Source organism: Ambystoma mexicanum, chromosome 2q, assembly GCF_040938575.1.
Source record: "Ambystoma mexicanum isolate Mex_15411 chromosome 2q, UKY_AmexF1_1, whole genome shotgun sequence".
NCBI lineage: Eukaryota > Metazoa > Chordata > Amphibia > Caudata > Ambystomatidae > Ambystoma > Ambystoma mexicanum.
This window is the reverse complement of record NC_090924.1, coordinates 713,517,501-713,661,679: the sequence shown is the minus strand read 5'-3', so window position 1 is coordinate 713,661,679 and position 144,179 is coordinate 713,517,501.

The following is a 144,179-nucleotide window of genomic DNA, read 5'->3' as shown; positions in this document are numbered from 1 at the left end:
CGGATGGCTGTCCTTTCATTAAATAGGGATTGCACAAAAGGGACATTGCTTTGGATAGTTACAGATGTTGCCTGATCCCTCATAAAGGTGCTTTAATGTATATAACCAAATATAAATCTGGAACCTTTGAGTAATTTCTGAATTAATGTGCCTAGCAAATTGCAAACGTGAGCTAGGGCTATGCAGATTTACTGCATCCCTGAATTTCATTAGCATAGACGCAAAGGTACTATTCTTTATTAGATCATGGCTGGAGCTCACTGAATCTCTTGACTAAGGCCTATAGTGGAAATATATCAGGGCAATCTTATCTAAATATGATCATCTATATTCCAGATGGATACGGAAATGATTTTGCTTTACAATAACAAATAATAGGATAACATGATGCTTTAGGACATTGCAAATAGTTTCTTATACAGCCAGTATTTATGATTTTCTGTAATGCATCTTTTAGCAACGTGGGTATAAGGAGAGACCATCTTCAATAGTTAAAAGATCACGGTTACCAAACATTCTAAACCCCATATTAAAATGGGCTCTTTTATTAAACTGGCATTGCTATCTAGATGATTGCATATCATTAATTCTTTAACCTAGATTCTTTCATTTTTTTGTTTATAAAATTTATTTTATCCAAATTACAAAATCAGTATTCAACAATATGACAAACAATCCATACATAATTTGACATTTGAATGTGATTCATCATAAAGCAATTAAACAGGATTTAAAGAATCAAATCATACTGCATAAGGATCAGTATAAATACCTTACAAACAAGATAATAAAAGTTAATATAATGAAAGAAAAGGAGGAAAGAGGGAAGACAAAAAGAAAAAAAAAAGAATTGGTGCCTGAATATAATAACACATCCTTAAATATACAACTAACTTCATCCAAAAAAGAGTAATACTATCAATGTCATCGACATGAAACTTGACTAGATTAAATATGAACATCATTCAAATAGTTTACAAAGAGATGCCATTTGTTCTCATGTTTGATAGAAAGAGATGGTGTGTTGGTAATACATTTCTCCATTCTGTGAATATCACAAATGTTATTCCCATATCCTTTAACAGTCTATCCAATTGGATGTTATTAAGCGAATTGCAAGACGTATAAACAGATCAAAAATAAGAGGTGTTTTAATTTTATAGCATTAAAGACTAGACTTCCCAAAAGGATATTGGTTAGATTTAAAGGAATAGACATATAAAAAATGTGTTAAAGGAAATACCATACCTAGTTTCAAAAAGCATTCACTGCAGAGCATTAAAAAAACATATGTCTAAAAGAACCAATAGCTCAGTGACAAGACCAACATAAGTCATCTTCAGAAATCTTTGATTTAAATAGTTTTTCAGAAGTAACAAAGGCCCGACCTGTGAAGTAATACAGGGTTTGAGTTAAGTTCGCAGAAATAGATACCATCTTAATCTAAGTCCAAATCACAGACCGCATTTGGTCTTCAAAATGTATCCCACAATCTAAGAAAACTCAGACAGCTTGGTTTCAGCTCTCCCTCCTGTGAAAAGTCCAGCCCTTGCTCCCTTAAAACAGCTTTAGATCCACCGTTCAGGCACTGGTCCTATCCTACCTGGATGGGGGCAATGCACTCCTCAAAGGGGTTCTCCAGCCCAGGCCTCTTTGGGTGAGGTTCCCATTTGGGGTTTCTTTCAGTCTCTCCTCCTCTCTGGGGTCTTTCTCCTTTCTCCTACCCAAATGGGTGTTTTTACCACCTTTCCTCACTCTGGGACTGCTCTTCTGTTTACTTGTAATGGTGTGGAAGTGAGAAATCGACACAGTGGTGATATGTTGGTGGTTATGGACTTTTATTAATCAAATGAGGTTGTGGAAATGCCTTCCTGTCCTTAAAACGAAGTGGGGTTAAACTGCCATAAAGAAATAATTTAATGGGTCTGTCAAAATCCTATTTCACACAAAGCAAACGAACAAGCAAGGGAGTCTTCTTCACGTATGGAGTTCAAACGATCTTCTCCAGTTCATAAAGTAAAATTCCAAAATGGTGTAAAACAACTTCCAAAATGACTGACAACATTGTCCCAGCAGGTTGTCGGATTCCCATAACGCCAAGAGGGGTTTCCTTCTCTCTACAAGGTTGACAAAGTTCTAGGGGTTATGTTTCCCTTCCGCTAATGCCTTTCCAGTCTCATCCCCAATCAGCCTGGTTTACTCTTCTATCAGTTGCGTCAACTAGGATAATTATTGATAGAACAAGGTCCTCACAGGGTACTGGTTTCCTTGCACTTTCTTTTTCCTTATTCTCACAGCTAAACTGGTATAATAACCTGTCTGGTACTGGGACCATCTCTTTGGAGGCCTTGATTCTTTCTGTGGGTACGGGTCCTAGACACGCACTTGTTTCTCATATAATACGGTTCACCTGGTATACTAGCCTGCCAGATACTGTGACTATGAAGATCTTCTTGGAGGCCTGGATTATATTGTGGGTCCCAAACTCACACCTATTCCTTTGCAAAGTCTGTCCACCTGGTACTGCCAGGTACTGCGACTATGAAGATCTTCTTGGAAGACTTGATTAGTTTTGTGGGTGTGGGTCCTAGTCTACCTGATCCTCTAGGCTGCCACATACTGTGACTTTGAACATCTCTTCAGAGGCATACATCTTCGGGTGGGTCCTCGACCCGTCTTTTGTATTTCTCCCTTCTTTTAGCCATCCCGCCAACTGTCCCAGCCCCCCTTCTTTTAGCCATCCCGCCAACCGTCCCAGTCCCCCTGATCTCTCTGGAGAGCTTACCAGTGGTATTCGGTTGTCTGCGGGTGCTTTGAGCCTTCTCAGATTCCTTCTGCTGCTTCCAGGGACTGCAACGGCTGCACCGCGTTTCCCTGCTTCTGGCCAGCGCATCTCGGCTTCTACACACAATGCAGCCTTCGTGTCTGGCTGGATGCCCCAGCCACTGCTTCTCTCGGGTTGCCATCCACCACTCTGGTATTGGGAATGCCTCTGCTGACGGATAAGCGTCCCACTCCTGGTGCTCTCGGTGTCCCGGTTCTTCCACTGCTACTGAGATTCGAATCTCCCACTTCCTCATGTGAGGGTCTCTCTGGTCCACAGCCCTTCTCTCCTAGCACAGCTTCTCTGTATGTGTTGCTTCTTGAGGAAGGGCCTGACAACACTTCCTGGATTGCCTCTTCTATTTCAACCAATAATGGACCAATGGGAAGCTGGTAACCAATGTGGTCCCTAGAGGTGGTCCTTATGTTACCACTCTTCCTCCTTGTCCCAGTACTGATCTTGCTATTCCCTTGTGAGTCAATGGAGTTCTTCTTCGTCACAGTACTGGGAAGGGAGTCTCCACTTAAAGAACTCCTATTCTTACTCATCCCAGTGTTCTCCAAGATGGTAGGGTGACTATAAGATATGACCTCGTTAGGGTATTGGTTGAAGGGAGGGTTGCTAAAGGTGGGTGAAAGGCGGGAGTACTGTGTCTCTCCTGTGGTGTTGGTCCTCATCCCATAAGGGTCTTCCTTCCCCATGTGATCCTCCCACGGTGGACCAACCCCATGGGGACTCTTGGACTGTGGTCGCACCGCCCTGACCCCATGGAAAGGGTCCTCCCGTATTAGAAAAGGGATGACATCAATGGATTCATATTATACTCTCCACTTGGGAGTTCTTTTAGTCTCCCCCCCTACTCAGGGGTTTTCCATTTACACACTTTGCATTCCGGGGTCCTTTCTGCCCCTCCACCCTTTGGGGCTCTTCCACTCTACCTTGCTTTCTCACCTCCCCCTCTCCCTTGGAGCCACCGTGCACCTATATGATGAGAGTGGGGCTCCACGGGAGAGGTGTTGAGTCATGTTGGGTTTCCTGATGCCACGAAGCTACTTACATGACTTCAACTGGGTTCCAAGGTGGTCTATGGAGAGTCCTTCCTCCTGCTCACCAGGTGCAGTGTCTTGAGGGAGGCTTCATGTCAGCCTTTCGGTTCAGACATCAGAGATGCTTAGTCCTCATTCTCGCCAACTCTCTGGGCTCCTCCGGTCACTCATTCACCTTGCCTTGCTGCACTCTTCCAGTGTATGTTACGACACTGCAGGCCGAGACTGGTATTGTTCTCTCGCCTAACACACTTTCTGTGATCTCCTTGACGTAGTTAAACTCTGTGGGATGTGCAGAGATACTCTTCCGATTGGTTCTTCTCTGACTACTCCACCAAGTTGCTGGTCTGTTCGTCCCTTTGCCATTGTTCATGGCGATTGGGAATAGTTAGGGCTAGATGCCGAGTCAGCCATGATAACATGATGGCTGTGTTTTTCATACCACCTAGCGCCTATAGGAAGGTCAACATCGATCAAAAAAGAAAGTGGAATGACTGTTAGATTGTTTTGCGGGCAGGAAACGTGTTGCACTAGATTGAGTTTGATGGCAGGAAATGGTCGCACCAAGGTGTATTTTGGGGGCAGGTAAGGTGTCGCACTTAGATGGATTTTGGGGGAAGAAAATATTGGGTAGGTTAACATGTGCTGTACCCAGAATAAATTGTGAAAATTAGCAGATACATTGCACGTGGAGAACTGTGAATGCTAGCACATGTAATGCCCTAGAAGAAATTGGGAAGGTAGCACATATACTGTACTCAGATCTGTGAAGGTTAGACGGATTTGAGGGTGGGCAGTGTGCTACATTTATATGGACTTGGGAGTGGGCACTTGTGGGTGTAAACAATGCATTTCAGAAGGCTACATAAGGCACACCCCCTACACCAAACACTGTTCCCCACACCAAGCTGCCATTATTTGCTGCAAGCTGCAACAGGCAGATGCTCATGCTGCGCCTGGATCTTGAGATGCAGCACAACCAGGCCAGGGCACAGGGAGTATGGTGGGGGTTGGGGGGGGTAGGAGGAGGAGGAGGAGGAAGAAAAGGAGACCTGTCCAAGCAAGGTGAGCACCCATCCCCAGGGTTAGGCCATCAACCTGGGCCCTCACTGATACCCAGTTCATCACTCTGTACTGTCTGAACAGGGAGACCATTACCGAGCTGGTGGCCACAACCCAGGAAGACATAGGAAGCAGGAACATGTGCACAGTGGTACCCCTACTGATCAAGCTTGTGGCAGTCCTGCAGTTCCTGGGAACAGGCACCTTCCAGCACTCTGGCCATGATGCACAGCATGGCACATCCCACATTCTGCACAGATTTGAGCCAGGTGCTTCAAGCCCTCCTGCAGTAAGTGCAACGCCACATCGCACTGCCCACAACTCCAGCCCAGGTCAATGCCATGAAGGCACAGTACCATGCCATTGCCCAAATGCCAAATGTGATTGCCGCCCTGTTGCGCTGGTGGTCCCCCAGGCCCATGAAGCAGTGTACCAAAACTGCAAGCACTACCACTCACTGAATGTTCAGACGACCTGCGACCCCAACCTCACAATCGCCCACTCCTGTCCCTGCTACCATGGTTCTACCCATAATGCCATGGTCCTATGTAACAGCACACTACCAGTATCCATGAGAGGCACAGAGGACAATGGACAGGATAGTGGGTGAGTACAAAAGACAGTACACATGCATTACGAAGCACATGCCCAAATTGGTGTGGGGGGACTACACAATGAATGGCATAACAGGTGAATGTAAAATATGCACATCAACTCCCCCCACACCAACATCACATTACAGGCCATGGAGCATGTACATGCCGGACTTACCTGTATGGAGAAGCAGTGACACACATCCAGTACTAACCACCTACCCAAACATGACTACAGCTACCAATGCAGCATTGACATACTGACTCAAAGCTGTTAATGGCCTTATTGTCTCACACATCAGCCACCCTGCCAGTCCCACAGCCATTTAGCCCTGTGCGTCTAGCCCACAAGGCCCACCCGTCACCACCAGATGCACAGGGAGGGCCCATGGTGTGTCCAGAATGCCACAGGCATGAGTAAACACACCAACACATGCCAGCCACCATGACTGCAGCACAAGACAGCCACATACACCCAACGTAATATATGCCAAAGGAAGACAGTGTGCATGGGAAGCACCAACAATGCATTACTCAAGTCAAACTGCATGCACCGATATGGAACAGATCCATGCCCTGCAATGTAGGCTCATGTGCATGCACAAGTAGTGCTTAGAACAGATATTAAGTACATCCCCCACCACGCCTTACACCCATGTCTAATGCCTGTACCTCCCCCCATGAAGGAGACTCCGGATACCAACAGCTACCCTGGCTGATGACCCCTGTGCGTGATCCTCAAAGAGCGCAGGAGATTGCCTACAACACCCACATCAGGACCTGTGTGTGCATCAAGCATATCTTTGTACTCCTGAAGGCACAGTTCTGCTGCATTAACCATACTGATGGAGCGCCGATGTATGCACCAGAGAAAGTGGGCAAAATCGTGCTTGTGCGTGTGCCATGCTGCACAATATCTGCCTGAGGAGGAATGTCCCCCACCCCCTGATGTGGACATGCCACTCCCATAGGATGAGGAAGCATGGCCAGTGGCTGAGGCAAATGCATGCATTGCCGGTGATGACATGAGGGATGGGAGACTGATTGAAAACATATTTTGACATTTTAACATGGCACAAGCCATGCACGACTGCTATTCCACCCAAGCAATAAAACGACAATGACACAATCGGGAGTCTCCTCACAGTGGATGAGTTCAACAGTGTTTATGTAATGTTTTCCCCACAACAGACCCCCCCACCCCCAACACCAACTCCCCACCACACAATTCCCCTCTCCCCCTCCCACCACCAACTCCCCACCACGTGTATTGGTATGCATCACATGAATGCTATGGTACAGATTGTGACCTCAGACATGTGGGCAAATGGGCATGTTTGGCCGGCCATGGGAGATTACATGTGGGCCCACCGCCATGGGATGTTTGTAGTGATGGGTGTGTGGTCCATGGCCTGTTGGCCATTGCCCTGTGTATGGGTTGGGCAGGAGGTCCATGCAGGGGTGGATTTTGTCTGACATGCATTACTATGGCCCCAAATCCCATCCCTGGGTGGCAGTGACATGGTGGGGTTGAGGGGGGGGGGCTGTTCCATGGCACTGTCATGGCTCTATGGGCCACTGCTGCACAGCTGGCAGGGCTGTTCTGTGGTGCACAGTGATTGGCATACTGTGTAAATGTCTGTGTGTGGGACGTGCACTTCCCTGTGGCTTTTCTGCCAGGACCTCATGGGGAAGGCCTACTGGGTCCGCTACATTCTGGGGTGACTGATGTACAGTGTCATGGTTGTTCTCGCACCGCTATCCCACTGGCGCAGGGTGCACCAGTTGAGGTTAAGGTGCGCATGGCAATATTTTGGTTTCACCTGCCTGCCCTTCCCACTACTGTGACACTCAGGGATGCCACTGGTGCCCTGACCCATTGCTACTCTGGGGGTGGCTGGTGTGACAGCCACTCTCTGTCCTGTCAGCACGCTCAGCTTTGGGGTCTGCTGACTTGTGTCCCTGTCCACTGGGGCTTCCTATTCTGGCTTGTCATTTGTGCATGCATTGGGGGGGGTTGTGCACTCACCTCCTGCCTTCTGGCTGCTGGATCCTGCATCTGCACTGCCGACTCCCTCCATGCCCTCGAGGTCGAGCACTGTGCTGCATTTTTCCTCCCATGATATGAGGACCAGTGGCTGGACAGTGCCTGCTCCAATAACAAGGGACTCCCGGCGGTGTTGGGCAAGCAGTCCCCGCACCCGTACCCTCAGGTCGTTCAACCATTTTCGGCGGCCTTAACCATCACGGGATATGCTGGCCACTGACGAGACCTTCTGGGCAATGCTGGCTCATATGGCTGTGTGCCGCTGCCTACTGGTCTTCCTCTGCCTCGGTCCATAGAGCTCATTGCTGTGCCTCACTAACTCGTCAGCCAGTACCACGATTTCAACCTTGCTGAACTTGGGCTTTCTGAGCCGATGTTCAGCCCCCTTGCCTCTCAGCCTCGCATGTCATTTTGTGTCGTTTGCCGTACTGGATAGCTGCAGGAAGTGGAGATTTTAAATGGATTGTGTTTTCCATTATGGCCGTCGAGATGCTTACCGGTTCGGTGGTGACGGAATTTGCACCGGCGCTAATAGCGGCACACTCTGTGGTGGTATCACCATTAGCACAATTTTTCCAGCAGTAGCCCTTATTTGGGCACAATTACAGCTGGGCCCAAATAGCGTTTCCGTCGGAAGTCGGGGGCACATACAAAACAGGTTGTGATGTGGCACAAATACCCTTGCATAACCTGGGAGTAACACAATTTGCAACCAGTGACAATTGCACCGATTTACCATCCAAATTGTGATGAGGCCCAGTGCGATTGAATGATTCGCCCAGGATCACACACTTTGGTTAAATGGTGAAGTCAGAATTTGAGGCTGGTTTGAAAATTGTATACTTGACCATGCATCTTCCAAGCTCAAGTTGGTACAAATACATGTTGAATGTTGGTTTTGAATACCCCAAATAATACTCAACTGTATACAACTACTTTCAAAAGTCACATTATAAACCAACCTGACAATGTATACATCATACATCACTGTAAAAGCGTGTTGATGAAAGAGTAAAGGAATCAATTCATTTTGAATCAAAAATTCCACATTGGGGACCACTCGCGTTTGCAGTTTTTTTGCAAAAGGGGGCCAGCATGCATTTTGAATAGTTTTCACCAAGTACTGGTAAAGTAAAGCATAAAACACTTTTAATATTGCCTTTAATCTTCACTTTTTCACTAGGTGTCTGGAAAAGTGTAAATCCCTCCCACAATTAACAATTGTGGGAACCATCCATAATGGTTTCTTTTTGAATCTGCCTGCTTTTACCAGGGTGTAAAAGTCAGGAAGATTCCATAGGAACCCGTTGGTGTTTTACGAACATAAAAATACATGCTGGTGGAAAACCAATCGGATTCGGCAGTGAGGCATGTAAGAACAGGCAAACATGCAAAGTCAGATCTGCTCTCCAACTCGCCAAATCATAGAAAATCCAGCAGCACATTAAAAAAAATAAAACGATTAATGCTTTTAGCAACACATATTCCACTCAGCATAACTAGGATAATAATAGCTTTATTTTCCTCATTCTGAATGGAAGCCTAGAACCTCCAGCATAGAAAGGAAGGAGAACTTACAAAAAATCTCATAAGAAACAAAGTGAAATGAAATGCATGACCAGGTCATTATTTCACACAGCTTGTTCTGCATCCCCTTATTTTCCAATAACTGAACATTCCCACCTTAAATCATTTTAAGAAATAAATGTCACAACAATGGTCACTGCTGGTTAACCTTTTTGCATCTCTAATCACTTCCTGTTGTATTAAAAAGATAAGCCCTCACTAGGAGGGCCTGTGTAGCCCTGGCTGTTTGGGTTTGGGGGAATGAGGCAGAGCAGGGAGAAGGCCATGGGCATTTGTCCCTTGTCCAAATGTTAAATCCACCTCAGATTGCATTCTTTAGGAAATATTTAACTACTGTTTTTTTAGTTTTAATAGATGTATCTTTTATACTTTGCCCGCAACATTAAACAAAACGATCTTGTCTTGTGTTATTTTCCAGGTAATCATCTGAGAAGCAAATGTTTATGGTGGGGGGGGGTACAATCCTCCCAACCCACTCCCCTCTATCACTGGTGGGGTACCACAGCAAATAATTTCCATTTCCGGCACTGCCTAAACACCAGCGCCCAGGATTTACATCATGCTTTCCAAACAAGACCAACAGTACACATGATGTATTCTGTTTGCATGCAAACTCTTTAAGTTACTCAAACAGTATGAGGTTATCAATTCAGTACTTATCAGTTTGAATATTAAACGTTCTAACAGTTCAGGTTAGGTTTCCAAAGATACAGTCTATTTAGTTTGTAACCCCACTGACAAGTAATCATGAGAGGAAGATCTGACACTAGGTAACGCTTGGCATCCTAGCCTTGTCATTTTCAGGTAGGGCCTTGTTGAACCAACTAGGTGAGGTGCAGCTTAATTCCCTAGGCATATCAAACAAAGCACCCACTTCTGGGCATATACAATTTCATTTAGGGAGACAAACTGAAACCAACATGCATTGGCAAAGCCAACAGCTTCCTCTTTTGATTAGGCATGGATAGGAATTTGCCAGACACTGCCACAAGGGTATGGCCTGTCCATCAAATGAGAACAACAGGGGAACTGTGCAAGTCCTGGGCATAAGATGTTATTGCCTGGCAAATGTATGTCTAATACCTATACACAAGCCAAGTCCGCTGGCTTTGCGATTGCTTGTTTTAGACAGGACTCTCGTGCAAGGATCAGAGGCCTCGACATAGATATTGATTATAAAATCGACTGGCTGAAGACACACATTAAGAGATATTTATCACACCAAGTGCTCATTTGCAGAAGCAATTAAGCAATTAAACACTGAAGCAAATACTTATATACAACACTGCCAGGTCCTATGCAGCGCAAACATTTTTGTTACTTTGGGAACTATTTGAGCAAGCACTATCACAAAGGGTACGTTTTGGCGGTGAGGGGAACTTAGTTGGTAGTAATGACGTAGGCATTCACATAGGCATGGCTAGTCATTGGCTGGATAAACGACCAAACACGCCTGTAGGATGTGTGTTTCTCCTCATATCTTGTCCTATCTCCGTTCCACTGCAAAGGTTCTGGCTTACACCTAGTAGGCAAAACTAAACATGGATGGATGTAGGTCTCTGATTCAATCATAACCGCCGGCATTGCTCCGTTTAGCCTTCCATACCACCGTCTGAAAATCAGTCTTGGCCCTGCCACTAACGTGAGCAGCCCTGGCCAAACTGCTAGACCACAAGGCGTAAAAATGCTTATGGTTGCTTGTGTTCCAGTGCAAAGGGTACATGGACTAGCAAGATAGACTAAACTGCACCCAAGAGTCATTTGCTAATGGCTTGTCCCTTCTGTAATGGCACAGACATACTAATGAATTATGGCATGGAATGTTGTGCAGAGCAATGACAGTGGTCATGTTAAATTGAAATCTCCTCCAGAATTACTTTTTTGTTACTACCAACCTTATTTGTTCGCTTATCCTTAAGTTGTTATTGCAGCAGAATATATATTTTCAATCTAATTTGTAAGAGCCCTGTGATGAATCTTTCAATAAAGTAAATTCTCCATATGGGGGAGCCTTTCCCCGTAAGGCTAAGGTGGTGCCGCTGCTAACCAATATTCCCACTAGGGGTGGTAACATGCGGGAGGACCTTCCAGGGGAGTGCTCCCCTCTTGGGGATGAGGACGTATATTCTGGGCCACAACCACCTTATTCCCTACATAACCCAATCATCCAGCGTACCAGTACACCTTACTGTACTCAGATACTATATTGTAACTTGTTAAGGTCTAATAGTACTAGGAGGAGGAAGCCCTGAGGAGTCAGATCGCCTCAGTAAAACAGAAAAAAAGTCTCTTGTAATTCTCCAAAAATAAAAGCTCCTATAAAAATGAAAGAAGGACTTGCCTTGTTGTCAACCCCAGCCGGGAGAGGCAACGTGTGCAGAAACTAGCAGGAGTTTCAAACGCTGCGAGTAGACCGGAGTCGGAGGAGAGCGGAGGATGCAGGCGAAGCGTGGAAGGAGTTCTCTGTTGGTCCAGCTGACACAGACCCAAAAGCCAAGCAGGAGAAAAGAGCAGAGCAGCATAACGGAGCGTGGAGCTGCTGCGGCACTGTGGAAACTGGAGAGAGAAGCCCGGTGCATTGGAGAGAAGAAACCAAGTCCCAAGAATTCCTAGTGGCATGCCAAAATCCCTCAAAAGGCAACAGGAGATGCGAGCGATCCAGAGGGGTGTTGGGGTGGAAGATAGATGGATCGGGGACCCTAACACTTGCATACCCAGCATCCGAGGAAGCCTTGCTTGTCGCAGTGGCAACAATAAGCCCACTGACCACCAGTGACGAGTTGAAGACTGCAACCTGTACAAAACCAAGCATCCAAGGAGAGCTTCCTTGTTGCAGTGGTGACAATAAGCCCACTAACCATCAGAGACAGGTCGGAGACCCCAACTATTGGAAACCAAGCATCCAAGGATGGCTTCCTTGTTGCAGTGGCTGTAATAAGCCCACTGATCCCCAGAGAAGGGTTTGGTACCCCAGCAAAAGGGAACCTCAGCAAGCAAGGAGAAATTCCTCATCGCAGTGGTAACACTAAGCCCAGTGATCAACAAAGAAGTATTTGGGACTTTGCTTACACCAAAACAGAGTAGCAAAGTGTACATCAAGCTGAAGACTGTGAGAAAGAACGTTTTAGATACCAGGAGAAGGGGGTCATTCCCCCCGACCTTGTTGTGAACTGTGCCAAGAAAAACAGGTGAAGGGAGTAATTCTCCTGATCCCGGACTGGGAGTTGTGTTAGCAATGCCAGGGGAAGGGAGTCATTCCCCCTAGCTTTATTACAGTAGTGTGAGGGATAGAAGTAGGTTAAGACACAGGACAGTGCTGTTTGATTTGATGGACATTCTGATGGACCATTTAGTGATAGTTTTGAGGCAGGAAAACGCCTCTTAGAAGATGGGGCTAGTGAGGGCCTTTTATCCACAAATAAAAGTCTATAACCACCACCATGCCACCTTTGTGTTGGCTTCCTTCTTCGGCAACCTTACAGGCCCCACTCGATTGATGCACCTTCTGCAGATATCTGTGTGCAAGCAACATCATGTGTCATTTATTATTCGATATAGTTAAGCATTTTTATTAAGCATGATGTGAAGAAATGCTAGATTGCCACAAAAAATGAACATACTCTAAATTACAGAAACCAACTTTGTGATTTAAGGTTTGAGAAAATAGCTGTAGTCAGCCTGCTTGATGAAGTGGGCTATCTCATTTAGAAGTGTGAATGGCACTTCATCTCGCTGGCCATTTGTGTTTTCATGACTGTGGTGCATAGATCATTTTCCAGGGCAAGCAAACAAATCCTGGCCGTGCCTCCTGCAGTGCAGCCTCTCCGAATGCTAATCTCTCTGAGGTTCCTGCTGCACATTTAGAGCGAAATGCCCGCACCCACACAACAACGCACCCACTCCCTTTGGTCCCACACTTAAGGCCTCCTTTCTAGGTGTGGGCAAGGGGTGGCTGGCCCCCCTGCTGGAGCCAGGCCTATCTGGTTATCACTTAGGTTCTTGTGTAGTTGCTGCCGCTTCGACATATGGGCTCATACTTGTTTTCCATTCAATTTGTAATTGCAATTGAAACGTGCTTGCTTCTTGTGATGACACTGACGTATTCGCTGGCCTCGTGTAAGATCACCAAGCATTTTGGTCAATGTACTTGTAATACAACTACGAGTCATTTACTGCAATTACTGAATATGCATCTCCCTTGTATATTACATTGTTGCAGTCCATTTACAATTACAACATGCCTTTCTCTTCACTATGCTGGGCAATCTCATCTACATGATGGTGACAGGCAAGCTGTGATCATGCGGCCCAAATGCGGAGAAGACAACAGTTAACGCTCTGTTGCACATTCCTTGTTTCTCTCGTTCTGTCTCTTAAAACTAAATCTTTCTACTGTTCTCCATTTGTAATGCTTAATGTCTGCTTACTCAGCCGAATATTACTACTGTTTAAGCCATTTCTTAACAACTGCTCGGTCTTCCATCGTGCATGTATATGCGGATTCCCAAAGATGAAAAGCACTTTAGACCTTATTGCTGAACCATGGTATCAACCCTAATCCTCCCTTTCCCCCCATTTTCTTTAGAACTCCAACCTTATAAGGCTCACTATTAACTTATTTGCACAATTTGTCTAGCATCATTACTTCATTTCCAGATGGACTATCTTTTGTCAAGCAAAGCTTATTTATTTAGCGAAAAGCTAAAATATTGCTTCTAACTAATGCACCTCATCAATGAATGCTTTTTACAGTTTACTCAATCCTTCCTCCCTTGTATATCTTTTCAACTCGATTGAAACTAATACTTTATAGAACACAGGCCACACATCTCAAGGTTGCTCGATACCAGTTAAGAATGATGTTAAATCCTAACTCATAGCCATTCTAAATTCTCATTTAACCCTTGTGTATTACTTTTGGTGAGGAAAATTAGTTCTTCTTCTTTTCTGACTAATTTGTCCTCATCTCCTCTTTTTCCTCTCTTCTAGGTTTCAGTTCATACACATCTTTCCAGGCTATCTCTTCGGGTTTATGCTTCACTAATGGTGAATTTTGCACTCTGTTACAGATACAACTTTCGTGTCTGGTTATTCTAGTTCAATGTTTTCTTTGTTTTTCCGATACACAGCAATTTGCATGGGCACCAAATTGCGTAAATTACCCTCATACTATTGCAATTTTAAAGTTCTTGTAGTTCTTTTAGTTCTTGTGCAACACCTGCATTTCCCACATGGTGTATTGCCTCTTGTTTCTCTATTCCCCATGTTTCCGGGAGTCTTTACTCTTTTGTGGGATTAACTGTATGTCATTTCTGGTTAATTTATCTTTAAGATTTGTACTTCTTTTAAATGTGAAATTTAGTCGACTAAGGCTAGTGTTCCCTTTCGCAAACAGTCTCCAATGTTTCAACATTGATTTTTTAATTCTATCTGATAAATTGGTAAAGGTGCTGAAGAATACCCGGTTGTCTGGTTTATATTCCGGCAATGCCTCATGGTTATTACTTGTGGCTCTTCGATAGGCTTGTCTAACCAATTTCTTCGGATAACCATGAAGAATATTTTTTTCACTTTAGTTGCTGGATTCCTGTACAAACAATTTGGTACTTGAGCTGGTCCTTCTTAATCTAAGAAATTGACCAAATGGTAGATTATTTAAAGTAGGTTTGGGATGGAAGCTCTCGTATCTCAACAGGGCATTCTTATCTGTAGATTTATGAAAAGGTTTGATGCAGAGTTTGTGCGTGGTCTTGTAGAGATGTTAGTAGCATGCCTTTTTAAAATACATAAGTGAGGCGGGCATGAACAGATTATATCAATACTTTCTGAAAGATTACTACATGTTTTCCAACTTCTAGGAAAACTGCATTGAAAAGCCCTTGGGACTTCAGTGCGCCCTGTAAAACTAATCCAGAGAGCTGTGTGCTCACAATAAGACTATTTTGTTTATATTTAATTCAATTATGTTAAACATCAAACAATGGTTATAATATAAATGGTCAGAAGGTTCTTAAATCCATCTTTTTTGTATCAGAACAGACAACGCTCATCTGATTTTTGCAAATGCATTTCAGACACAAGTCCATCGTCGGGGCAAAATACCGAATATCATACATCTAGTCATACACTCATATGAATGTAGGTCATCATAACAGTAGCAAACCAGTATCATAGCATGTTTACCATAAATAGAAGGGGAATGATCATTGGTTCATAGATACTCTAGAGTTAGTTGCATGGCATTTTGGCTGTCCAGTAAGTCGGTCAGGTGCTTAGGGGTACTGGTTTCTATTGCATTAGGTGCAGAGATCCAACTCTTGGTTGGAGGTTAGGCTTTGGTTCACAAGGTATGATGGAAATAATGACACTACCACAGTCGTTTAAGAATTCTAAAATATACTTTGCCAAGAAGGCACATCTCATAATGGAATAAATATTGTATCCAGATGCCAAAGGGCCCATCAAGGCCATCAGTTCATCTCAAACTGAAACCTTCAACATGCTTTATAGAATTCAGTCCCATCAAGATTCCTCTACTGATATATTGGAGGTGCACACTATTCAGAAATAATAAAATGCGGTGTAATCCAAAACAGCGATATCAGGCTCATGGGACCAGTTCCTAGAAAATGAATTGATGATACTTAACATGAAAGTGGCTGTATTTTTCCTTCATCTTTACTTTGGAAACTGGTATGGGAAGCAGGAAAGGTAATTGCCATCCAGTTGAATTGAAATCTAGAGCTGCATATGATGAAATAGTTATATGACTTGACTTAAAAATAAGATTTTTTTTTTTTAACCTTAGATGAAACCCCTTTTTCTGCATTGAAGGAGGACATCCGTGTCAGCAGTTTCAACTACTGACAAGATAAAGCGAGAACTGCTTTATTGGAAATATTTGTATTAAGCATATCTTTACCATTAACCGTTTAGGGTAGTCTGGTTTACGATACCATCAGTTTTTTAGGCATAATGTCACTCTAGGAGCCAATGAGCTAACAGGATTTGCCCTTATGTATGCCAGTTGTGCCACAAACACACACCACCAACATTTGATGCAATAATAATTCACATTGCTAAACCGAGTGCTGATCTTTGCTCCTAGGTAAAGTCTGCTGATTCCTTGACTGTCACCAGGAATACTGTGCCCGCCTCTGAAATGATAGTTGGACATTTGCAACTAACCTGTCTCCTGGAACCCCATATTCAAGTTCATACTCAAATAACCATCTCTAGAGTAGAGGTTTGTAAGGATGTGCCATACCAACTCAATATATGTCTCTGTGGCAGGTGTGCGGCATTGCTCCCTAGAAGTATTGAACTGTTCGCCTCTTATCTTATGCCAGAAAGACAGGAGCAAGTCATATTGACAAACAAGATTTTCATTGCAGAACTGTCATATTGCAGCATTGCATGGACTTCTAAATGTCAGTGGAGACTGGCTACCCAACCATCCTGGGAAAGGCCTGCTGTACCGAACCATAAGAATCTATCAAATCAAGATTTTTAAATCTGCGTGAAGACTACCAGAGCACCAATTAACCACCACAGGGGGCTATTTCTCCAGCACATGCTGAAAAGACTTCTAGGCCCCATTTGAGAATGCATTGATGGAACTATGCTTTACGTGAAAAGCAGAGTATGAATAGAACACCCATATCCAATACACCCCCTCCAAGTCCAAATCAGGCCAGAGCTGTGACCTTATAGTGAAAAGGTCACTCCTGCTATTTACTTGAATGAACGGGAGATTAGACCAAAGATGTCAATCACTCATGGACAGGTGGAACTATGCTGATCCCTTGAGTGGTACTTTATATCTTCTTTTGTACTCCTTGCAAGGCTGTTCTTGTTGCAATAAACAGCTACCTGGGTGATCAAGATTGGGCACTGCCTAATTTTATCAAGTTCGTTAATTGTAGAATTGCGAGTATCGGAACACACCTTGAAGCCTAGGCACAAGGTTACAGGTACTGTAAGAAGAAAGAATCAGAAACTAAATCGGATTCGTTTCCGATTCTTCTTACAATAAACAGCTACCTACCACTGCTGTCTCAACTCTTCATTAATTAGAGCCAGAGCTTTCACCAGACGAGTTGGTGCAAGTTCGACCTCCACCCAACGTCTATGGCTGCTCCTTATGAATGAAGCAATTGAAACCCCTCCTTGAAGCAATTGAAACCCCTCCTTGATATATAGTTCTGCTAGGGGATCTGGTGGTTGACTATAGCAATGCTAAACACATTGGCAGCTCATTTGGTATGCCAGGCAAAGGGAATCTCAGAGGATTATTATTATTGGCAGGGGAGAGGCAGCACCTGCAAACTGTGATCACACAAGGCAACATTCTTGAAAAGATTGGTCCTTTGGCTCATATTTCATACTAGTACTTATTTTCTTTAAAAAAATGGATTCCAGTCTCTGTAATAGGCTGCAATCCAGTGCCACAAAGCAGCACACCCCTGGAGTATGTGAGCCCTGGATCACAGACTGAAAACTGCTCACCAGTAGGAAAAGAAACGTAGAGTCAACACTCCCATTTAGCACAAGGACAACAAGCACTCGTGAAAATATTCACTTGTGTGGTAGAGGACCACAGAGTCAGATCAGCATACAGCCTTGATGGCACTACCTGACCCAAACATGATGGACAACAATGTTCTAACTTCTGTCCATTGGGAGAGACGGGGTAAGGTTTGTTTTATATAATTAACAATGCACAACACTTGAGCATCAAGATATAGAGTGGCTACCTAAATGGTGAGGCGGTGGAACACTTTGGGCAGAGGCAATCGTGAGCGATGTAGTCAATTGGGAAACAAACCCATGAATGACATTACTTGCTGACGCAATCACTTATTAAGCACCAGAAAAAAAAAAGTTTCGAGAGTTGGTGGGTGTTAGGGCATAACTGCAGCAAGAGTGCAATGGTGTATTATTCAGTACAGTGAGAGAGGAAGATGTGACGGAGCAGAACCAGCATTGACCAAGTAAACAATGCTAATCAGTAATCCATAAATGTAGAACATAAAGAGGATACACCAAAAAAGGAAACCCACGTTTCAGTAGCCACGTTGGCCAAGCAGATGTAAGAGGGAAGAGAGAGAGATAGGTGGTGGCTGCACCAGTTAGGCCGTAGCTTGAGGAAAGCCAGGTTAAGTAGTCGGGCTCACTTTGTGGGCCTACTGAACACTTGTACCCAAAGTCTGGCAAGGGACCAACCCTTTCTAGAAGCACTTGGAGTACAGCCAGTTTAGGTAAATACCCCAGCCTCTTTTGGGAGTTGCAAAGCCTATCAACCCAAATAAACAGATCTTGCATGCATTTGATGGCAATAGCCAAGACAAATGAAATGCAAATATGCATGTCAAACCCAAGTCACCAACCAAGAAAGACATAACTTAAGAAGTAGGATGGGACATTTTAAACTACTGAGACTGAGCGACATGCAGAACTCGCCTGGTTCAGACTTGAGAGTTTTAAACTTAGAATCGGGATGGATGGACTTTGTACACAAGTTTGTTTAAGTTAGGCTGTGACTCTGCATATACTGTTTCCATTCTTCCTTGATTTCACTGTTCATATTTCATCGTCCGAGTTGCACTACATCCTGGAGCCATTCTTCCAAACCAAAACACAGGAGAAAATAACCAGAATATAAGAGGCTAAAGGGATTACTCACCAAATGTTTTGTTACTTCCGGCTAGGAATTTGTCAAAAGGTCTTTAGTTCTTTCTTCGTGTATTCATGTCTTCAATGGCATATGTACATCACAGCATCTGGGGACTAATGTTAGGTTGTTTTTTTAATCCAACATGAACAAGTGCCTTCCTCCAAAGGAAAAAAGCCAAATGAATTCACGTGCCTCCTGAAATGTGTGGTTAGATTTGTATCCGAATTCACACTACCAGAGCAAATAGTATACATGCTCAAATTGTGATTAGTGAGTCAGTGTATTTATTTTCCATTCCGCGATCATTTTTGATGGCATAGGTAGGACTGCTTTCAAATTTGAAAATCGGAGTTCCTGTTCGCAGGTGCAAAATGAAGTTGAAAGTTACCTAAATGCACACATTGAATCTATGAGGCAGCACATGTGAAAGGATCAGACAGAGGTCTTGTTTAGGGCACAGTTAACAAAATGGCTAAACGTTAAGTCTTACTTAATCTGCTCAAATGCCATAGACACTTAGTTCATTGAACCATTAGTAAAACATTAGAGAATCCTTGGATGGCTACGGTTATTTCAGCATTTTTTAGGTGGTGTTAGAGGACATTTAACTGGGATTTATACAGTATAAACATTTTCAAATACAATTAGTAATAGTATGTCATTCATCTCTGCAAATGGTTGAATTATAAAAGTGCAAGTCCTAACATCAATAACAGATTCAACAGATAGAACTTCCGATATTTTCTCTTGTTGCTGAGGTCTTTAATAAAGGAAGTTTTGCCAAATAATAGCAATTTATTTGTAATAATAAATGGGCTACACATCATTGATATAAACCTTGAAACTCAAAAGGCGACTACCAACACACTAGAGAACAATGGCTCAACTCAAACAAGCCCACAACAGGAACAGCAATTTACAAATGGCGTCAGGATTATCAGTTTGGTGAAATAATGCGACAACCAGACTGCCATTTTCACTGCAAGGAAAACCTATTAGCGCTAAATCAGTACTGTCCCAAACAAATCATCAAGGACCCCCCTACACATTCAAACACAAGCTGGCCCTTCCAGCCAATGAAGCTGCCTTCCCGGTTCTCGAGAACCGCACTACATACTTCACTCTTACTGGTCTTACCAGCGAATGATGCTTTCTCCAACAGGGCCACAAGGATCCACTACACATTTTACAACAGTTGGCCACATCAGCAAAGGATGCTGTATCCCTAGATCCATTGCAACTACTTGATCAAGTTCTTTTAGTTGAAGATTAAGAAACTCTGAGCACCCACAACATCCCTTTGCCCATCATCCAACCATCTCAGCTATTTAGCAAGAGGACTGTTCTAAGACTTTGCACAGGTATAGGCCTTACACAATCATGTAGCAGAAACCTTTAACATTCTTCTCACCCAGCTTGGTACTTGAAATACCAGGATCATTAAACGTTGGCTCCATGTGAAGGCTCCACGGATTACTGTCCTTATATGGTCCATTGGAAACCAGGTTTCCTTTTGACAATTCAATACAGCCCAGGAGCGCTCCTCGCATGAAACATGTAGCCGGAGGGAGTGGTCCTGTGCTGGCATGGCTCCTCCATAATGAGCCAGAGTTCTAGTTGATTGGCGCCCCCACGTCCATTATTTCCAACCCACACCAGGCCACAACCCATCTATGCCACTAATAGTCATTTTAAATCACATGCATGAAGGCCAAAGCACTTCATAGATCTGATTCAAAGTGGAAAGTACTGGCACAGATGGGACCATTACTGGCAGTGAAGGCACAACCTATCTATGGTACTAATGGTCATTTTAAAATCACACGCATCAAGGCCGAAGCGCTTCATGCATGTGACTTACGGAGGCCATTACTGGCACAGATAGGTTGTCGCAACCTACTTAAGCCATTAATGGTTGCAGAAAATCACCCACATGAATCTATTGCCACAGCCTATCTATGCCAACAGTCTCTACAAGGGATTTACAGTGAACAACCACAAACATTGTAGGGATGGTCACTGCACATCCCCTGCAGAGATCACTCAAACACATGGGCACACACACACACTATGATCCACATAGACATGCATACATATATATACATACATACACAGATAGACTCACTCGGTCATCCACGGCATGCACACACGCACACACTGCATTACATTCAACACACACACACACACACACACACACACACACACACACACACACACACACCACATTTTTATTTTGTGTTTTGAAAATGTTTCAAACACCCAAAGTTACCATCATTATATGCAAATTACAAAAAAACAGTTAATAAAACATACTATAAAAACACCTATATGAACACCCTCTTATACTTAAATTAAATGTCATGTCATTCTGTTAAAACTTCCTCTACAAATTGAATCTCCGCTATACATAAAGAAACTTGATTGCCACTTATTATTGATTTCCAAATAGCTAGAATCTCCATGTATTTAAAAGGTATCTATAAAACTCGTAAAGTGCTTAGTGCCTTGCTGATGAGGACAGAGGCAGGCCATAAATAGACGCTCCAATATTTAAACTACTGAGCCCTGCCAAAGATATCTACAGAAATGTGGCACCGCTGCTGTTTTTGATCTGACGGAGCCTATTCCACGTGCAGACAGAAGGTCCAATCCTCATGTTAGGAAATTATATCTGCAACATTTATTGGGGGATTTCTTGAGATGCGCAGTGGGCATGCTTATATTTTTGTCAATTACATGAGGCAAGCAAAACCACTTCCATTTCATAGAGGACTCCCTTGCTCTGATCCAATCCATTAGGCAGTGCTGCTTTTTTACAAGGCGCGACAAGTGCCTTAGTTCATCTTTTCCATCGCCCCATTGTATGTAGAGTTGCGTGCATCTCAACCCTCCACAGCTTTAATGGTCTGTGGGTACCCCTAATCATGATCTCATGGAAATGGGTCATATAGGCGACAGTATCCTGGAGTACACAAGGAGCGATTTCCATAGCCCGTAGGATTGTAGGGATTTAAGACCTAGTTCTAATCAAATGGCCTGGATCGGTACACTTTAAGGGAAATCTAGGACGCCATGCATACATATGTGTACACATACATACATACATACATACACACATACATACACTTACCATTTCTTCAGGACCGGGGCACAGCACACTGCCAGGCAGCACATACGACAAATGCAGGTGGTGTGGTGCACCTAGGCACTCAAGTGCCATGCGCAGCAACGACAAATTTGGTTGCCACAGGAACCCTGAGAGTGGCGTGCTGCAATCGTTGCCGTGCCACTCACAGGGTATTTCTTTCATCCCCAGTCTGAGCGATAGACCTGTGGGCAGCATGGGGATGCACCGGGCACCAGGGCAGCCACCACCCACTGCCTCCACAACTGCTCGTTGCCACTGGCATAGTCTTCCTCACAACATACTTTTACCCCAGCCTCACATGTAGAAGCAGCCTTCTGGCAACGAAAAACTCATTATAAAAAATTGAATAACATTACAGAGGAGCTGGAGGTGTTTCCAGCCTACAGATACAGAAATAAAAGTAACAAGCATCCACTAGAAATTCAGAATGCAATACATTAACAGCAGTCCATTGTGTATATCTTCCTAAGGTGAAAAACATTCAAACTAGGTGTTTTGTTTGCAAACATCATTTTATGTGTATAGCTGAAAAGCGGTCGTTGAAATCCGGTCCATACAACATCCTTAGAGGTGCACTTAAACTTGCGAACCAACAGGTCTTGAGCAGAAGAAAACAATGCCTTTTTTGATACTGCACTAAAGAATCTCTTAGAGACATACATATTTACAACAATAAGGAAAGGCAATGATGGAAAACTATGAATAGTCACAGAAATGTATTTATTGTATTTATGTTTATAATGAGCCGAAAGCCTGCAGGCATCAGGACGCAGAACAGAGGAGAAGAGCTTCAAGAAAGATGTTAATCAAAAATAACTGTCTTCCATCTTTTCCTTAAAGCAAGATGTCTTTTTTCAGCAGCTAGGTCTTTTGGGAGACTATTCCACAGATGTGCCGCCTGTACCTAAAAAGATTTCCCCAGACCTTTCACTCGTCTACTCTTCGGGAGGTCCAAGCAAACAAAGTCGCTGGATCTGGTTACTCTCTTAGGGCAGAGGACCATAATTGTGTCCTGAAGGTAGCTAGGCGCCTGACCATAGAGGCACTTATGCACAATAGTGGAAACTTTGAAACAGACCCTTGCTGCCACTGAGAGCCAGTGCAGACCTTTGCGATGCTCTGTGATGCGTTCTCTTCTAGACACCCATTTTATAACGCGCACACCACTATTAGAAATGGAACTTGGTCATTTAAAGGGCTATGTTTCTTGTTTGGCCAATTTCCAACCATTCATGTTTTCTACCGTACAGGAATCCCATCGAACTTGATTAACACGTGGGTTGTGCAAGGTACCACTAAGCCAGGCGTCAGAGAAAAATGCAGTCTTAAAAATTGTGCCAGCGTTGTAAATGCAATCTCCTAAATTGTTGTCTTCAAGAGGGCATTCTGAACTTCTGAACGGCCAGTCCCTGTGCTATTTTCAGATTGGAGTGGGTCCACCCCACTCGCAAGCGTTGGCCTTGGTACTGGGCTGAACCTCCACCACAATGTAATACAATTGCAGTGGGCTTACATAACAAGGTACAGAACCCACATTAATTTAGACAAAATGTCTCTATTGTGTCCTTGCTGAGATTTATTGTTTTGCATTTTGGTCAATGCTCGTCTCTCCACTGTATTGGACCATGCTGCAACTTCCTTCTCGCGTGGCCGAGGGGAGGGTTGCTGCAACTTCCTTCTCGCGTGGCCGAGGGGGGGTTGCTGCAACTTCCTTCTCGCATTGGCAGAGGGGGGGGGTTGGTGAACCTTCCTTCTCCCCTGCACGAGGGGGGTTGCTGCACCATCCTTCTCCCTTAGCTGAGGGGGGTTGCTGCAATTTCCTTCTCCCTTAGCTGAGGGGGGTTGCTGCAATTTCCTTCTCCCCTGCCCGAGGGGGTTTGCTGCAATTTCCTTCTCCCCTGCCCGAGGGGGGTGCTGAACCTTCCTTCCCGCATGGCCGAGGGGGTTTGCTGCACCTTCCTTCTTGCATGGCCGAGGGGGGGTTGCTGCACATTCCTTCTCCCCTACCCGAGGAGGGTTGCTGCACATTCCTTCTACCCTGCCCGAGAAGGGTTGCTGCATGTCCTCCTCCCATGGGTGTGGAGGGTTCCTGCACCATCCTTCTTGCCTGCCTGAGGGGGGTTGCTGCACCTTCCTTCTCCCCTGGCCGATGGGGGTTGCTGCACCTTCCTTCTCCCCTGTGCGAGGAGGGTTGCTGCACCTTCCTTCTCGCCTGGCCAAGGAGGGTTGCTGCACCTTCCTTCTCGCCTGCCAGAGGAGGGTTGCTGCACCTTCCTTCTCCCCTGCCAGAGGAGGGTTGCTGCACCTTCCTTCTCCCCTGCGCGGGGGGGGGGTTGCTGCACCTTCCTTCTCCCCTGGCCGAGGGGGGGTTGCTGCACCTTCCTTCTCCCCTGGCCGAGGGGGGTTGCTGCACCTTCCTTCTCCCCTGGCCAAGGAGGGTTGCTGCACCTTCCTTCTCCCCTGCACGAGGAGGGTTGCAGCACCTTCCTTCTCCCCTGCACGAGGAGGGTTGCAGCACCTTCCTTCTCCCCCGTGCAAGGAGGGTTGCTGCACCTTCCTTCTCCCCATGCGAGGAGGGTTGCTGCACCTTCCTTTTCCCCCATGCGAGGAGGGTTGCTGCACCTTCCTTCTCCCCCATGCGAGGAGGGTTGCTGCACCTTCCTTCTCCCCCATGCGAGGAGGGTTGCTGCACTTTCCTTCTCCCCTGTGCGAGGAGGGTTGCTGCACCTTTCTTCTCCCCACCCTGCGCGAGGAGGGTTGCTGCACCTTCCTTCTCCCCGCCCTGCGCGAGGAGGGTTGCTGCACCTTCCTTCTCCCCTGCGCGAGAAGGTTGCTGCACACCAGACAGACGTTTTATGGGAGGGCAAAAGGGGCACTAGCCCAGGGCCCCCACCGTGGAGGGGGGCCCCCACAAGGCTGCCTTATCTGAAATAGTAAGATTCCATTGTTCACCAGTGTTAAATGGCACACTTCAGGATAATTTATGGGGTGCTGCTGAGGCTCTAAAACCATTGCCTTTCTGTTTTGAGAAGTACATTCTGCCTTGATCAATTCATCACGTATTGCTTTCTGTGTTCACTGTGGTATACATAAAGAGCGTGTTCCTTACGGCACAACTCTGAATTATGTTGATCATGTGCAATAGGCAACGGTGAAATGCATATTGATCAATTGAGTACCACAATGGTTCAGAAGTTAGCTCAGTGTGTGAAGCACCCATTGCAGAATTGTTCACATGCAAAATTAGAATATCACATTCCAGCAAGGCTGGCTGAGCCTTTCCTATGTCTGAAGTTTATAAACCTGCCTGCAAATGGACTTGGTTTTGCAGAACAACATCTGCTATTATCAGCAATGTACCTGCACCAGATAGGGGTTGCTATAAAAAGTAACATATCATCCGTATGGTGAAGGTCTAGAAATTGGTTTGTTCAGATGGGGTGTCGTAAAACCAAGGCAATCGCCTCCAACGATGGCATAAACTGTTAGCCCAAGAGGTGAATAAGTATCCAAATTCAAGACTATGGAACAAAAGCGTTCATGCTTGTATGCTGGATTTGCCAGCAGTCGATACAGTGATCCTGGTCAAATTATCCAATATATCTTACATTACTGTGCTGTCTTCTGTGAGGTTTGCCTTATTGCATGATCCTGGTATTGTTAAGCCCATTATTTGATCTTTCTTCATATGTAGGCCATTTGGGTGTAAAGGTTGGTGGACAGAAGAGAGCGGACCAGATGTTGCAAGCCTCAGGCAAGCATATTTTAAGGTCTGCTCGTTTGACACAAAAAACGGTTTGCTTTTTAGTAAAAGACAAAGGTTTTTATGGACGTTTATAAATGAAAATGTCACAAGCCATTGTTTTGGAAGTATTTAAAGCTTTAAAATACAAAAGACAAACCCAGATTAAAATTTGTTAAATCACATCGATTGGTATGCTGGTACTTATATACTTCCCTTGATGATGGAGAGAATGACGCTAGAACCATTCCCATTTTGCATAACACCCTTCTATAATATTTTGTTTGAAAATGGTCATGTTTGGTTATGTGATTTGTGTGCTTTCCAAGTCTGTTTTATTAAAATGAGATTGTTTTATTTCATGGTAAGAACTGAAAAAGAAAGTGTTCAAATGCAGGAATTGTTTTATTTCATGGTAAGAACTGAAAAAGAAAGTGTTCAAATGCAGGAATTGCAGAGTTGGCACAAAACCCAGCTTCACCCCTTCACCAAGTGTGATCCTGGACATCTCATTTAATCTTGCATTGCCAAATGTCTCAATATTGCCAGTCCCTAAACCTTTCAAAATTGTCAGCCCTTCAGAGTGATTTCCTTCTCATAGTATGATCTTCATAAAATACTTATTTATGGTTTCACTGGCTATAGGGTCGCTTCCACTTTAATAGTGAGCATATTTATATCTCACACCACAGCCATTTGTTCCTTTGATATCTAATGGCAACACTATTTGAAAACCATATCCCACTTCTAATCTCTGTCTGGATAAAGAAACCTTCCCCGGTAGCTTCTAATCTGCTTCCACTATCCATGCTATGTTTATCTCTCTCCTTCCTTCCAATTGGTCTCCTCTGTCCACGCATGAGCACTTTGTATTGTGTGAGGCAGCTATTGTGAGTTCTCTGTCTATTATGGGTTTCATGTACATTTTGCGTAGGTCCTGCATTAATTCTACAGGCTGTATACCTTCCTGGATGTTGTTGATAAAAATGATCCTGTATGAACTAGAACAGTAACCTCTTCGTAGGCTGCTAATGTTGGTCTTCAAATGCTATTTGTTTATCATTCTGATTAGAACAAGAATGAAGAGGGTAAGGGACTTAAAGGGAGTAAACATGCTTATTATGCTGCGAGACAGCATTTCAACCTATAGGTTGTGAGTGCGCGATGGGTCGGGGGACGCGACCAGTATTCTTGATCCCTTAATTCCTTTGGTTTGGTGGGGGGGGCCCATAGATGTCCGTGCCTGGGGCCCCGAAAGTGCTTAAGATGGCCGTGACACCAGATACCCAGATTGAGGAAGCCAGCACTGCTGGAGAGGACACACGTCAAGAGTAGCCAAAAGGTCAGACTCCAGATATGTTGGCCTACACGCAGCTCCATGAAACACAGACCTGCATTCTGAGTGGCGAGAAGAATTGTAGGAAAATAAAAGCGGATTACCGGTGGGCGACCTCTCTTAAACGCTGTTCGGGGGTATCAAATCAACACCTCAAATTCACGCAGGCGTTGCATGGTAACTCAATATGCACTGTGAGCTATGCGAAGCAAACACTCAAAAAGATCGAATACAACCATGCCCAATTTCTGGAGCAAAACCACTTCCTACAAAATTCCACTCCATCTTAAACATCTGCCTTCTGCAGACCTGCCATTATACTCCACGCCCTCTGAGCATATTGCTGGGTTCTCTGATCGATACCACAATGGACTTTAAAAACTTGCCAGGTCAATCCAGGGACTAGGACAGGAGCGGCGTATGCAGTGCCTTTGCAAGCGTGCTGCCATTTTCACATAGTCACACATTACCCTGCAATAGCCCACCCATGAAAGCTCTTGCCTGAACCTGGTGACACAACTTGAGGAGATGTTTTTTCTCTTTGGGAATGCCTTGAACATTTGCTACTGACGTTCCCCTTCAGCAGAAAATAGGAAGGGGTAAAATCTGCATGCTCATCAGTTTTGACCTATTAAAACAAGGAGACAGCCACCGGCTTGGAATGTCAGAGTTACACATTGCAGACAAGCAGGGATAAACACTGGCAAAGTTTCCATTTTCTAAAACCTCACACCAGAGAGAGAGCACGCGCCCTGCGGAGCACAGACTTGCTGGGCACTTCACTAAAGTAGCTCACACATTGTGCATTTAACACAATGACACATTCTCTGCATTCAGGATAATTCCAGAAGTTCATGTTTGCATAAAGACAAGCAAACTATTTTTTTTTTCAAAATATGAACTAAGCAGAAGGACCTGCCCTTGCATGGTTCATTATTTGGGCTTCTTCTACTTCAACCATTGTAGTAGGATGTGGAGTAGTCAGAAAGTCTCTACGGTGTAGGCCTGAATCGCACGCACCTGGGCCTGGCTCCGGCTCCCGGGGCAGTGCATATTGGTAAGCTCCCATGACCACCCAAAGCTGGAGCTTTTACAGTCGCTCTTCCATACATTCTAAATAACAAAGGTTGCCATTCCCCAAATAAAATGGTACTCAATTTTTTAAAAAGCTGTACTTTGCAGTAATCAAATGTGGAAACGTTTTGAAATGATCCTTTGTTGAAATGTCCAACTCCCAAGGGACCCCACTACTAAGAACCTCAACATGTTCAAACTCAAACGGCCCATCACTGGCTCCACCCAGAAGAACAGTAACACCCCAAATCTATCTTCACTGCACTGTCACCAACAACGAAGAAAGACTGAACAGACCGTTTTGCCACCGCAATTTACATTCAACACACCCTGAAGCAAAACACATTCCTTTAAAGGACACCCCAATACACAGGAAAGATCTCCTTTCACTTGGATCCCTCTCACCCCTCATCAACACTTTCTGGGGCGCACATGCAACAACAACACTATGCTCCACAAAAACTAAACACTCCCTACTTATGGCTTTTCCGCTGCTTGTTTTTCGTGGGGAAAGGAGTTTCAAATGAGCAAAAGCATCCGCTCGCATGTAAACCCGACCACATATTCATGTCTCATGATGAAACAGGCAGGAAAGCATTTTTGCAAACTCCACAGGGAGCAATGCAAAAAACTGATCCAGGTATGTTAGATACCTGACCAATGATGGGGAGGAAGGAGAGCGCAGGGGCAACTTTGTCTTGGAAGCAAGACAATGCAGCAACACGGGTTCGAATCCCGACCCTGGGCTTAGAAAGCACTCCTGGTATTAACTATTAAGTGCGTTATAAATGAACATTATTATTATTGTTATCACCCATAAAAGAAATGCGGGTATGTTACAAACAAAAACGCAACGGGATCAGAAATGCATACATTGCCATCAAAATGTTCACAGTCCCTCCTTCAAACATGCGAACGCGTTGATGATTAGACGCAGTTATGCTGTAGCATAAAACTATGCCCGTAATTAAAAAAAAAAATAATATTAGTCAACAAAGCAGCCTGAGATGTGGATAATAATGCCCTTTCTAGGTGTTAATCATTTCTGAAACGTGTATTTTTCCAGCTTATAATAAAAGGGAATACGTTATTTATGTGGGCACTTGGTGGAGGAAACCTCAGTTTAGAGCTGTTGCCGCAAACCCTTTCATATGGAACCCAGATAGACAGAGAGCAGTGCCCTTTGAAATTGCCACACAGCAGCCCGGCAGACATTGCCTCGGAAGACGAGGCGGGGATCGCGTCCGGTTGAAACCCATTGGTATTCCTAAAATGTCTCTCCCGTGTGCTGACAGATCTGCAGCGGCGCCATCACAAGGTAATCATTTTGAGCTAGTGTTGGTAATTTAGTTGTAAGACAGACAAGTCCTCCTTGGAGACGCACCCGGGGATCTGCAAGTGTAAATCAAGACGCTCGCCGAGGCTTTTAGAGCCGTGTGAAACCAAAAGGCCAAGAAACACACAGAGCACTCCGTCATTTCAGCAAAACGGCGCCCTCCTTGCAAGCCAAACCTACGTGGCCAGCTTCTCTGGGGCAGCACCACACGAGACGCGCCAATGATCCTACCCCATCATTATCAAACGTATTACCTTATTTAACATATGTGACTTTACCATAGCATGCTATTTGAGGAGCCACCCATTATAAACCATGCATTGAAATAACATGTGTGTGTGATTTTAGTAGTGTGGAGAACTTGAAACCTGTTTCCTCCCACATTACTTTTTATGTTTGACTGAATACAGCGTTGCCTCTCAGCCAGACCGAGTGACTCTAGTAAATATAAAGCAATAACATAGCATCAGAGAAGGGCTCTGAAGTTCTAAAACCTTTTTAAAACTTTTTAGGACTGTCCGTTTTCCATGCGGTCATCTACGCTTGTGTGGAAGGGGTTTTGGCCCGATGTAGTCTTGCAATTGCATTGTGTTGCTTGACCTTCAATATTTACTCTATGAAGCAGCCTTAGTTTGGTTTTGGCATTTGTTTGGCCTACTCCGTCTCCAGTGGCGTAACACAAGACCTGGGTGCCCCCCTGCGAGCCATGCTGAGGGCCCACCAACTCAGCAACAAATCACGGGTCACGCCACACTGTGTGGCGGCCTAGATTACCACACTTACGCAATATGCACGAACGTGCTGCTGAAGGGGTATGCCGCACACTGCACTAAGAGAAAGATACAACTGTGTGTTTTAATGCAATATACAGCACACTTTCTGAGGAAAAATTGGCTAAAAAGCCACAGTGTGGGCTATTGTTTTGTAGGGTAACACTAATCCAATACATGCAAGTCACCAACAGTGCACATGAACATTAATGCTTTGCTACTAAAAATACCATGCCAAAATGAAAACGTGTCCAACTGGCTGCACAATGTAGACCAGTGTAGACACGTAATAACATTACAGTAAAGCCTGCCAGGCCACATTTAGACGCACCTAGACTGATTGTACCAAAATGCCAGTCGAAGCAATAAGACTTGTCAAGAAGAGAGCACACATTCAAGCCTGCGTCTCTGCGGCCTCTAACAACACGGCCAAGCTTTAATATCTGCAAGGAACCGGCCAATCCTGTTGCAGTCTCTACCTCTCCTGTTCCCTCCACAAGCCTTCTGTACAGCTTTAGCCTCTCGCTTCTCCGCTAAAACAAACGATATCCTGTCCACTATCTCCTCTTCCTCTCCCTCTCCCTCTCTCACCCCCCCCCTTTGGCCATATCCCATCTCCTCCTCCTTTCGCCTCTTTCTTTCTATCCATCAAGGAAAATATTGACACCCTAGCTCCAGCCTTGGCCGATTTCTGTAATCATTCTATTGCCACTGGAACTTTCCCCTCTCCCAAACTCTTGGAAAAGCTGTCCATCTCCCACCTTATTCTCCACACTGAATCTGTTGGTTGTCTCCATGACCATCAGTCTGGCTTATGAGCTGCCAGAGGCACGGAAACTGCTCTCCTGAACACCTTGGAAAATCTGATCTCTAACCTTGATTCCAGCATTCCTTCTGTACTCATCCTCCTTGAACTTTCCCCTGCTTTCGACACAGTCAACCACGCCATCCTGATCAATTGACTCCATGAGAACCTGGGCATCATGGATCAGGTCCTGGAGTGGCTGACCTCCTTCCTCTTGGACCGCCCCTCCCAGGTCCAACTTGGTCCCTTTCACTCCGCCACCTCTCTCTACCTGTGGCGTTCCGCAGGACTCTATCCTCCCACCCTGGTTTTTCAACCTCTACTTGACCCCTTTGGCCCATCTGATCTCTACCTTCTCTTCTAACTTTCAGTGTTATGCGGATGACACTCTGCTTTCCGTCAGGCTCCCCTCAGCCTACTCTCCTCTCTCGCTCATTCCTGGTGTCATCTTAAACTCCACTCTCTCTTTCTCTCCTCACATCTCGGACTTTGCCAAGAAGCCCCACTACCAGCTGCACCTCCTCAAAGGGACTGTTCCCTTTCTCACTTTCCCTCAGAATCTCACTGTCTGCAGAGCCCGGGTTCTCTCTAGGCTGCTACTGCAACAGCCATTTCCTCAATCTGCCATCCTCTAGTCTCCGCCCTCTGCATCTAATCCAGAACAGGACTGCGAGACTTATCCTTGGCCTCAAGCCCAGGGGCCGTATCTCTCCAGCCATGAAATCTCTCCACTGTCTCACGATGGCTGCAAGGATCAAGGTCAAGACCCTTTGCATTGTCCACAAGGCTTTCTGGGGCTGGGATCCGCTCTACATCCAACACTCATTTCAAAAATATCTTCCTTCTCAAGCCCTAAGGGTTAGATGCTTCCCAAGGCAGAGAGTGGGCAGATGCTGCCTCCCTCTGGAATGGCCTCCCTGACCCTCCCAAACTTGAGCCGGACCACCTGAAATTCCGGAAGCAGCTCAAAATGTTCCTCTTCTCTGCTTTCTCTCTCTACCTTCCCTGCTGACCTACCTGTCTGATGTACCAACTGGTTAGTTGGCTACCCTCAGTCTCACTGAGTCCAGGCTCTGTCTTGATCAGTCACCCTTGCACAACCTGCGGGCCTACCACGCAGTTAGGGGCTGTAACTGTAACCCTACAGTCCCTTGTTCTCCTTGCACTACCCAGACCCGCGCTGCCCTGGCTGCACTTACTCAGAGCATTGCTGCCCTGTTTTCCCTTCCCCTCTCCCTTGCACTTCACCCCTGCACTTCTCGTTCTCGCACAATCTGAATGACAAAAGGTTTAGTAAGATCATTTGTCTTGTCCTCCCTCTGTTTTCCTAACCTTGTCTTGCCGTGCCTAAAAACACTTGTGTACAGGTGCATTATACATGACTTATTATATCATATTTTATCACAGATGCCCAAAAAACTATACAGTGCCGCAGTAAGAAATGGCTAGACTGGCAGAACCCAAATGCCAGTCTAGCCAGGTAACTTCACTTAGCAGAACTGCTGTATCAGAAATGCCCAGTTAAAAAAGTCATACCAAACTGAGGAATGACTAGACTGGCTGCACCTAAATGCCTCTCTAGTCACTAATACCACATAGCGTGCCTGCTTAGCATGGACATGGACGACCATTATGATTTATTGCACAATCCCACCCACCACACATCCCCTCTCCCTCCCATTCTGTTAAGTATTTCAGTCAGGCGATACACCCTGGTCTCAGCCTAGTATGCAGCACACAACTGAAATGCTCATTTTGTTATATATAGGTTCAATATTTGAGAGATACACCACTCATATCACACCCCCTTTTCAAATACCCCGGGGCACAATAGACCAGGAACCAGGCTGGTAGGTAAAAGGTAATATTTATTTATTTAGAAATTCAAGAAAATCACACACTTTTTAATATATGGGGCAGCAATCACCAATGGGGTGATAAGAACAATATGAATGTAAGCAATGCACTTAGTTTAACCTTCTATTAACACAACTACAAAACACCAGGAAATATAGAGATACTTTTGAATTTTTGAAAAGATAGTACTGGACTTATAATTTCCCCCTGCGAAGTTCCTTCAACCCACAAATAATCACTTAAGTGGATTAACGGAATCAGCAGGTAATCAGGGATTGACAAATAAGAAACAGAATAGAAATCCGACATTCCCTCCCCAAACAAGAGAGAAAAACGGATTTAAACCCTGGAAATGCTAAAATGACACTCAGAAATGGATGGATAAACAATGAATGTGTTTAAAACTCTTGAAACAAAAACAATTCTTTACTGGAGCAACACTGGAAAGATACTAGCAATTAAGGCAATGGATTGAGCAAACGCATACAATTTGAAATTGAATGGAAGATTGAAAACCGTTTATAACCAAAATGACACGTTGTAAAATTACACACTTTTGCAAATCCCACCTGAATTTACCAAAACAGTTTTAAATAAATGGATGCGGTTTTTGGGTTGCGGGGTAGCTATCGATCCTACGTACAATATGAAAGTGAAATTAGATCTAGCTGTTAAATTGAGTGACTTATGCCAAATAGAATGAGGTGCATTTTTGGAAAATTAAAAGGCGTGAAAAAGGAACAGAAATCAATTTTGACAAGGACAGTTTTACTTTACACTAGGGCATTCAGGCTACGCAACCAGATTAAGACACAGTAAGCTCCGGAGTTGATCCGCGGAAAACCCTAGCACCTCGGCGCCCGCCTTGGCGAACCCAGTCCGATCACCCGAGGGAGGATTAAGGGTTTAGGATTTCACAAGACAATTATTAAATAAGTTAGCGCTAGCGCAAGGAATCAAAAGCAGAGTTTCAAGAATGATTGTGACAATATTACAGTTATCAGGATAAGGATTGGATGACAGAGAGTCCACTTTTAGTTTGAATTTTGGACAGTCAACGCTTTGGACCACCACACAGATCTGGTCTAACAGGACAGCTGGACAAAATCAGTGGGCGTAGACTGGATACCAAAGGATAGTTATGTCATGAACCACCGTTTGTGTCCCTTCTGGACTTCGTGGTCCCTGACCCATAGGGGACTGAATTCAGTAGTCCTGCCAACATGGCCGCTGAACGTGGAACGCTGTTTGCCATTCTCTGCATTACACGCTCTACGTTCTACAAAGCAGACACGCCCCCGCAGCTCTGCTCGTCTCAACGCTACCGCTTTCAGTAGTCGGACGTGTGTTGCCAGAGCTCGTTCAGCACTTGCCTTTGATTCCGGTTTCCCCGAATTCCTGTTCTTCCTTCCTTCCTCTTATCCTCACCTTTGCATATCCTGGATTTCTATCGCATTCAGATCTCTGAGTGCGAACCTCGTTGTTTCCTGGTCTCCGACATCTGAACGTATCCAGGAGTTGGGTTACGAACCACACACTGGAATCTGAGGATCCACGCACAGGGTTAAATAAATCCCGAACTGTGCGAAAGAAGACATCTCCGAAGATCACGAGTAAACAATACATACAGGTGAGAAGGGGAGAGACTTGTGACAGATTGAGACGCCAACAAATTGATACAGTTACTGAAATGGAGGCCGCAGTTCAAGACCTCATGCGAGGCATGCAGGAGTTAACAACAGAAGTCCAAAATCTTAAGGCTGAGAATTCTGCGTTGAAACAGCTGGTCTTGTCACGTGACACTGCAACCAAAGAAAGCGTGTTATTGGGAGGAGTAGTGGATAAATATGATGGTTCTTCGAAGACCCTTCGTCCCTTCCTCGATTCATGTTTAGTGCACTTCACCTTTAAGCCCTACTACTACACTCCTAGAGCAAAGGTGGGGTCTATGATCTCACACCTAACTGGCAATGCCTTGACCTGGGCAACTCCCTTAGTTAATTCGGGCAACGCCCTCCTGGATGATTAGGATGGCTTCGTGCAGGCGCTAAAGGCCATGTTTGATCGCCCAGAGCAGGTTTACAGTGCTCAAGAACGTTTACTAGAATTTCAACAAGGATCCCAGGATATGCTTACCTCTGTGACCCACTTTAAACAGCTCGCCAAGGAAGCAGACTAGTCTCCAGAGGCCAGCTTCACCCTCTTTCTAGCAAGTCCCTTCCAGGCTCTCATGGATATTTCCTTGCAAATCGACTTTTGTATTCAGGAAAGAAAAGGCGGAGAAGAAGAAATTTAAGTCACCCTTCCAAAAGGCCACTACTGACCATCCTTCTAGACCTGAACCTTCAGCTTCTCCAACCACGGACCCAGAACCCATGCAACTTGGGGCCTTCTGTGGACCCATAACCCCGCAAGAGAGGATGCGATGGATTCACACTGGTCTGTGCATGTATTGTGCCTCTGATAAACATCTTGTGAGAGAGTGTCCTATTGCTCCTCCACGGCGTTCAGGAAATGCCAGCTCCCAATCCTAGATGAAGCACAGTTTCGGGAGAGAGATGTTTGCTCCACATCTATTCCATCCTTGAACTCTCCTGGACAATACAACCTTGTGATTCTGCAGGCCTTAATCGCCATCCAAGAAAGAATCTTACCCCATTTTGGCATTAGTGGATTGCGGGGCCATGTGGCTATTCATAGATCATGATTGGGTCACTACTCATAATATTCCATATGAAACTCGAGAGATCATGCAACCTGTAGAGGCTATTGATGGGAGACCCCTCTCTTCAGGACCCATAACCCTTCAAACTAAAGAGATCCTGCTTTCTATAAACCACCATCAAGAGAACCAAATTCAACATCATAAGATCTGCCCATTACCCAATGGTTCTAGGCATGCCCTGGTTACAGAAGCATAACTCCTACATCAACTGGGTATCAGGATCCTTGTTTCTTGGTTCAGAACATTGTATGTCCCACTGTTTATCCCTAGACACCTTGTCAAGATCCTCTGAAGACTTGCAAGCAAACCAGCAAGGTCCACTCACTGTCTCTAATATCATCCAGATTCCCAGGGCCTATCAGGCTTATACAGATGTATTTTCGACCACCATAGTTCAAGCTCTTCCCCCTCACAGACCAGAGGACTGCACCATTGATACTGAACCCTCAGCGGTGATTACTTTTGGGAGGATGTTCATTCTATCAGAACCTGAGAAAAGAGCCCTCCGAGAATACCTGGATACTAACTTGGAAAACGGCACCATACGACCATCCAAGTCCCCGGCGGGAGCTTTGTTGTTTTTCGTTCCCAAGAAAGATACCAAGGAGTTTAGACCCGGTCTAGATTACCGTGGCCTTAATCAATGCACCCTCATGGACCGCTACCTGCTGCCCCTCATCTCGGATATCTTGGAAGGAGTAAAAATTGGATCTTAGAGGTGCCTACCATCTTATCCGAATAAAGGAAGGGGACGAATGGAAAACAGCCTTTAGAACACCCTTTGGTCATTTTGAATACTTGGTTATGCCCTTCGGACTTGCCAATGCCCCAGCGGTCTTCCAACGTTTTATGGACCGGGTGTTCTCCGATATGCTGTTCCTCTTCGTCATTGTACATCTGGACGACATACTGATATACTCTAAGGACCATCTGAAGCATGAAGAGCATGTAAAGGCAGTCTTACGTCTACGTGAACATAAGCTCCTGGCTAAACCCGAGAAATGCCTTTTCCATGTATCTACTGTTCACTATCTTGGATTCATCCTTAGCCCAAAAGGAATTGGAATGGACCCCTCGAAAGTAGATTCCATTCTATCCTGGCCTGTTCTAACTACTGTAAAACAAATTCAATCCTTCCTGGGGCTTGCTAACTTCTACCGGAAATGTATACCCTCCTTTTCGGAGATTGTACTTCCGATCATTACTTTGTTGAAAAAGGATACTCCCTTTCACTGTACAGCAGCCCAAGTTAAAGTCGGAGTTCACACAAGCCCCCATTTTAGCCCAACCTGACATTGATCGACCCTTTCTCATGGAAACTAATGCCTCCAACTACGCCATCGGGGCAGTCCTGAAACAGGAGTTGGATGACAAGTTAGAGCACCCCATCGCCTATCTTTCTCGCACCTTGCCTCCCAGCGAAACCCATTATTCCGTTCTAGAAAAAGAATTGCTAGCCATCGGCCAAGCCTCCACTGACTGGTGTCATCTACTCCTGGGAGCAAAACGCCCTGTTCAGGTCCACACGGACCATCGGAATCTTCAAGTCTTGCAATCCCTAGAATGTAGAAACAGTCAAGCCCGTTCGGCCTTCTTTTTTGCACAATACCAATTTGTAATCCATCATGTACCTGGAACACACAGCCTAATAGCCGATGCCTTATCCCGACGTCCTGACTACAAAATCCTGGAAGATCGATCCTTCCCAAAGATGTTTCCCCATACAATATTTGTTGCCCAAGCAATCAACCTCCTGAAGGATATTCGGATTCAAACTCAGTCCTCTGAGACCTGGAGTGAGTTTAATGGTAATAATCGATGGAATCTCAAAATCAAGGACGGATATTTGTTCAAGGACAATCGCTTGGTCATTCCCACTCTGTGACTGCAACAAAAGATCACAAGCCTATGTCATGATACCCTTCATTCAGGACACCGTGGCATCACCAACACCCTCCGTCTAATACAAAGACAATTTTGGTGGCCGAAGGTGAAGGTTGATGTCCAGATTTACACCCAAACATGTTTAGTCTGCAATCAAAACAAACATGATAACAAGAAACCGGCAGGTCTCCTACTCCAACCAGCGATACCAACAAGACCTTGGGAATTCATCGCCACAGACTATCGTGGAACTGCTGACCTCCAGGGGCTACACAACTATCATGGTTACCATTGATTTGTTCACTCACATGGCTCATTTTACACCCTTATATAAACTGCCATCTTCTTCTGAACTTGCCGGAATCTTCCTGGAACACATATTCCGACTCCACAGACTACCCTCCAAGATCATTTCTGACAGGGGACCCCAGTACATATCCCAGTTCTAGAAACAATTCTGCCGTATACTGGGAATCCAACGTGCCTTATCCTCAGGTTATCACCCACAGACCAATGGAGCTACTGAACGTGTAAACCAAACTCTGGAACAATATCTTCGCTGTTTCGCCACCAAGGTCCAGGACAATTGGTCACTCTTAATACCTCTGGCTGAATTCGCCTACAACAATTCGGATCACTCGACTATCAAAACCAGCCCTTTCTTCTGTAGTCAAGGATTCCACCCTTCGTTCTACCATGCACTCTCCCACATTCCTACCCCAGTTCCTATGGTCGATTCCTGGATTGAAACCCTTATCAACGTACACAAAGAAGCAAAGGAACACCTGGAAAAGGCCCGAAATGACGTTAAACATCATGCTGACTCCAAAAGAAGACCAGGGCCTTCCTACTCGAAAGGTGATAAGGTCTGGCTGTCCTCGAAATTTCTTCCCCGACACCTACGACCAAATAAATTGGCTCCCAGGTATTACGGCCCTTTTTCCATAAAGGAAGTCATTAACCCAGTGGCCTTTCGACTCGGACTACCACAATCATGGAAAAGGATCCACCCAGTCTTTCACACTTCTCTGTTGAAACCGTACATCCAGTCCTCTCGAACTGCTCCAAGATCTACCCCCGTGATTGTCAATGATCAGCTAGAATATGAAGTGTCCGGAATACGTGACTCTAGGTACAGACGTGGTCAGCTACAGTATCTGGTCGAGTGGAAAGGGTACCCTCCCAGTGAACGTACCTGGGAACCCGTCTCAAACATGAATGCCCCCAGGCTGCTTCGAAGATACCACCTTATACATCTGGGCAAACCCGGAGGAGCTGGGTTTCAGAGGAGGCATGCTGTCATGAACCGCCATTTGCGTCACTTCTGGACTTCATGTTCCCTTTTCCATAGGGGACTGAATTCAGTAGTCCACCCAACATGGCCGCTGAACGCGGAACGCTGTTTGCCAGTCTCTGCGTTACATGCTGTACGTTCTACAAAGCAGACATGCCCCCGCGGCTCTGCGCGTCTCAACGCTACCGCTTGCAGTAGTCGGACGTGTGTTGCCAGAGTTCGTTCAGCGCTTGCCTTTGATTCCTGGTTCCTGGTTCCCTGAATTCCTGTTCTTCCTTCCTTCCCCTTATCCTTACCTTTGCATATCCTGGATTTCTCTCTCATTTGGGTCTCCGAGTGCGAACATCGTTATTTCCTGGTCTCCGACATCTGAACGTATCCAGGAGTTGGCTTACGAACCACACACTGGAATCCGAGGACCCACGCACAGGGTTATATAAATCCCGAACTGTGCGAAAGAAGACATCTCCGAAGATCACGAGTAAACAATACATACAGGTGAGAAGGGGAGAGACTTGTGACAAGTTCTTATGGACTGGCATTTCTGGTTACGGGATACCATAGAGCATCAGGATAGGAGAATAGTAGTGAGTGGCAGCAAGCCAGGTAAATTCAGGATGCTTCCCCAAAACACCACAGCGCTTCCCTTGGTTATGGGGATTATTTTAGAATTGAGGCCTAACTGAAGCAGGATAGGCAATGGCTTGGCCTTGTGGTTGGGATCTGGAGTTTAGATGGATAGGTGGAAGATGAAGACAGGAGCAGACAGGAACAGGACGCCGGCGTAGGAATCGGTGTGTGTCAGTGCTAGTCAGGGGCCCTTATTAATAATGCCAGATGACATTACAGTATATGACAGGGGCAGTATTCACTACCCACACCCCTAACAATAGGAGTGGGCAAGGGCATAGTCTCCACCTTTCTCACAATTGGTTGGATATCAGAAAAGTCATGTTTATGAGGTGATGTTTACTGTATTTAGAACCTCCCACATTTCCTTTACTGAAAATCTGATTTTGCCAAAAACATATATATATTTTTTTTATTTGTATTTAATCAATAGATTTTTACAAAAATAGAATTTTTGTCGTGCATTTGGCATAGTGAAGCGAAGGAAAAAGAAAAAGAAGAAGAGAAAGAGTCTGACTAACTAAAGGTGTGCCTGCGGTGGCCAGTTTACAGCTTCCAGTATTTTGTATGTGGCTATTTGCCATTTCGTTTTGTCGCCTCCAATCAGACGAAACCAACATATTTCTTCATCGGAAGTAATGAAGTCCGAAAGGTTGGCCTTAAGTATCGGTTCCTTATATGTTGGTTTGCGGCACACTTTAGGAGTAAATGACGGATTGTTTCCTTTTCTTGTGATTTGCAGAAACATCAAGAGTCAGTTTCCGACTTGCTTCGAATGGCCAAAATCTCATTTGTTGGCAATAAGTAAACAGGCCCTTAGCAGCATGTCTCTCCCCTTCCTGGAAGGATTTTTTTTTATGTATTCTTGTAGCTCATTTATTTTCTTCGTGTTGGGTGGCAGATGTGTAGTTAGCTTGTTCTTTCCGGCTATCTCCAAGGTTGATATCCAGTCGGATTCTCTGAGTTTTATAAGAAGTTTCTTTGGGTTCTTCATTAGTAAATCTTGGTCGGCCTGTATCTGTTCCAAGACTCTGATATTTTCTTCTTTCCAAATGGTGAGGCGATTGCTTGTCTTTCTATTTCCTGGTTGATGAGGTTGTATATTGACAGGGGTTCCGCCATCCGACATTTTCTGTACAACATTAATGATGATTGTATCACTGTACTTTTGAGGGATGGTAACTGAGCTCTTGGCGGATCGATGCGATCAGGGTGGAGTTTGGCAGCGTTAGAACTTTCTTCCAAAATTTTGCCTCCAATTTTGACCAGATGGTTGATGGTAGGTTTATCATTGCGTCTCCCCCATATGTTAGCGTTGGCATCACCTTTTTCTTGTAAAATTCAAGTACTTGGATCAATGAATATCTGCCGAACTTTTTATCTATAGCTCTTGCTTGGGCTGACAGTTTGTTGACTTTGGTCGTTAGAGCTCGTTGCATAGCTTTGTCCCGTTTTGAAGAATCCAAAATGACTCCCAGGTATTTGAAATCAAATACTCTTTCGATTGGACTTCCTTCTAAGTTTAGTCTTGGTTTTTCTTTTTTCCTGTCGATGGTTCTGATCTCAGATGCACCAAACAGATATGTATGCAATTGCCACTTCTTAGTAAATCAGATACACAAGTTGCATATTTGGTGCAGCACAGATTAGTCCAAACCTCCAGTCTGCGTGACCTTGTTTCGCCTTTCTGACACATTTTGGTAATTTTACACATTAAAGATTTGGCCCACAATTCCCCAATTTTATACACAGATGTGAATTGTCCCCAGGGATGTATGTACAAAATTTGACATTTGTAATATGGATGCTTTTCTGGTAATACAACATATATCACCGTTTCTGTCCAGAGTGTGCCACGACATTCTACCAAGTTTTTAAACACAGCCCACAATTCCACTTTTACACTGTGAAAATTCCACATTTTTACCAATTTTGAGAGCTGAGATATGTCTTTTTAAAGTTCTTCATAAAATAGTCTTAAGACAAATGGGAGTCATTGTCTGTCATTTTTTTCTTCCCAGCTAACACCAACTGGCAGTTTCTTACAAGCAGGATGGGGGACATCTCTCTTAATTGAAGGTTGTATTGCCCTTCATACTGGACAGTTGAGTGTCCCAGGACTGCTATTGTCCCAGCCTGGAGCAAAGAAGAATGTCTGATGAGCATATGAACTGTCATTGTCCAATCACATTCAAAGTTTTTCAAGCTGGTACTTCGCACCAAGGTGTCCTGGATTCAGGTTATCTCCCTTCCTAGGAGGAGCTTCATAGCTGGCAAATGGAATTACAGGTTTCCGAGAGCTTGCAACTCCAGCCTATGTGTTTTAAACTGTTTAATGTCTTACTTTGTCTTGAATTAACCCAACCTATGACAGAAGATATCCTATCTGTGTATTGTCACCACTAACAAAACTCATTTACATTGCCAAGTAAGCAGGCTTTCATTAACAATTGAGTTTAAACAGGTAATTTCCTTTTTCTCTTCAGTCAGCACAGCCCATTTTTCCACGTGTCACAAACTGCTATCATTTATTTCTTTCATTCGGTTTGCAGCTCCTCAGATTGCCACTGTCTTGGCAGCTGTAGTCATTTTCCTTGCAGCAGGACTCTTATCTTAAAGTATAGATACAATTCTCCTTGACCTGGCTCAGAGGGTAAAATGTCTCTGAACTGCTGCGCCTGGATACATTTTGTCAAGAAATAAATGTGTGTTTCCTGTGCGAGTGAAAATGGAGTTGCTTTTGATTTCTCTGAGAGTTGGTTCTAACTGGGCCTTTTTACTCACAATGGTTTCCGAATGACAGATGAAATTGGCATCAAAGCAGCATTTTGAAAGGGTGAAAACGGTTTCCTTTTGAAGGGGATTTTGGCTTTTGCAGAAATGGCAGGCTTTCCTTTTCACTTGATTCCATATATGTTTCAGAACACACTGGCATATTTTTCAGTGTGTCCCCTTGTTCCATTTTGCCCGAAGTGTGTGAGGCAAAATGGTGCAGCTATTTTTCTGTTGCTGCTAAAAGCAGTTTTGAGGTCCTGGTGCGCACAGGAGCCAGCGCAGCCAGGTTACTGTTTCTTGCACACAGGCAGCTCAGTGAGGTAAGGCAATGCCGTTGAGTGGTTCAATATATCCCACAATCCCCTACCCTAACCTCCAAAAGCAGTTAATTGGCCCAGAATTACTGCCACATCCCTCTTCCTTGTCCCAGTGCTTACGTATGAGGCACCTTGCCTCATAGGGCGGTACTGGGATGAGGAAGAATGGGACTGGGTGTAATGAATATTACAAGTAGCTAAGTCAGGCATTACCTTCATGTACCTCTACCTCATCTCAGTACTTGTGTATGAGGCATAATGAGGAAGAATAGGGCTAGGAGTAATGAAGATTACCAATAAGTAATCAAGGCATTAAACACAAGTAGTGGTGCAACACCATTGAGCTGACTGTGCTTCAGCACTCCCCCACCCCCCTGAAATTGGGAGAAATGTTGACTTGACCTGGCTGACGTACAGAGCAGTTGCCAGACAGAAAAGGACACAGATGTTAAACAGCACCTGGGCTTCATTGTTAACAAGGGCCCGGCCCAGCAATTACTAATGTACAGCAATTCACTGTTAGTACCTGCATTCAAATGCCAAATTGTTTAAGCAATAGAAATTGTGATGTGGGTTTAATACTTGCATGCCAGGAGAGTGATTGGAAGGGTAGAGAGGCAACAGGAGACCAGTTATTCTCACAGCAGTCCATAAGTGGGTGCTTTTAGACTTAAAGGAGAGAGTTAACTATGTGTAACATTGAAGCTGCACTAGAATAGTCTCATTAAAATGCGTAAATAAGTTAGATGCCCCAAACAAATAAGTTTGCTCCCCCCACCACATGTGAAGTTAGCGCCTCTCCCAACATTTGAAGAGTTAGCCCCCCTGAAATGTAGGTTTTGTAGCGCCCCTGAACACAAGCACACACACCATTCACCATATTTACACATGCACAGCCAGCCATCCATACATTTAAGCCTGCACTCGTTCACCATACAGGCACACCCAGGCAGCCACCTGTACTTTTAAGTGTGCATCCTTTCACCGTACACGCACACACAGCCACCCATACATTTCTGTTTACCCTTTCAACATACACTCACACAGTCACCTATACATTTAAGTGTGCACCCTTTCACGATACAGGCACATCCAGGCAGCCACCCATACATTTAAGTGGGCATCCTTTCACTGTATAAGCACACATGCATACCCAGCCACCCAAAGATTTGTGTGCACTCTCACCATAAACTCACACACACACACACGTCATGGGGTTGAGGGGAGCCATAATACTTCAAAAATAAATTGTTTCGTTTTGAAGTCACTCTGACTTCATGAAGAAATTATTTCCGTTAAGGACTGAACCAACAACATATGCGTACGTTGTTCCAAATGCAAGTCATGAAGCAAGAAGCAATAAAAATCAACATCTGTTCAAAGCACAAAAAGCGTCCAACATTATTGAAGGAGGAACTATTGTACTGCCATATGACAACAGGTTGTTACCCAATCCAGCCCCAACGTATAAAAGGGTTCCAATCCCAGCAATAAACAAGCCATAACAGGCTCACAAGGTTTTCTTACAAATGTGGGGTGCATGGACGTTTTAAATATCCTAACATCTGCTTTGATATACGGCAGATCTACTTTCCTGTGCTTTTTTTTAAAACTCCTTAACTGAAAAGGACGACTATGTTCATCCTGAATTACGTAGGGAAACACGTGAAGCCCCAAAATCAGCATGCCCAGAGATCACCTGATGTGTACGGACCACTAGCAATTGCTCGGCCCCTGTGCAAGACTGCCACTATCGGTCCTCTACGCCAACATACCCTTGCTTGTTTCTACCCGTTTTATGCTCCAGATAGTTGACACAAAAGGAGTACTGCTCTGCAGGAGTACAGGGATGAGTAGTGGCTAAACCACCTATTCAGCCTCACACAGACAAAAAACTAACAGTGATCCCAATGAAAGGTGAACCAGGCAGAAGATATATCTCCTTCACCTTTTGTGGTAATATGAGCCATGTGCAGGCTATATCTTTAAGGAGGGGCTGAATTGGCTAACAATAGCAACCCAAACAGCAATAGGACAAACACCAACATAAAAGAATGTCCAATCAAGGTTCTATACAACAACATATGCAATTAACAATCTTGAAAACCATTAACAAAATCCCACCCCTGTGGATAGAACACAGAAAATGCAGAACATATGTGACAGTAAAAAAATGAAGGAGGGCGAGGAGCGCACTCCAGGTCCTGGTCAATTAAACCTGTTGCAAAAAATATATATCTGGGTTAAATCCCAAAATGGACAAGTATTCACCAGGGTTAAATCCCATCTGCTGCAAATCCCAAAGATGAACAAGTATTAACGGGGTTAGATCCCTTCTGCTGCAATTCAGTTGCTCAGTATTAACAGGGTTAGATCCCATCAGCTGAAGTTCTGTTTTCTGTAGTTGTTCTCCTCCAAGCGCTTTCTTATCTCAAATAATCATCAGGGAGGCTGTCTTTCTTTAACAGGTGTTACTGATTAGACTCAAAGGATTCTGGTATCTGTTGTGAAAACGTTTTTTCAGTTCAGGTGAGCAGGGACCGACACCCCTCCAAAAGTACAAGTCCTTCCCAAGTTTGGGGGAGGGGAGGGAACCATCTTTATGATTCTCTAAAGTGGGGCACAATAACCCCGGTGCCGCTGCCTCTGGAGCCCAGGAGGGCGAGGTGCGCACTCCAGGTCCTGGTCAGTTAAACCTGTTACAAAAAATATGTATCTGGGTTAAATCCCAAAATGGACAAGCATTCACAAGGGTTAGATCCCTTCTGCTGCAATTCAGTTGCTCAGTATTAACAGGGTTAGATCCCATCAGCTGCAGTTCTGTTTTCTGTAGTTGTTCTCCTCCAAGCGCTTTCTATGTGACAGTACTCTCAGTACTAGAGCATGGGTGAATAGGCAAGATATTGCAGGAAGGTCACTTGAAAAAAGATAGGTCTTTTGAAAATGGTGCAAAAAGGTGGCTTTTCATTAACTATGGTCTCAAAAGTGGCCCAGAGTGTTTGGAACTCTCAGTAGTACTTAAGTGGTCCAACATTGTGCAAACTGGGCTTCTCAGTGCTTTTGTTGTAGGTTGAACTGGGTTGGAGTGTGGAAAGTTGCTTTGAACAAGGGGTTAGTGGGGTATGAAGCAGAGCACTGCGTGGTTTGATGCAGCATCTGTGTGGTGCAATTCAAAGACACCAAAAGGGTCAGTTCAATAGTCAAGCTGGTTCGAGATGGATACTTCGGGGTCGATTCTGTGATTGACATGATGCTTCCAGTGGTTCAAGTCACGGCTCAATGCGAAGGATCCGATTGTTCAATGCATTGCTTTAAGATGCAGCAGTTCAAAGGCTTCCACAGCAGTGAGCAGTTTTTCGTGCCAAAGCAGTGATGGGAACTGCTGGTGTGATGTGGCAGCAAACTGTTTGAGGATGCAAGCACTGTGGGGTCATGTGTGGTACAAATATTCTAAACATTTTGATTCAAGGGCACTTCAAAGAAGCAGAAACAGTCGCACAACTGCTATGGGCTACTCATGGTGCTGCTAACCCCACCTCAGGGGCTCAAAGGCAAGGTGAGTGCTTCTTACACTTCACTTGTCCAGGGTGTTTGGCTGCATCTGCTGGATTCCCTTACCCTGTTGAGGAGCTTGGTGCCAGTGCAGCTGGCACAGCGGCAGTCCTTGGTCCAAACTACAGTCGCTCCTAACAAATTGTTCTCATCTTGTCAGAAGTTGAAAATGAATCAAAGGCGGGGAAGACTCCTACCTATAAAAGGTAAAAGGGCACAGCGGATTACATAACAGCAAGCATGCTGTAAGGGGCCAATCCCTCTCACTGTGACAAGTAACCTTTGCCTTCTTGTTTTCACACCCAGAGTAGCTTGTTCCACAGAAGTGGAGGGGACAGGGAAGAGAGAGAAAACCCCTCAGAAAAGCAAGATGGCAACACCCTACTCGGTCCTCTCTGGCTACTTGGAGCCCACCTCTTCCCAAGCCTGCAGCTTGAAAGACCTTTTGGTATCACTCACCTAAGTGGGAGGCATGCCTTTGTGTGTGTGCCTTTTCGTAGTACAGTTCCCAGGAGATGAGCTTCTGGGCTAAAGAGGGTGGGTATATCCCATCCTTGGAAAAATCAAAGGAGAACAGAATCCTACCCTTTGTCTTACTTGCTGAATTAGACCCAGGCGGGCTAGAGATATATTATAAGCGATATTCAATCAACACTACAGCTAAGTCAATGCCTAGTCTGGGATGCTGAGGAAAACCCTTATTGATGTATTTTTATATCCAGTTCAGTACTCTGGATGACAACCCTTGTATAACACCCCCCTCTTAGAATCCCCCTGACCCCACTGAGCCAAGAAGTAGGTTTGTTTTGCAAATTAAAAGGTTTATTTGGACAATTCAACAATATATATCTATCACACTTTATAAATAAATTGATACCTGATATCACACTTCAGAATATGGCCGTGATCAACAATGGATAATGTTACAGGGGTACACTGATTTGGTTACTTAGGAGTAGTGTAGAGGATGAGGTAGCTGAAAATGCGTGATGGTTTCAAGGAAATGCAAGGTGGAATAAAATGCAGTACAGAAATAACTTATGATTTTAGCAAAAGGTAATATGATCACTTTTTCTTTTGACAATTCACTCCCCCCTTATGTAATACAAGAAATGGAAGGAGAGCACACAGTCTTCAAGAATCCCAACAAATCACACTTTATAATGCAATACACAGTTCCAGTTCTCCCAGCAAGCTTAGGGAAAACAGGGGTGAGTTTTAAACACAGGCGAATTACTTTAATGTGGTTTGCAAGGAATTGAAAAGGTGCTAAAATTGCTTTTAATTCCCTCTAGAGGTTCACGGTAGGTGATGGCTACTTTATATTAGTTCAGGCTCACTTTAACAATACTCTATGAACGATTAGCAGATTGCAAACAAATTTTAGCAAAGAGAGGCAAAAAGCTGCTGATTTCTACAGATGAAGAAATTGGGCCAAATCGCAGTAAATTTCGCGAATGCGTGTCTCGCGATTACGGGAAAAGTATAGGGAGTAGGAAGTCGGTGGAAGGCCTAGATTCTAAGCTTTCAAAGGAAAGTTAAATCTCGTTCCTAGCCCAAAACGGTTCCAGAGATATGGACGATTTAATAAAGGTAGTTTTTCGGATTTAAAGTAAACTCAAAATGACAGGCGACAGCTTGCAGCTGCAGAATTGACAGGTGACAGTTGTGCAGCTTTAAAAATGACTGATGACACGATTTCTAGGAGGCTGTTCTACTTAGGTTAAAATAGTTTGGATTAGATTATTTTAACTAAGAGATTGGGTTCTGCCCAGTTCTGGCAGTACTCACAATATATTTTGGGCAGGAATGGGCCTTGTCACGGATCTGGTCAGGTTTTGGACTGGACTCCGGTTCTGGTCTCGGCACTTCACAGTGATCTGGGTCAGCTCTCTGGATACAGCGGGTCAATCAGGCACCGGTTCTGCTCACAACAGTCTGGTTTGTGGTTCTCTCGGGTTCCGGATACAGCACTGCTTTCTGGATACTGCTACAGGTTCTTGCAAAAATTCTTGGCAAAATTTCAAACAGCTCGCCCGGCTGTTGAATAGTTTGGTTGGTTTTGAGGTCTGCTGAAGAGGATTCAGCTGGTGGATTCAGGCCTCTCTGCTACAAATTCTGGAGTTAATTTCTGCTACAGGTTCTGGAGATTGATGGATTTGAAGTCTGGATCTCTGGATGTGAAGTCGTCGGTCAGCATGCTCCGCAGCAAGTGGAATTGAATGTCTCTACCTGTCCCAGCAGTCTCTTTTTATGTGTTTTGAAAATGGGTGTGTGCCTGGGCCTAGCTAAACGTGCCCCTCTCTACTTGTCATTGGCCCAATTCTCCCCTCTCCCATGATTGGGGGGAAGGAAATGGATTGTCATCATGATGAGGTCTGTTTATGGGTCAGAGGATCCTCCCCTGGTCAATTTGCACACACATCTATTTCTGACCCAAATACATATTTATGTACCATTTTTCTAATATTATAGGTCCAGTTAACATATTTTCTGTAGCACAAAACCATCCGAACCCTGTCTTTGTACGAGGTCGAGTCCACTGATGACAGAATTCTCCCCTTTTCATCCAGATAACGACCTCTAAACCTTTCCAGATTTTACACAAATGTGCACCAGGGATATGGGTTACAGATGATAAAGTGTCAGATTTTTAACATGCAGACATTTGGAATAAGACCCTATTTTCCCCTAGAAACCCCCCAGAATACACCACAGGATCCTAACACCTCTTAAAACGTGCACAGAAAAATCACAAAAATAATGATATTACTTATGTAATTCTGACAAGTCCGCACTATGAGTTATCTATCTTTTTAAAATTATGCTCTGGTCAAAAAGGGGTGTGGCGTCCCACATCACATGGTGGAATAACTGGTTTATCCACTTCCCCCAAGCCAGCTTGTTCACAGAGGCACAGCTGCCCCCCAGTTTCTCCCAAGAGGAAGCTATTTTACGACGCCCCCAATATAACATTTGCCTGAGTCAAGGAAGTTGCATTGTTCTGTCCCTTCCAGTTCCCAGGTCCCCTCCCTTAATTCAATCAGAGAGGTGTCAACTCCTTTTGGCAAGGGGCAGCAGGATGCAGCTAGGCCTGGGAAGAGTGGCTGAGCAGGTTTCAACTCCTGTCGGGGGTAGTTGTCAGGCAGAATCCAGTTTCATTAAGCCAGGTTTCAGCTAAATGTCACTTTTTGTTCCCAGTTTAAATCAAACTTACATGCAGCTATTTTTTATATATACATTACATAATTACTTCCTTCAAGTCATTTCAGTATATAGTTTTACATTGTATCCACCTCTTAGCAAGTCTTTCCTTGGTCTGGTTTCGGTTCCTCTGTTCAGTTTTACACAGAAGTCTGCTGGTTTTAAAACACTGGCTTTCTGATAGTGGCGAGTACCGGTATTGCAACCATTTTTGGGATTAAGAAAATGAATTCCCCACAGTTCTGAGTTGCTTTTTTGGCAATCGGCATTGTCATTCCCAATGGTGTCAGGCTACTGTGTGTGTAGCCCAATGGTGGTTTTAGGCAGTGCCCTCCTGTACTCACAACATAGGCAAAAATGGGTGGCAGCCTATTCTTCATGTTTTCCCTGTGTACTCTCTGGGGAGTTCTGGCCATCATGATGTTTTCCATGCCAGTACTGCACAGTTTTATGGTAGGGCTTGGATGCATGGGTAAAAACATCCCACAATATCCACATAGCCTTTCCATAGCTTACCTGAACTCACAGCGTTGACATCTGTAGGATACAAATGTAGCTTTAATAATTGTGTGAAATATACGTGAACATACCAGAAACAGGAATGTCTTAATCTTAGATTCATCCAGCCACCATACTGGCAAGACCACAATTATGATATTGTGGACCAGAGGTGCAGAAGTTAAACACAACCTCTGTCTGTAAAGACATTGTGTCCCAGATGCAGCCAAGAAGGCCCAAGCGACCTTGAACCTGCCCTGTGCCACTGAAGAGCAGGTAGTGCAGATGTCAGGAGACAGATTGATGCAGCAGGGCACATGTGTAGACTATTCTTTAGGCTTTGAGCTTTAGGAAAGGGTGGTCCGATAAGCAGAATCCCCCTTTCAGAGAACAAATTACCAGCTTCATTTTTTTCTCATTTAATACAAATCAGAAAACCTTGGGATGCCTCTCCCTCGCCAGATAGCAATCCTTCACAACGGTCCTTCCTTTTCTTCGTACCATCTGGTCACTGCTTATTTCTGTGCTAGCCTGTCATGGTCCATTTGTCTGCAGCTGGGCATGCTGTTCGCCAAGCTGTGTTTCTGCCCATTCCCCATGAAAATTCCTTCCTGTGTTTCCAGCGATGCCTTTCTTTTGCCTTTAGACAAGCCCTGTGCGTTCCCTAGGATCCAGTGTTTTAGCTGATGAGGTTGCAGAGTGCGCACTGAGCATCTTTCTTAAGAAGGCTGGTCTGTTCTCGTGCTAGATGTTGGCTGCGGTTCACACGCCCCGATTGCAACCTTTAGCCAACATCCTTACGACGCTGCCTACTCTGAATTCTTTTTTTGTTTTTCAGTAGTTAAAATCATAGCTCTAGTCCTGTAAACATTTCTAACTTAGTGCATCTAGTCCTGTAAACATTTCTAACTTAGTGCATGTGGTCAATCGTCATTGCCAAGTTATCTTAGATCAAGTGCGACACCTTCAGCAAGTCCTCACTTATTCGCCAGACGCACATAGCATGCTGAAACTCAAAGTTCCAGAATGCAATGAGTTGAGGGTTGAAAAGCAGAAGATTGCTGGCAGTGTGACACAAGGCATGGTGCCACTCATCTGTGATGACAACTATTCAGGGTTCCCCTTAGTGAATGCTAGACCTCATTTTTGTAAGCCTGTAAAACCTCAAACTTTGCAGGCTGATTTTCCGGAAAAGTTCAAGAGGCTCACAGGACTGAACTCACCCAAAAATCAGGTGGTTCGAGATTTCCCATAATTCGTTCACCCACCTCTACCATATATCAGCATATTGTTGGGTTCCAGCAAAGCATCAGATCGTTTTAGCAAGTGGCTACATCTCTCTGATTGACGTATTTAACCATTCATAATTATTGTTCTCAAATGTTTGCTTTGCTGAAGGCAAATTCAAATTAATATGCGTTTGCTTTTTGAGGTCTCCAATGTGAACAATTCTCTCCTTTTGGAGAAAAAAAATGATTGGATATTTTTAAGGTAACAAATGGTGTTTCAAGGCGCCACAAGACAAAGGTGGGGGGGAGGGGGTTACAATAACTGTCCTACTAGGCCTTGTGACATGCGGATCATGCAAGTGCAGTAACAAGAAATACAGGGGTTTGGGGGAGTGCCAGTCTGTGCAAAATTAGAAGTGCTAAGGTGGGAAGGGTTAGGTGGAGAGAGTTCAAGTGAAAGGGGAGGTGGAGGAGAAGGGGGGGGGGGGGAGGGCCATCGGAGCTAGGCGGTGCTAAGGGGAGGACAGGAGGGAAAGTGCCTGGGATTACATGGGGTGCAGGGGGTGAGGGTCCACATGGTAGGTGAGAGGAGGGGGTGAACTGGGCAGGGGGGTTTGGTGCCCTATGAAACTAAGAGGGAACCAGGCAGCCAGTCACTGCAGCAGACAGGGGTGTTTGCAGGGGAGGAGGAGAGGGAAGGAAGAAGAGAAAAGGAGGGTCTTGAGGAGCTTCTGAAACTTAGGGAGATGAGTCTGAAGCATAAGAGAGGCAGGGATACCATTCCAGAGGGAGGCTCCTGTGGAGGAGAGAGATCTACCCCCCACTATCAGCTCAGAAAAGTGTTCGATCTGCCGAGAGTTTGAGCTAGAAGACCGAAGGACTCAAGCAGTGAGGTATTTAAGGAGAGCGAGTTTGATGTTGCAGGAGCACAAGTCCCAGAAAGCCTCGTGGATGATGTAAAGTGTCTTGAACTTGATCCTAGCAGCAACTGGAAGCAAAGGGAGAGATTTTAGGGCTTGAGAGATGTGGTCCCTGGGCTTGAGGCCAAGGATAAGTCTTGCAGTCCTATTCTGGATAAGTTGAAGGAGGCGAAGGGAGGATAAAGTAAGATTGAGGAAGAGACTGTTGCAGTAGTCCAGCCTAAAGAGGACGAGAGCTCTCAATACATTCATTTTCACTTCTTGGCAAGGTCTGTGATGTGAGGAGAAAAGGAGAGAGAGGAGTTAAAGATGACACTAAGGTTTTTTGCCTAAGAATAGGGGGAGGGGAGTAGACCCATAGACAGCGGCCAGAGGATAGGTGGGAAGGGGGGAGCTGGGGTCCCAACAAGAAGGATCTCAGTCTTACTGGCATTAAGGCAGGGATCATTGTTAGGACACCAGGCCTGAATAGCAGTCAGACAGTCAGGCATGAGAGAAGAGGAGGCAGTAGATGGAAGCTTGAAGGAGAGCTGTGTGTTGTCAGCATAACACTGGAAGTGAGGAGAAGGAGGAGATCAGGTGTACAATTTCAACATATTTTAAAGTAGTTTATGTATGCACAATCATCCCTCTGTGCAGATTTCTTCATGGTCAATTTTCAAATTCCTAATCCCGATTGCCCGCTTAAAGCATTGGCACGATTAACATGGGCATTGGACATAACTGTTAAAAAATGATTGTACCATTTTGTCAAAAGGCCCTTAAAGACACTGGGCCTTGTTAAGAGTACATTGATGCAGGAAAAAACTGAATTTACCTGGCGGTAATTCCGTTGTTGCTGCATTAATGCACCTCCGTACTAAGAGTTTGGTGGTAAGCTGGAGGATAAACCTCCAAAAACTGTCATGATTCCTGCCCCTCATGTCCCCAGCCCTCCAAGATGTCAGGCTGGAGTCAGGCCACGATCACCAACATGGCCTTCAAGGGCCTCTCCATCCCTCCAAAGACCCCCTTGGAGTCAGACTTGGCGCTTGTGGCACCAGACTCACTCACTCCCGTAGGATAACATTGGGGATTGGACTTGTAGTGCATTGATTAGGACAAGATGGATGCCCCCACATATTTTGGTTCCCAGAACTGCATGTGCAGTCTAGACTTTTGGGTGTGGTTCAGCCCAGACACACCTGGGATACCCAAAGACTATTTAAGCCACACCCAGGCTGAGAAAAATGCTTTGTGTTTTCTGCACCTGCAGCGTGACACTCACTGTGTTCTGATCGGTCTCCAGTAGGCCAGCATCTTTCTTCTGCGCTCAGCTCCTTCAAGAACACCGTTAGGAGCAGCCTTACCTTGAGGCGCTTCTGCCCATCATTCATCACTTCTTCTGTTATGCGGGCATCTTCGGCAGTGTAATTCCTATCCCGGCACGCCGCTTACTAAGGAAAAGGGAAAAAGGCATTAGTAAGCATTCAGCAAATCTTCTCTTATTTTTTAAAGACTGTACGAGCTTCAAACGCTTACCTGAATCCCAGCCGCTCTGAGGGAACTCTGTCTCCGGAACTTCTCATCCATCTGCAAGAGGGAAAAGACACTCCAGGTTAGCGTGGAAACATCTAGAGGCGCTGCATACCACGCTTACTCACCGCATTTCTTCTTCATAACCGGCATCCACGCTGAAAACATTGCGGCACCTAAAAGACACAGAAAAAGAACTCAGTTCAATACAAATACGAAAGGGTCGCATCGCGCTTTCACTCACCTTCAGCGCTACTCATCTCAGCAGCACGGTGCCATCCCCGGACGTCAGCCATTATCTAAGGAAGGAAAGGAATGAAGTTAGAGAACTGTTCAAAGACTCATACTTACCTGTCGGACTCTTGCCAGTGAAGTAAGTAGGCAGCAAGGAGCCCGCATCAATCAACGCGCCCCTGCACTGAAAGCAGGATGGAGAGCACACTTTCCAAGAAAACAAGGTGAGCTGTGGATCAAAGGGAAGGGTTGGACCCCGGGGAATAAGGGGTTCAAGCACACAGAGACAATAGGGAGTTAAACTCTAGCAATCCTGTGTTTCAGACCCAATCTCCAGTCGAGTAGACTCCAGGGAAGGGTTTGAGGTCGTAAGAGGTGAGAACAGGCTGAGTGACATCCCCGTGGATACCAGGTGAGCGTTACAACAAACTGGAGATGAATCCTCTAACTTACCACCAAAAACCATCACAATGGGCAGCATTGACACTTGCGGCAATCGGCCAAAATCCCCATGGAGTCCTATGGACTGCAAAAATTGGACTTACTCTTCCCTTTCACCAGTTGTACTCCAGCTGTAAATCCTTGGGACCAACGCGTGGTAAAGGTAATCCAGATTCTACTGCCAAAATAAAGGCAAATTCGTAATGAGGCCTACTGTGCCCGATAGACTCAAGACTAATATCATTTCAATCTTCTCAAGTGATTGACAAAATAGAGTCTACACATTGTAGTGCTGGCACAGAGATAAATCTGAAGAGCATTACAGAAGCATCTACCGGTGCAAGTGCAATTCACACTATGTCACAATTGCCCGTGTGCAACCAGCACGTTTTTAATGCATTTTGCACCAGGCCAAAAGACTGCAGCAAATACTGCAGAGTCCGAAATTGAGGGGAGCCATTTAGCTCCTGCTTATAGCCCAGAAGAGCCTGGATAGCTTAACACCAACAGCTGCCGGGAGCTACGTTGGGCTCCCCAGGAAAACTCATAGGTAATGTGTGTTTGAGACAATCTATAGATAAATAATGGACAATGTTTAGTTTGCATCTTATGTGTAAGTTGGATTTGAACAACATTATGTACTTGCTCTTTGTTCTTCAGTGGTAGCTCCTGCTTACTCGTTAACCAAACATACCCAGTAGCTGCTTTTAGCTCCTGATGATCCAATCTTAATTTCATTCCTTTTGCTCGACTGGTGCAAAACGATATTGCAATGATATGTGATTATTTGTTTTGCCTGCTGCTATTTGCACTTGTACAAGTCCACATTTTCTATAATACCACTCTATTTGTGCTGTCAAATCACAAACAGTACTGGGGCATTTGCAGCAAGAGCAGGATTTTAAAAAGTACATGTTGCTGAATGCACAATCTCTGGTAAACCCACAGCAACACTGCCGCGTATCTCAGAAGGGGAATGCAGGATCCTACCACCATGAGCAGAAATATGGAGTCCCAAGAGATAGAAGTGGAATATATATAAAACTCCCATAACTAACCCATGCAATCAGCAGAGTGTTAAAGTCAGCTCCATATCCTAGGAATCCATATTTTTCAGAGCCCGAAGGACCAGAGTTCTATTGGAAGCTAGCATTTTGGGTTTATTTTTTTTAATTTCTCTAGTGACCTACCTCTCCTACAACAAACCCAAAAGCAGATCTCATGCCAGACAAAGACTATGGCAAAATGACCTCCATGATGGGGGTTGCCCAAAAAAGCTGATCAGCAAGTTTCAAATGCAAAACTGCGTGCAAGACTGATAAAACACATAAGGCCAGTCTTAAAAAAGAAAAAGAAACTCCCTTATATTCCAAGGGATCCGAGGAACAAGTTACATGTACTATACAAGGGAATCTTGACACACACACACACACACACAAAGCAAAAACCTCAAAGAAAACACCTGCTTATCTTTCAGGGACCGAACAATGTAACTAAATTGCAAAGGAAGATCACAAGGCGAATAGGCTATTGGTTTACAGAACACTCCAGCCAACAGGTGAGAGCTCAGCAGAACCATCTGGCTCCTCAAGAAACTCTTAAATGCCTTTTTTAAAATGTGCCAGTTCAAAATATGAACGAAAGAGGATCCTTTTTCTAAGATGCCTCTTGTCGTCCCTACCATACAATTCGGCTACTCGCCCAGACACACATGATCCTCGCTACATCCAGGTATATCTTTTTTTACTGTATCCTAACAAAGCCCTTTCTTGGTAATTTGATTAGTGGAAAAGTGTTACAGATAGAGCTATTCCACAAACTACTTCCGGTTTGTTCATGAGTGAAAATGCACTCCAAAAGGATCCAAAAATAATGCATCGCTACAACGTTACTTACAGTAGCACGTGCCTGCCAAATGCGCTCCAACAGCCCCCTGATTTATGTGTGTGGATATCTAAATCAGGCTTAATAATCCCTGCAACACCCTCTAGGAGTTGATTCCATACATTGGCGTAGGAATAGGTAGTGGGACGCAGCGGACACCACCTAAAAGGAATGCTGGTTGACATGCAGAGTAATACACAGAGACTCACTCTGCAAGCAGCATCTATTGACTGTGCAATCACACCCACAGCCAATGCAGTGACAATAGGAGGCAGACAGATGGAACAGTGGGCAGCTGGGGTTAGATCTACATATGCCCTCAGATCGTTTGAGTGAAAAGATTATGTCATTATATAATTGTTCTTTTATAACGCACGTAATACCAGAGAGTGGTTGCCAAGTGCAGGATCGGGATCTGAACCTGTGTTACACTGTGTTGTCTTGCTTCCATGACAATGCGTTGCCCCGGAGCTATCCTTCCTCCCTGCCATAGTTGCAGGGAGCAGCAGACCTCAGTGTGCACTCTCCTTACTGATATCTCTTTATATTGGCCCCTTTGGAATCTCCCCCCAAACCACCTCGTCTTATCCAGACGAGGTGGAAAGCAGCACTGTTGGGATTGGGGTATGCTTACCTGAATAAAGAGGAATCGGGCCTGGTGCCCCAAGGTTTTAAGTCCTTTTTGCACTCTTCCCATTACTTATGAGGCCAGATTTGATGGTTTTAGGCAAAGCGCAATACATGTGATGCCACCATACTGGTGACGCCTGTAAGGCAGACATCCAGACAACCACACACAGAAAAAACTATTCTCTAAGGAAAAAGGATTGGTGCACCCCTTTGCAACGAAAACAAATTTCTTTTGTATACAAAAGTAAAAAAGGTGACAAAAGGTGCGGTAGAACCCAACCGCCATGGAGCTAACTGGGTTAGTTCAAAGAATGCATGTCGTTATGAAGCAAATCATTTTCACTCGTAATGCACACAGTATAGAGTGTTCATCCCCCACCCTTATTAGCTACCATCTATATACATACTACCAGTCCCCTATAGTCCCTTGACCGATTGGCCACACCCTCCAACACAAAATCGTCTACTCCGTCATCTTGGTTCCAAGATTGGCGAGTTGTGCGATATGTTACCCTCCCCATGGGCCTTGTCACACGGTGTGCACCTGGTAGTTAACGTGAGCCTAAATGATACTTTTGATGTTAAATTGGCCCTTCAGAATAAGGAGGGCTTACAACAAATGCAAAAGCTTAACTTAAGTGCCTTCATGTTTTATAAATTCCTATCTGCCGAAACCTCTCTGGATCCTGTGTGGGAGGGGTCACAAATTGCATGGTAGCATGAACGTACCCTAAATAATGAAGAGAATGGTTGTCCTCCACTGTGGAACAAAATATCTCAGGTTACTACATCAGCCAACTTACTCCAAACTATATTTTCTTAGTACCAGGGCGGGTGGGGGGTGCATGGCAGCATCTCAGCCAATGAGGAGGCTCAGAATGGGGGCATTACCAGCAGTAATCCCCCCCACTCCGAGCTGCTTCACAGCTCGAGGCCACCATCTTACCCTGCCAGGGAATAAGGTAAATGTGGTCTTCCCCCTCCCCACTCTCACCTCCCCCATTCACAGAATTCCCTCCCCCCACCGCACTTACCTCCTTTTCAGTCCATTTCGGGAGCGGGCGAGCTGGGCGTCCGCTCCCAATCTTCTACAGACTGTCATGGAAAGGAAGAAGGGACTACACATAGTGCCTTTTCTCCCTTCCATGGCGTCCATTTTTATTGTTTGCCCGTAGGACCAGGGTACTAATAGCAAAGCCCCGAGCAGGGGTGGGTCTTTACCACTTCAGGTAATGCCCCGGGGAATTACCGGATGTGGTAATGCTCCCCTGGCTCAGGATTTATTGCTTAATTCCGGACTCTTACAAAGCTTTTCAAATGCAACACAGCACATAATGACACTTTTTGAGCTGCCTATATGTAGAAGGATCATCTAAACATTATGTATATGGATTGTGAATGTGTGCACCTATCTTGGAAAAATGTGTCCATTGTTTTACTCTGGTCTGTGCTGTCTTAGGCAGCTCTATTCCTGCAAAGCCTCTAGATGGTTATTCGCACAAATGCTCGACACCCATTACTCAGCACTTCAATTCATATGTCCACTACACGCACACAAGCGCATTGTGAATGCAACAAAATACATGACGTAATGATGATGATAGTGCCATAGCCAACGATCACAGCAGATATAATAACCATAACAAAATGTACTTCTAATGCAGGAACCAACATCACTGGTCATTAAGCAGGCGGCTGACCAATACTGCTTGCCCGAATGGCAGCTCCCGAAAATACAAACAAACGCATTCCCATTGAACTTCTCCTTTCCACCACCTCCGCTGAGCCAGAAGGGAATAGTTTCTTACCAGTAACTCCATTTCTCCAGCATTGGTATCTTTCATGGATTCACATGCTTAGAATATTCCCCGTCGTCAGGCTGAGAATCCTCGGTAAATTATATAGACATTTTCCATAGGAAAACTTCCGACACTTTTGTGTCCTATCTACGTCATTTTGGGCCACGTACGGCAGCGCCACTAGGACGTAGACGTATAAATAGCCCCGCCCCCGCGGCTCCCTCAGATTTCGGCCCCCGAAGTAGTATGGGGGGGGGGGGTCTCTGGTTTGCATGCTTAGGGGAGGCTGGCGGGCGCATGTGAATCCATGAAAGATACCAATGCTGGAGAAATGGGAGTTACAGGTAAGAAACTATTCCCTTCTCCAGCATTGGATCTTTCATGGATTCACATGCTTAGAATAGATTTTATAGCAGTATCCCCCAATGTTGGAGGTGTGTATGCAAACCAATATCACAATAACCATAATGCATATTTATCATGGCAAAACATCACATTGTAGTATGTTAACAGTGAAAACACCAGACTTAAAAGTACATTAGCCGAAGGATGTGACCCCTTAATTGGGGCTTACCTTATTGAAACAGGTGCCGTAGGACTGCACGACCCATCTGTGTATCCTCAGCATGTTGCTGTTCGAGGCAATAATGCCGGGTAAACGTGTGCAGTACTGACCAGGAAGCCGCCTGACAGATATCTCCCAGCGGAATTCCAGACCACAATGCCGTCGAAGAAGTGGATCTCGTCGAATGGGCCCTTGGATGCTTCTCCAGAGGTTTTCTGGCTTTTGAGTGACAAAAGGAAATAGCAGACGACACCCATCGAGCTTGTCCTTGTTTCGAGATCGGTTTACCTTTAGCCGAAGGGCCATAAGCCACTAATAGTTGTCTCGTGTCTCTGAAGCTTTGAGTGCGATGGAGGTAAAATTTTAAAGCTCTTTTCACGTCCAATGTATGGAGAGTCTTCTCCGCAACCGACGAAGGTGTTGGAAAAAACGTCGGCAGCACTATAGAAGAGTGCTTATGGAACATGGTAGGCACTTTAGGAATGAAATGAGGATTAGTAGCCAACACAACTTTATTATTGAAAAACCTCAAGTACGGTGGATCGATCACTAAAGCTTGTATTTCTGACAGTCGTCGAGCAGAAGTAATAGCCACCAGAAAAGCCAATTTCCATGACAAAAATTTCAATGATGACGATGACATCGGCTCAAAAGGGGCCTTCATCAGCGCTGCCAGAACCAGGTTAAGACTCCAGATTGGAGGAAACTTTTTCGTGAGAGGAAAGGTTCGGAACAATCCTTTAAAGAAATGTTTAATCTGCCGGTCACTAAATAACGGAGTTGAATGTCTCTTCCGAGTAAATCTCGAAATGGCAGCCAGATGCACTTTTATGGATGAAACAGACAAGCCTTTTTGAGCTAGGAGAAGAAAGTATGGTAGAAGCTGTTCCGGTGTGATATTAAGCGGGACCAAACTTGGTTGACCTGCGCACCATATGCAGAATCTCTTCCATTTGTATGAATATGAAGCGTTCGTGGACGGCGCCCTCGCCGCTTGCAAAATGCGACAGTCCGCTGGAATCTCTAACGTACCAAACTCGGAGAAATCAGGAGCCGGATCCAGGCTGTCAAACTGAGGCTGTCCGGGTCGTGATGCCAAACAACCCCTTCCTCTTGAGACAGAAGGTTTGGGATTTTCTGGAACCTCATTGGTTCTGCCGCTGAAAGATGGAGTAGATCAGAAAACCACACTTGTCTGGCCCAGTACGGGGCCACCAGGATCACCCGACATGGATATCTGTGGATCCATTGCAGCGTCCGACGTATGAGCGGAAACGGGGGAAAGGCGCACAGAAACTTGTCCGTCCACAGGAAAGAGAATGCTTCCCCTAGTGAGCCTTGCTGTGGCCACCTGCTCGCGTATTGTGGGTATTTCCTGTTGTCTCTCGTCGCAAAGAGATCGAGGGCCGGACGACCCCATTTCTCGAAGACACAGTGTAGTTGTTGGTCGTTCAGTTCCCATTCGTGTAGTCGATTCATCTCCCTGCTGAGAGAGTCTGCTTACACGTTTTTGACTCCTGGCAAGTGGAACGCCAATAGATATATCTTCTGCTGAAGGGCCCAATGCCAGATCTCCTGGGCTTAGGTCGACAGAGTTCTGGAGCGAGTTCCTCCCTGTTTCCTTAGATAAAACATTGTTGTTGTGTTGTCTGTCATAATCCGTACAAATGATCCCTTTATCCGTGGAAGAAAGGATTTCAGGGCCCAACGCACCGCCCTTAACTCCAGCACATTGATATGAAGGCCGGACTCCTCCGATGACCAACGACCCTGAACCTGTAGGGAATCCAGATGAGCTCCCCATCCAGTTAGAGAAGCATCCGTCACCACTGTCATCTGGAACACCGGTTCCAGCAAGGGAATTCCATTTGTCCTCTCCACCATTGAAGCGCCTGCACGAGTTTGCTGTTGATGGTCAATTTGTCCGATCAACGCCCTTGACTCTGTGCCCATCGATCCGCCAAGAATTCCTGAATCGGCCTCATGAAGAGACGACAATTGTTGATTAAGGGTATGCAGGACGACATGGTCCACAGTAGGGACATGTACCTTTGCACTGACACTCTGGTGTCGACTTTCCAATCCGATGCTTTTTGCTGTAGTTTCAGAACCTTTTCGACGGATGGCTTTACCAGTCCTGACTGCGTCTGGAACTCCGCCCCCAGAAAGACCAAGGTCCTTGATGGCGATAAGGAGGACTTTTCAAAGTTTATTGCGAAGGCCAAACGTTGTAGGAGGCACATGGTGGCATTCAAACTTTCCTGTGCCCTTTCCAGAGACAATCCCCTCACTAGCCAATCGTCCAGATAAGGGTACACAGGATGACCTTCTTTCCTTAACCAGGCTGCTACTGGAGCCAGACATTTCGTGAACGTCCTGGAAGACGATTTCAGTCCGAACGGGAGGACCTTGAACTGATAGTGGGTTCGTCCGACGACTAACCGTAGAAATCTTTTGTGTCGTCGACGCATCAGGATATGGAAGTATGCGTCCTGAAGGTCTAGCGACGACAAATAATCTCCCGGTTGTATCGAACGGATCACCTCTTGGAGCGTAAGCATCTTGAATTTTAGATTCTTGAGCAGTTTGTTGAGAGCCTTTAGATCTAGAATGGGATGCCATTTTCCATTGGGTTTCTTGACGACAAAGTAACGGGAGTACACTCCCTGTCCTCTTTCTGCCACCGGGACCAGTTCTATAGCCCCTTTCTGCAGCATAAGCCCCACTTCTTGCATTAGTATTTGAAGGTGGGGCTGCGTCGAGAACACCGGTGGAATGTGTGGTGGCTTGCCCTCGAACTGTAGAGAATGGCCCAGATGTATCGTGTCCAAAACCCATTGGTCTCTTATGCGCGCCCACTCGTCGACGTTACGAGACACTCTGCCCCCCAGGACGTCCTGTAAGTTGTCATTGCTGGCTTTTGGCCTGTTTATCCTTTGTCGACGAGGAGTAGGCGCCTTGTCGTCTGGAGGTTTGGTAATCTCTGCCTTTACGAGTAGCTTGGGCTGCACATCTGTAGCCTTGGAAAGAGTAGGAGGGTCTGCTGAAACCTTGGTCTCTAGATGATCCAAACCGGGAGTTACCTGATGCTCCTCTGAAAGGACGAAAGGAACGAAAATTCTTACCACTCTGGAGGGCTCCAAGGGAACGAGCCGTGTCAGAATCTTCTTTCATGCCCTTCAAGGCCTCAACCACTTTCTCCCCAAACAGGTGTTCTCCTTCGCACGGCATATCCATTACCTTATATTGTACCTCTGGTCTGAACGTCGTGCACCTAAGCCAGGCTTGCCTTCGTAACACTACGCCATTGTTGATTTGCTTAAAGCCTGATTCCGCCAGGTCGACAGCAATGTTAATGGAATGATTGGAAGCCTCTTCTCCCTCACGTACGAGCAGCATGGCAGATTTCCTGTGTTCTTCCGGCAGATGGTCCAAGATAGGAGCCAGCCGATGCCACATCTCCCTATCATACCTGGCCATAATAGCCAGGGAGTTGGCTGCTTTAACTGTAGTCTCTCCAACCGATAGCACTTTCTTCCCAAAAGGATCTAGTCTCCTGGCTTCGTTGTCTGGCGGGGTCGTGCATTTGTGTTGCAACCTTGCCTTTCTGGCCGCCGCGGTGGATACCACAGATTCCGGCAAAGGTTGAGACGTCAAGCACTTGGGAGTCGATTCCGGAGCCTTGAATTTCTTTTCCAATCGACCTTTTACTGCTGGTTCCGAAAAAGGATGACGCATGGTTTTTAGTCACTCCTGCCAGACATGGTCTAAAATGGGGATAGCAAATATCTTTCTTCTCTTGCCCATATGATCGAAAAGAAAACAAACAATCTTTTTTCTCTTCTTCTGGGACTAGGCCAAACTCCGCACATGCCTTACCCATCATGGCATGGAAAGCACCGACGTCATCAGGTGGTGATGGCTGCGCCGGACTCTTCGGAGTTTCCATCTCTGCTTCAGAGTCCCATGTAGGGTCCCTTGAGGGGGATAACGAGATGTCCGAACCCGACCCTTCACGTTCCGACTCGGACAGTTCTTCTTCCTGTGGACGAGAATGATCTTCCTCAACCGGGTAAGTGGTAGGAATTATGGATGGAGGGCGAGGAGCCGGGCCTGGTCGTCTATGACTGGCGAAGCCTGTAACACTGTCGGGACACTAAGCTGAGGTAACCATGTGTCCAACCGCTCCAACAGCTTCTGTAATGTGTTCAACACCTCCAGGGACAGAACTGTCTGGGGATTCAGTAAGGAAGAGGTAACTGGAATGGCATTTCCACTCAAGAGCGACACAGAACCAGTTGGTTGTAGTCCCAGATGAGTTGGATGTGCGACCGGACCACGGTCATCCTCCGCCGACGAGATGGAGAAAGCCGCTTCTGGTTGCAGCAAGGCCTCAGGCGGGATCGGATCAAGAACCTCTGGTTGCCATCCCACCGATGGGGCCACCGTCGACGATGACATCTTTTCCATAGGTGCCGTTTGACCTGACGAAATAGCCGTAGCCGAAGACAAAGCAGGCGTCGACGATCGGACCGTCGTCGAAGTCTGTGGGGCAGGGCCTTGAGGCGTTCCCGCCGTTTTTGAACTCGACTTGTGGGACGAGGACTCTCGACTTGAGGTAGACTTATGACGGTCTCCTGAGGAGGATTTCGATGAGTCTTTTCTCTCCTTTTTAGATGAGGAGGAAGAAGACGACGAAGCCTTATGTGAAGAGGAGGACCTCGCAGGATGTTTCTCCGAGGGGCGTTTTTCAGATGAATGTGATTTCTTCGCCGGAGGCTCCGCCGACACCGAGCGACGAGGGGGCACAGGAGACTTAGATCTCGAGGCTGTAGAGCCTACCTCCGATGCCGGATACGCACCCGCTCCGTCATTGAGCCAAGTAACCAGGCGTCTGTTGCGGTCTTTTAGGGTCTTTTGTGAGAAGCCCTGACAGATCTCACACATGTCCGCCGTATGATGAGGGTGAAGAAAGTACAGTCCATATGCCCGTCTCCTTCATACACTTTAAGACCGCATGTAGCACACGGACGAAATAACGCCTTTCCAGACATTCTTTGAAAAGAAACAGTCGAAGAAGAAGAACGCACAACCTAATAAAATAGTAGATACTTGAGGTAATCCCACTACTTTGGAAGACGGTTGAAATCTGAGGGAGCCACGGGGGCGGGGTTATTTATACCTCTACGTCCTAGTGGCGCTGCCGTACGCGGCCCAAAACGACGTAGATAGGACACAAAAGTGTCGGAAGTATTCCTATGGAAAATGTCTATATAACTTACTGATGATTCCCAGCCTGACGACGGGGAATATTCTAAGTATGTGAATCCATGAAAGATCCAATGCTGGAGAATAATGCTCGCACTAAAACTTTCCATTCCGACTCGGATGGAAAGTTTTTGTTTCTTTTTCCATCTCCTCCCATGGAAATTAACTGACAGCTCTTACAACTGACACCTGTGCAGAAAGCATCACTGCACTCTTTCCTCCAAGTGCACAAAGGGGGACTTTCCTTTACAGCATCGTTTTCTTTCAATGCTCAATGAGGCCAAAGTCCCCTCTGAAAGCTCTGGGCACTGGCTGCGCTGGCCGACAGCTTGTGCCCGCGTCTTCTGGGGATGGTTGCACTTCTCCCCTCTGAGGGAGCGGGTGACACTCACTGAACTGCTCAAAGATGGTCTTCCTCCCTGCCTTCACTCACCACCGCTGGCTGACACACAGAAAAGCCAAAACAGGGACTCAGAGTGCTAGACCCTGCTTCTCCCAGCACCCTTCCTCAGCTTTTCCCATATCCACAGAGTCCAACAGCAAACCATGCTCAGCCCTGGGGGGTGGTCTCGGTGGGGGGCGGTTACAAAGCCTCTATACCTCCGCCCCACTTCCGCCACTCCCCCACAGCAGCCTCAGCACACGGGTCCATTCCCCAACTCGTCACAAAATGTTGAGATGTGAAGATGGACACAGAGATACAGCTGATAGTAGGCAAGTCTTCTTTATTGAGGTAAGTACAGCACTCCGTGTAGGTAGTTGGTATCAAGTGAATCGCATAGTAGGTAACCGGCACCACCACCTGGGAACATCCTCACTCAACACTTCACTGTGCAGATCGAACTGTCACTCACAGAATGCTTACTCTCATCTTGCCACAACATATCCATGACATCACCCCATACAGCAATAGGAAACCAGAAAATACTCCCCGCTACAGTACCCGACAAGTACGGAAGAGATGAAGGGATCTTCTTCATTGGCAAAGCCGACTGCTCAAGGCACACAACCAAGATATGCAAGATCGGACATCAAGTTTAAAATCCAATATTAATATAAACAAAATGTGTTGTGCCTAACCCATCACAGATGTTGGAAGCAGCCCCTCCCCCCCCCATCCCGCAACATATTGTGTTCTCACATTTGGGCAGGGTGTGATTTCCATTGCTATCACTATTGTTTCTATGTACCCTTATTGTGAGATGTCTACAGAAGTCAGAGCTGTGACAAAGAAGAGCGATTCAGCACCTGAGTTGACTGTGCTTTTGGTTGGCAAGCTCATGCCTTCCTTGGACTATTACTCGGTGTGAAAACACTTTGCCGCCCACAATACCTACATCAAAGCCTATACATACGGTCCTTTTTAGTGACTAGTCGTAGCATCACTACTGACCTGTAATAAGAAAATGACAACAGTAGAGCACTCTTACCAGGTATTATGTTTCAGTTTTGATGACAATGCCTGCTGTTTTATCCAGCACAGACCAGACCAGAATGCCAGCCTTCACTGCAGCACATAAAGCCATGCAAGCTTTTAAAATGACTTTTTTTTATCCTGTAACACAGCCATTAACCGATAAGGTACTGTATATGGTAGCATGCTTATTTAAACAATAACAAAACACTGCAGGTTATTGTATATTTTGAAGAACAAAAATACTTTTTGGATTCATTTTTATTAAACTGCTTACATTCTTTTTCTGTAACACATTAAAAGCAGCATGTTCACTTTTTAAAAATAATTTCAAACACATTCTGCATTGATTATTTGCATCAGCAACTGGAAGATCTCTGGCGTCACATTAAGCAAGAGGTCAGATATTGAAGGGGATGACAATGTATGGACATGTACTAAAAGGAATAAAATATCCCTTACCATACATAAAAAGGATATTGCAAGTCACCTCAGAATCCTTCAACGTTGTAAGAAACTCGGCCTTCGGTCTCGGTCCTCCATTTAGTCACAGAACTCCTTGGTGACTTGCAATAAACCTACTGCAAGGGGTCCACGTTAGCCCATATGTCACAGAAGGAGGTGGGCAAAACAAGCATACTCTGTGTTATTAATGTTTTTAAATATATGGAAATAATTGTATAAACAATTATTAAGCAATAAACCAGACACCGGGGGCCTTTCCAGATCTAGTTAGATGCCCACTGGCCGGGATTTATTATTAGCAAACCAGCATTCAAACATTTGTTTTCTTTCAAGTTGAGAAACTGTGTGCTGATCCAAAAATGTACAATTAGGTCATCACACAATATCTAAACGTGTTAGCATTACAATAAGCCCACTTCAAAAAGGTGCTATTTGTGGGATGAAGAAATGACATTCATATGGGCAATTTTAGACATGAACAGATCACAACAATGGCTGTCTTTTTTAAATAATAGATGCACATACGGAAGCCAAAGGAACTTGAGACGTTTTGTCAGTATCATGTGGACATACATAAAATAACCAAAAACATATATATGTAAAATGACACGTGTCACGGTCTCACGTTTGTGGTGCCAACGAGTGGCCAAGCCAATCAGAGCTCCCCCCTCCCACACTTTGGATGTTGGGACTTTTATTTATTTTCTTTCCATTTGATTCGAAAGATAGGAATTCCAAGTAACAACAGGACTGGGTGGTCTCCTCACGCATGGCCAAGGGAACATTGAGAGGTCGGCACATGCCACGTGGACGACCAACAACAAAGGGATGCTGTATGATCAACATCGCTCAGATATGAAGTACTCAAAAGAAGGTTCATTGTCCGTATTGTAACGGTTGGAAACCTAACCGTGGACCATTCTTCGTCATCGAGGGCTAGAACATTTACTGAACACTTTGAGTCAATGACACTGGCCCGAGCTGGAGAAACACCACTGCTCTTTCACGGACACCGAGATGCCCCTGTTGCTTTTCAGGGACAGTTGCGTGATGTGTTAAATCATAATAAAAGGCTTCAAGTCGCCTGCCTTGAAAGAAGATGTTCAACCTAGTGAACACAGCCTGGCACTGAGGGGCGAGGCCACGGCCTTGCCCCTCAGCCAAACAAACGCTGGTTGAACATAAAGGCAATGTAAATAATCGGGATACGGATCCAGGTGGCAGGAAATGCGGTACATTTTTACCCGACATTCCCTTGGAATAGAATAGTGTCCCGCCACAGATTTCTAAAACTCGACAGCGCGTGTAGCATGTCCAAGACACGGGTACTGTAGATACACACATGAATTACTACAACACACTATAGATCAGAATAGAGGGTAAGCTCTTGTCAGCACTCGGCGAAGCAGCGTATGCACGGAATCTATAATGCATGTTCCCCTGAGAACCCTTGCATAACACACTTATTTCAGCTAGAATTGCTGCAATTAATAAACCATCCACAGATACTGTATTCAAAGCATACATTTGTTTTCCAAAAAAATACATCACAAAGCAATATGCTGCACCATTATACAATTATATCAACGACTTATAGTTTAGGCTCGTCGGTGCTGGAAGACATGATCTCACTGCATACATTTTTGTAATCAATTAGCTAATCTTAATAAATATAAAAAGAAGGGTTGGCAACATTCGAACGATGCAAATCCTGCAAAATAACGCACTGACAGCAGCCCTAAACATCCCCAAAGCTGAACACATCACTGCAGCTCGTATAAAAGCACACTGGCTCCCTATTCATGAATGGATCCTCTTAAAATCAATGTCTATCACGCACATATGCCTGCCTAGGGATGCCCCTCCCTACCTAGCGCAAAAATCTTAAGAGCTTCCTCGTCAAGACCTACCAGAGCCACCTACGTCCACTGTATTGTCCAGCCCAAATTTAAACAGGCTAAAGCTGGGGGCTCCAGCTTCCCGACCTTCGCTGCCAAACATTGCAACCTTCTCCCCCCCTACCTTGCGTGCTGTGCCCCCTTACCGGACTTTCCGAAAAGCACTAAAAACATTGGACATCAGGGACAGTAGCTCGCATGTGTTCTGAAAAAAAGTATGTACTCTTGACTGAATAACTGGCTCACATGGACGTCTCTGTAAAATGTGTATATTGCGGATTCGAGTAACAGGTCATGTAATCCAGCGCTTTGGTGCCTCCGCGCTTAGTGTGCTATACAAATGAAAAATTAAAATAATAAATATATAAAATTAAAGCGAGCTGGAAGAGTTTCCATAAGGAGGTGCTTGGGGCGGGGAGGGGCAGGAACTTCATCTGCGGCTCAATCTCGAGCACGGACACCACAGCACCTACCCCACTGCCCTTTTCCTTCCTGCACTCGCACGTTCTGAATACTCACAAGGCACAGTCGGTTTGGCCCCTCTGTATTTAATTGTACTGCAAGCCCATGTTCCCTCCTTGCTGCCCCATGGGAACTTGGAAACAGAATGCATTTCCTGCATAAGCCCCTGACGAGCAAACAAATAAACTGGGTGCAAATGGCCATTGGGATTAGCATGGCCATGCGCAGTCAATGGGTGGGCAAATAACCAAACAACACCTCCAATCTTTGTGTCCCTCCTCATGTGGCATTTCTCCCGTACTTTAAAGCAATCGTTTGGCTTATAGGTGTGCCACCTTATAGCCCAAACTAACGAGAGGCAGATAGGTTGGCGGAGGAATATGGCTGCTCTTTCCATCTGCTCTGAGCCCCAGGGAGTGCATGGGGAGTTAACACAGCTCACGACCGGCTGAGGGGAGCTCATAACGGCAGGTGTACCTGGGGTGCAGCGCAGGAATGTAGAGCACAGTTTTGCGATAATCCTGGAGTGCAGTATAGGAGCGTGACAGTGGAAGATGAGGGGTTGGCAATGGGAAGGAGGAGCATCCTGGCGGAAGGCAGGTGAATGGCCTAGTAAAGGGGCAAATGGGCCAATGTTGGGAGCCACAGGACGTGCACAAAAATCCTCTAACAAATAGTATGAGATTGGTGAGCGGGCTCAAGTGGACGAAAGGTGAATGCCACCCTCCCACCAGGGATGTCATATCACCAAAATGTCAGGTGTTGCAGAAGTGACATCACCTAATCACGTACCTGAGGACATCAATGGAAGTGACATAGCATGAGCTTGGACTCTGAAAACATCACAGAAAGCGATGCCAGATCACCGTCCGTTGGCCCTGTTGAAATAAGTAGCAATGACATCCCAAAATCAATAAAAAAAGCCAACAATAAATGTACCATTGATAAAACAAACAGTTCTAAAGCAGACAAAAGACTGTTTTAGTTCTCCACCATATAGCAAATTGCGATGCTGTCCCAATGTGCAATGGGTGCAGTCATGATATGCCGGCCGAGAACAATTATAGCCCCAAAGCATTGCTTTCCTATGTCTATGTCAGTACTGCCTCACATGACCAGCCACATGCCAGTTATAGCCAGTGTATGCTTTACACTGTCTCTCTTGCCTGATACTATAATAAAATGATCAATGTAACCTCAGATGCCCTACCGTTCCATCTTATACCAGGAGAAGTCTGACACACAATACTTGATTCGGCTTTTTTTTAGTGCAAACTTAATTGAATCACTGACGGCGATTGCGATTTCAGGAGTTAGTCAAATTGGGCCCTGTGAGCTAAAGTGATTTTCCCAGAATCAAACATGTTGAAAAGTTGGAGAAACCACGATTTGTTCCTATTTCGTTGTCGCCAATGTACACAATTAGACCAGATCTCACAACATCCCATCTTCAATTTTTCCACCAACATAATAAAATGCTTGCATTTTGCTCTTTCATGAGCAGGCAATTGTAGATGTTTTAATAAAGTGAATATGTGATGCACCAAAACACATTCTAAATGTATCTGAACAAATAAAATACATCTTTATTGAACCCTGCTTTATATAGGAAGTATTTTTTGTTACGGGGTGCAGGAGGAACACAATAGCTAGTAGTACTCAATTGATTCATGAAGCTACGCACATCCATTACTGCAGAAAACAGTTGATTTCCCAGTTGTACAAAATCACACAAAAAGAACCGCTTTGCACAGTTTACAATGATGGGTGACATAAAGCAACACACTTTAGCAATCTATAACACGCAGGTGAGATGCACCTGCGCACGCCCGCGCACACACACACACACACACACACACACACACACACCATATGCATAGAACGTCAGCTGCGCACACAATAACAATTCAGAAGATGCCATGACAAGCGTGGAACATTTTTGACTCCATGTGACATCTCTGCTTTTTGAAGGCAGCCTACCAAAAAGACTGATTTACTTGGGCTGATTTTTGGCAGCCCGCAAAAAAGCGGAAACACCGCATTGCTGTGGGGGCCTTCACCTCCCCTAAACTTCCTGGCAAGTGGTGTCCATCCCCGCCCCCTGCCCCCCCCCCCACCCACACTGGCAGGATTTCACACCGCCTAACATCTGTTCCTCAGCCGCAGCCTCCCTCCGCACCCAAGCATTGCCCCCCCATTCCACTACCACAAACACATGCAAACAAGCAGTTACATGTATCCCCTTTACTAAACATTACTCTTCCCCATCACCGAGACCTATGGGCACACAAACACACATAACCACTCACCTGGGACTCCGGTAACTGCTCTTCTGGTCTCCCAACGCGCCTCTCGCCGCCACTGCGCACTCGCGTGACAGTTTGATTTAGAAAGACCAGTCTGAGCGGTCTTTCTAAATCGTTTCTTTCATTGCAGCCTTTTTAAAATAGATGTGTTCACTCTGTACGAAATGTTTAGCCTTCTTTTGATAACGGACAAGGCGTACTCTCCTTCAGGAATTACTTGTGGCAGGGTTCGCACTTCACAGGCATTCATAATACTGAAAAGGCAAATGGCACTAAACACAGAGTGCTGAAACCAAAGTGATTTATTTGATGCCATCGTTCTTTCTTCATTGGGCAATAACACACACTTTGCCATCTAGGTGTGATGGCCAGTAGGCCAAGGTTCTCAGAGGCAGTAGCAAGAGAACCGAGGAGATCGCCATAGGAGATCGCTGGTACCTCCAAATGTTGTCCATACCTCCTGCGCAGCCTGCAAATCTGAGGTACAGAAAGTGACAATGGACTTTAGCAGGGCCATTGTGAGTGAGTTTTCCCTTGAGCTGTGGGACCAACCACCCACTCCAATCCCTGTTTTAGGATGAACATAACGGGTACGGGGAGTGAGTAACAGCTGTGTCAGCAAAATATAGAAGTAGAAAAAAAGACTCCCCCCCCCCCCCCCAACCGATAACACAATTGGGGCAATACACTTTTTTGCAGACCTTGATGTAAAGGAAGCCAATGCATAAGGTGGATCGGTAGACATTAACTGCAAAGTAGAGCAATCGAGCCATAAAATGCTGTCACATGTACAAGGACTGCATACATTGCTCGATTGGTCTGGTTACAGAAGACGCCTTTTTGATATTGATGTAATAAAGAACTTCATGGTCATTAGACCTAACCAATACTACACTGGTGCATACAATGTCCCCATAGAGAAGGAATGCAGACCGGAAATAGAATGAGAGCCACGTGCATCTTATGTAATTACACCTACATAATATAGGGCTGAAGATGAAATGAATTGTAAAAATACACAAACCCTATTCAAAATTACATCCGTGCACTTCATATTTCTTCAGCTTACATAGTAGGCCCCTACGGCTCTTCATCTTTAAGACTTACGCAAAATGAAGCCAGTTCATAATTCTATGTGTACTTGCAATGCTGGCCAGATCATAAAAGATCATAAAATACCTTCATATTTCCAAAAAATCATATCAAGATAACATGGTGATTACAGCTTCGTAAAATGGGGCAGAGTATGTACATGGGTAACGTAGGTTAACCTTACGCGAAACCGCAGACAGCGGCTTCTTTGTTATTAAAAGAAGAGGCTCATGTGCTTGATGGGTATTATGCCTACATAGCACAGAGCGAGCAACCAGGCGAAAGAGAAGCGCATCTGAACCACATGAGATGATCCACTGAGCCACACTAAGACCATCAACCACAATATAGAAAAGCTTAGCATTTTGGCTGTCTGAAGTGCGCAGATAAGCACCTAAATGATACGCTTCTGGATTCAAGAAAACGGTACTATGTAATTGTACACAGATGCAGAAGTCGTGGGTTAGAAAGGAAATCCTTCACCGGTAAAACTATTCTTGAATTTTGAACCTTTTAGCCACCTGAAAAGATATAGATACAGCAAAACACCCCTTTTGACCTTTTCAGGATCAGTTCTAAGGCAGCCAGAGGCATTTCAATATAGTAAATGTATTCTTTGGTTGCTGATAATCGCCAATCATTTCAACAGATCTACAACTAAACTATCCATAATACAAGAGATTAGATGAACAGTGGAGCTGCATCCTGGTAGACACCTCCTCTACAAATAGTTCTAAGATAAGGAGCCCCCAAGACACGTTTGCAGTTTACCAAGGGCACAGTGGTATTGGAGCAGAGTAACCTACCTGGAAAGTAATTTATTGAAAAGAATGGGTTTTTTTTATGATGAAAAAAACATCCTGCGGTAGATGTCTTTCAATAGCTGATCGCTAAGATTCACAGTATCACGCCGGTGTCTACACTCTGAATAAAAACATTGGCAGTTGGAACAGTGAAAAAAAAAATACTTGCATTTTGTAATTTTTCCATGCTTAGTAGTAATTTAATTCCTACAATTTTGACATTAATAAGACATATTCAAAATAGAGGTGACTTGTGCTGAAAAGTGCAGTACAATTAAAAATAAAATAAAACTTACGATAAAGAATAGTTTGAAATAATAACAATTGGTATTAACAGGCCTAAATAATACATGTAGCCTGTCACTTTGACACCAGTTCTTTCTTCTTGAATGTGGCCCATTATTTTTAAACATTGCTTTGAGTATATGGTAGATGGATATTTTACTTTAAACATTGATGAGGAGTAGCGGTGTATGCCACGTGTTTTGGTTGTTTCCACTTTGACGGATATACTGCAGTAAATCACAGCTTTGATCATTCTTGGTAGCATTTCCACATATATACATTTATAAACCATATGCCACGATGTTATACTGAGCAACCTACAATGCTATACATGAACTTGTTAATTCTACCGTTATGAATAGTGTTTTATGGCATCATTTTGTAATACACATCTGGGTTATAGGTCAAAGGCTCGAAAAAAAAGGGTCGAATGACAAAAGGGTCCAGTCAATTCGACCGAAAAAAAGGATCTAATTTTTTTGGGGTTTTTTTTTGGGGGGTCCCCCCCCCCAAACCCACGTTTTTGGGGTAAAAAAAATAACCTTTTAAAGCTACATTTGTTGCATTTTTTTTCGATCCTTTGGTTTTTGGTCGAATGCACGCAACCCTTTTGCATTCGACCCTTTTGCTTTCGAGCCTCTAACTGGACACCATACATCTATATTTTATAATAGTTTTATGCGCAAGGTTGATAAATAGAAGTTACAACTGAAATGCGTGATATCCATTGATCCCTATGGAAAATCACACTTGATAAAAACGTACTGGCCATTCTGGGTAGCTCTCGAGGGGTCCCCAGTGCTAGTTTTTAGGTATCGATGTCTCCAGTGCCTTTCAGAAACAAAATGCCTCCACAACTTTCTCTATCAGGGTTGGTGTAGATTCGTGAGAACTCCCGCGCCATCTATGATCACTTGGCTATGAATTAGAAGTCCTGTGCTTCAAGACTTGCCTCACTAATTATTTTCCATTTTCCCCATCCACATTCTCCTCCATCATAAAATCTGCTTCAGATTAACATGGCCTCATAAGTGGTGTTATGACAAATATCTTGTACAGTTTCTTGGTTTAATATCGTGCCTGACCGCACCAACCAAGGTCTACCTCACCACCCCCTTTCTTCAGACCACCTAACAATGTATATAGGCCTCTTGACCTCCTGGTTGGCCTCATTTGTTTTAGTTACTCTTTATTCAGCTTAGACCTCCTGCTGTGTCTTCATTCGCAATATATGGCGTAACCCCATTTAAGGTTACAGATGACATGTACCCAAATCCTCTACCCACTCTGTTACCCCACCCCCCCACACCTGGCTGAATTGCCAATTGTGGTCCCTCCATTGTGTCCAGCCTGGGTCAACCAAGGATATGTGAAATCTAGTCCTCTTGTGGGGTTTAAAGTCAGCCCCTGGATCAGATTAACCGCCTCCAGTCACGTTAGGCCTAAGAGTGCAGACATTAGTTTTTGCATTTGGAAAACACACTGGAGGCTGACAGACATACATTGAATCATACCATTTGTATATTCTTTGTGGCACTTTTGATTGGGGAGGGAAACAAAACTCACTGCGTTAATGGTTGTTCATAAATATATCACTATACTCCATCCTCTACAGATCGTAAACAACCAAAGTGCTTCATGGCCACGCTCCTCTACTTTAAAATCATTACCTGACCCTGGTCTGTCCATCAGGAGCCTAAAAATGACAGAAGTCAAAATGGCGCAGATGAAGCTAACATTTTCTCCATCCGAAAGGCCATAAGACTAAGACCAGAACAGGGTTGCACTCAAAGCCCCCCGACACCACGTTAGAGTTGTAGAGAATTAGTTCAAAATGTGAAAGGGAAAGAGATCAAGTGAAGCCAAGCTCAAAGCAATGATTATCAATCAAGGATCTGCAGCAATGCTTTCCCTCGTTTGGGCTGCTCTTCATGTTTCCATGAAGATCTTGGATGTACACAAACAATGCATTAAAAATGAGACGTGTAATTAAACGGATGTCCGAATGCTGGCAAGGATCCACTAGCTGTAAAATCAATACTTGCTTCTCACTTCCGCGTCTCCAGCTAAAATATGTACTGCACAAGTGTATTCGCTTTGTCCGTGATCTCCAGACATATTGTGCTGGAGCGCAGTGTACAGACAGAAGGTTTGCTCTCCTACAGACAAAAAGAGATGGCCTTAGATCAATTATCTAGTGCATCAGATAAGGTCTTAGCCAGAATGATAATATCCAAACGTAATATCATCACAGCAGAGAAGGTTTTAGCCAGAATGATAATATCCAAACGTAATATCATCACAGCAGAGAAGGTTTTAGCCAGAATGATAATATCCAAAAGTAATATCATCACAGGCAGAGTTCTGCAGATACTATGGACGAGCAGCCAGGGTTGTTAGGAACATATTTCCAATGCCTCACCCTTTTGAGAACAGAAGCGACTGCCGATTCCCATCCTACCCCAGGATCACCCACCGCCCCCCCACCCACCCACGAGTGCTGCAGTCCAAGACATGTTTGTCTTGAGGTCCCCGAGCTTTTCAAGAACGGAGATAAAATGATTCCCCTTCCTCAAGTCTGATGTGTATATACACTAAAGAGCAAATATACATGTATATCTTCTGGCATCACTGGAAGATCACCTTGCAGGGTGGTCATATTTTATACATCACTTAATTAACCCAAGGCAAGCAGTTATCAAGGCCTACAGACAACTACATACCTGTTTCTCCTTTATTAGGGATCATCAGTGCAGTATAGTCTGACACCCTTGTGCTTGGAGCAATGGTGCATGTTTAGCAACAAACCAGCAAAGTACGGGGGTTTAAAAAGAAAAACTTGAAAAATACACTTTCACCCGAAATATGAAAGTAGTAGAAGTCATGCGAGTTTGTGGTTGATTAAGCTAGGTATAAAATTGCACTGTAATAGTAATACAAACGTTTTAACCAAGCACGCCTTCACCTACTTGAGTTATAAATAGTGTGTGCGTCATCGCACTGAAGTCTTGCTAAGCACAAACTTTGGCAAAGTTAGTGTTAGATAGGCATGTGCTATGCACTGCTATTAAATGCCCAATTACTAACACCATTTTGTAGATGCTACCATTAATGGGCAGTCACTACTATTATGATAGTACTTAGCAAATCCATACCCCACATCTTCACAAAAGCCAAAACATTTGGGTTTGCCTTGCTCGTTAATTTAGAAATGGTTAAAACTAAATGAGGGATGGAACAGGAATAACTGTGGGTGGGATACAATTCAATTAACAAACTGCAGATTGTACGGGTAACTCCTGATTGCAATTAATAGAATTATTTTTAAAAAAAAGATCATTTTCAGAATGAAACAATTGAAATAAAGGTCATTAAGAAGACACACATTTGAACATGGCAAATTATTGTGGTGTAACACGTCTTTGCGAAAAATGAGATTTCAACATAAAACTCCCATATAACGTTAAAAAATGGCAAGGAAAGGGGAAATTGCATATCTTGGGGCTGTAATATCGCAATATGTAATGGGCAAAAGAAGGTCCAAATCTGCCACACAAACTAATGTTCCTGCCAGTCGATTTTATGAAATCAAGGCCATCCAGTTCCCCCATCATATCGCAAGACTTCCACCAAAAGCAATGTGAAATGATCAGGGTTAAGAAGCCCCAGGACCACTGGCTCATGTACCAACAAAGTTGACAAACCCCCTTCGCCTCCAAGATGGGCCTTTGCTGGTTCCCCAATTCGGTGTGTGATGTTTTCATCCTTCCAACCTCAACACCCTGGTTCCAACTTCAATTTACACACATCGCCAAAATTGTGTGATCCTGGGTAAGCTTTACTTTATGACCTGAACCGACTAAAGGATAGGATTAAAATGCACAGTTGTGAGGCCAATTGGGCTTGAATTTCAGACCACAGGCCTTTCAAAACACTTTAGGGAAACCCCCTCCGACCATACCATCACAACGACAACACTGAAGAACTCAAGGGATTATCGATACAACCATTTAAGTTGTTACAATTGTGCTTAGACGGCACTAAATGTAATGTATAAAATGGGGGAAAATGAGCCACATACATGTTTATTTTTTAAAATAAAAATACTAACTGCTACTAAATTGGCAAAGACATGATGCGTAACAAAAATATGACAACGCTTGTTCTACGTTTAACTAAATCATACCCGTTATAGACACATTCACTTAGCAAGATTCCTCGCACATTTAGCCAAATGAGAGTTTATAGCATGTGCGTTGACATTTGTCGTCGTTAGATGCAAGTCTTCAAGTTTCAGGATTGAAAGCGTACACCTTAAACTGCCTGCACTCTCGTAAACACAGCGTTGAAAGGCGCCTGCTGGAGGTTATGGCCTTGTAAAGCTCTCCAGTAACATTCTGGATGCATCTGTGCACGTTCATTTGTACGCACATCCAGTAGCAGCGCTTCAGCTCACTTGGCACTTGTGTAGGGGTTGACAAGGTAAGAAAGCCGGCAGGAATCAAGAGCATCAGTAATGGCGTTCCGGATGGTTTGGGTTCCTCTCTCTTGCATGAGTGAAGCTCCATCTAAACCACTCCTGTGGAAAATACTTTGATGGAAACAAATGTATATTTGTGAGTGACTATATAAAAACCTGACGAGGCGGTCTGTTGGCTTTGCTGTCAATTAAAAAAGGAGTTAAAAAACATGGGTCAGTACAAACAGTTGAGCAAAAAAAACAATTGCATGCTGTTTTCAGATTAGCAACAGAGCTCGCTACTCTCCTTTGGTCGAATGCACTTTTTTCTTTACCGAATTATTTTATCGATTTTCTTTTTTTAAACCACAAAATAGGTAGATGGTGCTTTGGTGTAAGGGATATATAAAGGAGTTGGTGGCAGCGGGGAGGGTAGGTGGGAAACCTACCCTGGCATTTTGCAGTAGAAAAATATGTGGTCAAAAAAAGTAGACATTTGTATTTCACCCAAAAAAATGCTTTCTAACAGATCCAGAGAGCGCAGAGTTTCAGTCATGTGCCACAAATGCCACCTTTAAAGGAATGGTTCGGTCAAAATTTTGTATTGCCCCTACGGGTCACCCATGTGTTTTTAAGCCTAAGTCGCTCGATTTTAGAAAAATTTCCTATGGACCTTACCCGAGTTTTCGTTCATTAAACGCACGCGAAAACAGGCATCAGGAAGCTGACTTTGTGATAATCCTATCATTTCCCCCATCGCCCTGGCTGACCTGCTTTTGCGGCACTAAATCATATCCCCGGCCCTGAGCCTGTCATCAGCAGTCGCATACCGCCCATTTCACAACGCCAAAGCACGTCTCGTGTCAACATTTGCTGCGCTTCAGCTAATGACGTGTTGCCACGGAAATGGCAGGACGTCTCTTTCCTCAATAAGTTTAAACAGACCGTTTCACAACACACAGCAGCAGATTTTCGATTCCATTCCTCTCTCTGTGTTACTTTGAGTATTCTGGGAGTCGTTTCTGTGCTCTGGTCAGCTACCTTTGTTGCTTGTAGCCCGTGTGAACAGATACCAGTACCACCGCTATAAATTATTTTAGTTTGTTTAACACACAATGGCTACAATAAAGCCCTACATGTACGAGCCCGAGTATAACGGGGAGGAACTACTGGAAAGGGAAACACGCGAAAACGATGGGTCTTTGGACGGCAGTTGGGAGGACGATTCAACAGCTGAAGAGCCTGGACCTAGTCGCATGGACAGTGTTTCCACCTGGTGGACATGCAATCAGTTCGAGCTAATGCCAACCGAGGACAAGAACTGCTGCTGCTGTGAAAACTCGGGATGCGTGGCCTACATTTTGGAAGGCGAGCCACGACCGCAATGCATCACCGAGCTGCCAGACTTCAGGGCAGCCTGCCTCACACGGTCCGTGTTGAGGATAATGATGGTGCTTATGCACGAACTTCGCGCAACTGTTCGTCCTCGTAATCCGAGTAACAAGTAAGTATACTCTGCTTGTCATGCCACTCCTATTTCATGGTCTTCTACTATATCCAAAATTACATATACATATCATTGTAACGCATGAAAGTCGTTCAATAGAGTGCAGTGTCTAGATAGCATTTGTCCGAGCATAATACATTAGTTACAAGAATTGTCATTGACAACAAACGTTTATTAAACTTATCTTGGTCATTTAAAAACAGTTTGTTTAATTCCTTTTCACAGGCGGTACAGGCTGGTGGCCTATCGTTCTTTTACATGGTGGCTTCACGGGAGACTTGGACACCGTGTTCGAAGAGTGATACCCGCCTGTGCCGTTCGTGCCATAAGAGAAACGTTCCCGAGTGACAGCGGTCAGTACAGGGGATTTTCTCGCTGTGCTGCAACCTGACCTGTACAATGTTTAAAGTCTTGTATTTTTGTGTCATCAAAATTAGATACAAAATAAAACACCACATATATTTTAACAACGGTTATTTCGATTTTTAAATGAATCAAGTGTGTCTCCATTCAAGGATGGACGTCAGACATCTGTGCTCCGAATGGGTGAAGGTCAGGTCGCTGTGAAGCAGGGTGGTCACTATCTAAGCTAACATAATATATTTTCAATAATGCATGCACTAAATAACACTTGTTCAAAGTCTTTCAGTCGGTTATGTCTCTATAAAAGTCCCACATATCTATACTATAAATTAACATTGGATTATACAGGCCTTAGGTTAAGGGTCTTGACCACTATAATACACTGTTTGAAGTGTGTGTCTGTGCTCACAAGAATCTCCGGTATGTGGTATATGTTATTGATAGGCAACAATATACTGCAGTAGGGGTCTAATGTTAGTTGGGGATCTGCTAGGTGGGCATCATGGCGTGGTCAGTGGTCTGGCACATGAAGAGAATACCTTGCAGGGACACAGAGTCAAAATGGCAGTAAGTTTCCACTGGCGAGGGTGCGTGGGCAAGGACACGTTTGTGGAGATGAACGAGCTATGTGCTTAGTTCAGGCTGGTTTACATGCAGGACAGTGATCTCAGAGAAAGAGTAATGTGTTACATTTATTAGCTGTTGCAAATACCTCTGGCGTTTTCCAGTCAGAGTGGGAACGAGGGTGGGGGCCATGTGCTCTGCGCAGTGAGGCCTGGTCACCAAGATGGAGTGGAAAGGGGGTACAAAAAATGGATGCCCCGTGTCCTGCTCAGTGGTCCCATCTATGCGAATGTCATCCAAAGTTAACATCACATATGGGCAAGGGGCGAACCCACTACTGGAGGCACTTGGTCCGAGTTTCTGCTGAGAAGTAAATGATGAGAGAGGTCTGATGGCCCCTCGCTCCCACACACTTGCCTGCACGCCCCAGGCCCATCCATCCCACCCCCTCTATCAAAGGCGGTTCGCACCCGGGGATGAGCGCTGGCATGGGGGACTATCACGGGCGCAAACGGCCAATGTGCCAAACAGCATGTACACTTCAAAAGGTATCCCACGCCCAGGGGCCATCGCTCACATGGCCTCCTGAGACCCCGTGTCTCCAGGCAGGCCTCCCCTGAGGCAGGCCGCCCCTCTGCAAACCACATAATACCACGACATACACACGTCATTCATTCACAAACACACCCCTGTTTCTAATACTTTATAAACCACTTGACATGTCTCATGAGAACATCTTTGTGCTTTGCAAGTCAACTCCTGAACCTTCTACCTGAGAAGCACCGAGATCTATGCTAATCTGCTCGTCGTCGTGCTATCTGTGACCGCTTCGAGCAAACTCATCAGTGTGCTACCTGTGGCCATCTACCTGTTCTCCTGCAACATACTGCTCGGCCTGCTGAATCCAATTGTTTGTTGGTCAAGGTAAGGCCATGTATCCTAGTCATATTTTGGTCATTTTTACATTTCTATCTATTTGCGATTACAGTACCCAATAGAGCTATGGTCATTGGTCTCATTGCTATTGACTTGATAGCTATCAATAGATCTATTTATTTTCATCTGTGTCAATTGTCATTGAATTACATCCTTCGGGGGTCCAGTCTATAATGTAAGCATGTTTCCTTTTTGTGCAAGACAGAACATCCAAGGGACGAGTCACATGTTCAGAGTTTAGTCACATAATTTAAAAAATGTCTGCAACTTATGCAAATACTAAGCCGCACATGATGAACTGGTATAGTTCCAGCGACCAAAACAAACCTTGCATTGAGCATGGTATGGTTCATTTACTTTTTTATGACATTTTAATTCATCAAGGTTTTATAATAATCTTGATATTTACTTTTCAGAATTTTCAACAATGCCTGCATGTTCGATTAGCGGTTGCCCTTCGAAGACCCATGCTAAATCTGAAGGCACTACAATGCATGTATTTCCGAAAACTGTTGATCGAATAAGAGAATGGGTCAGACATTGCGGATATCCACTGGATGAGCTGGAAAGTAGAGTCCAACAAGTCTTTGAGGACAAGAGGGGTGATCGATATCGCATCTGCAGCCGGCACTTTCCCTCGAACATGTACACCACATCTTGGGTAACAAAGAAGAATAAACGGCGATCGACATGAAAATTGCGCGCAAACGCTATTCCCACTCTATTCGTCCACATTCCGCCACTGGTGAGTCAAGTGTCCGTTTTTAGCTTTAGGCCTTGCGGTAGTGTGTAGGTAGCCGAATGGATTCATTGATATTTTAGGTGTTGTTTCCAATTTGTAATACTTTCGACATTGATATGAGTATAGCTTTTTGAATAATGACATTTATCAATATATTATTTTTAGATTTCATAACCCACAAACAAAATCTATATATGGACACAGGGAACTGTGCTATATTGCGCATTACTCAAGTATTCTGTCTCCTTACATGGCAATTTTAAATATTGGCATTTCATTATCAAACAATAATTTACCTTTACAACTTCTTGACTATCCCTTGAATCTGAAGCAAGAACATTCTACTTCCATGACGTGCTCGCAGTTATCAACCACTTCTAGCGCGTATCAGGTAATCATACTTGGCTATTCCGCTACAGACTTGTTTTATGCATGTCAAGTAATAGTTTTTATGTATCGTGTGATTATTTTACCAATTGTTTGGCTATTGCTTTCCAATTGATATACACCTTAGTTGTCGTCCCCTGGTGTTTGTTTTCAGTTATAATTAGTGTTATCCGTACTAATGCAAGTACTGTCTTTCAGGGAGATGCTGAAGCGTCCACCACATTGACAACAACCCTAGATGTTCTTCAGCAGCACGAGGTATGGATACTGACAGCTCCATCGACCGTGATCATCAGGACTGGAACACTTGTCGTTTGATTGTTCTACACCATGTTTCATTTGTGGTTAGCCATTGATATGTACCTGTGCGGTCGACCCCAAGTGTGTGTTGTGTTTTCAATATTGTAATCCTTACTAATGCAAATACTATGTTTCAGGCAGTTGTTGAAGCGTCAACCCACGCACTTAATGCGGATCCTGACATTCAAGTAATTCCAGGGGAAGCGGGACCATGCGGATACGAATCGGCGCAACAGCTTTCGGAAGTGCGCGCCACATTTACAACATCCTTAGATATTCTTCAGCAGCACGAGGTATGGATACTGACAGCTCCATCGAGCGCGATCATATAACGTGATTTCATTTGCTATACTATCTTCCCTATTAACGCAAGTACTGTGTTTCAGGGAAACGATGGAGCTTCCACTATAATCACAAGATCCCATTCAGATGATGCAGATGTAAAGAAATCGGAGAAATAAGTCGATTAAATCTGATCATATTTAAATATTCCTTGATTCTTTTAGACAATGCAACATTTGTGGTTATCTCTTTATATGTACCTGTGCCGTCGACCCCAAGTGCGTTTTATGTTTACAATATTGAAAACCATACTAACGCAAGTACTGTGTTTCAGGGAGTTGCTGATGCCTCCTCTTCAATACAATCATCCGTGGCAGTCCATGCAGAGCCAGAGGTATGGATACTGACAGCTCCATCGAACTAGGTCATCAGAGCTCAAATACTTGTCGTTTGATTGTTCCACACAACGTTTAAATCGTGTTTGGCTATTGAGATGTACATGTGTGTTCGTCCTCACATGTGTTTTATGCTAACAATATTTTGATACACAGTAATGAAAATACTATGTTTCAGGTAGTCGATGGAGCCTCATTCCGTGCTGTCTATGCGGATACAGAAAATATAGTCGTTGCAGTGCAAGAGGAAGGGGAGCCATGCGGATACGAATCAGAGCAACAGCGTGCAGATGTTGAAGGTCGAGTCAAAAAAGTTGCAAAGAAAAGAAACAAAAATAAGGTTAGTTAAAAACAGTTCATAACTTTAGAAATTTTTTTGTGCTGGGGACTATTTTATGTTTTTTTCCAGTCAATTGTACTATACTTTATCTTGTGTTTAAACTGAACATCCCTTTTCCAATCTGTTCTCTAGTTACCCGTGGGCCTACGAACTATACATACACAGACAGTGAAGCGAATGAGAGATGTTGCTTGCCAGACCATTTACACTATGGAGGCTATGGAGGAACTATTAATTCAGACGCGGCGTGTTGAGACTCGGGATGCTCATGTCCAATGGCCAGAAAATGAAATGAATGTGTCCGGAGAATCCAGCAAAGTTGTATTGGACCATTGCTACAGTACGACCGCACCACCGCAACAACATGATACTGGATGTATTGAAGATAGCTCTGAAGTAGTCGCAGATCAATTCACACAATCTACACCCGCCAAAAAATTGCCACCAAAAAAGCTGTCGACATTGTTGTGTTCTCCCATCAATGTTGAAGTGGCAGATGTTGAAATGACAGAGAATGAACCAGCAGCAGCATTCACCGACGCATCAGAACTTGATAGCAGCGATATTTCTTTCAAATGTGGTGATATGTCCTCAACGTCACAGGCCGAAACAACTTTGACGCAGGATGACAGTCTAATGAAAGAGGGCAAATACATAGCATTCAACAATTGTTTGATGGATGTTATAAGTATGCTGAAATGTGGGCATTCCGTCAGAGGGAAAGTATGTGGGAAGTCATGGATTCATGTGACTCGTCAAAAACAAGGCAGTAACGTCACAATACATGCTGCCTGTAGATTAAATCATACGTTCTCATGGTCTGCACAACCGATGCTGGGGAAACTGCCAGCAGGCAATCTACTGTGTGCAGCTGCATTACTTTTTAGTGGCTCCAGTTTTAGAAAGTTAAAGTCTTTCTTTCAGTTTATGGGACTCCATTTAATTTCAAAAACGCAGTACTACAAATACCAACATGATTATCTGTTTCCGGCCATTAGTGATGCTTGGAAAATTGAACAATTGTCTCTAGCAAGTACATTTGAAGGCAAACGATTCAGGCTAGCCGGCGATGGACAGTGTGACAGCCCTGGATTTTCTGCCAAGTACTGCACCTACCCCTTTCAGGACATGGATAGAAAGAAAATTTACAGGCCGATTCATGGAATTAATGTGCGCTGAAAATATCGGCGCAAGCATGCGAAAACGTGCGATTCGCAGTGAAAGTGCAAAAATCACAGTGCAAGTGCGAATATCACAGGGAAACCAGCGCACATCTATTCATGGAAGTCCGTGCGTGAGTAAAATCTGGGATGTGCGCTGAAAAAGTGCGCAGTGCACGCCGGCGCACAGGTCATCTAACGGCGTGCGCTAAGGCCACAACGAAAGCGCACATAGCGCCGCGCACATAACAAAAGTAGGCGGAACACAGGGCGTGACATGCGGAATGGGGAACAACTCGTGAAAATGTGGGCGTCACGGGGAAGCACAGGAGGCAAGTGCGCGGAACGCCCACACACTCGCCTACAACACGTATTCATGGAATCGAATAGGGCAAAACAGCACACGGGCAAAGACGCGCACAGGCCTAAACACGTCCGCCACACGAAGGCAGGCGGTCGTGTCCCTGCACATGAAAAAAATGTGCGCCCACAAAAAGCAGGTATATACAGCTATGTAGAATGTCCCATACTGTGGGCCTCTAGGACAAATGACGTGCAAAGGGGTACGCGACAAACTCGGACACCCTTTGTGTGAAAAATAGCATGTGCGTGTATTTCGGGAGTGCGCGGGAAGTTCTACACGCTATTTGCCCTGGGGGAGCGGGGCACGTGTATTACAGGGGTTCGCGTGAAGTTTCACACCCGATAGGCCTTGGTCGAGCGTGGTACGTGTAAATCTGGGGTTCGCGGGAAGTTTCACATGCGATTGGGCCTGGGCGAGCGGGGTACCACTCACCGTCTGCCTTGCGTGTAGAAGAACGTGTAACCAACACCCACCCGCTGTGAAGTAATAGCGTGTGAACCCCAACTGGAAAACACACGCACCGCACCCCACGAAAAGCATGTACAGGCCCGTGCGCGATACATCATAGACGCGCTTACGCACTGAGGGCCTTTGGTCCAATGAAATCGCATATGTGTGCTGACGCTTACGCGCTAAAGGCCGTTCCTCGAATTACACGCTGACTTGCAAGAATTTCACGTGCCAAATCACTCCGTATCAAGCTGGCCAGGCAAAAACACACGGAAGACCACGCTCCTGCCCAAAAGGCCGAATTACTGGCTCCCAGAGCCCCGAGCAGCCTCCCACGAGCCATCTGCTGCTGCCTGCTGCCATCGTGCCCTGCCATTTTGTGCCTGCACATCGGCCATCTGCAGGGGTCCAGTTGTTGTGTCCACCCCTGCTGGAACAGAAGACTCCCGACTGGTATACCATCGCTCCTCAGCCCAGCCCCAGGACCCAGTTGCCCACCCACGCCTGCCTCGGGGGTCGCCATGTCGGGGCAAACACCATCTGAGACCACTGGTGACCCCCAGCCAGAGGGGCAGAGGTCCACCATCTTCAGTCAGAAGGAAGTTGGTGTCCTGGTGGAGCTTGTCCTGGGGCATTATGATGCCCTCTTCGGATCATCACGCGCCAACAAGGAAGGACGGGACAGGATCTTGGACGACTTTGTGGTTGCCATCAACGCGGAGGGGGTGGCAACCCGCAACATCAAGCAAGTCAAGAAGCGCTGGGAGGACTTGAGGTCCAGGACCCTCTTAAAGGCCCGGCGCCTCATGGAGGGGGGCCGGGGCCGCATGAGTACCATCCAGCTGAGGGTCCTGGAACGTGTACGCCCAGCGCTCCACGCCCAGATCCTTGAGAGGCAGACCCGTCTGGAGTTGAGCGGTAAGTGGCCAAGCATTGCTGTGTGAGACAGGGCATGTTGCAATGTGCTGGTTGTCTGATACTTGCCTGTATGTGTGACATAGGCCATGTACGTATGTGTGTGAGCAGGGACATCATGGTCATGTATGTGAGACCAGTAATGTGTGAACCACATGGTTGGTGCATGTGTTTAAATGCAACATGGGGAGCTCTATGCGGAATGGACACATGAGAGCATGCCAGTCTCTGTTCCTGGACATGGGTGGGGGTGAGGGATGGGTGCTGATGCCATGTACATGTATGGTGTTCATGTCTGTGTGTCTGACCTGCGTGTCTGACTTCTGAATACCATGGATGCATGACACATGTCTGTGACAATGTTCAGATTCACTGATGCAGCCTAGTCATCCTTGTATCCACTGTGTCTGGGGTGTACGAGGCCAGATGGATGAAACTATGGTGAAGTGTGTGAATGTGATAGGCATGACCCATGATGCATGTGAGTCTCAAACCAACATTGTATGTTTCAAGAGTCCCTTGGACCTGTATGCCAATGTCCATAGCATGTGCCATGCCTGTTACTGCATGTGTTTTGCCTGCACTGACCCATGTGTTGTGGAGGGACATGATGGAAGTGATGTTTGACAGTGCCACTCATCTGCTATTTCTTCTTGTCTAGGAGACGGCGCTGTGGAGCAAAGCGGCGGGGATGCCCCCACAGCTGCAGCAGAAGGGGTGGGTGACCCCCACAGGGGCTTGCAATGGCGGGAGATGGTGTGGAGCCATCCGGGTTGGTGGTTTCCACAGAGGAGGAGGCGGCCGCTACTGAGCTGCACATGGGACCTGGTGCGGGTGGTACCAGTGGTGCAAGTGGTGCAGTCCAGAGGCAGGGGCAGGAGGCAGCAAAGGTCGCCGTGGAGGGGCCTGTGCATGTCACTGTCCCTGACACTGTGACTGCACCACCATGCACCAGCAGGGATGCCCCCTCCCAGGCCCATCCGCAGATAGGGGGGATGTCCATGTCATCGGACACTCCTCTACCTGCGGACGAGGGGACCCCTGGCTGTATGGAGAAGGTCCTGATTGGTGTCGCGTTGCGCACGGGTGTCATTCGTGATGACGTGCGTGCTTTCCGGGGGGAGCATGCACGTCATCACGAAGAGCAGCGTGCCAACGTGGCCCAGTTGGGAGCGACCATGGTCGGGGGTTTCGTGCATGTGTCGGCCACTCTGGCGACCCTCTCCTCCTCTGTGGAGGCTATGCGCCAGTTGTTCTGCATGCCGTCTTCCGGTCCATATGCCACCAGGGCCCCCTGTGGACCTGCTCTGACCAATGCAGCCAGCACGGTGGGGCTCCCATCCCTGCCACAGTTGGGAGTCGGAGGTCCAGCAGGGGTGGACACACCAGCAACTGGACCCCAGCAGATGGAGGATGTGCGGGCATCATCGGGCAGGGCACGTGCACAACGGCGTCGGTGGATTCCATCAGCCTGGATGCCGTCGTGCTGGCAGAGGCAGTTGGGTCGGAGGCAGCGGCAGGCTCGACGTGGGAGGCATCATGGCTCGGGGCCATCTACATCAGAGGGGCAGGCATCGGCCGGAGGGCAGGAGAACCCTGGAATGGGAGTGTCTTCCGTGTGGCAGCGGTTGGGCCAGCCTATAGGTGCGGAGCGGCGGCGGGCGGAGGAGGAACGGCTCACAATGGTCAGCGCAGAGAACTCCATGCGCAGGGCGCTGAGGCGGGCTCAGTGCCTCGAGGGTATTCACAGGGAGTTGGAGCTGGACACCGCATTATCCCTGCGAGACCTCGGGGCCAGAGAACATGCCCGCCTCCAAGCCATTGAACAGGAGTTCGATGATGCCCTGGCCCATGACATCAACCAGTGAGCCGGTGGACTTGCCCGCCGCCATTGTATATAGTTCATTAGTGTTAAGTTTCCTTTCTTTTTTTCCTTTGGGGCGCATGGACTATGCCCCACATTTTTGTATATAGATGTTTATTCTGTAGGCTTTTTTGTAGGTTTCCTTTGGACATTGGGGTTCATGGACCCAGGATTTCACCCTTGTAAATAGTTGGAGTGTGCATTTGTCGGATTTTTGTTTTTTGATTTTTCCATGGAGCAATGGATTTTACTTTTTCATTTCTGTTTGGATTTGCTTTGTTGGAAGGAGACTTGAGACATTTTTTATTTCATATATTTTGGATTCTGATTTCCTTTTTTTTATCATTATGTGACATTCTGCATGGTTTTCCTTATGTCCATTGTTTGCCATTTGATTTTCTTTCACCACATTTTTTGTTCAATACATTTGTTCCCATACTTCAATGTGTGGTATTCTCTCATTGGTTTCATGCATGTCACGATGTGGGTGTTCACATTCACTGGCACCCATTGTGTGTGTGTGACGGACATGTGCTGATGTACATACATGGCATTTGGGTTGTTTCATGTAATGGCCATTTCAATGTGGGGTGTATGTTATGCTTGGTTGGTTATTTGGGCAGGGGTGGCCTGCCGTGGGCTTTTGGTGGACATGAGGGACATGATTGTGGGTCATGTTGACATGTTGGGGGGGACATGAGTGGGGGCCTGCTGGCAGGTGTCCCTCACTGCTGGGGGGTGGGGGAGTAGGGGACAAGTGTGGGGGCCTGCTGGAAGGTGCCCTGCACTGCTGGGGGGTGGGGGTGCTGGGGGACATGAGTGGGACATGAGTGGGGGCCTGCTGGAAGGTGCCCCGCACTGCTGCGGGGGGGTTGCAGGGCACATGTGTGGGGGGCCTGCTGGCAGGTGCCCTGCACTGCTCTGGGGTGGGGGTGCAAGGGGACATGAGTGGGGGCCTGCTGGCAGGTGCCCTGCACTGCTGGGGGGTGGGAGTGCAAGGGGGTAATGCGTTGGTGTTCACTAGTGCAAGGTGACATGTGGCTTGGCTGGGGAGGCATGCCCATGGTGGATGGGCTGCCTGCGGGACATGACCAGGGGTGCAGGTTAGTCCCCTGTGGTGTGGTCTGCCTTCAGGGGCCGTGGAGGGTGTAGAGGGAACACCTGGGAGGACCCACACTGCCAATTCACGTGTAGAACTCCCCTGCACCCCCGAAATACACGTACCCCACTCGCACAGGGCCTATCGTGTATGAAACTTCCCGCGCACCCCTGAAATACACGTACACAGCCCATTCGCGTGTGAAACTTCCCGCGCACCCCTGAAATACACGTACCCAGCCCATTCGCGTGTGAAACTTCCCGCGCACCCCTGAAATACATGTACCCAGCCCATTCGCGTGTGAAACTTCCCGCGCACCTCTGAAATACACGTACCCAGCCCATTTGCGTGTGAAACTTCCCGCGCACCCCTGAAATGCACGTACCCAGACCATTCGCGTGTGAAACTTCCCGCGCACCCCTGAAATACATGTACCCAGCCCATTCGCGTGTGGAACTTCCTGCGCACCCCTGAAATACACGTACCCAGCCCATTCGCGAGTGGAACTTCCTGCGCACCCCTGAAATACACGTACCCAGCCCATTCGCGTGTGAAACTTCCCGCGCACCCCTGAAATACACGTACCCAGCCCATTCGCGTGTGAAACTTCCCGCGCACCCCTGAAATACACGTACCCAGCCCATTCGCGTGTGAAACTTCCCGCGCACCCCTGAAATACACGTACCCAGCCCATTCGCGTGTGAAATTTCCCGCGCACCCCTGAAATACACGTACCCAGCCCATTCGCGTGTGAAACTTCCCGCGCACCCCTGAAATACATGTACCCAGCCCATTCGCGTGTGAAACTTCCCGCGCAACCCTGAAATACACGTACCCAGCCCATTCGCGTGTGGAACTTCCCGCGCACCCCTGAAATACACGTACCCAGCCCATTCGCGTGTGGAACTTCCCGCACACCCCTGAAATACACGTACCCAGCCAATTCGCGTGTGGAACTTCCCGCGCACCCCTGAAATACACGTACCGCCCATTCACGTGTGAAACTACCCGCGAAAAACAGTTATACACGTACCCCACTCGCACAGGCCCTTTCGCGTGTGGAAGTTACTGCGAAACCCGTAATACACATTCCCCGCTTGGCGTTTGCTGTTTGGCAGTCCGGTAAACTGGTCCAGGGTTGGCGCAGCCCTTTGCGCTGGATTGGGGATTTTGATGGCTTTTCCTTGCGCGAGGGCGTTCTTGGGGGCGTAACTGGCATTGCTGCAGGGTCGCTGCGCCACGGCTGCTTTTGGAGGCTAAAATCCATGAATACACTGTGCGCGGAAATCGATTTTAGCGCACGCAGCTGGCGCAGACATTCGCACTGGGACACTGTGCGCCACTTTTGTGCGAATTTCTATGAATTACCCTGTGTGAGTTCGATGGTCGTGCAGGTAACACAATGTACATCCTCAGTGGCCATGGAGAAACTAGGATTTATAAAATCAGTGGAATATCTTCAATCGAGGGGAATGCACATCGACCTCATAGCCACGGACAGACACGTTTCAATTGCCAAGACAATGAGAGAGCAGTTCCCACATATTAAACATCAATTTGACATACGGCATCTTGCTAAATCAATCAATAAGAAAATCTCGGCTGCAGGGAAAAAAAAGGTTTGGAAAGTATTTCAGAGTGGTCCCAGTCTATCAGCAACCATCTTTGGTGGAGCTCCAAAACTTGTGAAGTGTCAGTGGAACTAATACTTGAAAAATGGCGGTCACTGATGCACCACTGTACCAACGTGCACCGCTGGTCAGAAAACCTACATTTCCACCTATGTGAACATGGCCCTTTGTCCCCAGTGGAGGCACGGAAGAAGAAGTGGTTGAATCCATCTTCACTGACACACAAAGCCATTGAGAAGATTGTTTTCGATAAAACTCTATCAAGAGATTTGAGGGGACTGACAGAATTCTGTCACACAGGAGGTTTGGAGGTGTTCCACAATATGTGCCTAAAGTACAGGCCAAAGCGCTTGCATTTCAGCATACAGGGCATGAGCCATAGGACTCTACTTGCGGTCTTGGCCCATAACGAGAATCTCGGCGTGAACAATCTAGGACTACAGGTAATGTAAGGATGCCTGGCTACACTAAGGCCTTTTCAAAAAGAAGTAAGCAATGGGCGATCAAACCAGTCTATGAGGAAATGGAGTTCGACTTTGTCAAACGTCTTGTTGTTGCTGTATTAGAGAAGCACAGATATGGAATTTTGAAAGTTTCTGTGCAGAGCACTGATCCATTGCCACCCAACATTGCCACTGTGCCATGTCCACCCAAAGGAGAGCTGGTTGTGAAGTACAAATATCGGTTTAAATAATTGTAATACGATTGTCTTTTTGTGAATACATGTTGTTGTACAGTGTGCATACAAAGTACGCTAACCCTAACCCCTACCTTCACCATCCTGGGTGCCGAACAACCTGGGTGTGATCTTTGAATTCTCTCTGTATTCACCTCATATTGCTGACCTTGTCTATATGTGTATGCATATATTTTTGTTGATGCAACTCATTTTCGCAATCTCTTGTAAATGCTGCACACTGTTAACCGAGGGGAGGCTTGCGTATTGCAAATAATAAAACAAACAAACAATAAATCTCACTTTCAACTCAACTCCTCGGGTACTTTATACTTTCCATGACCTTCCCCAAAAAATTAAAAGTCTCAATAGTTATGGTTCTTTGGGGCTTCAAAGCTCGCAGACGAGGACAAAATTGGGGGCCTTAGAACGCGCCAAGCGAGCCGTTGCAGATGGGAGAGAAGCCAGTTCGCATTTGCACATTGAGTCGCAGTACATAGATGGATTCGAAATTTCAAGTTCTCACAGATTACTTTACTATGGGATGTTGCAAAGAAAGAATGTATGCTCATTTCTAGTGAAGGTCAGCGGCTTTGATTTTCAGCTCGCGCCCTGAAGAAGCCCACAATTCACACTGGCAGTATAAGGTTCTCTTGTTTTTTGACCTTGAGAGACAGGGACCATGCCGAAAGAACTTCATTTGAAGGGGGGGGTGCAATAACGTAAGAGACGATAAGGCAGAAAATTCTGAAACTAGACAGAGTTTCATGTTAGTTCAGTATACGAAAAATTGTTGTCAAGAGCACAGTGGGATTTACGGACTGCATTACGCAGAGACACAATGGAAATTGCAAATATAATGTAAGTAACTCTTTAGACGCTTTTATACCGGAATGAAGAATTAATGAATGGATGCATGAATAAATGAATGAAGGAAGAGCTTGGAAAATGTTTGTGGAATCGTCCTTGTAGCAGGCACATCGGCATGCAGGTCCACATTCCACACGCATGTAGACAAAAAGTCGTTTCTCATTGTGTACTAACCATGATTTATTTTGTTACTTTTTGCATTGATTTTAGAGCCGAACATACTCCATTGCACTATCCTTGAAAGCAAATAGTTTCAGCTCGGCCGTAATAAATAAAATGAATAATATTAATAAAGATCGGCTGGCGAGACTAATTATAAATTTGATGTTTTCTAAACAGGTATATCCTTCCCTTTTGCTACTGCCACCAGTTTCAGACACCGGCAGATGGTTTTTTCAACCGCCAGCTGCAGCTTAATGTAAACAACTGCACAATTTTGATGATTTTATGGGACGATCGCCAAGGGCCCATATGCCCTTACACAGTAATAGCCGCTAGAAGCAACATATCATCCTTTACGCTGGCCTAGTGCCTACTTGATGGAACAGCCTTGCGGTTCAACGTGCGACCAAAGTGCTTCTTTGAACGAAAACCAACACCCTGTGTACCATAAAGGAACAGCGCGTGACTCACAATAAACTTTTACGGATTTGCGGATAGAGATAAAAGAAAATAAATGGCATTCGGAGTTCATATGGCAATTGCTGAATATTCTATAAACATTTAATGTCAAATAAATGTACTTTACCAAATGTAATGTGTTGCGGTTTTATTTTAAAGTACAGTTTCATATTCCGAATTGTGGCGCGCTGTGTTGTGAGTTGATCTGTGTTGGTTTCTGGGTTCTGTGTGAAGTCGTGTAGAAGACGACTGGGCGCGTTTGCCTACGCAGCACAAACGTCACGGAGAGAGGCGGGGAATATGAGTGTTTTGATAATGTCAGGCTCAGGGGCGGGGGATATGATTTTGTGCCGCAAAAGGGGGGAAATGATAGGATTATCACAAAATGGCAGCTCCCTGATGCCTGTTTTCGCGTGCGTTTAATGGACGAAAACTCGGGTACGGTCCATAGGAAATTTTTCTAAATTCGAGCAACTTAGGCTTAAAAAACACATGGCCGACCCGTAGGGGCAATAAAAAATCTTGACCGAACCATTCCTTTAACTCTATACAGTAACAGCTAAAGGCACAGATGGTCTTCTGAAAGCCCATACACGTGTGTGCAATAACGTGTTCTGGTGTTTGTAAAACACATATGGTGTTATAGATGAGCAGCCTACCAAACACAATGGTGTACTCCACCGAGGGGTTCCGAATGACATGGACCACATGAGCAAAGCTTCAATTGGGATACACTGCGTAGTTGAAAATCGGCCATCTATATGTGGATGTCCTATCCCGATTCCATTCCACCCCCTGTGCGGTCCCCTGGAGCAGCATTGTAGGTGGTGGAAAGGCGAGTCATAAGGCAATTATCTGTAGCAAAATATCAGATCCTCTCACCCTATAGTGCCCGGCAAATGCCTACACAAACGCCAAAACTGTTGCCCGACAGAAAAAGGGCCGCAATCTTCACCCGGTATCCGAATGCATCGCTTCGACCGCAATGCAGCATTACTGCAAAGACATGACTGGGGTGTAAGGTAGCATGCCATTAAAAGTAGCCATATTCTGCAAATCCATCGATTTGCAGGACTGATGGTCTGTCTGCAGGGAAAGCTGAACTACAGTGCGCACACGTGCATAAGGCTGGAGACTAGCCAGCCGATGAATATTTAAAGGCAGAAAAGGTCACCCTATCAGTATTAATCAATGTTCGGATGCAAAGTTGAACACCTAGATTAATAACCCCAGAACAATGCGCAGGATGATCCAATCAAAATCAGAGGTGCTTGTAATGGGAGGGTGGGAGGGTAGGAAGATAGACCGAAATGCTTTGTCCAGCACCCTTACTGCCCTCCTGCATGCACAATAACTGGAGACAGAACATAATACACAGGGGCAATGCACATGCCACAACCTGGTAAACAGGAGCACAACCACAATTATTGGACAGCCATTGAATACAATTAAAATGATTCGCCTTGGATAAAAGAAACAAAAAAAGAATACATTTAATCCCATCAATTATTTCAACCACAGTATTTTCGATTTGAGGTACTTGCATCATACGCTTAGGAATTTAGTTGACGGTAATGCTCTTTGGTACTCAAATTAATTGGTAAAAGTATCTAATGTAGGTGTTCACATGCTTGGTTGCAACAACGCAAACTGCTTATCATAGTTGTTATTCCACTGTAATGACTAAAAAAAAAAGGATTCTATCTTCCAACTGATGGAAAACATATACAAATAATGTAAATGCGCAATGCAAGTCTTATCAGCATGGCAGCGAAATCCATAGGAAACCGATTTTCGTGGAAAATGTTTCCACAGGATTTCAAAGATGAAGGTGTATTTTTGGGTAACCTGGCATCAGATGAGGGCTTCAGAACAGGATTCATTCCAACGCCAAGGAAGTTGGTGCCAAGTAAATTCCCGCTTTAGAGAAAGGCCTGAGCCAAACAGATCGTGTCGACTGCAGGACAGCCAATCAGGAGGGGTCACTATTGGGCTAGAACAAGGCCTAGGACATTAAACTTTGACTGGGGGAGTCATACCGTCAAAAGTGCCAAATGTCCCTCGTCTTGTCCTGCCTGGAAGGACATGTTCACAGTTACATCTGAACATTCCTCTCACCGCAAATTCGTTTTATTGACCAATGAATCGCGTGTCAACTGTAATATCTGACCAGAGGAGGCTGGATTAGGTTGAAGAGCCATAGAAACGCTAGACCTTGTGTTCAAACCTATGAGAACAGCCTCAGTTAAGAGTGGCTTGGCAGAGATCAGAATGCAATATAGAAAAAATGCATGAACAAAGAAACAAACATTGGTAAAGCCAAAAGTTTTGGCCTTGTGTAAGCATTTGCCAGGTGCTGTCGGGCCACAAAATGACAACTTCTTTCAAATGGTACAAATACCTGGGAGCCTTGCAAACAATGTATACCTATATACAAGCCAACACAGTTGGCTTTGCCAATGCTTGGTGTTAATGTCAATGTTTATGAATCAAGTGGCTGAAGGCACAGTCATTTACAACACTTGTATTACACGAGCATATTTACAGCTGCAATTGAGCCATTTACTCTCAGAAGACTGCTTTGAAATGAAAGCTGTGTCCTGAACAACACAACGTTTGATTCTACTGCCTGAGAGAGCCAGCTCAAAGACATGCCAGGAGGATGTCTATTGAGCAGGCCGGAGCAGGTAGGGCGTGGGAATGCCATAAGGATGCCCATGACGGTGGGCAGTCACCCAGCGTGTATCTGTTGCCTATCTGTACTTCAATGCCACAGTTTTATCGTATAGAAGTGAATTTTAAGCACCACGTATAAGCCAAAACTAAAACATAAGAGTCAGGCGGGAGATGGACAAGAAGCAAGCAGATCTGAACAGCATTGAAGAGAAGCAGAGGCAGCATTGAGGGGGGGGGCACCTGCACGACAGGCTTATGACAACCCAGAGGAACTCAGTATGGCACAATTATCAACCGCGTCAAGGAATAGGCGGGTCTCGGAATGTAAATCACCACCACAAAGTACCCAATAAGAGAATGAAACAGTTACCAGGTAATGTAATCAATTCAACGTAACCAATGAGTAGAACCCACTCAAAAAGGGACAGGGGAAGCATTATTAGTAAAAGAAAACGCGGGTCTTGCATTTTAAACAGGGACTGCCTGCAACCATTAGAAAGAGTTTACCATTTGAGCACAATGACATAATTTTGGTGATCTTTAATTGTGCAGAAAAGAGTAGCGGGAAATCTAGTGAAACAGCAGATTCTTATTCTGAAACAAATATTATTTGGCAGCAATACACAGGGAGAAATGAGAAGGCTTGATTCATAGATTATTAAAAAATAAAGGCTCGTATTGGATATTGCCTGCAAAATGTACATTCTGCATTTTTATGCTCTTTAGATGGCAAATTCCAAAGGTTTACTATGATATTACGCATTATTGTGACAAATCGTAGTAGAATTAAGTGACATCTGTTTGCAGACCCCTAGAAATCAAAATGAATTTATTACAAATGTGCATAGGTTTAATATTTACGGTCTTGATTTGTAAACCACCGGTCCATAACTGAACAGCAGTGCAACAAAATGCAGCGCACTTCAGATGTACACGATTTAATTGCATGTTTTAGCAAATGAACAGTTCAGAAATAACATATAAAAAACTCATCGATTATTGCGTTTGTGGTGGGATTACAAACGCTGTATGGAGTGAGAAAGGTTTTCATCATCTCTCTCTTGATTTAACCAGATGGTAGGCAGTCGCTTTTTTGATTTTTATTTCAAGATAAAATGATGCAGGTAATTCTCTCTCGGAGAGGGGCGTCTGCTACCAAAAACACAGTACATACCTGTGCTGGCTCAATCAGTAGCCCCCCCTGCACACCTTACTCTCCAGAGGCACAGAGCAGGTTCATGGCACAGGTACCCTCTTGACCGCTACAGGAACAGCCAAGTCACTGCAGCACAGGGGCTGCATTTAAGATGTGCACCTCAGTTTCAAAACGCTAGAATTATGAATTTAGTATCCTGTTGGCACATTAAACTTTAAATATAAATGAGTTGGGGTATGATGGGTGTAATTTCTCCTACCGATTACAGCCTCATCCAATTGCTATCACGCATGCCAACCCTGAGAGACCAGCTCAGCTGTGGAAAGGTTATATTTATTCCCACCAATCAGGCTTTCTTTGCTGCTGCTAGCAGGACTGCAGCACTGGTGAAGACTCACTTTGTTGATGTGTGAGAGCAAGTAACACCCTGCCAAGCGAGGCAGCCGCTCCACAGGAAGCTGAAATCAAAAAAGCTACACTCTTGTCACAAAGGGATTAGCCTCACACCAGGGTGCCACATACAGCGCACATTTAATGCTACTGAGAAGGTAAGGGGGTGGGGCTAGTGTAGACAGAGGGAGCTCCTTATAGCTGGAGGACGGTTCAGCCATCTTGTTTGTCTCTGCCTCTTTTCTTCCTGCCCCTCCACTTTCTGGAGCACAAAACACTTTGGATAAAAAAACAAGCATGCGTCCAAGCCCTGTCCTTGAAATAAGAGGATGTTGCCTTCTGACATCCACCCAATCTCCTGTAGACTTTAGCCTTTAAAAGAATGGGTCTCCCACTCCTCCTTAGATTCACTTTGAAACAAACACCGAAGGAAACATTTTGTTGGACCTCTGTTGGGAGATTTAACTTTCCAATGCCCTCCATGAGGGAGGTGAAGACTGAGTGTCCAAGGTACAGGTAAACTATGCTCCCTACCCATTCCCAGGGCACATTGGGGTTGACCTGCTGCTGGAACAAAACCTGCACCTCTGCCAGTCACATTGCTGCCCAGGACCTCATTGTGGTGAGGAACCCATTAACGTGTGTACCAGCTGCTCTTGCATTAGGAGCCCAAAAGCAAGTACTACACTTATCCCTGAGGCCCCCTCAACCCACCAACCCGGAGGGAAACATAGCACCCGAGGGCCAAGAGTGCCGGGATAACTGCATTTCCTCCTGTTCAATCACTGCAGAACATGATTCAAGCCCGTTTGATCACTTCAAACCATAAGGACCCCCTGGATCTGCCTGTGGCATGCACCTGCTCTTCAAACTGATGAACGACATGTTCATACTGTTTCATCTCCCCACTATGCTTAGTGTTTTTGCCTCGGCTAAAACTCAAAACTCCATGCTGCATCTTCCACCTTCGAAAAACAATTTGACACACCCGCATCTTCGCCGCCACTCTTCGTCACCAGCCAAACCGGTCATGGTGGACCATCGAGCCGCCTGCTCTAACTCTGCATCTAGTCACAAGCATCTTCACAGTCAAACCGACCGAACAGTCCCTGGTGGCCCTCACAAGCCATACTTATTCAAGCATCACTTCGAACCACAACAGAATTCAGGTCCATCCCCGTTTCACACCGGTTTGCATCTAGAACAACACGACTGCCCCACTCAAGCCGCTTTGAACAACATGTAGGAGCCTGGTTTGCTGTTGCTGAATCGCCACCAAGATACACAGAAAGGTATTACTAACAGCTAACTGCCCTCTTGGTCCATCTTCAGACCCTAGAGATTGGTTAGGTCACAGTTAATCCCTTTTAGATGAACATATGATTGTACAATCATTGTGGCCAACTATTGCACACCCCTGTGCCCGCTTCATTACACAAAGTGTTGCATCTTCTATTCTTGCATATTCCATGTTATTAAAACAGGGGTGGGCTTTGTACATTGTTTTTCCATTTCATTTTCTTGCAGAAGAGGTTAAAATATATATAGTGTTTCGATAAAACCTTGATTAGACAGCCCCCTTATTTTGAACTGTTATACTTTGGGATTTGGATTGCTACTGAATCACATTCACACCCTTCCGGAGAGTACAGCCTTTCCTCAGCCCACACTACCACAAAAGGCACATGAAGTCTATCACTTAACTGTGTCTATTTCAATTGTATGATTGGAATCACTGTTGGTTTGAAGAAGTGTGAGGGCTGAGTAAGTTGTGTTACTATTCATGTTAATGTTAATGTTAAAGGATATTTGTACCGCGCACTATCACCACTGGAGTGGTCCCCTAGCGCTCTGGGAGCTCTGAAAAAAAAAGGGGAGGAGGGGTGGTGGGTTAGTGGGAATAAACTGGAAAAGTGCAAGAGAGCAGTGATGTGCTGTTGGCAGCCTCAGCCCGGTGGGTCCGTTGGCTGGGCTTGGGGTGTTTTACGGTCGGTAGTCGTCATGTGCTGTTGTGCAAGTCTATGTGTGGTTTGTTTTGTTGTTGCAGTGTTGTGAAGTTCATGCGGATTGCTGCATTTTAGGCTTATGGTTGTGTTTGGTTAGAGTTTGAGAGGTGTATGCAGAGGGATGAAATTGTTAGTTGGTTGGTTAGTTGGCATTGCTCTCCTTATGTGTAGGTGCTTACAAATCCCAGCCTGCAAAGTGCTGTTAGCTAAAAAGGAAAGGCCTGAAATAAATGTGGCTTCTATAGCTTGTATGTAGGCATCTTTGATTGACATTTGGAATGGATGCTTAATCCCCAATAAATATTGCAGCATACTGTCTTAGAAAATAATGCACTAAGTATTTATGTATAGGGTTTTATAAAGCACAAAATAGGTTGTTAGCAATGGAGAACTGTGCATGCAGTGGAGGAGGACCCATGATATACTAGGTTATGGTATGTTATGTTATACTGCACCCAGCACCACCGTGGGGATCTGATAATACTGAAGCTTGCCAGGATAGAGGCATATTGTGCCCTCTGCCTGGGGTAAACCAGACCATGGTCTATGGTACAAAAGGAAATGGGCGAAAATGTGAGAGGATAAGAGAAGAGGAAGCAGTATTATTACAGTATTTATTGAGTGAAAACCTAGCATCGGAAGCAATGAAGCGCTTTGCAGTCTTAAGGGAAGAACACAGTGAAAGGAGCAGAAAAACAGGAAGCGGAGTGATAACGAAAGTGGAGGGCAGGCAAATGACAGCAAGGTATCTACAAAGGGTTGTCAGTAGTCACCACTTTTCTATAAGAATAGAAATTCGATTCAGGCCCTGAATGGTATATGGTTCACAATAGAACTCAGACACCAAGAGAATCTAGTTAGCACCAATCCTTCCTGGCAGGAATCTGTCAGGAAACCAGTGGAACTTACTACTCACTCTTGTACTCCTGCAGATCAGAATTACATTTCGTCACAACTAGAGGGCCATGGATCCCAGGCTGGGGAAAATAGTGTTTTTGTGGCCTGCTGGCTAACGTTTCAGCTTCACCTTAGCCTGGCTTTGCCCACACCAAATTAATGACGTTCCATTTGCCCTGCCTATGATGCGGTGCTGCAATCTGAGCAGTTCCATTTTGGATCCATGGGAATCATCTGAGACCCCCCCCCTGATAATTGGGTCACCCACAACACTGATACCGTCACCTAACACTGATGACAACACCAACCTAGCATTGTGCCATGTTTGCCATCTATGGGCTGTGCACAAGACTACCCAATTTCCAGTATGCTCCCATAGCTAGAAACCTCCTCTATGTAATTACATGCAATTTATTGGGGGACTAATCCTTCCAAGAAAAACAGTCCTATTATCTGTATGGTAGCGGGCATGGCCAAAGGGTCATTTTTATCATCTCAGTCTTGAGATGACTGAATGATTCTTATCCAGCAGACTATAAATCTTTATCTCAGATTAACCACCCTGACCTGGAGGGGTTGATGAAAAGCAAGCGGAACAGATTATTTTATATACAAATGATAGAATGTGCATACTAATGCCGGCTGTAGAACGATAAGCACATGATTCGTTTTTTATTTCATGCCATGTGAGTCCATCTTTCATTTCGAATCAGTTCTGCAGACAGATCTCGCCACTTGCAACTGTTCGCTTAAGAACCTCGTGTGAACGATTTCATTTCTTAGGAGCAAGCATTAAAATGATGTACAAAAGCATGGTATGAACAAACACTTTTATAAAATATTATAGAGTGCACACTATGACTCTTCGCCCTCAGAAACGGTGGAAGTTATCTCAAGTGCCTAAAAGAGAAAAGTCTTTGGGTGCTCTATTGTTTACTACAGGTGGGAGTCAAATAATTAAAATATCATATGGAAAATGCACAAGAGGGAAAAGCCAAAGCTCTGACCAAAGACATTGCAGCGGAAAGAAAAAAAAGACGTACCCAAAGGCAAGGTTTAAAAGCACAATACAAATGGGCAAGCCATTGGGTGACCAGGCTGAAAGGTATGACGAGCATTGGCAATGGCAACAGTTTGGGCTTTTATGTAGGCTTGGGAAAGGCACTTGCCAGGTAGAGCCAAAGTGTTAACTACCCATTGTTGGTAACAGTTGCAAGTACCTGGGCATCTAATAGCAGTGCCTGTCACAAGCTTAAATCCTATGCACAGGACACTAATGCTTGTTTTTAACAGGACTTCAGTGTGCAAAGCAATTGTAAGCTATCTACAACTTGCTCTCAACAAATTCTCTCCCTCCAGATCTCCAAGCAGCGAGCAGGTGGCCGATCCCCTTCCTCGACTGGCTCCTCCTCTGGAACAGAGCCTCCTCCCTCTCCATCTTGAGCCAGATCTCTTCAAATTCAGCAAGCTCCTTGAGACTTCCCCCCTCCCCCTCCTCCTCCTCCTCATCCTTCCCCTTGCCCCCTCTCCCTCCCGTGCTAAACCCCAAAGTCGCCGAGATCGGTGGTCTTGGCCCTTATGTGTCCTCCTGGGTCCTTGCCTTCTGTCCAATCGCCTCAGCCCTCCCTCTGCACTTGCCTTTGGGCACCCATTGGCTTGTGGTGTCTCACAGGCCTGCACTTATTGTACTGGCAGGTCACCACTCTCCACCAAGTGGTCTCTACCAGGCACTTACCTGTTGCCTTGCAACTGACTCTCTGGTACTTTGTTCAACATTGGGATTCTATTTGCCTTAGTGTTCCCATGTTCATCCCTAGTGCCCTGTGGGTGCTTTGAAACACAATTTCTTGATGTATAAGCACCTTACAAATGCACAATAAATAAATAGGCACTGAGCTCTGTACTGTGTTCAGGTTAAATTGCGTGTGAAGAAATGAAATCTAAAGTGAAAGCTACTCTGGTGTTTGAGTATTATTAATGAAGATGTCATATGGATTTGTCAGTTATGTTCCTTGATTAATTACTGAAGGATCGAACTTCCCCATCCCATAATGGCAGAGACGCCAGCGCTTGAGATTCCCTGGCCCCTGCTTGCATTAGAATACAGGAGCACTTCCCATAATGGTCTTTGTCTAATACTCTCTTGGTGTAGTAGATAGATCCTGTAATATTCAAGGCCTTCTTCTGCCGAGCCTCCATTTGTACACCAATCGTGTTGGGAAGATTCTAGTCATCTGATGGGGGGTTGCAAAATCTGCTCTCACATATAGAGTTCAGCTCCAAACCAATCTAGGTCTGTTTCCGAGCTTGGGCTCTCCGTGCAACTCTTCAAATGTGAGGTTATGCCTCTGCAACGTTCAAGAAATACCATTTAACTCAAATGTTAAATCATAAAACGTTCCATCTGCATTTAACTACATGGGTTTGAAATTAATATTGTCTAAGATACACATATGAAGAATGGAACTTTGATGAATGATCATGAATAGCTAACGAATGGTGGAAAGGCAGAGGAGCAGAAAATATTTTTGCAGATGCAACTCTGTATGTACTGTGGCTCTCTTCTCCCTGGTTCACTGGTGATACCCCAACACCAGCATCCTGGAACATAAGTTAAATAAAAACTCAGCATCTACGTTTCCAAGTCACCCCCAGTCTACAGGTGCACAGATGCATTTGGCTTCGAGACAGCAAAACTAACATGCCGAAAACACAATTCAGTATCTTTGTATGCTTCGATAGACTAAGCAAATGCAATTTTGTTGAACATATATTCACTGAGGCGAAGGCTGAAAAAGCAGATTAAAAAAAAACAGTGAACGTCCAGGCAGCCGGCGCCTTCACTCAGCACGCTGCATGAACACCTTATGTGAGCATGCTGCACAAACAACTATGAACGCATGGTAACGGAGCTCAAAGAGTTCCCATGAGGAGAGCTTTTGGGGGCAGAGGGGGAGGCAGGATTGGGTGGGAATAGCCCTAGCAATTCGCATGTTCAGGAGCAGGGTGTGGATCACCAGTGAGCCAGAAGCAGTAGGAGTTGTAGTGGAAGTCCAGAAAGCAGTGCAACCCCACACAACAAGTGTCGCAGAAGCAGGTGAGTGAAACACAGTGTTCGAAACTCATTACGCAAGCCTTGCCGGTAACTGTACCCAGCTCCTTATTACTTACGTATGACGTTACACGAGCAGTTGTTTGTTGCATTCAAGTATTGTTAACAATGGAAATGTAGTACTCGCACATACTGTGAAAGACTAGATATGTTATGTGCATTTATGTAAGCGCACACCCGAAGGCATTTTGCCACTGAAGAGGTAAGGCAGAATACCCTAGTGCCCCTAAAAGAGTCCTCGCCGAAAAGCAAGGTGGTCAGATATGTCTCGCAGTGGAATGGAAAGGCGGTTCCACGCTGCTGCAGCGGCAACAGAGAAGGCACGCCAGCCTTGCGGGCTAATCTGAACCGAGGCACAGCCAGTCACCGGGCGGTGAGAGAATGAAGAGTGCGGGTGGGTTGGTAGGGAGTGAATTTGCTTTGCGGATATTCTGCTCCCATTCCATAGAAGGCCCGGTGGACCACACACATACATTTAAACAGGATCTGCTTGGCGATAGGGAGCCAATGAAGTTGTCTCAGTATGAGGGTCATGTGGGCTCCAAAGGCGGTGCAGATGATAGAGCGAGCAGCAGCAATCTGGAGTAGCTGCAAACGCCCAATAAGATAGCTGGGTTAGGCTAAATATAGTGAGTTACAGTAGTCCAGGACACCAAGGACCAGGGCTCCCACCACAGGTGCCTGGCTAGCTATAGGAATAAAAGGGAGGACTTTCCGCAGGACCCCGAGTTTAAAGTGACCCGATTTGCAAACTGCTCCAACCTGCTCATCCATGGTCAGAGTGGCAGAGAAGCGTACTCCCAAATTCCTGACAGATAGAACAGGTATCGGCAGAGGGCCTAGCGAAGGGGACCAAAAATCGGCCGTCCAAAACGCATGAGGGATAGAGGTACTCACAACCAGAACTTCGGTTTTAGAACCGTTTAGCTTGAGCCAGTTCAGCGTCATCCAAATACCAAACTCCTCCAGGCACTTTTTTAGCCTGTTGGCGGTTTCTAGTTTTATAAGGTCCAAACGGACCATAATCTGGGTGTCATCAGCGTATGAGTAAAAGTGAAACCGATGAGATTTGATCAGAGACAGCAAATATCTTATGCAGATATTAAACAAAATAGGGGAAAGTGCCGACCCCTGATGGACACCACAAGAGAGAGAGGCAGGGGCAGAACAAAAAGGCGGAAGAGAAACTGACTGAGAACGACCAGTCAGGAAGGCTATGAACCATTTGAGGACCTGGCCAGAAATACCGGCTTCAGAGAGTTGGGAGATTAGAAGAGTGATTGACGGTGTCAACGCAGCCGACAGATATTAAAGCAAGACTGCTCCGACACTCCCCTGATCGAAAAGACACATAAGGTCATCCATCACCAACGAACAGATTCAGTACCTCAACCAGGCCGAAAGCCCGATTGGAATGAGTCAAAGAACTGAGTGGATTCTAGAAATGTGGAAAGCAGTGAGGATACCAGCGCCTCCAAGACCTTGATCAGAAATGGCAGGAATGAAATCGGGCGATAGTTGGCCAGTACTTCTGGAACCAAAGAAGGCTTCTTGAGCAGGGGAATCACCAACATGTGTTTAAGAGAGTCCAGGATAATTCCCATAGCGAACGAGTTATTGACCGCTGACGTGATGTGATTGATCAGGTCAGCAGACGTTTCCTGTAAAAGAGCGAGTGGTATGGCATCTATAGGGGATGCAGATTTAAGCTTTTGGATCGTAGATAAAACTTCTGCATTGGAGAAGAGGGTAAAGGACGACCAGCAACCTTCAGTAGAGGGGGCTTCACAAAAACTGGGGCGGCCTCAATTGCTGCAGCCTCGGTCTTAATATTTTCTCGGATGGTGGTTATTTTAGAGAGGAAGAAGGTAGAGATGGAATCACAGAGCTCTTGGAAGGGTGGGACTGCATCTTGAACTACTTTTGGCATGGAGAGGGACTGCACCTGGTTAAATACAGCCTTAGGTTTGTTAATAGCCTCCTCTACAGTTTGAGCAAAGTAGGCTCTTTTGGCATTAACCACTTCTCTGTGGTAGGCAGCAAGTGTGTTGCGATAGCAAGTTTTTAAATTGGGGGAGTAGCTCCGGCGCCACTTTCTTTCTGCCTGCCTACACTGGAGTTTACTGTCCTTGAGTTTTTGCGAGAATTATTATTTTCATCTTTAAACCTGAAATCCACTTTAAAGGCATGTGCCTAATTGTGTATTCAACTGAAAGACTGAATCTTATACTGTATCTAGAAGTGATATACCTTTCATTTCTAAAAAGCAAAGACTACAAGATACTTGCATGTGATGTTAAAGTACTGATACTCCACCTGCCACTGTGACTGGTGCCTCGTCCCTTCAGAGGCATACTGGGACCAGACCACCCCCGTACCAGTCCTTCCCAGCATCCTTTGCCAGCACTTGCCTTAAGACTCTTCCCCCGGACTATCCCAACCCAGCCCTCCTGTCCACTGCACCTTTCCTCTCCTCCCCTCCTCCCTATTTCCCCTGGCACCAGCCTCCCCGCCTGAATTGCACTTGCCGACCACCCCCTGTGAGGTCCTCTCCCTATTGCACTTCTCCCCCTCTCCCTTATCCCGCTGCACATCACCCTGTCAAGCACTTGCATGGTAGGATTGTCACAAGGCCAATATAACCGTTTCTTTGTTCTTGTTGGTTATTTCTTATGATATCCCAGGCTCCCCCCTGCCCCTTTCTTGTCTTGTGGTGCCTGGAAACACTTGTGTATAGGCGCCATGCAAATGTCCAATAAATAATAATGAATAGTGGTTGGGTGTCCCTAATTAAGGAGAGGAAATGCTGATAGACCATGCCCGCCTGAAAGGAGAGCTCCGGCTCCAACATAAATCCTGCGTCTAATTAATCCTGTCAGCGCCGCTCCAAACGCTTGAAAGAGGACGATTCCACTGGCGGAAGACCTCCAGAGCAAACACCCGAAAAGCTGAGTGGATACGATAAAGGAAACCCGCAATATTTGGCTGGGAGTGTTCTGGCCGACAGGAGGCGCTGGCGTGGCCGCCCGCCGGCTCCACAGAACATCTACTGTGTGCCAGAGGTGCGCCGGGAGGAGTGGGCCGCAGTGGGGGAGGGGCGCTGCGGTAACTCTCGTCCCGCGTCGCCCATGAGGCGAGGGGCAGTGTTGCAGTCCTCAGCCTGGAACGCGGAGGAGCTGCTGGCGGGGAGCGCCACCACCCGCAGCTGATTGCAGTAGGAGAAGGGTGCTCGATGGTCCCTCGGAGCACGGGAAGAGGGCGCCTTACCAGGTCCTCTCTCGGGTCAGTCCTCGACAAATTCGGCAGCTTTCAGATCGGGCGAAGCAAGTGCAACAGCAAGTCTTCTTCTTCCAGCTGGACGTCGAGGATCAGCAGTTCCAGTTACTCTTAGAGTGGAGACTCAGCTCTGAACGCTTCTGAACAATTACCAGTGGTGAGAGGTCCCCAGATATACTATTCTGTCTCTCATCCACACTGCTGGCACACACTCAGCAGCCAATCATACAGAAGGGCATTCATGCAGTCAGTCAGCCAATCAGGCACACAGTGCATTCAGGCCACACTCCTCCCTTTCAGACACTCACAACAAGGAATGTGGATTGGGACAAGTACCCAGCCATTCAACACTACACACTGCATTCAGGCCAGTTTCGGGCAGGGCTGTCTCAGTCTTTGTCTCTCATGCCAGAAACCAGACAACCACAACAAGGAGTGTTTATTGGTCACACTCCATTCACCCAGGTCCCACCCACAGGAGGTACCCACAACATACAGTCACTGGGAAGGCTCCAGTCATTCTAGCTGGGCCTTCACAACAACACCATATATGGAACTTCCACCCAACAGCCAGTCAGGGGGAAGGGACAGAGTCAGGGCTTCCCAGGACTTTGGGAACACAAGGTAACAGGCAATAGAAAGCAAGAGGCCACAGGGGCCATCTTGTTTCCTATCAGGAATCAACTGATCCCAATGGCAGGGCCTGGGTATCCCAAAATGGAGGACACCCAGAGCACCTGTCAAATTCAGCATGGAGCTGCCACCAGCCCATACCCTGCTCTGTGGGCCACCCACAGGTGCCCAAAAACATACACTAGGGGCACAGGGTTGTACAACTACCCATGGGTGCCATAAGGGTATCCCATGGGTCTGTTCACCAAACCAAAATAGAGCTGCACTGCCAAGAGTCCCACATGGACTCCTGGGCAGAAAACACGACAGAACACACGATAAAAAGCAGTAAAGGACAAGGATTCAGAGGCCCTGTCCCTCTGATGCATTTCCAGCATCACACTACCCCTATATAACACCCCTCTCTTAGAATCCCCCTGACCCCACTGAGCCAAGAAGTAGTTCTGTTTTGCAATTTTAACAGGTGTATTTGAAAAAAAAATTAACAGTATATATATATATATATCACACTTTTATAATGAATTAATCATTAATTTCACACTTAAAACATGAGCAGTGATCAACAGTGAATAATATCCTACTAGTAAACTGATTTGGTTACCTAGGAGTAGTATAAGGATGAGGTAGCACACTTGTGAATAGGAACAGAAGAATAAGGTGGTAGAGAATGCTTTATATAAGTTCAGATGGATGTTGAATGAAAATGCAGTACAGAAAATACTCAATATGATTTCAACAAAACAATGTAATCACTTTTCTCTGGCAATCCACTCCCCCCTTATGCAATGTAAGGAAATGAAGAGTAGCACACAGTTCTCAGACATGCAATCAAATGTAATTTAGTTCACCCCAGCAAGCTTAGACCACGGATAGAAGTTGAAACACAGGGCCAAAATGCTTTTATGTGTGCTGGCAATGAAGTGAGGAATATGCTGAAAATGGTTTTGATTCCCTTTAGGAGGTTCAGGGTGAGTGAAAGATACTTGAGATGAGCTCAGGCTCCCTTTAACAATGCTCTAGGAGTAACTAGCAGGTTAAACGAATTTTTGACAAAGGAAAGCAAGGAAGCTGCTGTTTTCACACGTGGCTGGATTTTTAACCAAATTGCGAATCGCGGTAAAATTCGCAAATGCATGAATCACGATTACAGCAATAGTATAAGGAGTAGCAAGTCGGTACTAGGTTCTTTGAAAAGCTAAGATTCTAAGCTTTCAGAGGAAAGTTAAACCAAGTTTCTAGCCCAAACTGTTCCAAAGATATGAACGATTTTGTAAAGGTCATTTTTTGAATTTAAAGTAACTCAAATTGACAGGTGACAGCTTTTAAAAATGACAGGTGACAGCTATGCGGCTGCAGAATTGACAAGTGATAGTTAGGAGGCAGTTCTACTTAGATTAAATAGATTGAATTAGATCACTGGAAACTAAGAGATTTGGTTTCACACCGTCCTAGCTGTACTCACAATGTATTTGGAAGGTCTAGGTCTCATGGATCGGGTCAAGATGGCTTCGGTTCTGGTTTCGCCCCGGACGGTCTCTGCGCACAGCGTCTGGTCTCTGCTCTGCTGGTCTGGTCTGGTACTGCTCCTGGCCCGGCTCCTGGATACAGCGTCTGTGCACAGCTCCTGGATCTTTCTGCAGAGCTTTCCCTGGACACAGCGCTGATCTGGACAGCTCCTGGATGCTGCTACCGCTGTTAGGTTTGCTGGATGCTGAGGCCTGCTGAGAAGAGTTATCAGTTTGTGGGTTTAGGCCCTTGCTTTGAGTTCTGAATCAAGTTCTTTGGAGTTTTAAATTCTAAGTGTTGGATCTGGTATCTTCTGGATGTTGTGTGGTCCGGCAGAGCGCGTTGCAGCAACTGGATTTGAATCTCTCTACCTGTCCCAGCAGTCTCTTTTTATGTGTTTTGAACATGGGTGTGTGCCTGGGCCTAGCTAAGCCTGCCCCTCTCTACTTGTCATTGGCCCAATTCTCCCCTCTCCCATGATTGGGGGAAGGAAATGTGAGTCAGAGTGATGCTGTAGGTTTTATGGGTCAGAGGATCCTCCCCTGGTCAGTTTGCCCACAAATCTATATTTGATTCAAATACATATTGCACAGATACACAGTTACAGTTGTTTACAATTACATGCACCCATCACATATCACATGAGGTATACTCTGTTCAAACTCTGCTCTTCCTGGGGGCTTGCATTCAGAAATGGCAACATTTTGCACATTTTAACTGGTTTTGCAATATCGGACATTTACCCAAATTTACACACATGTGCGCAAGGAGTGTGGACATTAATTGATGAAGTGTCGATTTTTAACATGCAGACATTTGGAGTGAAACCCTATTTTCCGCTAGCAACCCCCCAGATCATACCACCAGGTCCTAAAACCTCTTAAAATGTGGGCAGAAAAATCACAAGAATTATGGTATCATTTAGATAATTTTGACAAGTCCGCACCATGAGTTATACATCTTTCTTAAAATCATATTCTGGCCAACAGGGGTGTGTCTTCCCAGGTCACATGGTGGAGAAACCAGTCTATCCACTTTCTTTAAGCTCAGCCTGTCCTCAGAGGGGCTGCCCCTCCCCGTTTCTGCCAAGAGGAAGCCACTTTATGACCTCCCATATAAACCATCTGCCTGAGTCAAGGAAGGGCTTTGTTCAAAAGGAAGCCATTTACGACCACCGTAATAAACCATCTGCCTGTGCCCAGTAAAGGCCTTTGTTCAACTCCCTGTAGCTGCTCCACCCCTAATCTAATCAGAGAGGTGACAACTCCTTTTGGCAAGGGGAAGAGTGGCTGAGCAAGTTTCTTCTCCTGTGGGGGTAGATGTCAGGCAGAAGTCAGTTTCATTAAGCCAGGTTTCAGCTAAATGTCACTTTTTGTCCGCCAGTTTAAGTCTATTACGATTTTTACATACAATTAAATAATTACTTCCTTCGAGTCATTTCAGAGTATAGTTTTACATTGTATCCACCTCTTAGCAAGTCTTTCCTTGGTCTGGTTTTGTTTCATTTGTTCTGTTTTACACATAAGTCTGGTGGTTATAAAACGCCGGCTTTCTGATAGTGGTGAGTACTGGTAATGCAACCATTTTTGGGATTTAAGAAAATGAATTCCCCACAGTTCTAGGTTGCTTTTGGCAATCAGCATTGCCATTCCCAATGGTTTCAGGCTACTGTGTGGGCAGCCCAATGGTGGTTTTAGGCAGTGCCCTCCTGTGCTCACAACATAGGCAAAAATGGGTGGCAGCCTATTCTTCATAGATTTCCCTGCACATTTTCTGGGAAGTTCTGGCCATCATGATGTTTTCCATGCCAGTACTGCACAGTTTTCCTATTCTGGCGTACATGTGGGCTTTTTGGCCATCTTGGGTTTTCTAAGCCCACAGCACCAAATGTTGCAGCATGATAGCTCAAACGTGGGTCAGGACACCCAACAGTGAAGCCCGTCCTATGCACCCTGAAATACTCCAATTATATGACTCTGAGCAAGACAACACCGGCTGCTGGTGAAGCACACCTGGACTTCAAGGAACTATATCTGGCACTAAATCCTATGATGTAAGCTCTATTGCACCAAGCTCTCCAGCGAATGCCTAACAATTGTACATGAAAAAACCCTGTTCTTCCATTTGGAGCACCGTCTTCATCCTAATATATAACTGTCTGAATCTGGATCTTCATTATCTGACCCTCCAGATGCTTTGAACTTCAACTCCCATGAGCCGTAGCCACCATAGTCATCGTGGGATCTGTAGTCTGAAACATCTGAAGGGCCACATAATGAGTAGCTATGCAGGCACGCGCATCATGTCAATTATCCCCCATTCTTGGAGAAATAACCAAATGAAAAAAAGCTTGAAAAAAAAAACTGAAAAAAGATCCACCTGCAGGGAAACAAAGCCAAGCCATGCATATGCCTTTCTTCGGACTAGTGAAATTAAATCGCAGTAATGTGAGCAGGTTGATGAATCATCATTTTGTAATACTTTTTTTTTAAAAAAAACTACACTCAACCATGGATTATCCAAGCGATGGCATAAAGGATGCTATTATCAATGTGATGTAATCACTTGATCGAACACTGGAGGGTGAAACAGCGTGCTAAGTTTCGAAACAGTGGGCGATAGCTTAAAAACTTCTGTATGCCGTGGGTGTATTAAACTGCTGACCAGCGCTCCAGATTTCAAAATGTTGCACCAAGAGACAGGTTGAAAATCATGTTAGTGCGCCGTTGGCTACTGAATTACAAGCTACCATTCTCCATTTACTCTTACGTGAGCAGAATGGATGACATAAGTTGAGGTATCTGTACGCGTCAGCAAATTTCATGATTTCTCTAGCACCAAGTTTTTAGTGTCCATCCACTCTGATTGGAAATCCCTTTTGGAGAGGAAAAGAAATTGCACATTGTATCACAAGGCAGAGTCCAGATTTGGATGCGCAAGCGTTTCCCCTGGGGTGTTTTTGGGTGCTGCACAGTGCAGCGAGTTAGCCTGGCATAACGCGCCCTCTTTAAGGGCCTTTAAAAGGGTACGGATGGTCCGGGAACAAGCAACAGTTGGTGGCGTTTTGCACGTCCTGTTCATGCTCCCGTTCCTTCCCTGCCATGTTGGGCCAGGAGGTGTGGGGTCATGCGGGTTGACGGCGGTTGAGGTGTGTGGTGGCTGCTGGTGCCTGGGCGGGTTTATTGAAAATAAAAATAAAAAAAAAATAATCAATCACGTTCATATCTAGTTTATTTGTAACGCACTGGGACAGGGCATAGAAGCACAGTATATGTATATCTATATATACACATATACATATAGAATAAGGCAGGCTATCGCACACCTCTGGGCTCCCCTTTTCATTTTCACCAGGCCCGCATGATACTCCTGGCCACGCAGTATCAGCGGTATGCTGCGGGAAAGGAACGGAGGGAGCGATCTCTGAAACCGGGCCGTGTCAGGCTCATGTGCAGGTGCTGGGGGTTTAGGGCTGCGGGGCTGGTTCCGGTTTTCCTAGTGGTCCATTTCGGGCAAGAAGAGGTCGTCTGGGGCTGGTGAACCTGCCTGAAGCTCCACTGTGTGTGCGCAGGTAGAGTGCCGAGAAGTTTGTGCTCCACCAGGGGGCAGTGCTGTGCACGGCCATCTCAGGCTTGCTGTGTCTGTTTTCTGCAGGGATAAACCAGAGCGGGGTGGGGTTTTAAAATAAATAACAAAACAAGTGGTGGGAAAAAGAAATAAAGATATAATTGGGGAAGCAGACATTCCAAGGACCGCGTTTGTCACTGGCAGTGTGGCGTCCGGTCCTTCAAATGGACTGGGTTGTGCTGGGTGGTTGGTGCTCCTCCGGGGGTGGCTCGGGCGGGCGCAGAAGGGGATAAAATAAAATGTTTTACCAAAAATAAAAAGGATTGTGAGCTGAAGTAGAGATATATTTTATATTGCAGGTAGATAAGCAAGTTTACAGTTCCTTGGGGGCCCTTCCCAAGTGGGGTTTTGGTCTTTCGGGTTTTCTATCTGTGGTGCATTTCTGGGTGGGCTTTTGGTATTTATTTTATTTAATTTTTTTTTTATAATGCGCCCAATACCACACAAGGGTTTGGTTTCTAAGCGCGGAACCGGGATTCAAACTCGGTTGCTCTGCGTGGTCTTGCTTCCAAGACCAGCGTGTTGTCACTGTACTGCAGCTGGGTATCATGTTAGATGGGGTGGATGCCCAGGCCCTGCAGGAGACCTTGAGCATTATCAGTAGGGTGTGAAAGGCCCAGCTAGAAGGGGCGGTGCAGGAAGTCACTAGGGAGAATGGGCCCAAATCTGGCAGACCCCAGCGCAGAGTCGCTTCAGATGGGGCCCTCGCAACGGTGGTGGCTTGTATCCCATCTGCAGGGGGAGGGGAAGCCAAGGGAAAGGTGGCAAGGAGGAGCAGGGTGCGCATGCTGAGGAGGGTGCTGAGGAGCGGTGGAGCAGAGGAAGAGGGGTCTATGTGTGGACCTCAGGACACACGGCATAAGTGGGGGTGTGAGCGAAGGGGCGGAGAAGAGCATGGGTGCATAGGAAAGGACAGTTAGAGGGAACAGGGGAGTTTGGATGGCAGCAAAGGGGGGGGCAACGTAGGAAATACCTGCAGAAGAGGAAAGGGGGAGGAGAAGGACACTCCCCGATGGATGGCGGTGACAGGGGAAGGTATTGAATGACCTTCACCGCCCAACAGGATTTAGCACAAAGAGCGTTGCACACCCCATTTGCAGCAGATTAGGAGGAAGGAGAGTACTTTAGAACGGTCCCTCCAGTGAGATGATGTGGGCAGCCCAGAGGGAGCGGTACAGCCCCTAGCATGATGGAGCACAGGGCAGAGGAAGGAATGCCTTGCCCGAGAAAAGAAGAGCAACAGGAAGGGGCTGATGCAGCCCCTCCAAGAAGATGATACCGGAGCATCAGGGTGGATGCCCGTGCTGGCCCAAAGATGATCTGCCCGGCCTGAGCAGGCTTACGGAACATGATTGGCATATAGCTTGGGTAGATATGGGGCTGAGGAGCACTGGTTGGTGTGGGAGGAGATGGGCCAGGGGGAGTGGGTTAGGAGGAGACATTGCACGACGTGGTGGGAGGTTTGAAGGGGGGGGGGTAAGGGCTGTGGACAAGGGGACTGTGGGGAGAATGCAGGGAAGCGGGGCTGGAGACACTGATGATGTTTTTAGTCCCTGCAAGAAGAGCCTGTTGAGTAAAGAAATGAGGAGTAGCGTTGTGGAGGCCAGGATGACACGGCTGTGTGAACACAGGGCGGCAAGAGGTGAGCAGGGCAGGGAATGGTCTGCAGTATGGGTCAAATTGGGGGCTAGGTGGGAGGTGCAAAAACGGTGGGTTGGGGCACCTGTGGTGGGGGAGTTATAAGGGGGTGATGGCAGAGGCCCTGGTGAGGGTGGAAGGGAGAGGTGTAGCCTTGGTGGAAGTACAGAGAGATAAGGTTTTGGATCCTGTGGCACATGGGGTGATGGAGGTGCATACTGATGGCATGGGAGAGAGCGCAGAGAAGGCTAACAGGCTACCCTATATGGGCATTATAAAGCCACTGGGCGCTCATTTGATGGTGGCTACAAAGAGAAAATTTGGGTCGGGAGTATGTAGATGTGTTCAAGCTTTTGCACAGGAAAGGGAAAGCTAAAGAGGGGTCAAAGGAGGAGGAACCGAAGCTGGCAGCAAGGCCGTGGATTCAGGTTACAATAGAAAATTGGAAGTCAGCATTTCTAATATATATGCTAGCATCTACTGTGAGAAGTACCCTGAAGGGTGTGTAGCTTTATTTAAGCATATGGATGTGATTAGGAAAGCTTTTTCAAGTTTCAGCGGTTTTGCTTGGGTGAGGTACAACAAGGTAGTCAGGGCAAGGATGGGTGCAGACAAGCACGTGGGGGAGATTGATATGGACCTGTGGTTGCAGTGGATGGTACCCACGTGCCCAGCCCCAACATTTCATGCAGTGAGCGGTTTATCGTGCCTTACCGGGCTTTCCTTGTTCACCCCGCCCTCCATGGGGGCAGGAGGAGAAGGAAGGGGACTGCCGTCAGTGGCATGCTGTGCCTTTATTAAAGAGGGTTGCTCTAGGCCAGTGTGCAAATTCAGACAGGAGTGCAGCAGATGCACAGCATGGCATCGCCCGTCAGACAATGTTTTGTGACAGGAGAGAGAGGGAGGGAGGGGCTAGGCAGGGTGAGGGATTGTGGTGAAAGGCCTACACTCCAGTTAAGGTGGAAGTGCTGGAGGATTGGATCTGTTTTTACCCGGATAGAGAAGGGGCTAGGATTTTGGGTGCGTGTTTCGGGGAGGGTTTTAAATTGGGGTACCGGGGGACAAGAATGCAGGCGGTGGGTGGAACACCTGAAGTTGGCATGGGAGAATCTGGAGGTGGTAAGGGCAAAGCTGCAGAAGGAGGTGGCTGAGGGAAGGGCGTTTGGCCCATTTCCAGATTTGACTGTTTATCTGGTGGTGTCCCCCTTGGGGGTTGTGCCTAAAATATAGCCAGTGAGTTTAGGTTGATTCACCACTAGTCATGTCCACAGGGCATGCCCGTGAATGATTTCATTGTCCCAGAGCATTGCGGGGTGTCCTTTGCAAATGTGGATCAGGCGGTGGGTTTGGTGAGGAAGAAAGGGTGTGGTACTTTTATGGCTAAGTGAGACATCAATTGGCTTTTCGGTTGTTGCTGGTGCATTTGGTTGCTGGGGATGCAGTTTGAGGGTGAAAATGACATGGACAAAGCATTGCCGGTGGGCTGTGTGGTGTCATGTGCATTGTTTGAGTGTTTTGGCTTCTTTCTGCAGTAGGTTCACACTTTGGATGATTTCTTGTTTATCAGTGGGGCGAGTGAAGAATAGGATTGCCAGTGGATGCTGGTAGTTTTTCAGTCATTGATGCTCGAGTTGGCAGTGTCATTGGCAGGAGGATAAGACTGAGGGCCCGGCAATGGTTCTAACTTTTCTGGGAATTGAACTGGATTCTGTGGCTATGGCCTCATACTTGCCGGACGACAAGGTGAGCAAGCTGGTCTAGTTGCTGGAGAGGGTTTTAGTGGTGCATAAGATTATGCTGGTGGACATGCAAAGACTGGTTGGGCATCTCAATTTGGTGTATCGGATTGTGGCTCCGTGTCTCATCTTTTGTAGAAATAGGGCCCATTCTATGGCGGGAGCAAGGCACCCACATCACAGGGTGATGGTTTCAGGGGTTGTCAGGGAGGATTGTAGGGTATGGCTGAGATTTTTGGAGTAATTTAATGGTGCGTCTATGTGGCTGCAAGGGGACTCTGTGGCTTGGGAGGTGCAGGTTTTCTCTGTTGTCTCAGCCTCTAGAGGATTTTGCATGTACTGGAGGGGTAGATGGTGTGTGGAAAGGTGGTCTGGGCAGTGGCAAGAGGGGGGGGGAATAGCATTCCTGGAATTTTTCCCGTTGCTGGTGGCTTTGGTCTTGTGGGGCAGAGAGTTGCAGAATAAAGTGAATTGCAATGTGGATATGCGGCAGTGGTTAACATTGTGAGCACACAATCCCCTAGGGACCAGAGGGTGTCCAGGCTAATGAGGGAAGTCATTCTGAGGTGCCTACAATGGAATGTGGTGTTTAGGCCTGCCAGGTAAGGAACAAGTTACTTACCTGTAACTGTTGTTCTCCAGCATGGGTCTGGCATGGATTCACATGCTCATGAATATTCCCCGTCGTCAGGCCGGGAATCCTCGGTGTAGAAAAAAAATCAGTATCCGTTTCGTTTCTGATCTGTCTTTCTTAGTAGTAACCAATCACTGGTCTCTGGGTCATACTGCCCCCCAGCCAATGACTGCCCTCTCCCTAAGCCCCGCCCTTGGCAGCCATCCTCAGATTTGGTAGCACGTAAAGGGCAGTACGACCAAGTGAAGAGCCGCATAGGGGTAGGCCGGAGGGTTTGCATGTGAATCCATGCCAGACCCATGCTGGAGAACAACAGTTACAGGTAAGTAACTTGTTCCTTCTCCAGCATGGGGTCTGGCATGGATTCACATGCTCATGAATAAGAGAATACATAGCAGTACACACATGCACAACCACAGGAGGTGGCAACAGGCTCAACATTAAGCAATACAACAACTCATCATTAAGCAACTCTTACCTCCTCACCAGGCTCACCTTAGACGAACAGGTTGCGCAGCACTGTTTGGCCGACCCTGGACTCCTCCCTGGAGTCCCGATCGACGCAGTAGAATCTTGTGAAGGTGTGCATCGACCTCCACGTCGCAGCCCTGCAGATGTCCAGCAGGGGCACACCAGACAGGAATGCTGTGGTAGCACCGATCGCTCTGGTCGAATGGGCTCTTGGACGGCCGGGCAGCGGTCGGTTTGCCAACCGGTGACAGTGCATGATGCAGCCGGAGAGCCATCTGGAAATGGAAGTCTTCGAGAGAGCCTTCCCTTGATTCACAGTCCCAAAGTTCACAAACAGCTGTGACGTCTTCCGAAAACTCTTCGTGCGGTCCACGTAGAACTTCAGCGCTCTAGCTACATCCAGCGAGTGCAAAGTCCTCTCGGCCGGCGACGAAGGCGACGGGGAGAAAACTGGCAACACCAAGGGCTCGTTGAGGTGGAAGTCCGATGGCACCTTGGGCATAAAGGAGGGGTGTGTCCTCAGCACCACCCTTGTGTCATGAAAAGTCAAGTATGGAGGCTTGCAAGATAGGGTCTGGATCTCTCCCACTCGTCGTGCGGAGGTGATGGCCACGAGGAAAGCTGTCTTCCATGACAGGAACTTCAAAGGCGCCGAATGCATAGGCTCGAATGGGGCCCCCATGAGCCTGGTCAGCACCACATTAAGCTCCCACGCCGGGGCAGGGGCCTTCACCGGCGGGAATGATCGGAATAGTCCCTTCATGAATTCTTTCACGAGGCGATGAAACCACAAGGACGCCCGTCCCGTAGTCCTGGTATATCGGGAGATTGCAGCCAGATGTATTTTGATGAGGCGTGAGCCAGTCCAGCTTTGGCCAGCGACAGTAGGTACGGCAGTACTTGAGGGGCCGTAATCCGCAGAGGGTTAATCTTCTGTGCACGGCACCAGACAGAGAACCTCTTCCATTTATGTCCATAGCACGAGAGTTGAGGACGCCCTGGCCTTTGCGAGAACCTCTCTGCAGTCGGCCGGGATGTCGAACCCTCCAAACTCTAGTGCTGCAGGAGCCAGGCCTGCAAGTTCAGCGACTCCGGGTTGTGGTGAAGAATGACGCCTCCTTCTCTGGAGAGAAGGTCTGCGTCCGTCGGCAACTTGACTGGTGGGGATGTTGACAAGTCCAGAAGGTCTGGGAACCAGATCTGTCTCGGCCACGCCGGTGCGACTAGGATCATCCTGCACCGGGACCTCTTGAGCTGGTTGATGAGCCGGAGCAGCAACGACAGCGGAGGGAACGCATAAAGAAATAGTCCGTCCCAGGGGAACGAGAAAGCATCACCCATGCTCCTCAGCTGGGGGAACCTGCTGGCGAACCTCCGGCACTTGGACTTTGTCGCCGTCGCGAAGAGATCAATTTGGGGTTCACCCCATCGTCGGAAGAGTCGATCCACTTGATCCTGGTGTAGTTCCCACTCGTGGCACGAGCGCAGCTCCCTGCTGAGTGAGTCGGCGATCGTGTTTTTTATTCCTGCCAGATGAAGAGGCACCAGAAACATCCCCTGGGCGACAGCCCAATGCCACAGATCCTGGGCTTCCTTGGATAGGGCAGGGGACCTGGTTCCGCCCTGCTTCCGGATGTAGAACATCGTGGTGGTGTGGTCGGTGAAGATCCTCACCACCTTGCCCTTGAGGGACGGAGGAAAGGACCTGAGGGCCCAGAACACTGTGCGGAGCTCCAAGATGTTGATGTGGAGAGACTTCTCCTCCGGGAGCCATAGGCCTCTCGCGTGAAGATCTCCAGAGTGCGCTCCCCAACCTTCCAGGGAGGCGTCCGTCGTCACCGTCACCTGGTGAGCTGGGGTCTGAAAGTCCGTACCCGCCGACAGTCCGTACCCCACCACCGGATCGCCTGACGGAACGTCTCGTTGAGAGGGATCCTGTCCTCGAAGCTGCCTGTCGACTGGACCCAGCGGGCGTCGAGGCACTCTTGTAAGGGGCGCATCCGAAGCCTGCAAAGGCGCACCAGATAAATGCAGGAGGACATCATCCCGAGGAGGGATTTGAGAGATCTTACCCTGGCCATGTCCGTGGCCAGCAGACGCTGCACCTTGCCCAGAATGGTCCTGGTCCTTTCCTCCGACGGCGAGGCCAGCCGTGCCACTGTGTCGAGCTTGGCTCCCAGAAACAGGGCGACTTGCGACGGAACCAGGTGGGATTTTGGAAAGTTGATGGAGAATCCCAGGTCCGTGAGCAGCTGGACGGTCTTCGCAGTGTGCTCCACGGCGAGCCCCCCTGTCCTTGCCCGGATGAGCCAGTCGTCCAGGTAGGGGTAGACATTCATCCCCTGTAGGCGCAGCCGCGCCGCCACCGGTGCGAGGCACTTGGTGAACACCCTGGGTGCCGACTTCAATCCGAACGGGAGGGCTTTGAACTGGTAGTGCCGCCCTTGGACCACGAACCTGAGGAACTTTCGGTGTCTTTTTAGAATGGGGATGTGGAAGTACGCATCCTCCAAGTCCAACGACGACAGGAAATCGCCCTCCTCCAGCTGTCCCAGCACCTGCTGGAGGGTGACCATACAGAACTTCTGTGCCTTGATGTACTTGTTCAGTCGTTGTAGGTCCAGGATGGGGCACCATCCTCCCGTCTTCTTTTTTACGAGGAAGTACCTTGAGTAAACTCCGGAGCCCCGAAGCCTCTTTGGGACGAGCTCGATGGCACCCTTCTTGAGCATCGCCCTTACTTCCAACAGTAGTTGAGGGATGTGATTTTCCTTCCTGGCCACGGGTGGAACACGAGGGCACTTCTTCTGAGACTCGAGGGTGTGCTCTTGGGCCAGGGCATCCAGCACTCAACGGTCGGTGGAGATGGACTCCCACACCCTAACAAACCTCGCCAGCCAGCCTCCCACCGGGGTGCTTCGGCGGGTGCCCGACCCCACGGGCGGTTCAATCTTGTTTGGAGGCCGCCTTGCCTCCTTGACCTCCCTGTCGACGACGACGGCCACCACCCGACTTGCCGCGTCCCCTGTAGGCTTCCTGGGACGAAGATCTTGCAGCTTGGTGGTACGTGGAGGAGCCACTGCCGGATCCCTTGGAGGCACCTTGTCTGCTCCGAAAGGACGGCCGTCGTTGTTGGAGCACTCCCAGTCCCCGGGCTGTCTCCGTGTCTGTCTTGATGGCCTGAAGGGACTCATCAACCGCCTTCCCAAACAGGTTGTTCCTGTCGAAGGGCATGTCCAAAACCTTGGCTTGTACGTCCTGGTGGAAATCCGTGGCCTTGAGCCATCCTCGTCATCTCAAGCAAACGCTGTTGCCCAACTGACGGAAACCGGTGTCGGCGATGTCCGTTGCCACCGTGATGGCGTGGTCCGAAGCAATCTCACCCTCCTGTAGGATTTCAAGGGCCTCAGGCCTTTTGGCGTCCGGAAGGAAGTCCAACAGAGGGGAGATTTTGAACCACAACTCCCTGTCGTAGCGGGCTACGATAGCCAGGGCGTTGGCCGCCTTGATAGTCATCGCTGTGGATGAGATGATCCGCCATTCCATCGTGTCCAACTTCCTGCCCTCGCCGTCCGGCGGGGAGGTTGATGTCGAGGCCGATGCCTCCCGAGCTTTCTTTGCCGCCGCCGCCGAGACGACCGAATCCAGGGTAGGTTGCGTCCTCATGGAGACAGTAGCGGCCTAACGAATGCTCATCCTCCTTGAAAACATTCTGAAGCTGGCATCCAGGGCAGGTCCTGAACAGCTTCCCGGGCGTCGGGCTTCCTTTCTCCTGGGCCATGTCCGGGGTAGGCCTCGGAACTTCTGGAATCCTCCAAAAGCGTAACTCGACGAAATCTTCACCCTTGAGGGGTGTAGAAAACTCTGAAACGGATCCCCGTTGATCAGATGTAGAAACGGTGGAGCTTGAGGCTCCATTTAACCGAAAAATGAGAAAAATCTCCAAAAAAGCGCGAAAACCCAGCAAAAGCTCGAGAGCTACAGCACGAGGACTCCCAACACTTGAACGTGTGGTAAAAATCTGAGGATGGCTGCCAGGGGCGGGGCTTAGGGAGAGGGCAGTCATTGGCTGGGGGCAGTATGACCCAGAGACCAGTGATTGGTTACTACTAAGAAAGACAGATCAGAAACAAAACTGATACTGATTTTTTATACCGAGGATTCCCGGCCTGACGATGGGAAATATTCATGAGCATGTGAATCCATGCCAGACCCCATGCTGGAGAAGGATAACAGCATCGTTGATGCATCATTTCATTTTCAGTGGAAGAGATTCCGTGGGCTGGCACCAGAAGCAGAGGTGGAGGGGCACCAGATCCCAGAGGAGTTGTGGCAGCTAGGAGGTTGAGAGCTCTGCATTTAGTAGAGGGTTCACTGGCCCTAGCATCACATGCTACATACAGGAGAGCATGGTTGGAGTTTCTGGGGTGGGAGCACGCAGTTTGCAGGGGATGGATGATGCGGAGGAGAGAAGGAGGGAGGATGTGACTGACTTTATATTGAGCTGTGTGGATAGGGGTTGGTCCGGGGCAACGATAGCAGGGAAGCTGGTGGGAATTGCTGTTTATGAAAAGTGTTTCTGGGGATTTCAGCCTAGAGGGGGGGGAATGGCAGGTAGGATGTTGGAACATGGGCGAGGGAAAAGGGGAAGATGAAGGACAGCAGGAGACCAGTGTCAGAGGGCTTGTTAAGTCCTTAAAGGCATATGCTGGTCGCAGTGGGAAAGAGACATGTTTATGGCATGTTTTATGTGGTTGTTTTTTGGGGCATTTTAGGTGTCAGAGTTGGTACTGAAAGGGCAAGGGGATGGAGGCCTTACCTTATGTGGAGGGATTTTTGTCTGAAGACTGCATGGTTATCAAAATGTGTAAATCAAAGATGTGAACCCGCATGGTCCTTTTAATTATTTTAACACATCGTACGATGGATAGGATGGAGAACAACTCTCACTCTAAACAGGAAGACTGACTAAGGAAGTTGACAAAACGTTCCGGTTTAATATCAATTATATAAAACAGAGATTACAACGGACATCAAACAGCATGATCTCAGCGCATTTCATAAAAATTATACTTTTATAGCAAAAACCCATTATACGTGATGTCATAATACGTGGTGAACTACAAAAACCTACAGGGGATCGTGGTAGGCTCAAGGGGAACATCCAAGTATACCTTCTATGTGGGATAGAATTGTGATTGGGTCTCTACAGTCATGTGGGCAACTCATGCCCTCCCTTAGTGCAAGTCATCTTAATGGCTTGTTAGCTACACGGCAGACCAGTGGCTATCCAACTACAAGGCCCTTTGTTATATGGCCTTCTACAATTGGTTGGCACACTTGTACCCTTTTGGAATATGGATTCTCTAGCAGCACATATGCTGGTACTGTAAGTGGTTTCAACCCAGCACTCCACCTAAGTCAATGCCTAGCGTGAGATGCCCAGCTAGAACCCTTATTTATATATTTGTATGTCAAAAGTTCTTTTATTTCTGGATGATGTACCCTTATATAACGCCCCTCTCCTTGAATCCCCCCCGGTCTCACTGAACCAAGAAGTAGGTTTGTTTTGCAAAGTTAAAAGATTTATTTGATGAATTAAACTATATATACATACATACATATATATATCACTTTCATGAATATGAACAATATCTAGATATCACACTTATTAATATTTATATTACACACTGATCAGCAATGGGTGATATCACAACAATACACAATCTCTAATCAATAGGAGTATGGGTGAGAAGAATAATGTAGCAGAGAATAAAACTTTGTGTGGGTTCAATGAAATGCAATGATATGAAATTAATGCAGCACAGAAATGAAACGTGATATGAATTCAATCAAAGACAATGTAATCACTCTTTCCCCCTGTTATTACTCAATCCCCCCTAGTAGGGAGTATGAAGAGACACACAGGTTTCAGGAATATACAATCAACAATGCAGTTCAATCCTGATTCCCCCAGCAAGCTTAGAGAACAGGAATAATTTTACACAGGTCAAATGCTTTTGAATGCAATTTGAAATGAATGGGAAAAATGCTAAAACGGATTTTAATTCGCTAAATGGGATTCAAAACTAATGGGAACCGCTTTGGATAGGTTCAGGTAGACACTAGCAATGATGTTTGAATGACTGGCAGATAGGAAACTGAATTCAGAAGTTGAATGCAAGAAATAGCCATTTTATATGGAATGAAACTGAGCCAAATGCAGAATTGCGGCAAACTTTTCAGCGCACGAGAAATGCGATTACAGAAAAATGATAAGGAGTGCGGTTCTTAGTTCGAAAGCTGAGGATGTTATCCTCGATTTGACACTTAAATTCCGTTCCTAGCGGTTCAGGAGTTATGAAGGTTTTAGTAAAGGTCGATTTTTCTCAAAAAGAGTCAAGATTTTACAAATGGGAGATGCGCTTTTGAATTACAAAACAAGGAAGCTACACGACAGCGCACCCACCAGACCAGTGGCGCCACCGGTTGATTGGGCCTGCCGAGAAGCTTGCCTTTCTTCAAAAATATATAAGCGCAAAGATGATTTATCACTACAATTATCACAGAATTATATGGATGAGAGAAGGATTCAAGATGGACAAAAGAGATTCTACAATGCAGTTCTGGATATGTTGTAATGGGTTGGATGGGATTACTTAATGCTAAGAGATGGGTTATGGACAATTCTATGCTAAATACTCACAACTATGGCTTGGGATAGGAATGGGCCCGTCAAAGATCTGGCCAAAGGTTTGGACTGGGATCTGCTTGCCACCAGACAGGTTTCAGACGCTTGCTTCCGCACTCAGCACGGCCTCTGGTTACTGCACGGCCTCTTGGACTGGATCTGACTGTTTGGTTCTGGGTTACAGCTCTGCTCTATCGGTTTGGATCTCTGGGTTCTAGCAAGGGTTCTTGGCAAGAGCATCCAAAACAGCACAGCCACGCTGTTGAATTGGTTGGGCCCCGTGGAAGTTTGGGGTTAAAATCAGGTGGCAAGATTCTAAAGGCCAGCTGAGAAGGGTTCAGCTTTTGGGAGTGGGCTTTCTGCTTCAGGATTCTGGAGTCTGAATAGTTCTGGAGTTTGGATAGTTCTGGATCTGGATTCTCCTTCAGAGCGATTCGCCAGTGGATTAGTGAATGTGTGCGTCTATGCTCTCAACAGTCCCTATGTATGTATTTCCCAATTGGGTGGGGAAGCTGATTATACTAAGCCCACACTCTAGGAAACTGATTGGTCCCAGTATTCCCTCTCTACTGATTTGAGAAGGAAACAGTGTGTCATGATGCGTCATAGTGACACTGTGTTTATTGTCCAAAGAAAAACCCTCCCCTTTATTTCTACCCAGAAAATCTATTTTTCATAAAAAACATTAACAATAACACCAACTTGCTAATATTACATATTTACATCCCAAATTAAATAAGGCACGCATCCGTCCAAGTCCCCTCTTCTGGGGAGCTTCGTTCACAAATGACAGTTTTTCGTGCTTTTGGTCGGTTACTCAGTGTCAGTTCTGTACCAATTTTTCCACATACATGCACATACCATCTGGGCATATTCCTGTAAAGTTTCATATTTTTAACATTATCACAACTGCTACAAAGTCCACATTTTGATAATTATGTTTCCGAATATCTAACAGATTCCAGAGTAGTTTTAAACTGTGAGCGGCATTTTCATTTTAATAACCTCTAAATTCCATATTTTTACCAGTTGAGCACAATTTTCTATAAGTCTTTTTCTCAAACATATTTTCTTCAGTTCCCAATCCACATGTTCAGTCTAGCCCTGCCTCCAAGGCTTGGCTGAGCCAGAGATGCAACCTCAGCTTGTTCCTACCGGGGCTGGTTTCTGTTGACGCCCCAAATTAGCATTCCCTTTCAGTTCAAGAATCCCATTGTCTCTTAGCAGAGCTACAGGCCAAAGTCCCCCTCCCAGTTCCTTTCACACACCCCTACCAGTTTCTCAGCAGAGCAGGGGGGAAGATTCCTTTGTTGGGTAGAAGGTGTGGAATGTCTTTGAAGCTCAGTGTGGCAACTTTACTCACTTTTAAAACAGCGTTTAAATAGTCTTGTCCTAAATACAAATTACATTTTTATAAATATATCCACAGATCTCTTAATTCCAGCCTTTTTAAAATATAGTTTTGAATTGTATCCACCTCAATTGCTTTTGATAGTTCTTTTCCATACTTAGATCTTAATGTAGAAGTTTAAATGACAGTATAAGTAAATCACCAGCTTCTGACACAGGCGAGCAGCGGTATTGCGCCCATTTTTAACATATTTTTCCAAGCAAGAATCCTTCAATGTGGATTTTCTTCTGCTAAATGTACTTTTGATGACATTGTACTTAGGTGGATTCTTGAAGTAAAGTGATGTTTAACACCCAACAAGGAGGTTGGATCTTTTGTGATGTTTGAGAACCAAGATTTTTGCACTTTCCACAGCCAAGGAAAAACAGATTTTTTAACAGCTCGGTGTTTCTCTTGCAATGCAGGACTGCTTTTTCAAATAGTTTCTTTTTCCTCTGTGGGCAGCCAAATGATGGGTTTTGTCAGTGGTCTCCTGTGTTACCACGGACATAGGCAAAAGTGGATTGGTGGCCTATTTTTCAGGTTTCCTGCACACTTCTGGGTGATTTTTAGCGTGCATAATGCTTTCCAGCGGCCATTCCGAGGTTTCTGATGCAAGCAGTGCACAGTAATGTTGCAGGGCATGGACTAGTGGGTTAAAACATCCCACAGTACCCAAGGTGATGGTGGGTGGACTTGACCGTACCTCCCCATCAAATTAGCACATCATCTATCATCACTCATGCAATCTAGATTGTCTTTGAACTTGGCCTTGTAGTACCTTCTCGTCCCCGGGAATATACCTGTGTGAGCATGTTGTCAAGGTTCAGGCTTGCATGCCCACATCTATTTCCATCTTGGACTCATGTGATCAGAGACCGTAAATCGGCCCATTTTATAGCATATAATTGTCCTGAATAAAGAAACTTGGCACTCATGGTGTTCTCTCTTTGCGCCTCACATTCACTGTTCTTCAAGGACTGGTAACCGGTTTTGGCTGCTCTTAGCCTTTCACATCAGGCCAAGCAGTCTTCCTTTGGTCCATCTTCAAGCTTCAGCTTATTTCTTGCTGCGACACACGTGCAGATTTCAATCCTTCTTTCTCCATAGGTTAAGCTTACTAAAATCATGGCATTGAATATCCAGACTCTACACACATACATATATTTATATATTTAACGGCACCGCCTGCAGTCTTATCAACTATGTATAGCCAGCCTTTATGATTACTTAGTCTACTTAAATTATGGCATCCATACAGTTGAAAAAACGACTTGTATTTTCTGTAGTTCTTCACATGTGCAATCTTCATTCTGCACATGAAAGTCTTCTTGATTATTTTCGTCATCAGATTCTATATCATTTGTCCGTGCTCTTCCTTGGGCTTCCTTCTCAGTGTGTCACTCATCTCTTGTTGTCACCAGCCTCTCTTTTTCACATCTTCATACTTCTTCGGGGATCTCCCTCAGTAGACCGTCATCTCTTCAGGGATAATACATATAGGGTTTTCTCAGTGGATACCTTGTCACAAAGGCTCTTTGTTGTATAGCTACCATTACTGGCGTTGCACATGTAGCAATTTCTGCTTTCAAACATATAGGCAGAATAGGGGCGGGACTTCCAGCAGAGGCGTTCAACTGCTCCTTTACAGGTGGATCAGATGGGTAGGGGGTTTTGGGTGTATTTGGATAGGCGTAGAAGGGAGTTGCGTTCAGTAAGAGCAGGATTACCATGGTGGGAGATATGTAGCAGAAGCAGCAGTCTGGTTTTTCCGCATGAGAATGGGGGAAGGAGTGACGGCTGCACAGGTTTTGGGGGTAACAAGGAGGGCCCTGTTGGGGGTGGCTGAGAAGTCTTTTAGGATGGGAGCAGGCTGGATTTGTCTGAGGAGAAGATGAAGAGCCTGCGTTGCTGGAGATTAGCAAAGAATAAAGGGTACATCAGAGATTTGGGTGAAGAGGGCTCTTATGCAGCAAAGGGCTGGAGAGGGTACCTCATGGTATATTTTTTTCAGATTCAGCTCAGAGGAGCAGTGAAGCGTCTCCAATATGGATATGCAGGAATTCCATAGTGAAATGGGCAGGAAAAGCTGCTGCAAAAAGGGTTAGGGTGCAGTTATGATTTGGCATAATTATGATGGTCTGGGGTGGGGAGGCTCAGGTGGGACCAACTGCTGCTTATGTGGATGGGTATCAGAGAGCTCCACGGGTTGCCGGCAGCTCTGGTGTTACATGCGGGGCGAACGATTTGGTAAAGGAGACAGGTGTGGCGCTCTTAAAGAAGATGAAGAGGGGCCTTAGTTGGTTGAGGGAGATTTGGCCGCGGGTTGTTTCGGTTTGGACCGAGTTGATGCCAAAGAGGGTATGGAGGGAGCTGTGAAGGAGGGGGCAGTGGAACAGACGAGTAAGAAGATGGACAGGGAGATGTTGAAATGTTTGCAGGTTCTGAGGAGTGTAGATGCTCGCGCATCCGGATATCAAATATGAGGCTTTTGACATGTTTCGTGAGGATGGAGTTCATTTGTCACATATGGGGAACCAGTATTATTTGTTGGACATAAGGTTTGAGGTGTAAGCCATCATAAAGGGGTGGAGCAGAAAGAACACCTCGGGGGAGGGTTTTTCTGGTGCCAGGGATATGGCCATTTGGAGGATGATTGGGGGAAGCAAAAAGGGGTAGTGGCGTGGTGAGGAAGGGGTGTGGTGGGGTTTGAACAAACGGGCTAGCCCGGGAGGCACAAAAAGAGGGAAGAGGTATTGAAGGAGTGGCATGGCCTCGGGGAGAAACCAGGAATGAAAGTTGAGAGGAATTGAGGGGGAGGGAATAAGGTGCAGGAAGTGATAATTGTTTAATTGTTTTGGTGATTGTTATTTGATCTGTAGTCTGCAAGGCCAGGGAACAAAGTTAGTGTGCAGTTGTAAGCTGTGACCTGTAACATTAAAGCAAGTTTTTCCACTTCAAGCAAGTCTGGGTATTTTGTGTAGTTACCCCAAAGGGGGTTGTAGGGGAGGATAGGTCATTAGGACCCCCCTCACATACATCCCCGACCCAGGTGGAGACTCATGACTCGTCGGTGGCCCCCTCGCCCTAAGGGCCCAGGGGCCCAGGGGCGGGGGGGGCCGCGGATCGACACGTGAGGCTGCACGACTACAGGATAAGACATAAAATAGACCACATATTGTATTAAGACAACTCCATTTTGTGTAAAAAGGCGCTAAAATCCAGTCCATGCAAAGTTGCTCGCACACTCGCACACACAGAAAGATGCAGCCTGACCCTGCTTGACTGCGCTCACAGGAGCATACACTTCCCCCCCCCAGCCTCTACCTCATGGTAGATACGCTGAAGGCCTGTTCTCACGAGCAACCAGACACGAACAAACAACAAAATAAACACTGCATCACTTGGCCTTCCGCATTACATCATTTGCCCCAGCTGTGACCGGACTTGTTAGAAGGTAACTGAAACCAGCCTAATCCTGCATGAACTGACCCTGTACCAAGCCCTCTAAGTTGGACTGTGTGGTGCCCCTCACCCCCACCAACCCCCGAAGCACCTAGCATAACGAAATAAGCATTTGTATAATATAGGTCGTGTTGACTAACGTTTGCTGCTATTCTGGAGACGTGTGATTTAAGAGTAATATGTGATCACTCCTGTACATGATGTAACAAAGCGCATACTACGGATGCAAAATACTGTGTTAAATGGCAAAACCCTCTCCAGCCTATGTTCCCATATTAATGTAAACATATGTGTATAATACCAGAAGCTCCATGTGTTGTCACCCACCCTTGCCAATAGTGCGGGAAGCTGCCCTGTGTAGGGAATCAGGCCCACAGCTGCAAGGTCATCTCCCCCTCCTCCCCCTCCCAGGCCCGCTGGTGTTCGAACAGCACAGCCTCGCCTCCCCTCCCAATCTTGCTGGACCCACTTCAAGCATTCACCTCCCCCCCCATGTCAAAAGGCCGCCACAGCCTGACTATGAATTACGAGCTACCTGGTCCTAAATCCCTCCATCTCCCGGGCACCAGTTACATGCCCCCCATGGCCCATTGGTGTCCCCGTTCACCCCAAGTTAACGGCCCTCGAAGGGGGGCACCCACCCTTGTACTAACAGATCATAATACCGTCCTTCATTATAACCACCAGGACAGGGCGATCGAATAACCCCCCCTCTGTACCCCTGACCCTGCACATGGACTCGTGGGACTACCAAACCTGAACCCGACTGGCACTACAACAGATGGATAGGGATACCCCCTATCACATATCCATGTCCCCGTCTCCTCCATGAGCTAAGGTCAATGTGTCACAGGATTTATCAGATACCTGATATTGTAGAATGTGACAAATGATTGCAAATGTGTGGCCACAAGGGCAAGTGTTAGAGCAGCCACCAATCATCAATACAAGTTATGTCCGGCCGGCAGCTCCACCCCGAAGAGCCCAGCTGAGCCGTCTACCCCGCGTGGCACCGCACGGACGTCCGCCAATCCTGGAACAGCAACAGTATACATTGTATACCACCTAGCCTTCACCACCCAATCCCTAAGACTATGTGCCCCCTATAGCTTATGTCATGCGTGACGTTAGTTCTGTAATAAGTAGGACTGTCTTTGCTATTGTCGGACAGAGCGCTCTCAGAGTTTGCAGAGTCCTTTGCATGCCCTATATTGATTTATATAAAACTCTTTTGATCTCACCCGCACTTGGTCCTGGACTCATTCCCCTCCTGGGGTGTGTCCTTTATTGCCTCTCACTAAGGGGGGTGCTTTTTCGGGGACGCTCACATTCAGGATCCCCAAAGGGTACGTGCAAGTGTTCACCCTAGAGGTGTTTTGGGTGCTGCACAGGCCAGTGAGCTGGCCTGGGATAGTGCACCCTCTTCCTGTGAGCTTAAAAGGGGCTGGGAAGTTTCGGGAGCAAGAGACAGTTGCTGTGTTTTGCACGTCCCCCCACTCCGCCCCCTCCTACCCTTTATTTGGTCTCGCCAAGACAGTTTCGGGGTCAGAGAGGTGTACGTTTTTTGTTTCGGGGATGATGATTGTAGGATGCGGATGCAGCCTATTTAATGGGGGGGATGGTCGGACAGGCTGGGGCAGGCTGGGGCATTGACAGTTGGGTAATGGTTTTGTTAACTGTTTCATGTTTTTGCTGATGTGGCAGGTCAGCCTGCTGTGTTGCCAGAGAGTTGGTTAGAGGGAGATTGGTGTTGAGGGGAGCACTGTGGGGGATGTTGGCAAGGGGGTTGCTGGGGATGTGGGCCTTTGGAGGATGGTTGGGGGAAGAAAAAAGTGGTAGTAGCGCAGGACAAGAAGGGGGTGGCACTGTTTGCAGTAACAGGCTAGCCTGGGGGGGTACAAAGAGGGGGAAGATGCAAAGGAGGGGCATGGCCTCAGGCAGAAGATTGGCGAAGAAAGGAATGAAGGTTTCTTTTATTTTATTTTCTTGTTCATTTATAAGGTGCTTAATACCAGTGAGTAGTTTCGCAGGATCGGGATTCGAACACGTGTTGCGTCTGTCGTCTTGCTTCCAAGACAAATCCGTTGTCCCGGAGCTATCCTACCAATTGGGAGGAATGGAGGGGACGGGGAGGGAATAAGGGGCGGGAAGTGATGAACTGTTTAATTGTTTCGGTGATTGTTATTTGATCTGTAGTCTGTAAGGCCAGGGAGCCAGGTTAGCTTGTATTTGTAAGCTGTGGCCTGTCACATTAAGGCAACCACTTCAAGTGAGTCTGGGATTTTTTGTGCAGTTAGCCCAAAAGTCTGGAGCATCAATGTATTCAACCTTGGAATGTAGCTTGCATTACAGTTAGTTTGTGTGACTGTGTGTATTGTTCCCGAGTGGTGTATTCCTGCAGTTAAAGTACAGAGTTAATTTTGAAGGTGAATGCCTCTCGCGACTCTCGATTGGGGTTTTCAGCCAAACATAATTTCAAGAGTCCAATCGGACTCCGTTCTTCCGTTCACGATGGCTGTAGTACTGAGTTGTCACATCTTCCTCACAGGATAATTGGTTTACAGATTGAAAATAAATTGTTTTAACACGAGTAAAGCCACTTTACATGCTCTTAGAATCCCTTTTCTTTTGCGTCTGGTTACTTTCTAAGTGCCTGATTTGTCTGAGATGTGTGTATCTCGTGCCGCCACAGAGTCAGCAGTGGCGGCAGCATTCTTCCGAGAGGCACATCCCCCATCCAATGTATACACTAATAGTTTCCCGGGCCCGTTCACATCCATTTCTTATTTTACTACATGCTAGTATTCGCTCATGCAATGGGCTTGTACTTGATGTTTATATACAGATCAAAATGCGTTCACAAATTCGAAAACAAGGTACCTAGTTTAGTCAAAATAGCTAGGGTTACAATTTCCTCACTACATCTTCAGGCTACCAGACCCCTGTAGCTTCACCGTTCAAGTCAACTTAATTCTTGGAGACCATATAATAAACGTATGTAGGTACACTATTGTGTCATCAGTGATACCCTTGAAAGATGTGGCAGGCTCCCATAACATGCCCCATTATCGTACTGGGGCATAGTAGAGCCCCGAAGGGCTTTGGGGCATGTTAAATTCCCCCCCGCCCCATTTCCAACACACTGGCTGTGGTTTGTAAAGCAAGTTAATGCATGCTGTGTGGAGGCTGGTGCATAAGAGGCGGTTAGTGCACAGATGCCCTTGCTGTTCACACCACACAATCATTTACAGGTCAATTATTTTTCTTTGGGGTGTGGGGGTCCCCCATCCCAATGATGAGGGGGACGGGGTCAGAGAGGCAAATGAGTGCTGTGTGATATGGCACCATTTTATGTATTCTTCTATACACCTCTGTCTTCCCATCCTTGGGTCTCCCCAACACAATATATTCAATTTCAGGCTCTTGGGCGAGGTTTCCAAAGTCTGCTCTCTAAGTGCTACCGGAAGGACACTGCATCTCGTTTACCTCGTCCTGGTCTTTGTGGAGGAACAGGGCCATCTTAAGCACTTTTGGGGCCCCCGAGCAACGGCATCTTTGGGCCCCCAACCCCCACTGAACAAAAGGAAGGAATTAATCCAGAATATCTGGTTGCGCCCCACTCGTTGCGATCATAGCACATCTTTATATGCTGCTTCACAGTGATCAAAATAAGCATGGGTACTCACTTTCTGTCCCCTTATTCTCTTCATTCTTGCTGTAATAAGAATGTTGAACAAGTAGCATTTCAAGGCCAATATTAACAGTCCCTGACTTGCGTTCTATCATCAGTAGCAGCCACGAGGAAGGCATAGAGCCCATAGCATAAATGCAGGACACAGTACGCATGAAAAAGGAGCACATACTCCAAAATAGACAGAACTCAGATCAGCTGCCTCCCAGAATGTAAAAGTGCTCAAGCAAGGATACAGGAGAACAATTGGAAGCAAGGAGAAATAAGGCTACACATAACAGAGCATAGATAGAGGATAACAATTAGAAGCTACCAGGAAGGTGTCCATATCCAGACAGAGATTACAAGAGGGACATTGTTTTCACATAGCATTGCCTTTACAGAGCAAAGAAACAAGCGGCTGTAGTGTGCTATAGATCAATGCTCACTATTATCCTACAGAAAGCAACACTATAGCCAGTGAAGTCATGAGTGATGCTTTTTTGAAGATCATACATGGAGAACGAAATCACACTGAAGGGTGAACATTTTGAAAGGTTTGCAGACTTAGAATTATGGCAGGTTAGGCAATACAAGATGAAATGAGAAGACCAGGATCACACATCGGTTGAGCAGTGAAGTTGGGATGTGTGCCCACTCAGAAATGTATGCACTTTACCACGTTCCTTTCCTGTTTTTACCATGAATTTAAATAATCCAATTGTATTGAACTGATTTGACAAGTGCACAAATCACATGACCCAAAGTGTCAATTTATAAAAACAACCCATTATAAGCGTGTCATGCAAAATGGGAATGATTCTAGCTTCACGGTTACCATCAAGGGAAGTACATATGTACCAGCATACAAATTGATGTGATCTTAAAAGATTTCATCTGCTTTTCAATTTCTTATTTTAAAGCTTTAAATACGGCAAAAAAACAACTGAAATTGTTATTTATAAACATACAGAACAACCTTTGAATTGTACAAAAGGAAAACATTTTTTGTTTTCAATGAGCAGACCTTAAAATAACTTGCCATAGACCTGTGATATCTGGTCTGCTCTCTTCTGACTAAGTAATGGGCTAAACAATGCCACCAGCATGCGAGAAGACAAACATTTCCACAGAATACAGCACAGTAATGTGTGCGATAGAAGATTTGTCCAGGATCATTTTATTGTCTGCTGGCAAAGCCAGGATACAAGCATGAACACGTTGGTTCCACAGTCTTGAATTTGGCTACCTAATCACCTCTCAGACTAGCACGCTCCTCAGAGGGGGCTAACTAAGGTTTACAACTCCCTATCTGAACAAACCTTCACCATATTAATGCTATTTTTTTTTTTTTTTTTTTTTACAGCAACCCCCATCTCATGCAGGCACATTGCTGATAATAGCACTTGTCGTGCTACAAACAAAGTACATACACGTGCAGGTTTATCATATCAACTTCAGAAATAGGGACGGCTGGGCCCACCTTGCTGTAATATAGTATTTATAATTGTGCATATAGTGCTTACCACACTGCGCGATTTTCTGATCCATTGCAGCACTTAAATGTATCAACATGCATTTCAACCTTGGTTATTGCACATGATCAATATACTCCCCACAGAAAGGTCAGAATGATACAATAGTTGTGCTGTAGTGCACGAAGATACGATGTATACTACAGTGAAAACAGAAAGCATTACAAGATATACATGATATGATAAATCATTTATAATGCGCCTGTACACAAGTGAGGAAAGAGAGGGAGGACGAAACACTCGATCTTCCTAGGCCTTGTGTCATTCAGATCTTGCAAGTGCGACAAAGCAAAGTGCAAGGGGAAAGAGGGGTGGGCAGGAGGGGTGTCAGGAAAAATGGAAACAGGTCAGCATTGCTCCGAGTAAGTGCAGCCAGGGCAGCGCAGCTTTGGGTAAGTGCAAGGAGGCACAGATTAATTGATTAGAGCAAAATGTACTTGTCAACAACAGAAAGGCAATAGCTTTAGTCTTTAGAGCCTCAGCAGCACACCATAGACCATCCTGAGGAGTGCTACTAAGTTTGGTAAACAATGTGAACTGACTCCTTAAGATCAGACAGCATAGTGGGGCCCCCTGCAAGGAGGGGGCCCAGGACAGGTTCCCCCTTTGCCCTCCCATAAAGACGTATCTGTGATGTATGCCTGTGAGTGCGATATCAGATTGTGTGATTGCATATGTGGAATGCAAGTGTAGGTGGAATGCCCCTGCCACTGGTGTTCCACCAAGAGCAATTGTACTCATTTCCCTGGGTGGTGGACACTGTTGCATCACACATGGAGATGTAACTAAAGGACGTACCTGAAGAACTTACCTGTGTCTCCACTGATCCATTATTACTACAAATTGGTGAAAAGATGATCCAGGTGTAGGCCAGAAGAAATACCCAAGAATGCTGTGATGGGTGGAGCAGTCAGCTGTGTGCCGACCACTGCTCTCCCCTGCCCCTCCCCCCTACCCCCTAAAATCATCATGAATAGCATGGCAAAAGTGTTACATGAGGAACACTGAGGAGGCCAGGAACAGCAATGCTAAAAGCGCTTGTGACAGATGCTCCCATAGAGTAAGGTTGGCTCCTTTGTTGCCTATTGGACTGCAGACAAGTACAGAATAATGCTGCAGGGTGGCGAAGTGCCCCACGCGGTGGTGTGAATGCAATTTGGCTGGGCAGCTCTGGAGGTCTGCATACCTAGAGTTTAAACGGTGACATCAGAAAGCTGTTACGAGAGTGTTCCCAGGCCAATCTCTGGTCAGTGCAAAGGGTACTGCAATGCTGGCACACAGTCAAGAGTGCATGTGATGGTAAGTATTGTGGATAGGGTGCAGGAGCTGTGATGGATGGCCATCTGGCCAGGGTGTAGAAGCCCTGGCTTTTTTATTTTTACTATACTAATGACATTAAATGGGTAATTCCATCTCAGGAACAGAAATCCACTAATCAGATCTCCCATTCATAAGCTCCACGCCAAAAGCATAGTGTACATCTGGACTGCATCAGTAGCCTGGTCTGCAAGGCCTTTTCACCAGTGGCACAGAGCAGGTTTGGGGTCATAGGTACCTATTTGACAACAGTCACGTCACTGCAGTGCAGGGGCTGCATTTAAGATATGCACCCTCATTCCATAAAGACATAACTATTAGAGTGGTATCCTGGTGGCACATTAGACTTTAAATATGTGCCATACTCGAGTTTACAGTATGGTGGTTAGAATATCTCATAATTACACAAGCCACATCAATTTTATATTGCACTTTAGCCCTGTGAGCCCAGCTCAGCTGTGGAAGTGTTGTGTATTTTCCACAGAAAGGCTGTCGCTTCTCTTCCAGCAAGGCTATAGCCCTTGGTGTTGCCTCTCTAGGTTTCTTTGTGAGAACAGGAAACGCCCTCCCCAAAGAGACAACCACTCCACAGGAAGTTGGGGGAACAGGAATCAAAGTGCACACCCATTCACAAAAGGAGTAGACTAATTGTCACGACCATAACCCCTAGCCTAGGAACTCAGGGTCTCTGGCCCTCGCCAAAGTATTCCTGCAAGGCCCAAAGGCCCAATCATGCCCCCCTTCGGTTGTCCTGGAGCCAGTTCTGGCGCCTTTGGTGCCAGGCTCATATGGCAGGTGGAGTTTCCATTGGGGAATGGACCAACATGGCTGCCCCCACATGGTTCGGCATGGAACTGCATCATGCAGTCTAGCATCTAGGGCGTGGTCCGCCCTGGAGACACCTGGGATACCTGCTGTCTATTTAAGCCATGCCCAAGCTGAGGCACATGCTTCGCGTTGTTCTGCACTCGCAGCGTGACTTTCACCGAGACCTGCGAGCAGCATCCTTGGCCTGCATCTACAGGGAGAAGAACACCACCGTTATTCCTCCTTACCAGTTCCGAATCCAGCTCCTCAATCGCTCCGGAATCTTTCCTGGAGCTTGTCTTCTTCTGCAAGCAACATCCTAGAGAGGAGAGACGAGAAGAGAACATTTAGTAAGTGTTCGTCATCCGATTCCATCGCCTTCAAACTCTGCTTACGTACCGAAGCTCTCCTAGAATTCAACCACAGTCCAGACATCTTCCACACTACGCTCCACTTTCATCTGGCCGCATTTCTTCCAGGAACTTCTTGGCGACCTGCAGGGAAGAATAGCACAGGTTCGCCTTATTCAAAGGACGTTCATAGCGCCACGCTTTGCGCTTTCTGTTACCTTCTCAAGCACTGCCCTCTCCATTAGCTCGACGTCTTCATCACCCCTTCTGCATCTACTAGAGAAGGAGAAGGTTAACAGGGCAACAACAATTGCAGACACTCATTCTTCTAAAACCAAAGACTTACCTCAAGAGTGGAGTCGCAGCTGGCCTGGACTCCTGGGCCCACGCCAGTGAAGTAACTTGGTCAAAGGGTGCCCCGTCACGACGCGCCCCTGCATAGAATGGCAAGACGGAGAGCGCACCTTATCGAAATACAAGGTGAGGGAGGCTCTAAGGGGGTCGCAAGGGGAACTCTTGGGAGGGGCCCCCAGTCAAGGTGATTGTGGCTAAAACTGAACTCCTGTCTTCCAGACTAGACCCACAGCAGCGCGAGTCCCCGAGGGAGGCAAATCCAACCCAGAAGCGCTCCAGTCCAGTCGGGTGGCGTCCCTGTGGATACAAGGTGAGCGTTACACTAGTAACAGGGTAAAGCATATCAAAAGGGCCTTTGATTCTCTTGAGAAGGGACATGGCAGGGTTAGTGTAGACATAAGAAGTACATTACAGCTGGAGGAATGTTGCACCATTTTGTTACTCACCATCTCCATCTCCATCTTTCTTTCCTGTACCCTCCTCTTCCTATAGCACAAGGTACTTTGCGTGCGATATCAAAAAGTCAAAATCCACTGATTGCAAGAACTGGGCTTGGACCCCTAAAGCAGACTCACTTTAGATCAATCGCCTGTGGATTTTTACCTCTAAAAGAAGGTGTCTTCCACTCAGAATTCACTCTTGAACAACTTCCGGGGGATGAATTCATTGGACCACTGTTGGGGAATCAGTCCTTCCCAAAGCTCCCTAACCATCCTCGGGGCACATTGAGGGTGACCTGCCGCTTGAGCAAGACCTGCATCTCCGATAGCCACATTGCTGCCCAGGACCTCCTCATGTTGCAAAATCCCAGGAGGTGTGTGCCAGGCTTCCCTCATGGTGGAAGCCCAAGGAATAGTCGTATCCTTAAGTCCCTGGGACTCTCAACAATCAGAGTGTCAAGACAACCAGGATACCTATGTTTCACTGTCAAACCACTTTGAGACGTGATTCAAGCTCATTTGACCAAGTTGAACCACCAGGTTCATCCATAGCTGCTTTTTGCATTGACAGACCGTAGAGCTACTGTCCTGCACTCTTAAGCCTGCTCATTATTGCACCGCAGCAGCTGAGAGCGTCATTGCCCCCACTTGAACCTAAAGCTCATGGCTGTACCCACTGCCGTCAAACCACCTTTTTGAACTGCCAGTATCTTTGTTGCCAATTGTCATCGACAGTCAACCAGACCCAGGGGGGGTTCTTTGAACTTCACTACTCCAACTGCACATCCAGTCACCAGCGTCTTTGCCGTCGAACCGGTCCTTGTGGCCCTCACGATCTGCCCTTCACTTAACACTGCTTCAATCTGCCCATTGAACCACCCGCATCTCCGCTGACAATCTTCATTGCCAGTCAAACCGAACCTGGTGGCCTCATTGAACTGCGACCCTTGACCCTGCATCAGATCAACCATCTTTAACTGAACATGCAGTCACCAACATCTTTGCTGTTGAACCAACTGTCAAACTGACCCTGGTGGCCCTCATGGTCCACACTTCTCAAAACGCAATAAACTTCACCCTGGCACTAGCTTGACACATGCTCTCAGTCTACAACAACATCACAGACACATTGGAGGTTGATTTGAAATGTCCCCAAACACCACTCTTGGTACTGAGACAAATAAGATTGCTATGGAGGATTTCAGAAGGAACATCCAGGGACATCCGTTAATGAGTCAGGCAAGTGGACTGAATGACCCACACCTGTGGTCATTTAACAATCTTAAGGGAAATAAACAGGAGGCTGCATAGCACATGAAGACAGACAGCAGGCTGGAGCATGGAGCCAGCTGGAGCAAAGCAAGCTGGAGAGTGGCGGACTGGAGGGGCAGGAGAAACAGGTGCTGGAAGCCGTGTCGAGCAAAGGGACACCAGGGCCAAGGCTGGTAATGAGGGTCTGGAGGTTCTGCAGACCCTCTATTTTGGGTGGAAGCAGCAGGAGGTGTGAGCACCAAGCACTCCAGTTGCCGTGGGATTCCAAGAGAGCGAGTGGTGCTCTCTCCGACCTCTAGGAGGCAGGAGCAAAGATATTGCGAAACTGTACGCAGAGCTGAATTAAGCCAACCGGAGCTGCTGTGTGAAGTCGGTGAGTGGAACCGGGGAACACTCAGACAGGGTGCTCTGTGGCCTTGAAAGAAACACTTGAATATTGAATGAACAGAAAGTTGTTACAGACACTTTGAACAGTAAACCAGGTACTTTTGAATACCAAACTAATTGATGAGCACTTATGACTGCCAAAGCGAATGCTTTCGAATACCGAACAAACTAACGTATTGGAAACACTTTTGAATGCTAAGCCAGGTGCTTTTGAATCCCGAATAAATCGAAAAACAGTATGAACACTTGTGAAGGCTGCAAAGACCAAAATCAAGTTAGGAGTACTTGTCAACGGAATGAAAGCAAGGTGGTGCAAGCAGTAGATACCACAAAACAAACTGTTTGAGACACCAATGCTGGCAAGGCCGAGAGAATGCCAGGGAGTGTATAAGATGTGAACCAAAGTATTGAACAAAGCTAGAAGAGTTCAAGGAACTGCAGGTTGAAAGGAAATCTGTACTGGCAAGACCCAGAAAAATACAGAAAGTGTAACAAAGTGTGTGGTGGTCAACTAACCAACGGTAAATTGTTAGAAGAGTTAACACTGAGGAAAGAAGGAATTTTCACTGTCAAAGGAAAGGAGTGGAAAATTGTTGATGGAAAACAGTGCATAGATAGGAGTATCAGTTGCGTGCCCTATAATGAGTGGACTGTGTGGTCCGACAACTGTACCTAGACTGAGTGCCCCCGATTATGGAAAAAGCCGATGAGCATATCCATACAGAAACTTGTGTTTTAATACAATCGATTAATTGATTTTGAAGTCAAGGAACAGAATAATATATGTGAACTAGTGAAAAGCACTGCCGATAACAGAGAGGGTAAGTGCCGCAAGAACTGTTGTTTTGAAAACTGGTTCCACACACATGCAAATAAAAACAGTTCATAGTAAATAGGTCAACACGTAAGGTTATGGTCCAGGGCTGTAGTGAAAATTGTAGACGAGCAGAAAGGAATAAAACATTGTTAGAGGAGGAGGAGGATTCCACTGGGTCCAATTTCAACTCTCAAGTGGGTAATGTGGTATATCTAATCTCTTAAACCTTCTATCGGTTTGGGAAACACGGTAGTTACAAGGGCCAGTCTGTTCCAGTACTTCATAAAGCCTGTGCCAGCGAGACATCTTTTGCTGTTCAGAGGTGGTTGGCAGCACTAGGACCTTCTGTTCAATAGGGAAATATTGGCTGGCCTTTTCTAGGTGAGCGTGGACTACATCTCTCACCACAGCCATATGTTGCTTGAGCCGCTGTGCAGTTTGGGACAGCGGTAAAATGGCTTCTTCGCTCTCTTCCCAGGATTCCCTTAGTGTGTCTAGGACATTTTTGGGATCACGCCCATCAAGGAGTTCAAAGGGTGAAAAACTGAGGGAAGCTTGGGCTAAGACCCAAGGGACCATCATATCCCAATCTGTTCCCTCAGTTTCCACTAATTTCTTGAGAACATTTGAGCTTTTTGTTAAAGCTCTCAACCAGGCTGTCTGTGAGGATGGTAGACAAAGTCCTCAAGGTCTTAATTTGAAGGATCGGGTTGACCTCCACCATAATTCTGCTCATGAAGGATGCTCCCTTGTCGGTCAGTATCTCCTTGGGGATGCCCAACTGTGACAAAAAGGGAATGAGGTGTTTAAGAATCTGTTGCGAGGTGTTACTTTTCATAGGAAAGGGCTGAGGATAACGGGTTACAATAGTTTAGTAGAAATAGGATATACTTGTTCCCAAGTTTTGAAGGTGTGAATGGTCCCATATTAGCCATCCCTTTTCAGGAGAAGGGGACATCTATTATTGGGAAAGGTTGTAAAAGTGCTGGAGGAGGGTTGGGTGGCGACATCTTTTGACACAAGGAGCATGTCACGACAATCATTTTGAATGTCTTTATACATCCCTGGCCAATAGAAAAGGCTCACTACTTGTCCCTGTGTTTTAGCAGTTCCCCAATGTCCAAAAGTGAGGTGGGCGTGTGCAATTTCGATCACCACCTTGCAGTGGCTTATGGGGTGCGCTATTTAGGATTGAGGGGTTCCCTCATTGGTGGCGTCTCTTCTGTAAACCAATCCCTGTTTTAAGAAAAATAATGGACCTTTTTTTTCTACCTTCTCCCTCAGGGATGACTGAGGTAAGCTCTAGCCAACATGGGATCATTGCGTTGTGCAATGCTATGTCTGGGATTATTTCAACGTCCTCCTCTTCAACACTCCGTTTGGTTAGTTTCTGGGTCTGGGTTTTTTTTTCTTGGTCAGCTTCCCCAAAGCCTATAACCCCTCTCTCTGTGGAATCTAACTCTGGTACTTCTAGGGCTTTAGTAAATGGTGCACTCTCTGGAATTCCCTGATCAATTTTCTGCTTGTTTTTTTTTTTTACATGAGAAGCACGTTTACTGTTCGGGAGCAGGATTTTGATATCTCCTCTATATTCCGGGTCCACCACCCTGGCCATTACATCCATCCCATGCTTCCAAGCAAGTCCTGATTTGGAAACTAATCAGATATACATGACCTTGGGTGCTGCCTAGACTAGAGCAGTGGTAATGAGAGGTCTGTCTCCAGGCTCTATAGTTATGTTATGTTACGGCTACTGGCGAGATCAAACCCAATAGACGCTAGTGGCCATAGATGGTTTAGGGGCTGTCTCACTTAATTTGGTGAATCCCAGGGTCCCCCATTTTGTATCAATTAGGTCAGATCTCACCCGGACACCATTTGTAAGGGTGCAGGAAGAGGAGACTGACACACAGGTGGCATGTTTGTTGGCATACACTTATACTAGAAATAAAGAGACAACCTACCTCAATCCAACTCTAAGAGGGGTTTCCCTACCTCAACTCGACTATTAAGGGGTCGGTCAGGATATCCATGTAAATCAAAGGTCCCCCATCTTGTGCAAAGACCTACTTCTGTCCCTTAAACTAATAACTAAACTAATGACATAATGAATCTTCTCAGTCCAGATGAATAGCTCCCTTCTACAGGACAATGGCTCAGAGCTCCCATTCTTAGGTGGGATCTTTATGACATGTCTCAATCCCGTTCCAAGGCACAAACAATGTCCCAGATTGTAAAGCAGTACCGTTCTTAGTTCAAAGCCAAAAGGTAAAGTCCCAGTTCAAACATCAACATTACTTATTGCCCATAGTTGTTTCTTCAACATTGGGTTCCTGGAGAATGACACTCATCTACATGTATCTTGTACTAAGCGTTTTCACAGTGCCAATGCAATTACTCCTTTCCCGTGACTTTCCTTGGCCTTTTTCCCCGCTGACACACTCTCGACTGTTATTTTCACAGTTCACACCACAAAGAGGGATGTCTACCTTCCCTTGGACTTTTCTCAGGCTTCAGTCAGCTCCCAATGCCAGGGGCAATTACTCCCTTCCCCTGGCTTTTCTCAGGTTTCTTATCATAGTTCACAATGCCGGGGAATGACTCCCTTCCCCTAGCATGAACTAACTTGGTTTGCTAACCTGCCAAATGTGGTCCTTGTAGTCTCGGGTTGGGTGGGCTTCTGCCCCTTTATCGTATTTTTCAGTCTTCCTGATAATACTGTGATGAGGCAGATGTCATCAACCTTCCCCTTGTGGTCCCACAATTGGGGTTGGATATCCCAGCGGACCCTTTCTGCCTTTCCCCACTTCCTAGGCTTACCCGACAGTCCTAGCAAGAGTTTGGTTGCTCTCTGCCACCCCTCTGCATCTGCCACAGGCCTCACAGGCCCCCCCAACACCTTCTCCGCAACCTATTTACCTTTGTGTGTGGTCTGCAAAGATTCCGGTTTCTCCTAGGCATCTGCCAACAGCCATGGGGTCCCTTTGGCTTCTGTGGACTTCTGCTGTACTGAGGCGGCTCTGCCGCAGTCTTTGAATTCTTCATGGTTGTGCAGCTTTTCTTCTCCGCACCTCCCAGGATTCAGGAATGCCTGGAGATTCTGTCCGGCAGCTTGCCATGCTGTCCTTCCTACTTAGACAGATACTCTAGACTACCTCCTCTGCATCCCAATCTGCTTCCTCTTCTCGTGCCATACAGTCTTCACACTTGCGGTTCCTCCTGGGAGGGCAAAACCCTTTGGTAAGATGGTCATCTGTTTTTATTTTGATTTCAGCAAAACAACAAGAACGTGTATGTACGTTCTTTTGAGGACTCTCCATTGCTCTGCATGTTCTCCTCATCCCAGTCCTTTGCAGGGAAGTCTTTCTGCAGTAATTAATACTCTTTCATCCCAGTTAATCTTGGGTTATTAATGTTACAGAAGCAAATGGAAGCGTGGGCTACAGAGGGTTGAGTGAAGGGATAGGAGGATGGGTAGGAAGTGGGTGGAGGTGTTAAAGGGTTGGCAAACCGTGTGTACCTCAGATGGCCGTCTGTGCCCCTAGAGGGGGAGTCTCTCCCCAAGATATCCTACCTCTGAGTAGTCCCCCGAGGGGGAATATCAGCCTCACCTCGCTGGCCTCATGGGAAAGGGCTCCCCTTGGACAACATCTAAGGATTCGTCACAATAGCAATTAAGAAACAGATGAACAAAACTACACGAAAAAGCATTTTGATTAATGGCATCATCATGTGTAATAATGGAACGTAGAGGTCAAATATCAACAATCCTTGAAAAAGAGCAATGTCCTGTGAGAAACCCGAGGGTGTCCTCACTTCTTTTCCCCCTTATTCCGACTCTTGGGTGGCCAGGAAAAGGCCATCACTTTTGGATTCTGACACTGGGGGTGGATAAGCGAAGGAGGATGACCTGGGTGGAGGGGACCTGGGGAAGAGGACGTCCTTGGGTGAGCTTTGGTAGCCCCAGTTCCTTTCCATAATGAATCCTCTATCCCTCAAGCCTCTGTAGGCTATTGTGAGCCCTTTCCCTGTTCTTCCCGTAAATCCTTTCTCCAAAAACACGAGTTCAGTACTGGAACGAGGAAGAGGCCAACTAGGGAAGCACATCATCAATCTATTAATACACACACATACCTACCTGAGAATTGTACTGAGATGAGAAGGAGGCCAGCAAAAGTAAGGCAGGACTAACGTTTCCATAGTGAGTGGTCTAGTCTTTTCAAGACTCATTCTGGTGGCGTGAACTTTATAGACAACATCCCTTTGGAAATGGAGTCATCTGTGGAAGCAGCGATAAAGACTGCTGGGTGCAGGCAGATTTCTCCAGATCTCAAGACCTAATAAAGAATGCAGAGTTTGTGCTGAAGGACTCAGGAGGCCAGTGGCAGATGGCAAGAGGAAGACTGATCTGCAGGAGAATCATCGCTGGCTGAGCAGGGCCACGGAAAGCTGCTGGGAGTAGACATGAGGTACCGCAATGGAAGGAGAGAACCTGTGGCAGTCGAGGACTTTGCAGCAAAGCCGTAAGCTCCGACCCATGAGTGTACAAAGACAATGGGCTGGCAGGCACACATGTAAAGCTGTTAATGAACATGGATTTAAACGGAACACGCATTTCAATTAATACAAGTACTTTTGAATGCCGAATGAAGTAAAAGCAATAAGTACTTCTGACTACCGAAGAGACTGAAAGCACATTTTAAGCAGTTTGTAACATTGAGCTAAGTGAAAGAAAGTTTGGAAATCTGTCTAATACAGAGAACTGCATTGTATGAGAAAACAAGTATTGGCAAAAGCCAAATGAGTATTCAAGGAACTGTATGTTATGAGAAAATTCACATTGGCAAGAGCCTGGAAATTACAAGATGGTGTAACAAGTGCATTGTGGCCAATCAAGCCACGGGACAGTGTCAGGCGGGTGTGACACAGGGGAATAAATCGAGCAGAACTGTAAAGTTGAAGCAGTGGCAGAGTTGATGGAAAAGCAGCCCAGAAGGGGCATTGGTTGC